At 48.9% G+C, this 104,352-nt stretch overlaps 1 protein-coding gene and 1 long non-coding RNA gene across 2 annotated transcripts; both read right to left on the bottom strand.

Annotated features, from left to right (window-relative positions):
- Positions 1 to 11,460: 11,460 nt before the first annotated feature.
- Positions 11,461 to 52,539, bottom strand: NCALD (neurocalcin delta). Its single transcript, XM_064154008.1, has 4 exons — positions 52,418 to 52,539; positions 20,019 to 20,414; positions 13,551 to 13,656; positions 11,461 to 13,262 (listed from the first exon to the last, which is right to left on the bottom strand). Exons 2-4 carry the CDS (start codon positions 20,394 to 20,396, stop codon positions 13,165 to 13,167), a joined length of 582 nt encoding a protein of 193 aa, XP_064010078.1. The 5' UTR covers positions 20,397 to 20,414; positions 52,418 to 52,539; the 3' UTR covers positions 11,461 to 13,164.
- Positions 52,540 to 91,296: 38,757 nt separating this feature from the next.
- On the bottom strand, positions 91,297 to 96,456 carry LOC135181015 (uncharacterized). Its single transcript, XR_010304645.1, has 2 exons — positions 95,884 to 96,456; positions 91,297 to 92,879 (listed from the first exon to the last, which is right to left on the bottom strand). It is a non-coding gene; the product is annotated as an uncharacterized LOC135181015 (long non-coding RNA).
- Positions 96,457 to 104,352: the final 7,896 nt, after the last annotated feature.

Below are 104,352 nucleotides of genomic sequence, written 5' to 3'. Positions count from 1 at the left end.
GCAGCTGCACTCCTGCTCTGCCTGCTTTGATAGCTGAAAAATACGAGAGCAGTATGAGCCCCTGTACCACAGGGGCTACAGTGCTTCTGCCACAAAGTGACCCACTCGAGGTGCCCAAGTTCCAGCTGTAGGTACCCGTTGTCCCCCATCTAGCTGTTGCCACATCCGAGTGGCACCACGTGTCTGCTGCTTGGAGTGTCTCGGGGCACAGAGGGGATTTTGCCCCTTGTGTGGAAGAAGCTTCAAAGAGCTTTTCTCAATCCAGCGGAGGGAAAGGTACTTTCTGCAGCACTCTAGACAGTAAGGAACAGGGACTCAGGCTCTTCTCAAGGGTCTTGCTCTTGTATCTCCATGACTGATTCTGGTTTGGTTCCTGGGATGATAAGGTGAGCTGTAAACCTGGTCTCAGTCCAAGGTGACACAGCTTTAGCAGGGGACACTGAGTGTCCTACATCTGAGCTGTGGGCATGGCTCTCACAAGGGCTGGATCTGGACCCAAGTTGAACTACAAGGTTATCCCACCATATTCTACCCCTGTCTCCTGAATTCTGTGAGGAGAGAAGATAGCAGTCTGAGTGATACCCGGGGGAAGTGTTTTAAAGGGCTGAGTGTCCTTAGCATACCTAAACCCAGCACTTACCTCTCTCCGTTCCAGCTCCTCTGGCTGTTGGACAGAGCTCCTCGCTCGGCATGCACTCGGGTGAGTTTGAGCTGCAGGCAAGGATCCTGTGCAACAGACAGAGATGTGGATCCTTTCCCACATGCAGTCATTAAACTTTCTTTATTGATTTCCTTCTGAAATCCCCTTTCATTCAGCCACTGGATGGTGGTTCGTGCTGTAAAGGAACATTACTCACCTCTAGTGCTCTGAGCTGTTTTCAGTCAAGCTGGCTGGCATTGCTGACTGGTCTGATTTGGCCATGGTTTTGCATGAGTGGTCCTGCAAGTTCTTGTGCACTTTCTTGAACTTCATGAGCAGCAGCATCTGTACTTCAGATAGAAGTCTTAGGTAGCTGCCAAAGTTTCTGTGGAACCAGAACCTGTAAGAGGTTCAGGCTGTTAGCACCAAGGCTACCATAGCCACAATGCCTGCAAAAGCAGAGTGTCTCTTGTGTCTCCCTCTTCCTTTGTCATGTCATCCTTCTTCTGATGCTGAGGTTTTCAGTAATTCCATCGTCTTTGTAAATACGTACTCCAGCAAAGCCTCTCTGCTCCAGAGCAGACCCCTGGGGAACACAGGGGATTTAGAGTGCTTCCATTTGTTTCAGCTTGGCTCTGGTTCAGCTAAAAGGTCTGTGCTGACTTAGCCTAAATGCTTTTTTCTTAGAGAACAGGGACAGTTTGGCAGGTAATACCACTTGCTGTATTCTTCCGTTGTTTGAGGGTGTTTGGGATCCTAAGGATATTAGCTGGCATCGCTCGGCTGGTTGTGGTGCCTGGGCAGAGGCTGCAGGTGAGGTACAGGGGGGTAACAAACCTCCATCCAAGCTCCCTTGCTTACAGGGGATGCTGGCCCAGGTTGAGCTGGGCTGCATTAAGAGAGGACAGTGAGAATGTGAGGCCCACAGAGAAGGACAGGGCTGCCCTGGCAGCACCAGCACTCATGTCACCGGGACTTTCTTGTCTTACACATGGCTGGAGATAAGCAGGGATCTGTTGGATGCTGCAGCAGCCTATGCTGAGAAGCAGAGTGGGATCAGTGGGAAGTGCAACGATCCAGGGAAATACTGAGGCTTAAAGAGCTGCCTTTCTGTTGCCATTTTAGAAGCTTTTGGCCAGTCACTGTCTAGAGAAGGAAAGTGGCTTCCAAGAATAACTGAAAGCTTTTCTAAATAGGTTTCAAAGTGTGCAAATTCCTGATACAAGAGCCCTGGTTCTTCTGCTTTGGTTTCTTCTTACAGCCTCAAAGAAGTCAGCAGAACTGAGCCAGGCAGTCAGATTATTTTAAAGCAGTTAGAACTAGTTAAAGGTAATCTCCCTTAAGTTGATCTGCCCAAGTCTGGGGGCATTGTTCCTCTGCTGCAAAGGCAGATGCATTGCAAGAACCTTAGCACATCACCCTGCACCCCTTCAGCTGTAGTTGTGCATCAGCTGCCAGGAGACCACTGACCCCTGGGTGCTGGCTGTGGCAAGCTACAAATGCTCGGGATTCTGGGTCAAACCCAGACTATCAGAGTGCTGGAGAAGGGCCAGGGCAAACCATGCAGACTTCTGCAGCAGATGCGGCCGCCTGCCTGGCTTGATTCAAAGATCCTGAGGAGCACAGAGTGCTCAGCTGTATTCTGTGTAAAATACACAAGTTTGTTCTGATGGTTACTGCTGGAGTGAAATGGAACTCAGACTTGGCTGCTCTTCAGCAGGGGACAGGAGTCTGTCTTGCCTCCTTCAGTCTCTTTGTGGCACTGCTGTGCTTCTTTAGTTAAAGGAACAAACCTCTCATTTTCTCTCCTATTTCAGGGCAGCAGTCTTGAATCTGGACTGGTGCAGCCTGAAGGGTGAGTTGCTGTGCAGCTGCTCTGCCCTGTGCAGAGTTAGAGCAGTCTGTAGGTGTTGTGTTTGCAAAGACTGGTGGAGATGTGCAGGAGGATTCTCCTCCAAGCTGCAGGTCTGGTTCCCACTCTGTCCGTCCATGGGAGGTTTTGTTATGAAACCTCCACATCTGAAGGTTTAGCTTCTTCCTGCACAGTTAGATGCTGGTAGCTCCCAAATGGAGCTCCATCCTGGAGTGAAGCTCTGTTGCGGTACAGTGATCTCCTCATCAAGGTGTTGCAGAGGGCTTTTAGCACTACATTTAAACTACAAAGAACTTTCACTTTTCTCTCCTGTGTCCCTTGGTGTGAAGCTGCTCGTCAGTGGGATTCAGAGATCAAGGCTCTCTGCACTCTAGGGACTATTCAACTGTTGTAAATGAATTTCAGCAGTCAGTGAAAACTAAACTTCCCAGCTGCCAGAGATGCTGTGTGGTGATGGATACAGACCTGGAAAAAGGAGAAGGGTCTGGCTTTGTAAAGCTCATGAAATGTTGATGTGCTCTTCCATTTCCCTGTGAAACTGAGACGAGATACAAAGGCCACGTTTGTGCCAAAGCCTGCGACAAGCCCTCGGCCTGGCAAACAAGGAACTTTATGTATAGATAGTGTGCTTTTCTATTCAGAACATAGCTCGTGGAACTCACTAGCCTTGACCTGGGAGAGGGGTTTGATAAGCTGTAAATACAGGTATTTTATTTTTTGTACATTTTAAGAAGGAAGAAATAAATATTCCTATGTATGAAAACTAATTCTGTTTCTCTGCTCTCACTGCATGGCAGGGCTTGGGTTCTTACTGCTGGGCCCAGAGAACTTTTCAAACAGAAGAAAATAGGATTTCATTGTTACCAAGAAAACAAGAGCAAGAGACTGACAGGGAAAGGGTCAGAGCAGGGCTTCCAGTTGCCTGCTCTGCTCGGCAGAGGGGACAGCAGTGGCTTGGGCAAGGTCTTTGGCATTGTCTCCCTGAGATCCCTAGAGAGAAGCCTTTGGTGAGCAGGCAGCGAGGTGGACTGAAGACTGCACAGCTGTGCCCAGAGTGGTGACCAGCAGCACGTGTGCCCCAGGGGTCTGTGTCCAGTGTGCTCACCGATGGCCTGGGTGATTGGGCAGGGTGTACTCTCAGCAGATGGCACAAAACTGGGAGATACACCACAGGCTCACGCTGCCATCCAAAGCAGCCTCAGCAGACTGAGAAATGGAGCCACAGGAAGAACCTCAAGAAGTTCCTCAGGACCAAATGCCCTGTGCTGCCCTTCCTTTGCTGTTGGAACCCACTCCATGTCCTCTCACCCCATGCCCTCTTCAGCTGCTGCAGAAGAAGCTGCATTAGCGGTGGGGAGTTCAGCCAGCTGCACCTTGTCAGCACAGTGCCCATGCACAGCTTCAGCCCTGGGGAGCCCTCCCAAGTGGCTTGCCTGCCTGCTGCCCCATTGCTCTCAGAAGTGAGCAGGCTGGAGGCTTTAAGGGCAGCAGGCAAGGGCTGCTCTGAGGTGTGCTCAGCAGACAGTGGGGCTGAGGCTTCCAGGCTGTGTTGTGAAGGGAAGGACAGTGCACACCATGGCTAGCTGCAGCAGGATCTTTATTAGTAGAGAAGAACAGCCGGGTTGGGGGGGGGTTCAGTAGGAGGGTTTGGACCAGTGGTATCCACCATACATTGGTTTTCATGAAGGGTGTTCAAGGTTACATGTTTATAAAAGAAAACAAAACCAGTCCTCTGGAGGTGCACTCAGCAATTCCAGTATGAAAAAGCACCATGTCACCAAACAGTTTACAATACAAAAGTTTCCAAAATCTAACATGTAAAAACAGTATTTGTTCAACAGTGAGAACAACACAGTAAAAAACTCCTCACTTCCCTTCACACAACACTGCTTGTGTTTGGCACTGGAAGAAGCGATCACGAATGCGCCTTTTACCCACACAAAGCTGCTGGTGCGTGTCTACAGAGTGAGGGGGGACATGCTTTGGAAGCCAGTCACTTGTCAGGTGCAGCTGGCACTGCTGTCTGCATCAAAAGGGAAAGAACTGAAAGAACAAAGCACCTCCTAGGCTGCAGCATGGATTGTCTGCTGGCCCAGGACAGAGGCTGGAGAGCGCCTCTCTCCAACTCGATCCCCTCAGCCTTGCCCTACAGGCTGAACCCATGCCCCTCCTCCTCCAAACCCAGCAAGAAAGGTAGATCTAAGCCCTCCAAATGGTCCTGTCTTGGAAGGACTGGCCTCGAGTTCTTGCTATATTAAGCACCCCATAGAAGATTCTGAGCCCAAACTTGCCTCTCAGGCTCTTCTTTTCCTTGATTCCTCAAAATGCATTTTTAAGTCACTTTCACAAGTGGTGTTAAACCAGCCTGGCTGTCATCAGCAGTGCCAAGGAGGGGTGCCTGTGCAGGTGAGCTAACTGACAGGGGCCCGTGGGGTGTAGCTGGCTTGGGGGGGCCTTCCTCCCAGAGTTCTCCTTGGGCTGGGACCACAGCATGGAAATGGGGAGGCTTCAGTCAGAGAGGGAAAGGGGAAAACCTCAGACTCTCCAGGAAGAATTCGGCTCAAACCTGCCTCTTGTTAAGCCGAGAGAGCAGGGCGGCGGTGCCCCTGTGAGCCAGCAGCCGCTCCGTGTGTAGCCCTGGAGCAGGCTGGCGGAGGGAGCATGCAGTCCTTGGTGCTATCTGTAGAGCTTGAACAGTAACAAAACCAACTGAAAAATCATTAAACAGCTTTTACATCTTGCAGCCCAGACGCCACTAGGAAGCACAGCACTATCACACGGCGTTAGCACAGCCTGCACAGCGCACACCACCGCTGTGAGCCTCCCGCAGGCTCTGCCTGCCCTGCGCACAGAGCGCGCCCCAGCACGGCCCCAGGGGAGGCTCTGCTTTGGCTGAGCGCAGCTACAGGCGCCTCGTCCGCCCGTGAGAGTTCAGGAAGGGGTCCCACCTGCTGGGGGGGCACTACGGGGGGAGTGGCGTGCCAGCTGGGGGGCACAAAACACAGACACAAGCCTCTACTCAGCTCTCATCTCCTCGCGGGGCCTCCTCATCTGCTTCCATCTCACCAGGCAGGTTCAGTGCCTCCCCCTGGGTACCTGCTCCCAAAGCATGTGCAGCACAGTACCAAGTCCTGGCAGCTGCCCTCAGCCCCCCTGAAGGTGTCCTTTCTCTGGGCTTTGCCTGGCTGAGACCTGGCTGCAGTCCCTGTCACCAGAGACGCTTACAACAGAGGCGGGGGGAGGGGAACGAACGCATCCTGACAGCCACAGGCAGGACACTCGCAGCTCCGGACAGCCGTCAGAAAGATATGCAGAGCCAATTTAATCACGGGCGTCCCTCTGCTGCCTAAGTTGTGAAAGTCTTCCCCAGGATAGGTAGGTCTGCTTACACAGCACTCATCTGGAGAGGTGTGGGGCTTGGCCGAGACACAGGACGTGCTGAGCCCATGCTGCTGCAGCCAGCCCGCCCCTGGCAGCCTGTGCAAAGTCAGGTCTGGTGTCTGCGCTGCAGTGGAGGAATGCGCTGAGGGAACAGCGGTGCGGAAGCTCTTCCCGTGGAAGGTCATGGACTCAGAGGGGAACTGGACACTTGGATCCATTCAGCTTTTGGCCACGGTTTATCCCAATTTGTTAGTCTCTACAGCATCAAAAATACCTGCCCAAATTTACACAAACACCTGCAACTATTTCCTGCTGCACACACCTCATCCTGCACTCAGGCATGAAGTGTTCCTGCCAGAAGAGGCCAATCTTGGTCACCTTAGGTTCCAGAGCAGAAGAGATCAGAATACAGAAATACTAACTGCAAGGCTGCTCAGATGGGACTGAAGTGAGCAAGTGGAAGATGTCGGCATACTGAAATGAGGCTCAGCCTGCCTCCTTACAGCAGCTGTGCAGACGAGCCCCAGCGTAATAAAGCACTTCACTTTCAGCCACGCACGGTGAGCCTGTGGCGCCGCTGACTGCTCAGGCCACTCTGCTCTTGGGATTGCTGGGACTTTGCTAGCACATAAGCTGCATGGCCCACGGGGCTGAGGCTGAGAGCATCCAGAATACCTAAATCACAGCTAAGACATAAGTAAGAAAATGAAACACAAATGCCCAAACATAATCCTGTAGAGCATCCGCACGGCTAGCAGAGCACAATGTCTTCAGTAAGCTTCCTTAGGTCCTTACTGGATTGAAACTCTGGGTTTGTTTATCGTTTTTCTCCCAGATACTAATGGAAACTGTTTGGTTGCCCTGGAGATGGGAATGAGCCAGTGGCAGGAATTAAAAAGGTGGTCATGGCAAGAATCTGTGCTGTCTCCCCCAAACAACTGCACAGGACTCATTAATCTTCTCCCTGAATGCAGCTAATTACCAGCACAAATGAAGCTTAGAATTTAAGAGGATTTTCTCAGGTGGGTTTGCTAATCACCTCTTCTTGGGGGCACATGAGGCCAGCCCTGAAAGTTACTGAAACCTCTGTCCCCGAGGAGGAGAAAATTAGAGGTCAACCCCTCCACACGTGTTTTTGGCAGATGGCTGGAAGAGTTTCTGCCCAGCATTGCTGCACCAAAGTGATCCTTGGTCCACAGCACCTGAGTGCTCCAAGGACACCACATGCTGAATGGTGACACATAGGAAGGTGCTGCTTCTACCTGGCAGAAATCAGGTCTCTGGAATAAAGTGTGGGAATGGAGAGATGCTCCGGGCAGGGGCTGCCCTCAGTGCCTCAGCAAACACCACCAGGAGAACCACAGGGGTCAGCCTGCTCTAGAAAGGTTTGATCCTGCCACTGCTGAATGATGGCAAGGTGCTCACAGTGGGGGCAGAGACTGGGATTCAGCTCAGAAACTGCTCCACCTCACTGCATCAAGCCTGGCTTCTCCAGATGACAAGGGCTGGTGTTTGTTAGCAATCCACACAGAGGGTAGGGATGGAAGCAAAGCCTTGGAAAGCTGGAGACCCTGACCACCTGCCCTGGAGAGGTGAGAACATCTTTGGTACGAGGTCAGTGCATGAGGGGCAGATCCAAGACATCTCAGCTGCACAGTAAGTAAACGATATGGAGAAGGTGGCTGTTGTGTGCCTCGAGGTTTAGGAAGCACCCAGCAGGCTGAATAGCCTCAGATGATCAGTTCTGTGTGGTGGGACTCGGAGTTTCCAGCCTCAGCAGGTCCCACCTGGTCCCACCGAGCAGGCTGGCACAGAGGAGCTGTTGTTGAGGGGGTTTTGCCCTGCAAGTTCAGACCCCACTCTAAGGGCAGGGATATATCTCTCACAGCTTTCCATCTCATCACAACCCAAGCTGGTGTGGGGCCCTGTCTGCTGTGTATTAGTCAGCATTTCACACAGGACAGTTGATTATGGCTGCACACAGGCAGGTGACACTGGCAGCCAGTGAGGAAAATCAAATCTGTGTGTTGCAAGAAGCCCTTCACATCTGGCCTTTCCTGCTGCCTCTAGTTAAGAAATGGAGAGGGCATCTGGAAAGCTTTCTGCCTTAGCCTGTGACAATCCCCATGTGAAACAGCTTCTCAGCGCAGATGGGTCTGGAAGCGACAGCGGCAGAAGCCAGGCTAGAACAGAGTGCTGCTGAAACACCCGTGGTAGCCAGGAATGGTTCCTGCAAGGGGTGAGAAGATTGCCTTTGCATCTGACCTACTGCTCTGAAGCTGAAAGGCACCTAGCCGCTTCTGCAGGCCCTCAGTGACGGTGCTGACTCTGGTGCCGCTGCTTTCCAATGCCCACTTTACAGATCCCTGTTGCTTTTTGCCTCTGTGTGCTTACAGCACAGCTGTTCTCACCTTCCCAGCCTGGAAACTGTCACCTGAGCTTTCCCTTCTGTCAAACGGAGCTTTCCCTTCTTGTCCACCACAACAGGGAAGAAAGCTCCTGCAGGCAGTGTTTTGCCCTTGGTTACACTCAGGAAATGCCTCAGGCGCTCCTGAGAGCTGTTCAGCTCCCAACGCGGGGTATGGCAGATAGCTCTGGTGCTTCTAACGCCAGCAGTTACTCTGCTTCTGCAGCTGCACGCGGGGATTTGAAGGTGTCCTTGGTCAGCACCTCTGCAGGTGCAGCAGACAGGGCTGCTCAGCTAAAGTGCCATATCTGGCAGGGCTGGAGCCCAGGGCGCTCACACCAAGGCTCTGCCGCGGCACTGCTTTGTCTCTTGGCTGCACAGTCAGCTGGGAGCTCTGCGCACAGCTCTGGCTGGCTGCTGTTTGCCAAGCTTCTGGGCATTTCTAGGCACAAGCTCTGCACATGGTACCAAAGAAACTGACTTCCACCACTGTGGGGCTCCTACATGAGAGCCCACCCAGCCAGACACAGAGCAAAGCATGCATCCAAATGCTTGTGCAAAAGGCAGCTGAAATGTTCTTCTCCGCCAGCCCTGCACCACTTACTTGACACCTAACTCTTGAGGCTAAGGACCACCTCACAGGAAGCCGAGTGATCACAAGAAAGACAGAAGTAGGTGCTGGTATAGGGAGTGTTGAGATCTTGTCCAGCCCTCCTAGGCATGAAAAAGAAGCTCTTTTGAAGGAGACTTCCTGTATCCTTGACGCTGCTGCACTGCTGTCATGCTGGATCTTCAGCAGCACTCCTAACAAAAAAGGAGACCTTTTTTCAAGGAAAGGAGGCAGCTGAGCTCAAAGCGTTCATTCTGACACAAGGGACTCCCTTCCCACTAGCACGTGTCCCCAGGGACCTGACAGCTATCACCGTGTCCCCCGGTTCACATGCACTGAGAGAGGCACAGCCATGGCCATGCTCTCAGCTCAGCTTAGGCTATGGATTAGGGCTCAACATGAAGTGGCCACAGGTCAGGAAGGTTCCTGCTTCTGTGTGTGCTTCCAGCCTGCAGCAAGCACACGGTGAAGAGACTTAGCCTGGCCTGCAGGGGAAGAAATTCAGCTAAGCTGCATTACTGCACATTTGCCATGGCTAGAGAGAGCACAGGCTGAAAGGTCCCAGGGCTCTGCCTCCAGGAACAGCTAATAAACCATGGGGACTCAGTCATGTGTGACCACTTCTTGTGCTGGTGTGCAGTGCTTCTGTACATAGAAGTCGTCCAACTACAGAACTCAGAGACTTCTGCCCTACTGTTTCAAGCAGCAGTGCCTAGAATTTGTGAAAATTGTGTTTGGTAAGAGAACAACACAGCACAAAATGCCCCAGGAGGAGAAAAACCCTGCAGACTCCTACCGACAGCAAGAGGAACAGCACAGCTCCTTGTACCTTGGGAATATCCCCTTCTGCCAGCTCACAGGGCTCCAAATCATGCTGGAACACAGACCTTTCTGCAGTCCCCCTCGAACCCTGAGTGCTCACAAACACACAGGGGTGCTGGTTTCACAAGGGTCGTGTTCCCTCTTCCCTTGCCAAAGCACCCTAAACCAGAACCTGGCTGCTGCTGGTCACCCAAGCAATGGTCCTCATCTCACATCTTCCAGCCCAGAGTCTGGCAAACTGACTGGGAATGATGGAGTAGCATTTGCTGTGCATTCAGTCTGCATGGGGGCTGGTCTCATCTGGCCAACCTGTGAGTGAAGCTCTCCTCTTTCACATGGGGCTGACACTAGAGCACACTGACAGAGAGACGATGTGAAACACTCTGCTGCCACCTGCCATCCTTCCTGGACAGAAATACTGCTGATGGCTTCTTGTGCTCTTCCATACAGGACAGATCATTTGGCTTCAAAAGGCTCACAAAGGCAGCACGGCTGCATGTGCCAAGGTGAGCAAAGCAGAAAATTCCAGTCCAAGGTGCAGCACACTGCTGCTGTCCTGCTGGCCCGAGGTCTGCAGATGCTCCTAGCACAACAGCTAGGGATCACTTTTAAAGTACACACAGAGGCAGAGAAAAGGAATAGATAAGAATTTAAAAGAATTCCTATCAACAGTGGTAGGCAGGTAAAAGAATAACTCCAGCAATCTGTAAATGCTTAGAGAATCATCTGATCTCCAGCTCCACCCTCTGCAGCTGCAGACCGATTCTCCCAGATTTTGTGAGCCGAGGCAGGAATTGCCTGGGGCCACACTGCAGGTTGTGTTTTCAAACGTGCATTGTGCAGTGTTAATGTGTGAAGCAAGCCCGGTCCCAATACCCAGAACTACAGAACAAAACCAGAGAGGTTATACTCTGGGCCAGAAATATCTTACACAACCAAAAAGAGATGGAATTCAGCCACTTGAGTAAAAGTCAATGTTGTAAACCTTTGAGTCATGTGTAACTGCTTCCATGTTAAGGGGAAGATGAAACTGCAGAAGGTATCCAAGTTCATCTGCAGGTAGGTCTGGGCTGCTCTGATTTGGGTGCCCGCACTGAGCTGTCAGGTTCAGCAGGGTTCCTCCAGCATCACCTAGTCCTGCCCAGGCAGCAGTGGTGATGGAGCAGCTGGGGCAGAGGGACTGGTTGTTCCTGCCTGACAGATGGGCTGTTGATTTAAGGCATGTCCACTGACCTTCTGCAGCAATCCTCAGCAGTCTGGCCAGGCTCATCCTGCTGAAAAACACCCTTCAAAGCACGGAAGAGGGAACATGGCTTTGAATACACGAGGGGACGGGTACAGCAAAGAGGGTCGGAACCTCTCCAGGTAAAGCAGAAGAGGACCCTGAAGAAGGTAACACGAACTCTCTTTCAAAGGGTTGGATTTGTGCACAGCATGTGGAGAGAGGCACAGGGAGAAGGTGATAGGGAACATTCCCATCCACCAGAGCTGGTGCCACATTTGCCCGTGGTGCTCCCAACAGCTCAAAGTGTCAGGTGTTGAAAGCCGTGTCTGTGCTTGGGCCTCTTTGGCTTTCTCATTTCCCTGCACACATCTCTGCTGGATGTTTTGATCAAGAGAGTGGGAATATGCCAGCAGCTGCATTTCTGTGACCCTTGGGGACAGAGGTGTGTGCCTGAAGAGGTTGACTGAGAGCAATTAGCCACTCAGAATAACTTTAGTACAAGTGATTAGCAACGCTGTTTCCAGCTGGCTTTTATTGTGTTTTAATATGCTCTGCACTCCACACCTGGCAAAGCAAATGGCAGGAAAAACTGCCCAGGACTTATTCCTCTCAGCTACTCATACTCAACTGCTTGTTCATGACTTCGAATTAGTACTTTGCTAATTATTGTCTGCAAGGCAGACTTATTTTATGTCGTTTATTTTAAACTCAGGCTACTGGGGATTAGCATCTACAAGGTCACTTGAGAAAACCCCACCTCTGCCTGTCAAAGGTTAAGGAGCTCTCCAGTTCCCAGCGCCGTGCCCTGCCCACACGGGTAACTCCGGCAGGCTCAGGGAGCAGACTTTAGCTAATGGCGGATTAACGCCAATTTAGTCAGCATAATGCCTGCTGTCGCCAAAGCTTTTCCATTGCAGCAGCGCTTGCCAAGTCCCTGTGAAACCCCACGTCTGTGCCAGGGCTTTGCGTGCAGCAGCGCTGACCAAAGGATACACTTTGGCAGCAGCAAGTTTCAACCCTCCTGCACCTGGGCGAGAAGATAAACATTCACCATCTCTCTCAGGAGCTGGTCCTGTTTGAATTTTAACTTAGATAAATACACCCAGAAGTGTGCCATTTCCTCACCTCAGTGCAGACTTTCCAGACGTTACTGAAATAAGTGACATACAAATGCTACAATTGTGTGTTTAAAACAAGTTTCGATGACAGCCTTCCACTAAGAGCAGGTCCAGAAACTCCGTGAGCTATGTGAAGAGAGCCAAAACCACCCCCAGACTTCACACCGTGCAAGAGCATGCAGACAGCAGCAGCGCCTCGGGGAGCTGCTTGCAGGTGCCCACCAGCTCCTCACCTGTGTGCCCACGCTCCTCTGCAGAGGCTGCTTCACTGCTGACCTGAAAATGCCACATTCAACAAGGATCCTCCTTAAACTCATTGTCCAGACCCGGTCTGCCATCTCTGTCTGCCGTTGCTGACCCCAAACGGGAAGAGGAATAGTTGGCTCTGCATCTGGGGCTCGGGATTGCAACCTGCTGAGCTTCCAGGCCAAGCCACGTGAGAGCAGCCACTGTAAGCCTGGCCAGAGCCACTGACCTTCATTTCATCCCTTCTATCTGCTTCTCCCTGGACAATGTTCACAGCACTGAAACAAGGAAGCATAGGAGCAGGGGTGCAAGCGATGCACCCCACACGTTTTGCACTTTGTACTTCTTCCCAGTCCTGTCTTTGACCTTAACTGGTGCCCTCTGGACAGGAGAGCAAGTCCCAAGTGAGTCCTGCCCTACTTATCACGGCCCCTTTGGTTCAACCTCTACAACACTTTCAGGTCCTGCAGGTGAATACCTAGCTACTAGAGCAGCAATTTAAAGTCTATCCGTGTACTGCTGCCAAGGGTTTCGTTGTTGGTTTCCTCCTTCTCAAAGGTGTCCTCTCCAAAAGAGACGTGTGAAAACAAAGCAAAACAACCCGGAGCGAAGTCTGTAAAACAAGGCTAACATCACAATACCTGCTTAACACAGTACCGCCTGCCTCTGGACAAGTCGTTAAGAGCAATTCAGCATTCTTTGAATTAATCCACAACAAAAGAAGCTATAAGATGCCACAAATGAAGGCATAATTGGCCATACGGAGGCAACACTACCATGAATGTTGTTTGGCAAGGAAAAAAAAAACCAAAGCAGATACAGAATTCATCCAAAGAAGGGGCTCAGAACTGCCCGGCGCTGCTGGGATCACACTGCAGGAGTCGGACTATGGAGGGGTCACTCTTGGCGCCGCGGATGAACTCTTCCAGAGAGAGCTTGCCTAGAAAAGAAATCTTTGCTTAGCAGACGTAGTGGGCTGCAGCAGACCTGCCAAGCCTCTGCATAAGCACAGTGGAAGGAAGCTGGGGGAGCCCAAAGAAAATTCCTGGTAAAGTACCCTCACAAGGCAAAGCCTTGCCTGTGTGCATCCCTGCGGGCTGTGGATGACGGTGGCATTGCCTGGGTGGCTGAAGGAAGAGCGGAGGGTGTGAGGTGTCACTCGATGAGGGCAGCATACCCCAGCCACCCAGTACAGGGGCAGCTGCCCCAGTGCCTGCAGGGTGCCTACCGTCACGGTTGGTGTCCATCTGTCGGAAGATCTTCTCTGTCCTCTTCTCTGGTGTTGACTCATCTTCAGGCATCTTCATTACAGATGAAACCATCTTATAGATTGCCTGTGTGACATGACAGAAGTACAGAGCTGGTAAGAACCACAGTATCTGGATGTGGGGTTATGAATAGCTCCTGGTGACAGAAAGAGGCAAAAAATATCCCAGGAACATTGTCTGAGCTCTGGATGCTGAAAGGAGTCAGGTGGCATCAGTACCTGCAGCTGCCCTCTTCAGCAGGACACCTGTCTGTGAAGGACTGTGTTTATTTAGTCACAGTCAGATTCAGCCTAGGTTTGGACTCTGTTTACACCCTTACGAAAAGGATGAATTTACCACATGTGCAGCACATTAGGCACTGGAAGCTTCTCGTGCCCAAGGGAACAGCAACTCCAACAAGGTCCTGCCCTTTGCTGTGATGTGTCTCTGTGCTTTGTCCACTTGGGCTCTGTCCTCACCACTCCCGTCTCCTCACCCTGTTTTTGCTTCTCCCTCATCTCCTTTCTCTTGGTCAGCATCATGCCCAGAGGGTGGGCAGTGACTGCCTGCCTGCCTGTGTTTGCCATGGCTTACGGATAATGAAGGCTTGACCATCAAGGAGCTGCCTTTGGCTCGAGGCCGATGTGCTGGGAACCCCCTCCACAATTTGTTCCACAGAGAGCAGGTGCTCTGGTCCCTCCCATACCTATGCCCTTAGTCTGGCGTGGTGCCGGCTGCAATGTTCATTTCAAACCATGGAGGAGCAGGTGTCTCTTGAGCTGCTTCTCCAAACCCTGCCTGCACATATGAGCATGCAGTACCAGTAAACAAGTGGGGTTTGGGTCAGACTTCTTTACGGTGCCACACAGCTGTGGGGACAGCAGCAGCCAGATGGTTGCAGGTTGGTGGCCTCAGAGGAGCTTCCTGGCCATTTGCACATACCGGTGCTGCCCTGCTCCAAACCAGCTCCATCAGCTCCCCACTGCAGCTGGGTGGCCTCGGCTGATGAGTGCTGCATTGGGCAGTCACTTGGCTCTGCAGCCCAGGTCTGTGGATGTGGATCCCTTTCCAATCCCTGTTTTCCCCAGCAGTGTCTGCAGCAATCAGTTGACAACTGAGTGCAGATGTGAGTGCATTAGCTCTTCGTTCTGTTTCCTCCTGCTCTGGGGATGGGTCGTGTTGTAAGTCCAGGCTGGCTCACTGGAACTCCTCTCTCCCCTCTTTCCATTCATGAATGTTCTCTGCCTAGCACACTCTCATCATCCAGACCAGGGCCCCAACAGCCAGCTCCCGGAGCAGAGCAGCGCCGCCTGACCAGCTGGAGGATGCTGCTGAGCTCACAGACATTCTGCTCCCAAGACTAGGGAACACCTACTTCCTTGGCCATCTTGCTGGCATCTGCTCTGCCAGCAGCTCACCTGGGCAGGAGATGTGAAATAGAACTTTAAATAACTTCAAGAATTATACTCTGAGAAAGACATTTGTCTCATTAAGTAATTATTCATCTTTTATTGGTCTGCTGGAGGCTCCCAGCCCCACAGTAAGGCTGTAACGTTAGCTTTGGACCTCTGTAGGAAAGTAGAGCATGAATAGCTACTGCCTGAATGGAAAAATGGTGAGCACCATTTTGATCATCATCATCACCACCATTTGTACTCTGGGAGTGCCCAGAGGCTCCCAAGAGAATTGGGGTGCCAGAGATCCTGCCCACACAACTGTAATCATCTGATAACCAGGACAGAAGAAAGGATGAACATGCAAGCAGCATGGGAAGGAGGCAACAGGGGAAGAAAAAAACAAAGGAAGGGGCTGACAGTAAAGGATTTCCACCTTCCTTGTCCTCGCTGGCATGCAAGGCTTGCAGGGGTCAGCAAGAGATGATGCTTATGAATCTACCAGCATGGAAGTATCTTAAGCTGTCTGGCTGTTGTCTAGAGTAGCAAGAGAGGTGGAAGGGTCACTCCCTCACTCTGGATGAGAAGACAGCACAGCAGAGAATCTGCACTGGAAATGTGGGAGGAAGGTCTGGGCTGGGGGTGCAGGCATGTCTGACCCCATCCAAGTAACCATAGTAAGAATATGCAGATTTTTAGGACAAAAAAAGAGCACTTCAGAATGACTTCATCCTGCAGGGTCCTTTTCACAGAGGCGTGTGAAGGGAATAGCAGATGAGATATTCTAGGAAAGCCAGATGGGAATAACATAGCAAGCATTCCTTTCCTGCTGAAAGTGGTTACACTGGACAGATTCTTATGTCCTTACTCAGGAGGCCAGCGGGAAGTTTTCCCAAAGTAAGAGCCAGCTAAAGCTGATTAAAGATCTTGTATGAATACAGAGCAGCTGCACAGAGCTCTCTATTGCTTGTTTGAAAGAGCAGGCTCTGAAAGGAGCTGGTTTGATGCAAACACTAATGGGGAGCTGGGCTGCAGCAGCCCTGGGCTGCAGCCTGGGACTGAAAGGCTGCAGGGATTCCACTCCACATGGAGTGCAGCATCTTGGCCTCACAGCACCTGGGCTGAAAGCCATTGGTGGCATTCAGGAGAAGGTGTAGAGGTGGTTACCTACCAGCAGCCATCTAAGTCAGGGCAGCTTTTGCAGGTGGACTTCTGTCAGGAGAGCGTCCAGCTCCCTGGTACCCCCACACACCACCAAGAGCTGGTGCCTCCAGAGCCCCATGTGCATCACCCCATGGGCCATGTTGCTCCCACTCACTGGCTGCCACTCTCTGTGTAGGCCAGAAACCTTGGTGGGGACTGCAGTTTCCTGCTGCACTTGGCAAAGTGTCAAAGAGCTTCTTCCACTTATGGCAGTGATGGCAGCACAAATTTCCAGCCAATCCTTTTTTACTCTGTTGAAATAAATTTTGACAACCAAGAGACAGAGACACGTCAGCTTCTGTCTCCTCTGGGCTTCCAAGGGAGCAAGCCCAGCAGGTGAAACCTCTGTGCTCTGCTTGTACTGGACTGAAAGTGTTAGGTTTAGCTCTCGGCTCAGTACTCTTAAGCATGCCTTGTGACTCCATATGGTGAAAAATGTACTCTTAGAAGAAGATTTTCGTCTCTTATGAGAGATTCTCACCAAATATGTTCCATTTTAGCAAGGAAAATGAAGACAAATCTATCTGCTTTGCAGCTATTTTCTGAGTGGACTAGGATATTCGGATTGTTGGTAAACATGGGAGACAGGAAAAGCATTTCTAGAGCAGGAGACTCTGAGAGGATCTAAGGTGAAATCAGTCATAAGGGCAGGCTATGAAGCACCTTCCCACAGTACTCTGCAGATATGCTGTGCCTGGTGGGTGTAACAGTGCCCTGTGACCTTCTTTCATTAGGCACAGCAACCATCAGACCACCACTGAAGCTCTTCAAGTGATGTGATCCTCCAAAGCATCCAGCCAGATCCATGGGGATGGCTCACTCATGTCTCCAGGCTCAGCTTTTTGGAGATCTGCCTAGGGGAAGTTGACAGCAGGCAAGGTGAGTCTGTGACAGGCTGTGTGTGGTTAACAGCACTATGGTAGCTGGAGCTTAAGAGAATGCAGTTGTTTTGCCCTCCACCCTCTTGCTCTGCAGAGAAACTGAAATGCAGCTTGTCCAGAAATGTGGTGGAGGCTCCATCCCTGGACACATTCAAGGTCAGACTCCATGGGGCCCTGAGCAACCTGATCTAGTTAAAGGTGTCTCTGCTCACTGCACGATGACCTTTGAGGGTCCCTTCCAACTCAATGTATTCTGTGACTCTATGATTCCAAAGCAGGCTTCAGAAAGCTAGTATGAACCATGCACACTCATCTGCTCAGCACCTGGCCAGTTACTGTGGGACATGAGCCATCTTAATCAGTAGCTCTGCTGTTCTGGTGCTGCTGCAGCTACCACAAGCACCTTCTTGCAATGTGCAGCAGGAGTGCAAGGCCTGCATTGCCTGCAGCGCTGTTAGGTGAGGTCAGAGCAGGAGAAAGGAAATGCAGGTAACCACCAGTGTGGCAATGAGAAGCACTGCTGAGAGAGGGCTTTCCACACCAAGAACATCAGCTTGGGAAAGAAGAGCGCCTCTTGCCCCGGTTCTGTTTAAGATACAGCAATGCCACAGCAGCAGGAGCAGCCTTCTTTTGGAAATGGAGACTTCCAGACTGAAAGTGCTCATTTCATGTTCAATCTGATGTCTTGTTTCATGCAAAAGTCCCAGGGAAAACGAAATGCTCCTGCTCTACCTGTGTGCAAAGGTGTGCTGGGTAAGGGGCTTGTAACAGGAAGACTTTGGCTCTTTCCATATTAAAAATAATCACATTTTGTAAACAAAAGTGATAGTCCTTGACAGGGCTTTTGTCAGGTCTAACTGCTCTGCAGCAAGGAACTCCTCAAAAAGGCAAGAAAATGGCTTTCTACTTCAGTTTCGTGTATCCAACCCAGCATGCTTCCAGAGAGTGTCTGACAAAGCCTGTCCCAGCAGCAGGAGCCAGGGGTGTGCCGTGTAGCACAGGGAAATCACTGGCACCATGCAAACCTGGGAGCCAGGCAGAGAGCTCCAAGCACACTGCCTGACGGCAGCTCTGCCACAGAATGGGCTCATGGACCACTGCTGGTCCGTGGTGCAGGCATGGCTGTGGCTCAGGTGGACTAGACTGGCCTTCCTGTGTCCCACTTTTGTGCAGTCCCTTAGAATGAGAGAGGAGAGCAGACAGAGCCACACAGTTGAGCTGCAAGTGCAGTCTGAAAAGAGGAGAGTGCCAAAGCTCCTGAGGAGGGTGGTGGGAGGGCTGGAGAGACAGGCTAAGTGCTGCCTGCGATCCAAGTGCTGCTCTGGCTTGGATGTGCAAACTGACAAGCTGTCATCCTGCACTGATTGCTGAGCTGCAGTTTCATTCGGTTCTCATTATGCTTGTAAAGGTCAATGTTACAGTTTGGTACCAACAGGGCTGTGAAGAGGGGGCAGAAATGTTGCCCCCTCTTCACAGCCATGTTGCTAATGATGCTGGTGAGCAGCTCTGTGGTGACTGGGAGAAGCTGCTGGTTTTGCTGGACCTTGCTTAGCTTGCTACAGAGATTCCAGGCACTGCTATTTCCATTACATCTGACAGGCACACATCTGTGGCGTTGTTCTCCCTGGCTGCAGATCTTCTGGTCTGAGGGGTTTTGTGTTGCTGCTCAGCACTGAGGGCTTCCCAGGCTACCTGACAACAGCAAGTGGTCCTGCAGTCCCTGGGGTGACATCTTCTCCTGAGAAGCAGGCACCCGCTTGGGTTTGGCTCCTTATATTTGCTTTGTGCTCTGTTACTCCTTCTGGGATTCTCTTTGTTTTCTCATGAGGAGAAATACAGTTAGAAAAACAACTGACAGCCTGTTTGTCCTACCCAGAGGAGAGAAAGATCTGTAAGGAACAGAGTATCTGCTAATGCAGGTGTTCCATGCAGCTTGTGGTGGCTCAGGGAGGTCTCTGTGTCTGAATGCAGTCTTTAACTCAGACACAGGAATACAAAACAGAGTCACTGAAGAACAACAGCCCTGCACTGACAGCTGAGCTCTGTATCTGGTCTCCTTGAAGCAGGGTAAGTGCCGGTGTTAGCTGCCAGCTGTTTAGAGGACATGAGAGTAGCCCTGTAGAGAGACAAGGGCAGCAAGCATTAGGCTGTCTCCATCCAGACAGTTTGCTATCACAGCCTGTAATTTGTGTGCATTCCTTTCCCTGGGTTTCCAGCACAAATATAAGTCTGAATAATACAGGACATAGCTAGTGCTTCAAGATTTCCAGGCAAAGAAAGGATGTTGCTAGCAGCCCTTTTCTTCTGTTTTTGAGTAGTGCAGCACGATACAGCTTCAAGCTGTGTAAATACAGCAGCATATCGAAGAGGTTTCAAAGCCTTCTGAAGAGTGATGTGCCTCAAGGGTAAAAGCATGTTAGAGGAAGCTGAAGTAAGATGGGACTCCTACAAACACAAGAAAATGCATCCTAAGAAGCTGTGTGTGGAGCCATTGTCTACCCAGATAAGGTTTGTTGATACTGGCAGCTTCCTGTAAAGACAGCTGGTACCACATGAGGCATGCAGCCCTCATGGAACGACACAGACACCTGTCAAGGGCAAGTGATGATTCTTTGTACCAGCACAACTTTAATTTCTTACTGTGGAGGAAGCCTTCTCCACTACCTGGAGATACTTACTTGGTCTGACTGCAATTAACTGTAATTAATTGACAGTGATTTCCCAGAGGGCAGGGTCTCAATTAGCAGCATGTTGGTTGCTGTGCTGGAGCCTAGCAGAACTCCCAAGGAAGAGCAATGGGTACTAAAGCTGCAGTTTGAACTGTGACATATTTTGCCAAGTAAAGTCACATTCTAGGTTCAGGCAGCTACACAGGGGCCAAGGTCATAACCCGCCCCAAACGCTGCCCCAGCTTTTCACTGGGTGCCACTTAGGGGGAGGAGGGCCCAGGGCAGCCCTTGGCAGCACATACCTGCACGATTTCCAGCATCTCTGACTTGCTGATGTAGCCATTCCCATCCAGGTCGTACATGCTGAAGGCCCACTTGAGCTTCTGCTCCAGTTTGCCCCTGGAGGTGACGCTGAGGGCGATGATGAACTCTCTGAAGTCTATGGTGCCGTCGCCGTTGGCGTCGAAGGTGCGGAAGACGTGCTCCGCGAACTTAGAAGCGTCCCCGTAGGGGAAGAAGTTCCCATAGATCTTTTTAAACTCCTCCATAGATAAATGTCCGCTCGGGCAGTCTCTCAGGAAGCCTTTGTACCACTCCTGGATCTCGTGCTCTGTAAAGTCTGTACTTTCTAGCAAGTCTTGCATGACTTCAGGGCGTAGTTTGCTGTTTTGCTTTCCCATTTTGTGTCAAACTGTTACCTGCAGAGGAAAACGAAAACCCTGTAGGTTATTCATTATCAGCATAAATTGCTAATGGCTGTTATCTTGGAGACTGTGAAGGCACAGTATGTGGGGTTCTGAGTTTTCTGATGACAGTTCACTCTTGGGAATTAACTGAAACTTTGGGCAGTGAAACTGCTACAAGTATGCTCTGACAGTATAAACAAGCCTCACCTGCACGTTGGCTTGATGGTCCCTTCACATCCTGGAGAGCCATGAGGACACTGAATTTATTGCTATCCTAGTTTGCCTCTGAGGTTAAGCAGAGGATGTTGCAGGGAGTAGCTGTGTGTTGCCAAGGGCATGACATGACCGAGACATCTAATGGAAACCAGATTGTACAAAGGGCTGTGCTCAGTTGGTCTTGCTCCGAAATGGGACAAGGTGCATCTGTGGTTGACAGTGAAACCAGGAGCTCCTAAGCCCTTCTAGATAGATCATAATAACCGGAATCATGCAGAGCAACCCAGAGCTCACCTTTCTTGTTTGGCATGAACCAGCTCCCATTTTGGTTCAAAATGCAGACAAAATCTGAAAAGATCTTATCCATGGTGGATTCCCCCACCTCAAATTATTGCTGTGGTTTTTCATTCTCCTTGTAGCAAGAAACTGGATCTAAAGTAGCCAAGCAACAAAACTGGGATTTTTTTCCTCCTTTAAATTAACTGTTAAGAAATATTATTGGGTGCAGCTTCTGTTAAATCACCTAAATTACATTTCATTTAAGGCAGGTTGCTACACATCACATTGTGCAGCAGATTTACTAACCCCTTGGCTTTTAAGCATTACAGCCTGAGTGTGTTGGCTCCAGAAGGCAACCTCACCCGGTCTGCTGGAAGCTGAGCACTAGACCTGGGGTGTGGGAAGCCTTCTCCAGCCACAGCGAATTTGCCCTGTAAACAACAGGCACAGCTAAAATCCAGGGTATGAATAACCAGTGGAATTGCAAGATAATTTGTACAAGGCTTCCAGACTGTTGTCAGAATGTAGTCTCTGGGCCACTGAGGTGGATTTATGAGTGACATTTGGAGGGCCTGAGGAGCATTCAGTAAAATGTCCTTTCTAGACAGAACTAACACTTTTAAGAAATGAAGGGTAACACAGAATCCCTGCATGGCAGAGCAGCTAGTGAGAAATGTGCCACTGTTTGAAGCTCACCTACTTTCTCTTCTATTTGGCACCAGAAACAAGAAATTGAGACTTCTTGGGCTCATGCTAATTGGTTCCTGCCATGAGAAGCTCCTCTTCTCCCCAGGGTGAATTTGAACTCCTCAAGCAGCTAGAGGACTGGCTCTTTAATCTCTTGTGTTCCTGGTCCAACTGACCCCAAAGCTCTGTTTCTCAAAGGTACGATGGTGGGATCCAGCCCAGACCTATCCACAGAATCCGCTGGTAGGTAGTTGTCTAGGCTAAACTTTCTGCCTACAGGGGCAAAGGAGAATAGGCTCCCCTGTTCACAGAGAGGGTGAAGGCTCTTGCCTGATGGGAGCTTCTCTATCTCCTGACCATCCAGGGGCTTGGGTAGTCACCCCAGATCCAAATGATGCCTTTCTCAAGTGGAAGATTCCACCTCAAAGGTGTTTTTTTTCTATTGCATTTTCTCCTTATGAAAATACACTTTGAAGTTTTAAAGTAATGTAAGATCTTAACATGCTTAAAATAGCAAACTAGCCCCATTTTATAGGCCTAATCCAACAGCTGCCAAGGCAGTTGAAGGCTGAATTGCCTTCAGTGGGTGTTGGAAGGGGTCCATAATAAACAACCTGGGAATTAGCTGAGTGAAGGAACTACCCTAGGGCAGCCTGATGGGTTTATGCCAGGCAAAACACCACCAGCAAGGTCTGCCAGGCCCAGCAGGACAGAGAAGGAAATAGACAAGTAAATTGGGTAGCTTCAATTTAGAGCAGCACCAGTTTAGTCAGAAACAAACCAGTAAGATCCCCAGGGTGGGTGGCAGCTGCCTACACCCATAGCCCCAGGGGCTGCACACTTCCCAGAGCATGGGGGAGAAAGGGAAGATCTCTGACTAATGCAGAAGCCAGCTGCAGCAGGAGTGAGCTGGTGTTAGCCATGACATTCCCTGCTGCTGCTGCTTCATATCACAAATACTGCCAAACGCAAGGCTTGGCTTACGTGCTTCCTTTGAGAGATAAAAGAGTGAGGTACCACGAGGGCAGTGGCCTCCAGGAGGTAGCCAGCATGAGCCAGCCCCCAGAAGGATGCCCTTAGAGCCACACATGGCTTCACCAAGTGATTTTTAAAATGCATTTTAACCAAGCAGTAAAGGCACAGAAGGCTCTGCGACGCCTTGGCAGAGCAGCACGCCGCACTCAGACAATCCCACCTTCTCCAGGCAGAAAGAGCGAGCTAAGCATGTGTGACATGCAGTAAAGGGTTGCCATTCACAGCTGCTGCGAAGCCAGGAAGCACAGTCCAAACCAGCAGAGTTGCTTCTGAGTCTGCTTGTGATGCATTTGTGTGGCCTTCTTTGTCCTCCAGATTGTTCTGCATAGTGGGCACCGTGCAGAGAACCATGGCAATGCCATGTATTGTCCCCCCCTTTAGCAGCCACAGGGCAAAATGCTTCGGCAGTCCAGGTACAGAAAACCCTCAAAGGCATCCGAAGATCTTTATAATCACTTCACACTTTGCTGTCTGCCTCTTCAGGACAGATTAGACTATGGGCATTTCCATTTCTCATCAACATTTACATGTCTAAAATGCAGCAAGAAAATAGTGAATGACACTGACGGTGGCAAAGTTAAGTACTGACAGTAGTGAGTAACAAGTGCTGTAAGCACACAAACCACAGGCACGGCCAGAGGTTAATGATGACCTTTAACTGCATCGCTCCATTTCTTGCTCCGGTGCAGTGGCACTGGACACGAGGCACACGAGTGGCTTCCCATCCGGGGCAAGACGACACACGAAAGTATTCAGGTCGTAATTTTGAAGGCAGCAGCGTTTGGTTAATGTGCTCATGCCTTGATGACATTTCAGCCAACAACTGCAGAAGAACAGAAAAGGAGGTCTCTCTGCTGTGTGGTTGCTATGCAAAGAATCTCTGTCCACTGATTGGTGCAGGAAATGTCCCAGGCCCCACAGAGTGAAGACCCAGAGGCTGCTTTATTCGGGTTCAGGTGCAGAGTTTTTAAGACCAGACTGAGGACAGAGCTGTTTGACAGACAACAGGCTGTGACTCTTCAGCATCAAAGAGAACAAACAAAAGAAGCAGCAATCCGCAACGTGACTGTCCCTGCAGCACAGGGCTTCGTGTGCGGACAGGACACTGCAGCTCTTACAGCCCTCTCCAAGAGAGAGAACTGGTGGACAGAAAGGCACTGAACACTTACGCTATCTCGTGTCTCCTGTCACCAGTTGACTGCTGCTCATTTGCAGCTGTTAGCGCCATCTGAAACCTCAGGGTAGGGGCAAACATTGTCTGCTTAAGCAGCAACCTCAGAGGAGCTGGGAAGATGCAGCAGCCAGGAGCACGCAGATGATCTGCTGCTGTGTGAATGCAATGCAAACACCTGAACATATTTTCTTACAAGCAATCAAATGTACTTTTTCTGCTGGGGGTTCACAAGTGCACATGAGCAAGTGCAAGGAACAGTTCTAACGATGTGCTTGCTCTTCAAACGTTAAACCCATCATATCACGGCAACTCTTTTTAATTATTGTTTATTTGGCTCAGTCTGCCAAAGACAAGAAGATATCTTAACTTTTACTGGGGATGAAGTCTAGAAGGAAATCCACTGTTGAGGAAACGTACAGTGAGAAAGGGGCACTTTTCCAGGCAAGTGGGGCTCTAAAGAAGGGTCATTTAGAGCACTGGGTACTTCGTAGCTAACAGGGTGCAAAGCAGCCAAGAGGTGGGAAGAGTCAGTCTGAAGACAACTCCTGCCTGATACAGTTCCAGTGGGCACAGCAGGAAAAACCACACCACTGGCTTGGCTACAGAGATGCCTGTGTGGGAAGGAAGGCGAAAGGCTTTCCCCAGAGAAGCACTGGGTGATTTCAGTGCTACCCCACGGGATGACCAAACATGAGTGCTAGGAAAGTGACACAAAGCACAACTGTAAATTTCAACCTTGGAAACATCAGGATCCTGGAGTCAGGATAAGCCTAATTTAAAAGAAATGAAACTGATTGCAATAAGCAGGCTGCAAAGTCCCAGTGGGTAACAGGACTACATGGGCATCCTCTCTGCATAAATACTGAATTAGGAACCTGTCCACAACTTTTCCTCTGCTCAGTGTTTTTTTTCCATCTTCATTTCTTCATCACTCTTCCTTCCTGTTCTTCACTGTTAGTGATGGTTTTAGCCAGCAGTTTAGCTCCATAGTATGTGATCCAGGCATTAGATACTTGTTACACTGCACTGCAAGTTTGTTTACTGCTGCTCCTTCTGAATATTGATAAAAGAACGTCAGGGGTTTTTTAAATGAACCTTGCTCATGAATTTTCATCCTTTTTTTCCTGCCAGTGTAAGCAGATAAGCTGTGAATGGCAAGGCTCAGAATTTTGCTCTGCAAGTGTTTATTTTTTTGCTAATGGTCTCTTTGACTTTCAGTAAGTTTGGTTTTCTTTCAAAACTGTCTCCCAAGATGCTGCTTTAAAAAGAAACTGAACAAAAAGCTTGCTGACTAACTAAAGTTCTTTGTCTGGGCAGCAGTTGCACCTTATGGCAGGAGGGGTCTGGAGCACAGCCCTGCAAGGAGAGGCTGAGGTTGCTGGGGTTGTTTAGCTCGGAGAAGAGGAGGCTTAGGGGGACCTTTTTGTTTTCTGCAACTACCTTAAGGGAGGTTGTAGCCAGGTGGCGTTGGTCTCTTCTCCATGCCACCCAGCCACAGAACAAGGGGACACATTCGTAAGCTGCAACAGGGAGGAGGAAGTTCTTTCCAGAGAGAGTGATTAGCATTGGAATGGGCTGCCCAGGGAGGTGGTGGAGTCGCCGTCCCTGGGAGTGTTTAAAAAGAGACTGGATGTGCTACTTGGTGCCATGGTTTGGTTGATTAGATGGTGCTGGGTGACAGGTTGGACTCGATGATCTAGAAGGTCCTTCCCAACCTGGTTAATTCTGTGATTCTGTGATGTAATGAATTCCACTTGCTACACCTCCACCCATTAGATTTTAGTTCTGTGGGTCATAAACCAGGTCTTCTTTTTGACCTGCTGCAGCTTTGGTGGCCTGGCTGTTACACAGGGAGATGATCCTCACTGCCCTCAGCACAAAATGTCCACCAGTTCAGGCAGAGTGCACCCATGGTTCCTTATGAAGGTTTTCTGCTCACTTATGTCCTCTCTTCCCATGCTGTGACAGATAGGCAGAGAAGACAGCCAGAAAAAGGGGCTACCAGAGCTGCATAGAAAGCAATTAATGTTCCCAAACCCTACGGTGACCTTCCAAGGTGTAAGTGGGTGTAAATGGAGGCCCTGTACTGCTCTGTGCACACGGTGGGCATCTTGGCCTTCCAGGGGCTCTCAGCACCCTGAGCTTTGTCCAAAGTGGCTTGGGAAGTGATGCAGAGGACCACCAGCCTATCCACTACATGCAGAATGATGCAGCAATTACTGGTCAGTTATTTCCAAGGGCCAACCAGCCACAATTTCACCCACTTGGCTTGAAAGCAGCATTTCCCCTGCTTGACAGAAATTCAGACAGAATGATGCAAGCAGAAACCACAGAAAATGAGGAAAACTCCCACAGACTTGGTTAAGCCCTCCTCCCAGACTCCCAAATGGTCTCACTACCCAACTGAACTTCTTCCTCATTCTTAAGGAGCTCACAGAAATAAATCCCTTGCCAATCTTCATGCGCTCCTTGGTTCATAATTGCTCATCTGTGAGGAGCTGAGGAACAGCAATTAGTCACAGGCTTTGTAAGAGAAACTCAACGATTTGCTCATTAATCCCGGGTAGAATCGGCTAAGGTCTCTAAAATAACTAACTCTTTATCTTGGCAGCCTTTAGGCACTTCAGGGAAATAGATGCATATTTACGTAGTTGATTTCTTCCGACTCTATGGAAATAGTATTTCTGTAAAAGTATGTTGGCCTTTGCCTAATTTTGTAGGATAAAGGGCAAGAAATTCTGCTACCAGACTGCACTGGGACAGCCATCCTCAGCAGGCTGTTTTTCCAGATTTTACTACAGACTCTTCCACTAAGCACAGGACATCCACAGCATTTATAAACATGGCTGTTAACAGCAGGGGAGCTGACAAGATTTCTCAGCCCATTCCAGCTGAAGGTGCAGCATCCTTTCAAAATGAGACCAGACATAAGAGCCAAAGGACAAATATTTTCTGCAGTTATTGTGTCTTCTGTTACGAAAGCAACTGAGGAGCCTGAAAACTCTCTGTTCAACAATCCCTTTTTGGACTACATTTCCTCAAATGCTCAAGGTCAGGTTTTTGAAGTGCTCAGCACTCACAATGAAACCCGGGCTTCTTAAAAGAAACACACCTTCCATTGGGGTACCTGTGCAATAGGCAGCTTCTTAAACAGCATCTGCACCCAGCACATCGAAACCTTTCAGAGAGCAGAACCACTTCATTTGGTACCAAAGGAGGACCTGAATGCTTCAGAAAAGCCAATCCTGCTGCGTGCCTGTGTCACTGCAGTTTGTCTCTATCCTGCTACTTGCAGCTCCAGCCACGCCAAAGAGGGTTTATTCTTTCTTCTGAAGTGCTTCTCTCCTTTGTGCAACACCTGCAGTAACACGATCTTCCCCGATGCACCCAAGCACACCAGGCATCAAAGACATCCAGCAGCGACTTCATCGGGGTTCTAACCTGCCCTACATCTTGACGGTCTTTTTACGTAACCACGAATGCTGGAGGGCGGAGGCACCGAAAGCAGAAAGCTACTGCTGCACAAAGCAACACAAAAAGCTGATCTGAATTCGTGATCTGTTTTTTCCTTTTTAAATCTTTCAAAATATATAGCACATGAGTCCCAAAGAGTTGACAGATACAGTGAGAGCGTGCTACGCGAAAAAGCGGAGCCATTGACTGGCAAATTAGGCATTTTGAAAGATGCTCTTCTGATGGGAAAAGGAGTGATGATGGAGTTTCCTCCTGGAGAGTGCCTGCAAGGTTTTGTTCCATTTGGAAGACATTTATTGGAGCTTCCTCCAGGAAAGTAGGCAACAATGGAGCAGGAGTGGGAGGTTCTGGCATCCAGGATAAGAATTTTGTTAAGAAGATGGAAACAAGATGCACTAAGTTAATGTTAGAGCTGATGAGTTCATAAATATGAAGGTCCACACTGGGGATGATTTGCCCAGCACCTTGCACTGTTAAGTGTACCTGAGCACAAGAGGTTAGAGGTGATACAGGTGACCTCCACATTCTAATGTGCAGCTGAAGTGTCGTTTGTCTCTTAGTGCATGCCTTCTCAGCATTGTTACATCCTCACGCTTGCAGGGTGAGTCTGTGAATTACTGGCCCTGGCTTTCCCAACAGAACCCACTTCCAGTAGGTAAAGCAGCTCTGCTAAAACCAAAACAGCTTGCCACACTCGGGAAAGCAGAGCCTGGGAAGATGTCCCAGTTTATCAGCTCAGCTTTACATTTTCCTTTTAATAAAGTAAAAAACTTTCAGTGTGGCTTTATCTTTTTACCACTTTTGGGTTAGCACTTGTGTTATAAGTTACTTTTAGCATGACAGTGTGTTTGACATTACTGAGAAAAGAATTCCCTGCCCATGAAGTGAAATACTGTGGTGTTTCCAGAGTGGTTTTGACTTCCATCCCACTGGGAAATTTTACTGTTTTGTTCCAATTTGCAGCAAAAAATAAATACAAATGTCAAGCTTTCCTTTGGAATAGAGATTTCAGATTGCAACCAGCTCTCCTAAGCAACAAAGCCATCTGCTTTGCGTTAGTGATGGAGGGCAGTAGGCAGTGCTGCAGAGCAGGGTTCTGCTCTGCTCTTCAGCACAGCTCCTGAAGTCAGTGACATATGGCAAGTTTCTCGCTCCTACTTGTCTAGGCAAATTTAAGGCAAACCACTTTTATTTTGCTCTTCGTACTGCCTTGCCAAATTCCCTGAATTCATCATTCGAACCCAAGACTTTCCTGAGAATGTATAAGAGAACTTCCTCCTGGTGGCAGATGGCACAGCCTACAGCCCCTGCATGCGAAACAAACTCGTCATTCCCAGCTACCGCACCGGAGCTACCTCCCTGCTACAAAGGTTTAACTAAAAGATTTGCTCCATGACAGCTGCTTCTTTCTGAAGCATTAAGAGGAAGATGAATCTCTTTGTTTTCACAACAGAACTGCATCCAGATGAATCACAATTTGAATTCTGTTTAAGAAGTCCTACTGACGTAAGGGACCAAATGAAATAATGTATTAATTGAGGTTTAAGACAATGGCCTTGGTGGTTTTCCTGTGAGCTCTTCTTTGTCTCCATGTTGCAGGTAAGGTACTGAAAAGCACAGAATTTTCACCCAGGCTGGTTCAGCAGTCTGGTTTGCTTGCTAAGCCCCATCATGGACCTCAGTTCCAGCACTTTGTTGTGCCCTCTGTAAAGTTTCCTGTGTGCAGGACTGTGGTTACCTTTGGTGCTGCTGATGCCTCCTCTTTCTCCTTGCCACCTCAGGTTACCAGTTTCTCCCCGCTATGTGGGCAGCTGACCTGTAGGGCTGGATCTCAGCAGGTACAACAGATGTTTGGTGTGGAGATGTTGCTTTCCACTCCCTTCGAGCACCATTTGTGTACTAGCCTGATGGACATAATCTGTAAGGTTGCTGGCAGAGGATTTTGATTTGTATTCACTCTGGAAGTCGGAAAGACATCCAGCCCTGGCAGCTGCCACAGAGAGCACAGCGCAGTATCTGGCCCGGCCACTGCCTCGTGCACAGCACAGTGTGCTGCCTGGCGTTAGGAATTACGCAACAGGAGCCAACACGGGAGTTTGAGTAACGTGGTAAAGGTTGGTAAGCAACCTCCCTTAAGAGGCATAGAAAAACATCTCACAAATACAATTGCTGTGCCTGCATGTTCTTAATTTTCTTACCGTGACTTGTCATGAATGAATGAAAGCCCAGCGGTTGCCAGTATCTGCTGCAGGTAACAGCCACTTACACAAACAATGCTGTTTTGCCAAGGAGCATCTGTCATATAGTCGTGGCACAGGCTCCAGTAAAGAAAACTCTCTGCAAGAAGTCAGCAGGAATTATCTACATGTGCATTGCCTGATGCCAGCTGCAGTAAGAATACAAGAGCTGACCCTAGCCTGAAAGATCTGAATTACCAGTGTGAAAAGATTTCTTACAGCCTTGGAAGTTTCTGATAACTTCAGCTAAGGTGAACTCGGATACAAGGACTGCATTGGGTTGGGAGGGGCCCCCAAACGGCATCTTGTCCAGCCCCCCCTGTAGTCAGCAGGGACACCTCTGACTACAGCAGGCTGCACAGGGACATTCCAAGTCTGATCTCAAATGTCTGCAAGCATGAGGCCTCAAAGACAGCCCTGGGCAGCCTGTCCCAGTGTTTCACCAGTCTCACTGTAAAAGAAGTCCTTCCTGATGTCCACCTCCTCCACAAATGAACGGGTTAACAGCACTTACCCTCTGAGGAAGTAAGAAGGTTCACCAGATAACTATTTTCAGACAAACAAACAAGACAATGAACACTCTGTGTTATTGTTGTAGAAAAGTAGAAGGTAGAACTAGAAAGTTATTGACAGTTTAACTTTAGGAAAACTACCACAGAGTAAGACACCCCTTTTCACCACTTCCTAGTGGCTGCATATAAATAGAAATGCTGAACCTCTTGCATTTTCTAGGCTGGTTTACTTGTGCCTCTTTGCTACTCTCTGGATGTCAGCTTCTCTGAGGTTTCTTGTACAACTGTGTCAACTGTGTGGTGTTATTGTATACCTTTGATGTTTGATCTTCTCCACCCACTTTATCTCTTAATTTCCACTACTATTTCTTAGCTTCCTAGAACAAACACCATTTTTCTTATTTTCACAATCATCCTTGACAAAGTCTGTGCTTCTGTTCCAGCTTTTACTGTTTCCGAGTATCAAGCACTCCCACACCAGATCGCATGTCCAGCAACGAAACACAGGATGACCAAAGCAGTAGTGTTTAGAAACCTTAAAAGGAGACCATTTATAGCTAAATCCCTGAGTCTCTTTAATCAACTAATAATTAAAAAATAGATAGGGAGGACTTCTGTTGTACCTAATCCCTAGTAAATGATTGCCAGTTCACCCACTGTACTTTTGCTTTGCTGTTTTTATCTTAATAGTAGAGTGTAATGCTGCTGCTGTTGCCAAGAGCAGCTTCTGGACTCTGGATATCTTCATCACCATTAGAAATTCAGAAGTGGATGATCTGATGCCTTTTCTTGGGGAGCAATACTCTTCAGGCATAGGAAGGAGTGGAAATGTGTGAGATGCTGATTCTAATCAGACTTTTTTGCCCGTGGGCAATGGAAGGTGAGCCAGCAGCACGCTGGCCAGTAGTGCAGACAGAAGCCATGCACGCCCTTGTGCAGTCATCATCTCACCAAGCCCAGAGAGATCCCTACCTCTGGCATTACTTGTCCCAGTTGCTCTTCTTGCTCTGTATGCTCCACATGCCCTATTCTTTCTACAGTAACTTCAACCTCTTGCATTCTCTGTATCAGGCCTTATACAAATAAAAGGCTTGTACTTGAAAGGTCTCTCTCCTGCTGCTTCTTGGATATAGCTTTTAAGATCTCCTTGAAATATCTGGATGACAATTCTCTCTTCCACATCACCTTCGACAGTAAGTTCTGCTGCAACCTGCTCCCTGGACGCTCCACACTTCCTCTTGCTTCATGCATCAAATATTTCCTAATTCTCTCCTCCACTCACGATGTTATGACAATCAGTGAAGCTCCACTGCTTAGAAACAGGATGAAGACTGAAGAATGAGTCCCATGTTTGCACAGTGCCATATAAAATCACTCTACAAATCTTTTAGGTGGTAATAAAACCACATCCTGTTCCACCAGACATGCCTCATAATCTAACGTTCTGATGAATTCACTGGAAAGTCACTTAAATCAGCAGGCAACACAGGAATCTTCCTGTGAATTGCCAAAGCAATAATCCTGCAAGAAAGATGAAGAAATTGATAACAATTTATAACCATTTAAAAAAAAAAGCCTCCTTGCTTTTTTCTTTATTAAAAGAACGATGCTCCCCTCGAGGCTTGTTGCTTTGGAATGAATATCCTAGGGAAGTGAACCATTAACAGTATATATTTCATTGCAAGGTGTTCTAAATTATATCACTGAACTTAATTAAAATAAGGATGTTTTCACATTAGCCTCCACAGGATGATAAAGCAGCCACTTATCAACAGCTAACCACCCAGAACTTGGTAAGATTCATTAGAGCTCGGTCTAAATGAAATGTGTAGAGATGATCTTATTGTAAGATCAGCTCAAACCCACACATCATTCATCCATTTGTGATCAGATGGGAACCAGCTTCAGTGATCTCATACTGATTTGTGAAACCTCCTATCACCGTATCTTGTCACTCTTCTGACTTCTCCAAGGTTGACAGTAAAGCTGCCATCGGAGTTGGTTTTCAGGCACTAAAATAAAGGGAAAAAAAAAAGAAAAATCCCACACAATAACTGGGAGAAAGCCAGAATTTTCTTGGAAGGTTCCTTGATGAAGGAGTAGGAGTGGGACAGAGCAATACCCTTGATTTTGGCAGCAAACCTTTCTTTTGGCAACTTCATTAAAAAGCCATTCCACTTTCTGAGTTATCAGCAAAGAGCTGGCACTGCTGGTGTGTCTGACGGTCCTCCCTGTGCTGACAACATTAGAAACATCACTTCTTATTAGATTGATTGCTTAGAAAACTTCCAAGAGGCAAACATCTCCTTATTTTTAGACTCTTGTTTTCTGCCGTAGTCAAAGCAGTTGAGGCCAAAGTTCAGCTCCACTGACTTCACTTAGAGGATGGGATTCCTGTATCCTGAGTTTCACACGTGCACGGACACATGTGCATCGGTGCTGTGTGGGCAGGAGTGTCCTATGCTGAGCCTCCAATTCCCAGTTCCTGAATAAAACCTGATTTATCTCTCAGAGACCAGCAAGGAGTCTTCTTTCCCACGTAGCTATATACCCCTACAAAGTAGCCTGGGACATGGATGTACTCGGGCCTCTGACAGGGACTGCTGGGTACAAGGGACAGGAGTGCATGGAGGACAATCTATGCACCGAGAGGCTTGCTCAGCCACAGTGAAGTTTTACACGTGGGTAGCAAGTGGCAGAAATGCTGTATTCAAGTGGTAAAATAACTGTATTGCCCAAAACGTGAAGATAATGCTGGCAGAATTAAGGTCTGCTGGAGTCCTTCCACAACACTTGTTGTAGCCCCCTTAAGCACAAAGCTGAATTCTGGGGAGCTGCTGTGGAATAAGGCAAGCCTCATTGTCACCATTTCCCCTACTGCTTATGGAGCAAAAAAAACCCTAAGGTATTGCTAAGGAGGTTTTGTGTACCCTCTTCACCCACCGCTTAGCTATGCATCTGGAAATCCAGCAGCAGGCTTGCTTTCTGGGTGGAGGGCAGTATTAGAGCTCCTGAAAGGCCCTGCAGGCTATCTCTTGCCCCTTGGCAGGCTACCAGCAGGCAGTGCTTGTGTATTCTCATCCACTTCTGCACACCATATGGTCAGAAAAGAACAAATACTGCAGAACTGCATGAGAACAGATGAAAACCACTGCTAAAAATGTGGTATTTGTGAAGAAAGGTCTTCATAAAATGAGGGTTGAAGAAAAGCTTTCAGAGGTACCTTAGTTGGTCAGAAGAAAACAGCTAGCCCCAGGGCAAACAGAGAGAGAAACAGGTTGCCTCTAATTTAATCACTGTGAACGCTCTAGAAGCCGTGACAGAAAGGGTAATTGGCATGCTTGGAGCAGAGAGGACATTGGAAGGCAGCGGTCGTGACCCTCTGCGGGAAGGATGCCAGGCAGTTAGCACCTGAAGAGCAGCAGATGAGCACGAAGGGAGAGTCGTGCCCAGCTCCCTTGCAGGCAGGCAGGCAGGAGCGGGGCCACCGCAGCACTTCACACATCTCCCCCGAAGTCCAATTCTACTTTTTGTGAAACGTACAGCAGTCCTCGCAGGCCCAGCTTCAAAGTGAGCCCAGGTTAAGCCAGGCTGCTCAGGAGAGCTCAGGCAGCTCGGGGTTATCGTCACATTATTTGTTCCTCAGAGCACTCATGAGAGGCTCACAGAAAGTAGCCTCGGTGTGTAGCAGCTGGACTGAGAAATGACAAAAGGATCTACATTTTGGGGGACAAAAAACATTGGCAAAGCTTTAATGCAATGCCAGGATGATTCCTGCTCCCTTTCTGAGTCACTCTCTGCATATCTACTGAACTGCCAACATCCCACTGGCCACAGCGGCGGAAGAACAGCTTGTTTGAATGTGTATGATCTTGCTGTGCCGCATCCACACATCACACACAAAGCAGAGCCTCTTTTACCCAATACTGCTGCCAGGCCTAACACCCAAATTTAAACAAAGCAAATAATTGATGCAAAGAGGGACAAAAACATCATCACAGAACTCAGCAGTAGCTTGCTTCCTAAGAAATGCAACACAGGACCTCCAAAAGCAGTCTCGAACACAAAAGGATTCTTCTGCCGAGGTCGTGCTCTGCAGGTGTCTCCCAGCAGATCACCACTCCCGTCTCCACCACACCGCCCCTCGGGAAATCACACCTTCCACCTGGCAGTGCTGCAGCTCTTGCATTTTCCAGAGCCATTACACCGCGAAGCTGGCCGGTAACAAAGGCAGATTTAACCGAGATGTGACAGAAAAACGCCCAGAAGTGAGAGAGGAAACCACAGCCTCTTGCTGAGGTGAGCCTTAGAAAGGCGCTGAGTCCCTGCCAAAAGCTGCCTGGGGATGCCCACGGAAAGGATGCCTGGATGCATCTTCTCATCTCTGGAAAAGACATCTGGACTGGGTTGATCAGAACAGGAGGCTCTTCAGAGATCCTACTCAGGTCAATGGGCAAAGCTGCCCTTGATGGAACAGCAGGTTCCCTTGCACACTCACACAAAGAAGCACTCAAACTATTTTGGGGTGGGGCAGGGGCGAGTAGTGGTGTGGTGCAGGGTGGCCTCCACCAACTTGCCAATGAAAACTGTCTCTGCATTTGCGGAAGCACAGACTAAAAGCCTTTGGGGTGCACAGCTTTTGAGTTGTAAGTACATCTCTCCCCCACAAAGGGACCTTCTTCATCTACACACAGGACCCACTCGTGAATTTTTGCAGCTGGTTTACACGAGGTGTTACAAAAACGAAGCATAAAGGCATATCCACTGCATCAGTGCGTGTACTCTAATCGTGCCAAACCAGGCACAAACTGGGAGAGATGAGAGCACAGATTAACCAATTTTCAGCTTTTCCAGACATTTGACTTTGAAAATTCATCTTTTCCTTTTGCAGCACCATGTGCACATGTACATGGGTGAACTACATATACCCACCATGCACGTGTGTGTGCATGTGTATGCATATAAATAGCACTGGCTTCAATAAGATGGGAAGATGGACACTCTTTCAAGAGAAGAAAACAAGCAACCTCCTGATTAGGCTACCACATCAGTTAGTACAAACCAGTGCAGGATGCAAGGATGCCAAACTGGACTTTGAATGCCTTGAGGAGAGAACCCAATGGGTCCTTCAGATCTGCTAGACAGGACAGATTTGAGGTCAGCGTTCAGAGCTGCTGTGCATAGAAATCACTGCACTTTCAGACGACCTTGGCTCTGCAGGTCTGCGGCAGTGAGAGATGTAATCATATGTGCATAGACTTTGAAGCAGATGCTGGAAGCCAGGCACTTCTCTTCCATGACTGTGCCTTAAGCAAGGGATTGCCTAAAAATCTACTGCCTGCTGACAGACCCTCTCCTGCTCCCTGCGCTGCTCCAGGGAGATTATGCCTCTGCCCTGTGTAGGCAACAGAGCATTTCTGTCCTACAATGAACCAGCTTTCACTAAGTTATTTAGAGCCAGTCCACAGCATCACGCTACTGTTGCAGAAAGAATCAGGTCCTAAAGCCCAAAGCTCAAGCCTTCTGTCAGCCTGACACACTGCCAACCAGGGAAGTGCCACTGCATCTGAGAAACAGGGGCAAAAACCTAGGAAACCAGAGCTTTGGATTGTGGATAGTGCACCGTAGGCACAAAGTAGTGAGAGGGGACACACGTAAGCACATAAAGTACACAGGCAGACAAAAGCAGCTTTTACAGCAACAGAATGGACTGCAGCTTACAAACTCACTGCAAAAACCTGACAGCCAGCCCTTGTGTGCTCAGAGGAGAGCCTGCTGGGCAGCCAGCCCATTCCCTGCCCTGGCTGAGAGGCACGGCCATCGTTGTGCAGCTCTTGCTGCTCCCATCCAGAGGCTGCAGTGGTGGAGATGCTGTAAGCCCTCTGTAGTAACAAGGACTGCGAGAAGCTGCTAAGCACTGACCACAGCTCTCACTGAGGGACATTCTGCAGCCGTTGACCCTGCCCTAAGCTCCCTCTTCTGGCATCTCTGTTCTCACTTGTTCTCACAGTGAGAAACCCAAGCTTCTCTGTAGCCTTTGAGGGAAAGACAGCAGTGTCCTTTGCCCTGGTTTGCAAAATCTCGAAACGCATGTTCATCAGCACAACCGCTGCTGAGATTGTGGCCAGCTTAGCACGTGAATAGCATCCAGTTAGCAGCAGTACTAGCTAGAGCAAACCCCAACAACAAGAAATCTCTTAATACATCAAAAAGGTGTCACGTTGCAGCTCCAGTCAAGAAAACACTAAAGAGGGAGTTAAATAGCACTGGACTAGCTATATGACTAGCTAAACAGCATTGGACTCTTTAGAAAGGAATGGGAGAGCAGCCCAGATGTGCAGAGCTGAACTCATACTGCAGGAGCCATCCTTTCCAGGCATCCACCTTCCCAGCAGTTCAGTCCATCAAGAAAGCCTTTGGTGAAGAGCTTAGGCACGGGGCAGCAAAACACAAGTCCAAGTGTGTGCAGACACTGAAAGCAAAATTGGGCTGAGGGTTAGGATCTCTCCATCGAAATGTGTTTCAGACAAACAGCCAAAGTCCCTGCTGAGCAGCCATTTTTCCCTGAAGGCATGCAGGTATCAGCGGCTGCTTTCTTATCATGTTGCTCAGCATAAGCCAAGTTACATCCAACTCTCAGCAGGACTCAGCATCTACCTCATACTTGATCTTTCTTATGATCCAGAAAGCAGGTTTCTCTGACCTGAGAGTCTAGTGAGAGAGCATGCACAGGGAGATGCCAAGGGTCTCATGACATGCTGGGGTCATCACCATTTAAGGACAGAACGTTGAACTTCAGCAACCATATACTTGAGGTTATCTGTCCAGAAAGCCTTAATGAGCAGATCTTCTATACTGTGACACATGGTAACTGTGCCTATGTAAAGCGTCTCCTGGGTAATTACTGTCTCCAGAAACCAGAACTGTCACTCTGTGGTAGAGAGGAAACTTCTTACGAGGTCTCGTGTTAATAGATCCTAGAGGTCTGTCCATGCAGTGGGGAGGCTGAGAGCGCACCCACAGCCACAATGCCCGGGCAGCTTGCCGGGGACTCTGACCGGAGTAGCTTTGTGATCCACAAACACGTGGAGACAGAGACTCTGACTCAGCAGCATTTCTTGGGGGGGAAGACAGAAGATTCGAAGGACGTGCCCAGTCTTCTGTGGCTGTCAGTGGCCAGGACAAGAACTGGAAGCTCCCAGTCTGTTTTCTGCAATGTCACCCACCTCTGACTGATGCTAACTCCAGTCTAATGTTCAGACTTGGCACAAAGAAAGTTATTTCCTCACCTCCATTTAGAAGTTGTAGATGAAGTGCACGCTTCTGCTATTTTTCTTTAGGCAAATGCTAGACAAAACAAACAGAGGTTTTATCTACTGAAGACTCCTAAAAGGTCAGCTGCACCTTAGTGAATGGGATAAAGATAGCTGTCTCCTTAAATCAGTGGAGGAATAAGGGAAGCCCAATGGCTTAGCCCTAGCGTTCCTGGGGGATGCCGAGGAACTGTTTGGCCAAGGCAGAGCTGATGGAAACAGATGTTATTCCTCAGAAACACCTACTCACCTCAACTCACCAAACCCTGCTCGCTGCCCTACTGCTTCCAGGCATCTCCTCTAACACTTTCTTGGCCAGGAACTGTGGCTTGGACAGTCCACTTTGCATCCCGCCAGGCACTGCAGCTCCTCACACACAAACAAGTGGAGAAGAAGGCCATTAGCCAAATGAAGCTGAACAGAGAGGGGCAGGAGAAGCTGAGGCAGAGATGGTGGGGGATAACAGGGACTTGCTGTGCACAGAACTGGTAACCAGCTGCAGGAGTTGTGCAGAATGACTGAGGCCACTTTGAGCGAGGGCCAGCCACAAGGGAAAGGGCTTCTCTGAGTACAGTGGGGTTTGTACATCTGTGTGACAGCTCGGCCGAGGAGGAACCTCTAAGTAATGTGCACACTGGCTGAAAAGGGCACACAGTATGTTTCTACACAACTGCTAATATCAGTCTTGGCTCATAAAAATTTGCAAGCACTCCTCTTTGAGATGAGCACAAGATGAAATGCCTAGGAGACCTCAAAACAGGCAGCCCAAGGAAGGCCTGGGACACTGGTCCTGGTGAGCTCTAATGAAACCACCAACCGGTGTTTGCAAAGGCAAAACCTTGTCTGAGGTTCCCACCTAAAGCTGGGGTAAACCCCAGTTGCTGGCTGAAGGCCAGTTGTGAAGCTGGTGCAAGCAAACAGGCCAGAGCAGCAGCCATGGACAGGACAGGAGTGCCTGACAACATCACATTTCTTGTGTGACTTCCCTCTGAAAGCTACCCAGGTAGCACAGACAGCACTAACTGGGTTGGCTTTGGTTCTGTGGAAGCAATGTTCCAAGCTAATGAGATGCTGCCATCACCGTGCTCTACTGCTTCTAGCACACCAGTTGGAGCCTTCACAAAGGCAGGCCACGTAACCGAGACGAGCAACTCTTCACTGGCCAGACCAGTTACTTTTGGAAATGAGAGCACACCAGCACACACCAAGAGCACTGCTGCAGCCTGAAATGCCGATACTGCTTTTCCAAATACAAAGACAACCAGGTGCTCAGCAAAGCTTGGTGTAGCTTACAAACTCTCATGGCACGGCTGAGATAAAGCTACACCCTGCAACATTTTGTGAGCTTCATGCCTGTGGTTTCTAACAGTGCTATCTCTGCAGTATGGCCAGCTGGACAATTTAATTCAGTTGCATAGGAACCCACAACTGCCTTATTTAGTGATGAGTGAAAATCAGTGACCTGCTAAACTGGAGAAGCCCTGGGGGACAGGGGGCACAAAACACTGGACTGCCTTGCACAGCTGCCCCTTTCCCTCGGGCTTGGCCACACCAGGGTAGAGATATTCTTGTCTCTGAGGCTGCAGAGATGGGCAAGTTTGGCAGTTCCTCTGCAGCGGTCTGAGCTGCCAGCCAGATTGAAAAGCCCAGAACTTGGAGTTTCTTCATCAGCTCCAGTACTGATCAATCCCCAGACACCAAGTGACCTTGTGTGATGCCCAGCATGTTCAGCCAGCTCTCACCTTGAAACAAGTACAAAGCCCTGAGCTGTCTGCCAAGCACCACCATGCCACAGGCTGCTCTTTCCCTCCTCCTTCTGGTGCCACTTCTTGCTGCTGAGCTGCAGTAGCTTGTGGGAATCAGTATCTCCTGTGCCACCTGTGATCAGAAGCTACTTCTGTTTCCAGACCTGTAAGAGGAGCAGGGTCTGGACTGGTGGAGAAGAGGGTGGTCAGGAATCACTGCAGAAGTGGGGAGGGAGGTCTTTCCCTGATGCAGGACAGCACTCCTTACTCTACTCCAACCTCTGCTCCATATGACTTTTCACGTGAGCTGCAAAGAATGGCAGGAGATGTTGATGCCCAGAGGGAGAGGAATTTTAGTGCTGCTCTATTTCCTTCCCCTGAAGATTTGCGTTTGGAGGGGGAGGTCAGAGGCACAGAGCAGGACCTGAGGGAGGGCTTTCTTGCCTGCTTCTCTGAAGCACTGGAAATCAAATGGAGTGGAGTGTGCCATGAAACTCACTGAATCTTTTATCTTTTAAAATTAGGTTAACAAATTTATTGCTACAGTAGCTTAATCTCAGAGTGCATTATCTGTGCACATGATGGACTGGAATATGAACTAATTCTGTCAATAAAGTCAGTGCCTGCATCTTGATTGCCAGATACAAGGAATTCAGTCTTCCCTTTGAGATGCCGAGCAGCTGTAGGCTGGTACAGACCCCTATGGCTGATACCGTGAGCTCAGTGTGTGCTGGGGACTCAGCTGCCTGACTGCTTACATTTGGCCTGTGTCCTGTATTGAGAGGAGAGGTAGAGAGCAGAAGTGTTCCCTCTGCTGAGTTCAGATCAGCAGAGAGCTACCTTGGTGGAAGAGATCCTTCACCAGAATTTCACAGCCCCCAGCACTGCCTGAAGAGAGCAAAGGCTTTGGACTGGGACAGAGTATGTCTGCAGGTGCACACTAAATGCTTTGACTCTAGAAACAACCTCCACCAAATGACACCTTTGACAGCAGCTCAGAAGGTGATTGTTTGAATAGCAGACTCACCAAGTCACATAGCTGCACAAAGCAGGGAGCATCTAAACCCAGACTGAGAAAACTAAATTTATCTGCTTCCATAGAACCGAAGGAAAATGTAGTGAATATAATCTCTGGAGTCTAGTGAGTGACTGAGCAAACTCCAAATCCCTGGGCTGATTTCAGGCAGAAACAGAAATATTGGAGGCTAGCTTCACAGAACTGCTTGAGAACAGCCCCAGTTTACTCAACATCCAGTGTCAAATGGAATTACATCATTTGTCACCGTTGTGGAGTTCCTTCATTTTAGCAATGAGAGCTGGAAAACGCAACCTTATGCCAAACAAAAGCCTTTCTGCCTGACTGCCCAGCAGACACATCCTCAAAACAATTCCTCTCAGAGCTGCACCCAGGCAAACTGTCCACCAGGCAAAAAAGAACTGTGGATGTCATGGAATTATCTGGTCCTTGGCTTGAGAACATTTCAGATGAAGAGATTCAGGTGAAGGTTTATCAGAGCCCTCAATATGCAAAGAAGATCTTTTATTCTTCAGATCCAATTTAAATTAGAAGAACCAAATCAAACTCTAGGCTAAATGGCAATGCAGGGAACAGGCTTCACTAGACTGGCTTGATCTCTGAAGGCTTTTAAAGGTAGAATCCTTCAGTTCCAACACCTTCAGGACAACTATCTGATAGCATCTCAGCCCGAACTGTTTAGGAGAAGGGGGGCAAGGGCTGCTTTTATTGCCATCAGAAGGGCAATACTCAGTAATTTGTCCTCTCTTGCTTTGTGTGAGCCTAAAGAAGAAGCAGCTCTGTGCTTTGGTTTGTGGGGTGTCACCACCCACTCCTCCAGAAGCCTTTAAACCCTTGGGCACACAGAAGAGAAGAGTCAGATCCTTGTGAGGAGTGCAGGGAGATGCTGGAGGAGAAGCCTTGCAGTTTTGAGGAACAAGCAGAGGTGCTGTTTTAGGCCTACAAGAGATGAATGGTCTCACCCATTCTGAATGTAAAGGGCACAAATACCACTTCTGCTATCCCTCTGCAGGCAATCACCTGAGGAACACAGGCCAGAGACCCAAAGAATTTTCACCCCATTCCAAATTCCCATCAAAAATTGTATGAAGCCTGGATAATGAGACCAGTCATTTGAATTTGGCTTTTTAACCCCCCGGGAGACTGAAGAAGAGCAAAACACATCTGCTAACACCCTGACACGAGCAGCACCATGGGCAAGCCCTGCTGAACACAGATCTCAGACTGCAGTTGTAGAAATGTAGAGGCTAGCACCGAAGTCTCTTGGCAGAACTGACCCCACGTGGAAGGTCTGCCTGCACTGGCCTTCAAACCAGTGCAAAAGCTTTCCTTTCTGAGAGATATGTAGGTGAGTATAGAAAGGTTAACTGAAAAGCACTTCAGTAAAACCACAGGAAATAATTGCTGCTGGGGGATGTTCTGGCCAGAGGCACACGGGCATCTCCTCTTCAAGGACCGAGGGTGGAAGTGAAAGGGGAAGTCTCGGATGGAAGGTGATCACTGCAGTGATGGCATGATCTCATTTAACATTTCCAGCAGTAATCACGATGCAGAACCTCGCAGCAGTGCAGCAGGGTGAGAGTCAGGCTACCACACGGGAGCAGTGCAATGGTTTTAGCACTGGAATAGATCACTGGGATGAAATTCCTTATTAGAAAATGCAGCTTCTGAGAGACCAGTGGGAAGAACGGATGCTTGTAACTAGAAATGATCCACACATCAGCTGTGTGGAGAGGCAGGAATGCCAGCTGAGGGTGACACGAGCAGCTGAGTGCCAGCACATGACAGACAGGTCAGGTGAGGCAGCTCTGCCAGTTCAAGCCTCAGACAGCAGTGACAGCAACAATAAGACCAATACAAGAAAAAATTAATTGGAAGCAAGACTTACAAATAACCTCAATAAAATTCACAGCTGGTTGGGTTTAATCTTGGGGTCAAGAGGATTAGCAGAAGATGCTGTCCAAAGCTGTGGAACTCCAAGTGTGAAAGTGAATCCTGTGCCTGGTTTCTGCTCAGTACTGGGGGAGCAAATCACACTTGCTACAGCTTCCCTTCTCTAATGTGATGCCTTTGTCTCCCGCGGGGAACACGGTGACATCAGCACCAAACGGCTTTTTCACCTGAAGACCTCTGACCACTTTACAAAGCTTACTGAGGGACAGCTCATTCCAGTGTGGACTGAGCCCATGTCCAGGAGAGGGAGAAGCATTCTGTAAAACATCTTTAGGCAGCAAGTTGGGAAAGGGGTACTGAGAGAAGAATATGAACTAGATCCAAGGTCCAAACAAATTTGGACACACTCTCTGTAAGATGCCTTGGCCTCTGCTGGGCTTGCTGGGACTCTGAAGGGGTTCCAGGGTACTTGCTGGCCAAGGGTCTGGAGTGGTACACCAAAGATGACCAAACACACTGCTGGTGAGCTCAGGGGGAAAACAGCAGAGGGAAAAGCCAGGGTAGGTGGGAGTGGTGGCAATGGGAGGCTCGACTTGGAAGAAGGGTGCTGGGGGACTGGATGAGGTACTTAGTGCCATGGTCTAGTTGACTGGATAGGGCTGGGTGATAGGTTGGACTGGATGAGCTTGGAGGTCTCTTCCAACCTGGTAGATTCTATGATCTGCTAAGTGCTGGTGCTCTCTGGTGATATAAGCAGACAGGGGTTGGGGCATCTCCATCACAGCCCTGCACCCAGGCTTCTGCTGATGCTGGCATCTCTCTGTTCAGAGACACACAGGCCAGAGCCTTGTTCCTGCACTGCAGATATGTGGGTCCTCCTTTTCCCCACAATGGACACTGCTTTTCACAAGTGTTAAGTGGCACACCTGAACACCAGCCCCAGTGGTGCTCAGCCCTGGTACCTCTGAATACCACTTGCACACCAAATGCCAGCCCCAGTGGGTTCTGCCTAGGCCTGCACTAAGCAAGCCTGTGTTTATTCCAGACCCCAGATCAGACAGAGGGGTGGGATATAACCAGTCCAGCTCCCCAACACCTTGTATTTAGTAGCAGCATCTGTTCAAGCGGTGTCTGACTCATCTGGGTCTGGTCACCCTCTCATGCAATGCTTTTCACCATGACTGGGGGTTTCCATAGAGAGGCAGGCACTGCTGGCTCTGGTGGGGCCACACTTGGGGTCCTTGAGCTCAGAAGCCCACTGCATGCAGTGGGGCACATCTCCTCTCCACCCCCCCTGCCAGGCAGGGCTGTAGGAGGGCTGGCTGCTCTCCAGTGCAGGCAGTGAGGATGGCATGCTCCTCTCCTCTTCCTCGGTGCTCGGGCGAGCAGCCAGCTGCAGAGAAGGTGAACTTCTGGGACTTGGCACCAGTGAGAAGCTGCTGCCAAGAGCAGTTAATTTTTAATTTCTCTCAGGGCTTCTTTTCCACTGTCTCCACCCCACACCCCAGGGGAAGGTTGCCAGCATTTGTCTCTGGAGCTCATTGTGTTTGGCTGCATTCCTGACCATGAAGGATGAGACAGGGGTGTCCCCGACCAGCCCTGGTAGGTGCTACCAGGGAGCTTCTCCCTCTGCAACGGCTCCTTTCCTGGTTCAGTACTCAAGGATTGGACATGAGAGGCACCTTGAGGGCTGGGGCTGCAATCCAGCTCAGTGGGATCTCCCTGTATCACTGGTCCTAAGGACAGGCTCCCTGAGGCTTCATTTACCCAGAGGCTTCCCCCTCCTTCTGCTTCAAAGGAGCCCCCACCAGCAACAGATGCTTCTGGTCAAGTCAGGCTACAAAGATGCTGGACAGCAGCAGCATGCTGCCGGGCAGGGCACCTTCCCACCATGCTGGCCGTAAGCACGGTCCCCGAGTAGCTTGAAGATGTTCAGGCTTCCCTTTGAAAGAAGAATAACAAGCATTTCCCTGCAAGGGCAGCCACAAGCAGTGCTGTCTTGAAGCTTGCTCCTGAGAAGCACTGCCAAGGGCTGTCAGGAAGGAGTTGCCAGTCTTGCCTCTGAGGAAACAAATTGCCTGAAATGCTGAGAACTGCTGCCTGCCTGGTAGGCTGCCACTGGCATCAAGGGCAGCACAGAGCCCCCTCAGCACAGACACAGGAGTGCAGCCGTCCCGCTCCGGCTGCACATCCCCTCCTCTCCCCACTCGAGCCATTCCTCTGCTGAAATACCTTATTTTGGGAAAGAAATGATTGAGATTGGCACTGGAAAAGCATGGCGAGCTCAGAAAACAAAAGGAGAGCTGCTGGTTTGGAAAATGCCTCCAATTGGTAACCCTGGCTTGTTTTAAGCCCTTCTCTCCCAGCTGCCTCTGCACTGCCCTGCCTCGAGTACTTTCTGCAAGCAGAGAGCACATTTCACTGCAGGCTGTGGGTGCAGAAGCAGCAGCAGCACAGTGAAGTCACAACTGGCACACGCCGAACAGATCCAAAACGCACTTTGGTTTTCAGACACTTGAACTAAGTGAGATTGGGGTTCTGTCTGGGTCCCAGTGTCCAATTCACACCACAAGTCAGGGCAACAGTCACCCTCCTGGCACCCCTGGCACCTTTTGCCATGTCTGAAGGAGCTGTGTTTTTTCATGGGGGCATTACAAGCGTTGTGTGGACATAGTGAGCAGTGGGGTCACTGCTTGTGGTTCACAGAGAAAAGGTCATCACTGCTGCAAGAAAAGAAACTGAATCTGCTAAGGCTGCAGATCCAGGTAGACATTCACTAAGCCCCTCACAGAGCTGCTGTGGAATGTTCTTTTGGTGTTTCACCAGTTCTCCTTTGTCCTTGCCACTAGCGTGGCACCGGCACGGCGTCTCTGCCTGCAGCATCCTGTGCCAGGGTAAGGCACAGCTGACGTCCAAGTCACCACTGCAGGCAGCTCTCTGGTCCTCCTGGCAGAAGTGACTGGCCACCTTCCCTTGTGGGCTAAAAACCAGCAGAACAGAGGCAAAATAGCAAGCAAATGCGGTGGAGCTGCTGCCCTAATGATGCAGGGGGAAGAAAGACTAAGGTCTGAGCTTGCGTTTTCAGTTCCTAGAGTGTCACTGCCTTGCCCAAGTGCTGCTGTACATGCCAGCTGCGACTTCAGGGGTGCCACAGAGCCAGCAGTGGGGACAAAGGCTGCTCTTTCACAGGCAATCTCTTCACCAAACTGCCAGAAAAGAGTTTGGGTTTTTTTTTTCCATGAAGACTCCTTGTACTTATCCTTCCAGGAGAGGAATGAGAAAATCTGGGCTTTGTTCAGAAAGAAAAGAGTTCCTCTTTCCACTGCCCCTGACCTTCCCAAGACTCAGAACTTCTGCCTTGAGCTGAGCTGCTCAGCTTTTACCTTAGTGAGGACAAAGAGAACTTCCTTGACAGGAGTCATTTAGCTCCTTCATCAGGCTCTGAGAGCAGAGGTAAAGCAAACCATAGGCAGTCTTTCTGCAGAAGTGCCCACTGCGCAGCAGCTCTTCAATGACTCTGTTGGCAGTTTGGATCAAGGAAACCCTCCAACGCAGCAAGGAAGAACTGCAAATTCTGACCATGGCCTCGGTTTTTAGCAGAGAAGTAACTGAGAGTGCAGGGTGAAGAGAAATAAACGAAAGTGAAATCTGTGTGCTGTGTCGGATGGGCAGCAGTGTTCAAGCCGGGGAAGGCTGTGGTTAGACTGCAACATAGACTCTCACTCAGATCTGACTCTGCCCTCTTCTCATTTACACCAGCCTGTAAAACAAGTCTACAGAAATGCAGGCTGCCCTTGAGAAGAGGCTGTTTTGGTAGGGTCAGAACGACTTTAAATGGAAAACCTCATAATGATAAACAGCTATGAATAGGACGCTTGATGGACAGGTCCAGAGGACACCAGACAGCACTTCTGCCGAGATATAATTGCTCTAATTGGACCTGGCCTTGCTAAAATGGTGAGGCTAAAAAGAACTCTGCAATCATGCTGCCACTCTGCACAAAAGAAGAGTGTTGTGATAGGAAGCATACAGCAGTAGTGGAAATAATCAAACTCTTTGTGCAGGCTCCCCTCTGGCATCTGGGACTGGCCATTAGCAACACACAACACCAGCAGAGCATTTGCTTTTAAAGGTTCTCATGGCTGAGCTGCTTCATGGCTGAAGTCTCTTTGAGTATTACTTAGCTGAAGTTAGATGCTTCACATGAGCTGGATCCATGGGGTTTTGCAGTCCTGGAGGAGACACAGGAAGGCCATGTGAGGCACAGGCAGTGAATCTGCCTGCTCTAGGCATGAGGGAATTTGGTGAGGAACTTGTGTTCTCTAGAGTGAAAGCCTGCAGACTCCTTGTCTAATGAAACCACCATGTATCAGCTCCAAAAGCTGATCTCTTCTATAGGATGAGAACAAGCTCGAAGCTCTCAAAGGCAAAATCTTTGTACTCCAGTAGCACAAACTGTGCAAGGGCTGACTGTGCAGTGCTTCTCCAGTCCTATTTTGAATGCAGTGTCCAGCAGAGAGAGGAGGTCCTTTAGCCACCCTTACACCAAACAGCAGCAGTGGCAGAGCACCACTCCTGACAAAGGAAGCATTTCTCTCTCCTGATGCCCTCAGACAGCTCCATTTCACACCTGTGGCCTGTACTACAGATGCCCTTGGACACTGGGCAATGCTTCCAGAAGTCCCTTCAGGGGTAAACACAGCAGCGCAGGAACAATGGCAGAGGAACAACCAAGAAGTGGCAAGCCTGCCCCTGGCTTCATCCTGCTTCCACCTGGTGACAGGTGAAACTCGGGACTCTCCATGTCCCATCACGCCCTTTAGCCAGACCAGCCTGGCACTGGCCTGCTCCCAAGGCTAAGAGGCTTTGCAACAAGTGCTAATATAAACCTGTCTCAAAGCCTTTCAGCCACAGTGTGCACAGACAAGGGTCCCCAAAACACTGTCTCCTGCACCTCAGAAGCAGCTATGTAAATGTGCAAAAATGCAGGCACGATGCTCAGGAGCTGTTCATGCCCAGTCTGCAAGCCAGCACTAGCACCAGGCTCCCCAGGCACAATCAGTTATCCATCAAAAGGCAGCCTGGCTTACTGCACCCTCCCTAACAAAAATGCCTTCTCAGGTCTTCAGCAGCAGCACCCTGCAGCTCCTGCCCCTTGCTCACACTGCAAATCATGGTTGCAGGACATGCATCACCCAGAATGAGAGTGGTGGGGCAAGTGTCCTTCCCTGCACTCAGGAAAAGCAGCAGAGCTGGGTGTAGGTGGGTACAGGGAGGTGGCCCTAGTCAGGCACAGGAAAATAGTCTTGTTCCTCAGAGCACACTTGGGGTGACAGCACCCTTGAGTCACTAGGAACCCTGCCACCAGACAGTCCATTCATTTGTGCAGTCCTGCTCTGCTGTCCTGAGACCCCACCTGTTCTGGTGCCTCCAGCATAAGAGAGAGACACTGAACTGCCAGAGCAGATCTATCTGAGGGGAAGATGATCAGAGGGCTGGAGAACCTCCTCTGAGGGGAGATGCTGCAGGATTTGGAGCTGTTCAGCCTGAAGAAGAGAATGATCAGGGCAGTATCCTTCCAGTAGCTGAAGGGGAGCTACAAGAAAGCCAGGAAGGGACCTTTTTTACAAGGGCTTGTAGTGATAGCATGAGAGAGAATGGACTGAAGCTTGAGGAAGGCAGATTTAGACTGGGGATTAGGAAGAAATTCTTTCCAGTGAGGGTAGTGAGACACTGGAACAGGATGCACAGGTAAGCCATAGATGCTTCCTCCCTGGAGGTGTTCAGGGCCAGTCTAGATGAGGCCTTGAGCAACCTGGGCTAGTGGCAGGTGTCCTTGCCCACAGCAGAGGGGCTAGAACTGGATGGTTTTAAAGGTCCCTTACAACTCAAACCATTCTATGAATCAGGAGGGACTTATCAACACAAGTCCAAATGAAAAGAGAGGATGTGCTCATTTCCAGCTAATCTGTCTGCACTAAGCCAAAGATCATAATACAAATAATAGGAAAAAAATAAGGATTGACATCAGTGAGATTTATGCAGCTGAAACTTTGCTCAGCACTGTGAACATGTACAGAAAGAGTCCTGACAGAAACAGCAGTAACCCAAGCCCCATCCTCTGCTCTCTTGCATGACAGAAGGCACTGCTGGGAGTTCCAGGTGCCAGGCAAGCTGAAACAAGCACTTCAGCCCCAAGAACAAGCTTCTTGGCTTTTTTGCCTGTAAACCAGATCCTTACACTGTTGCAGTGTCATTTTGTGGCTGAAACTATTTCAGCAACTATTATCATAGCCAGACTGAAATTCAGAACACGATCTGAGTGCTTCAGTTCTTAATCAGGAGTTGTTTGGGAATGAATCTTACATGAAAACAGAGTTCAGCAGAAAGCTGACAGCGTCTGCAGACCACAGAAGGGAGAGGAATGTTGCAGCTCAACCTTCACATTTTCCACCTGTAGGACTTCAGCATTTGCTGAAGCTGTAGTGAGGGCAGTTCCTTCGCAGTGCTCCCTCTGGGAAATACCACATTCAGCAGTTCCTGAATTACAGACTCTAATTATATTTTCACACTGTAATGCTGTCTGAAATGCAAATTTGATGACAGAATAATTTGATCCATGTAAAATAATTACAAAATTACTGTTTCTCAAGCCTCAACTCATACTCCTGCTGTTTAAGAAGACAAATGTAACAGTAAAGTACAGCCAAAACATAACTGATTTTTTGAACTGCTATACGACTATGACTGTCTGCATAGGTTTTGGCTCGCCACGGAAGGCTATTTCTGAAACATAACTACTAAAACCATTCCAGAGCTGGGATTTTTGTTGCCTTAGCTTAGAACCAATAGCCAGGTCGGGTTTTGTTTTGCAATCAGAGTACCATGCTTGTGGCATCTGTATGTAGCTGGAAAAGCAGCTGTGGTTAAAATGCCAGCTCTCTGCTGCAGCTCAGTTATCACTTAAGCCAGCTGTTGCTAATGTTAAATTAGCACCACACCATCACTTTCAGCAGGGTGGAAGCCAGCTTCTGCAGTACGTCATTTAAGACCCTGAAACTCCATGCTGCTGTATCAGTTCCCCCTCCCACACAGGGGATTTTATTTCCCCTCCAATTATTGACTTGAGTAGTGGCTAGGACCTTAAAAAACGCGGCAGAAATCCCATTCTCTCTGAAAAATGCAAGGAGGAGTCAGAGCTCTGCATTGCAAGGGGGTTTTAGGTTTTACTGTGCTTCTAGCCTAAATCTAGATCGTCATTGCCCATCAACTCAAGCAGATCAAGGTAGAGCACACTGAAGGCTGGAGTGTGTTATTATTAGTAGGCTAGAGGCATCAACAACTCGCATCTGTATATATACATCCCTATATGTATTCAGTTATGTGAGAAGTGAGTCAAGGAGCTTGCAGTCCTTTCCAGACAAAGTGAAGAGCTCTGCTTCCTCAGGAGCTGCTGGTCTGCTTGCCCTTCTCCATGGGCAAGGAGGCTGTTGGAAGAGATCACCTCCCCCTTGTGACATCTGTAAATGATGGGAAGGCTGATGTGAGACTTGAAGGTTAATCTGGCCTCTCAGGAGAAGGTGGAGTACCACCGAGCCTGCATGCACCTGCATCTCATTTTTTACATCTTTCTATCCAAGGATTTCAAGCCCAAGTAAGTTGGCAGTGTCATGGTTGAGCATTGAGCAGAAGATGAGGGATAGGGTGGCTGCAGCAGTAGGAAGGAACCTATGGGCTGTTTGTTCATCTCCCAGGGTGAGTGAAACCACGAGAGAGAAAAGATGGTGGGATGCTTAGCATTACATCGCCTGGCAACTCCACACACTCCCAAGATAAAATCCAAGGGCTTGCTGAAAGCGTTTGTTGTGGAGCTGAGTGGTGAAAATGAGAGCATGAAATCACCCAGCAGAGGCATGCACCATGGAACAACTCTCACACACTGGCCCCTGCCCTACCCCTGAGGAAGGAGCTGTGCCTTTTCTACAGCTGCAGATTCTTTGCACTGCCTGTGAGCTCACCACGTTTCATCCGTACCCACTTTCAGGGCTCAGAGGAGACGGGGTCGCTGAGGTGCCTAAGGCCCTCAAAGACTCAATGAGAGGAGACAGACCTGGTTCCACTGCCAAGCAGGACACATCCTGGGCAGCCTCAGCAGCACTCATCAGCCTCCCCCCTAATGCTGCCCCTCAGATCTGCTGCCCCAGCGTGGCTGGGCCCCTTCTGGTAAAGTGTGAAGCAGTTTATCATCCTCCTCTCTCGGGTCAAGTTAATGCCTTTCAAAGACTTGCTCAGCATCTGCGAAGCAAGATGCATCCCTTCCAGCTGCAGACCAGGTACCTGTTTTCAAAATATTTCTAGTGAATACCTCTTGAGCAAAAGCTGCATTGAGCATTTTCCCCCTTGCAGTTGTTTTCAAGGCACAAAATGGTACAGGACATATTCAAGTTTTAATGAGGTAAAGCCCCAACCATCACCAAGCATCGCTGCCACACTGATGACTGAAGTCACACCTGGCAGGCGACTGCAGCTATTCATGGACCCAAATCCTCTAGACACGGAGAGACTTTTGCTGAATGGCAGGTGCTGCCCAACTCGAATCTCTCTCTCTGCTCCAAGCCCAGGCCCTCGACAGAACTGCCCCACCAGTGTGAGCTGGTGAACCAGTGGAACTTAGAGGGTGGTGGGTCACACTGACTGCCTCCTCACGTTTTAGTCCACCATCCCATTGCCTAGACTCTGGGGGGCTCACAGGCAGGTGGGGGAACACAGATGGCCATCAGATGAAATGGGGCTCCCCATGCCGACTGGGCAGCAGCTGTGTCCAGCTCAGCCTAGGCAGGTGGCCCCAGCGAGGACACTGAGAGTCTCATTCCCCAACGGGAGGCTGCACGGGGTGCAGCTCCACACCAAGGCTGCAGGGCTCTTCCTAAACTTGGTGAAGCTCACGTACCAGGACTTGTTTGAGATTCCTCATGCACTGATGCACTAGCATCATGTAAGGAATAAAGACAATTTAAAACATTTCAGCTTCCCCAAACGTTTCTGTGGACAAGAGCTACTTTGGAAAGAACCGATGAGAGAACACAAAGTGCAATGGCTTAGAGGGCTCAGATGCTTCTATCCTCCCTGCTCTGTCGAGAGTGCCAGACATAGCGAAAGCCAGAGCATTAAGCCATAACTTTCTTCACAGAAGTGCTTTCGGTTTTAATCTCTGCATGTCCCCCTTTCCGAAACAATCACTGCTGCTGCATTTGGTAACGTTACAACAATTGTTACAGAAGCTCTGAATCTTTTATTGCCCTTTAAAATTATTTGGTAGCTCTACGATTGTTCCAGAGTAGCAGCCGCTTTAGAAAATCATCACCATTATCAAAAAACCCTTTGAACTTTGAGAGGAAGGGAGCAGGAACATATAATTAGAGAAGATAAGAACGATCTAGCATGCTTTTCCAGGAAGCAGCGCACACGATGCTTCAGCTGTAATCTGTTCTTAGAATGAACCTCTATGTTCCCACACAAACACACTTAGGCTGTGGCACTAAACTTTGGGAGCCCCGCGACCTCCCTCCCCACAACAGCCCCCTCAGGGTAAATGCACCACAGAGCCGGACTCGAGCTCCCCGTTCCTCTATGAAAAGCCCCAGAGAAGATTTCATTTTCCAGTTACTGCGGTGCTGCTCCTGCTGCATTTCTTTTTTTAGCTTTTCTAACCACTCAACCCACAACAGAAAACCAAAAAGCAAAATCCAAGCTGTGAGTATGAGAAAAAGGGCGGACGCTTAAACGCTTGTGTTACAGCAAAGCTGCTCTCTTGGCATATTTCTGCTAAGTTTTCAGGAAGCTCTTGATCCTTCCCTCCGTAAGCAGCAGACGGCCAAGAGTGCCCCGGCGAGCCCAGGGCTGCAGTGCTCCGTGTGAACAAAGCTGACTGAAAGGCTCCAACTTTGCCAGCTGGATTTCTGCTCCCAGCTACAGCGCTGCTGCCTTCCCCCCGCTGAACACACTGGGTACAAACCGCCCGAAGGAGGCACATCAAAAAAGTGCAAGTTCCAGAAAGAGAGATAAAGACGCAGAGATGCCCAGATCAACACAATACCTACAGAGAATTCCTGTCAACTGCTGAAGGCACCAGCCTCGGATTACTGCTGATTTGTATTCCTAAAGTGTCAAACGAGAACAATACCATTTTATTCTCCTTTCGCGGGTCATTAACCTTATCTCCGCTCTGCACCGAGCACACCGAATTAGTAGCTGGAAGCTGCTTTGCATTTATCTGATAGTGCTGGGCTTGCTCACCGAGGCAAACTTCCAGCCCAAACAAACGCGCGCAAACACACCAGTCGCGGGACGCTGCTCTCCCGCCTCCTTCAGAAGAAAAAGGAGCCTCTGACGTGAAGGCAAAGCGAAAGGTTACCTGGCGCTGCAGCAATGCGGGTTTCAGCAGTCCATGCTCTAGCAGCCCCGAGAAGCGGCGGCAGGGATCAATCCAGCATCCACCGCGCTCTCCCACGGCTTTGGCTGCGCGGCCAAACCGCAGGCTCTGCCCCCGGTGACGTCAAGGCTGCTGTCACATGGCCGGCGCGAGCCCGAGCCGCCGTTGTCCTGGCAACGCCCGCGCTGCGCCCGAGCCGCCGCCATAGGTCACCTGCCCCCCGCGCGCCCGCGCCCGCGCCCCGGCGCCGGCGGCATCTCCGGCTGGCCGCGCTGCGGCGGCAGTCCCGTGCCCGAGGCTCCCTTAGCCCTGTCCCTGTAAGAAAACTTCTGCCTCTTCCTCCTGCGTTCCCAGCCTCCGTCAGAGAAAAAAACCCCAAACCTGTGGCCGCCTGGCTTGCCCAAGCACGGAGGCAAAAGCACTGCCTGTCATCTGTACCGGGCACCTCGGTGCCGTGCGGCTGGGTGCTGCGCTGCACAGCTCAAATTAAGGTCTTTCAGAAGGACACACAGCTGAGGTTCTGTTCGCAGCCGCAGAGATGCACGTTCGGTTGGCAGCATCTCTGCCCAGATTCAGGGTGAGGCAGCAGTGGCCGTTGCTGAAACAACGCAGGGTGGCATCCATGTGGCACTGCAGGCTGGTACATAGAGGTGCCTGACTAGTTTGGGCTCATGTCCCTGAGCTTCACCAGCCTCTTCCCACTGGTGAGTGATGCATCTGCTGCTCCCATCGAAACGTTCCCGGAAGGGGGATGAAGATCTCAACACAAGAGGGAACTTCTTTACTGTAAGGGTCACAGAGCACTGGCACAGGCTGCCCAGGGAGGTTGTGGAGTCTCCTTCTCTGGAGACTTTCAAGGCCTGTTTGGATGTGTTCCTGTGTGACCTGAGCTAGATCAGATGGTCCTGCCCCTGGCTGGACTTGATGATCTCCTTCAGTCCCTTCCAACCCCTAATATCCTGTGAGCCTGTGATCTGCCTGCCTGGATCTGGCTCAGACTTACCTCTGCAGCCCTATTCTGCAGGCAGGGACATGACACCAGTATCTCAGATTTCCTTGTAACTCTAAAATCCACTCCCTCCCCCCAATATCCTATTTTCCTCTCTGCATCTTGCCTTACCAGAGTTTTGCAGCACATAGACACACCAGGGGCAGGATGTGGGAGAGGCCAAAAGGAGAGAAAGACTTTGATCTGAGTCAGTGATGGCTACTGACCAGTGGCCAAGATATGAAATACCAGGAACAAGCTGCAATAAATGGCTCTTTTGAAAGTGGAAGCAGATGTAAAGCTGCATGGGATCTGCAAACACTAACACCAGGGCACCCTTAACTGAAACTGGCCTTGGTCCCTTTGCAACAGGCAAAAGAGAAACTATGTGAAATGAAAAGACAACCTGAGGAGGGTCATAAAGGGATGATGGGAGGAATTCTCCACTTGCAAAGTGGAGTGAGCATGGTGGCAACATGGGACTGGCATGCAGTGCAGGGACCACTGAGCACCATTGCCCTCCTCTGCATTCCACTCCCGGGTGCCAGAGCAGCAGGCACCTGGGATATTTATCCCAACATCAACAATAACACCCACTGAGCTCTGCCTCTCAGGCACAGCTTTATAAACTACTTCCTCGCCCCACTCCTGTTCACATGATGGGGCAAAGCCCTCTGAGATTGTGACCCACCCCCAGACCTTGACACAAAGCAGTGAAGAGAGCTCAAAGAGTTATTACAGTAAAATAATGCAGCATCCACTGCCTAAAATGAATGCCTTATAAAGAAAGCATTTGCAATTAGCTGGGAAACAAACTTGTGACTGTTTAACAGAGCAAGAACAACGTGGTGGATTTAATAAAACCCCACTGATTTCTGTGTATGTTACATATCCGTCCAGTGTGGAAGGCTGAAACTTCACATCAACACCACCCATAAAGCTGCACTGGAACATCCAGGTATATTTTTTCTCTTAATGGCAATGTTTGTACAATACAGCAAGTTTGGGATTGCATTACTTGCTATTAGTCTGACAAAAATGCATGCACCTGGGGGAGACTTTAATGGATGTGATCCTTTTAAAGGCCCTTTCAGAAAAGCAGACAATACAACACTTGCATTTGAGCAGTCCAAGAACATTTCAATAGCTGTTTTGCTGATGCCCTAAAGGGCTGATGAAGGAGGCAGGGTAGCCCTGCAGCTCCCTGCAGTGGCCACTTGGACATCCATGTCCGATCTGCTCCTCTGCAAGCACAGTCCTCCAGACCTGCAGCACACGAGTGTGCAGATCACCTCTGTCCTCTGGCATGGAAATAAGCCTTCCCTTTCAAAAGCCCTCTCCTTCACAGGGTGCTTCTGTTGTAGGAGGACACAGAGGGGTTTTAAACCACGCATGGTGTTTATAAGGACATACTAACTGTATGTTGTGGAGGTTGTAATTTTAAGCCTGTTGCGAGATGTTAAGTCAAACCCATAAATGACCAATGGTCTAAAAAACATATGAGAATCACAGAATCACAGAATCATTGAATAGTAGAGGTTGGAAGGGACCTCTAGGGTTCATCTAGTCCAACATCCCTGCCAAAGCAGAATCACCTAGAGCAGGCCACACAGGAATGGATACAGAAGGGTGCATCTCCTCCAGAGGAGACTTCACAGCCTCTCCAGGCAGCTTGCTTTAGGGCTCTGACACTCTCACAGCGATGAAACTTCTCCTCGTGTTGAGGTGGAACCTCCCATGGTCCAGCTTGTACTCATTGTTCTTGTTCCTACCACTGGGCAGCTTTGAAAAGAGACCATCACCTTCATCCTGACACTCACTCCTCAGATATTTGTAAACATTAGTAAGAGCCCCTCTCAGCCTTCCATTCTCCAGACTAAAAAGAACGGCAGCCTAAAGTCTGCTGCTCTTGGTTCCCAGGGTGCAGCAGAGGTCCTGCTGTGCCTCCCTGCCAACAGTGGCTGTGAACATCTTCTCCACAGGGAAGTTTCCTGGATTTCCAACTGAAATCCCAACTTCTCCACAGCAATTGCTGTAACCCAAAAAGCCTTTCAGGACTAGGCATGAGGGAGACCTTACCCTACTGTGATGGTTTGGGGGTTACCCCGCCCCCCCACACTTTTGTATTTGCCCCAGCTAACTCAGACGGCCTCTGGGAATATAGATGAAGCAATTTATTTACAGCTAGCAGAATTTACAAGCAGCTATTTACAATATATACAGTTATATACAATTATATACAGAAATATACAAAGGATAAACAATACAAAAGCACAACTCCCCTCCCAGAAACCTGAGTCCCCAGGAGGGGCTTTTAAACCACCCCAACACCTCCCCCCAGCCCCTCTCAACCTTACCCCAGTTCTCAGGAAGAAAAGAGGTGCAGCCAAGAGGTTAGGGAGCAGGGTTAGTAGGAGCAGGGTTAATGAGATGTGACCAGGTCTAAGGCAAAAGCAAGAGTGAGAGACAAAATGGAGAATAAGACTTTCTTCTTCCCAGAGTTCTCAGCGAGACTGTGAGAGAAGTTGACATCAATTGTTTTTCATTTCACTGCCTGTTATCTAGTTCTGTTACCAAAACACTCCAGCTTGCTTCAAACTAGCACACCTACACAGACAGCAACATGAAAGCAGCAGCATCTGTCCCTTGGAGAGCCAAAGAATCCTGCTAACTGTGGCAGAAAAGTTCATATTCCCTGAAGCAGCTTAACTTCTCCATGAGAAAGCCCCAGTGTCGCACTGGCTTCTTTTGTAGTGCCAATCAACCCAGTGCAAAGCAGTGAGACATGGGCACCGGCTGGTAAAACACATTAAAGGCTGAAGACTGCCAAGAGACAGATGCAATGTATCCATCTGGGACTATGGTACAAAGACTCAAAGTCCTCCCAACTTGAGGACATGATATCTCGTGGGGAAAGGTCTGTCCTGTATTTGAGACCTCCTCCCTCTCACTTCTCCATACTTAGAGGCTGCTGTGGGCACTGCCAGGGGCCATGAGTTGGCTCCTTCACCCTTAGCATGATGGACAGTCTGCCAGAGCTCCACTGACTGCAGTCATGTGTGTTATGCATCTTGCAGTGCACATGTAGATATGCCTAGTCCCTCAGTCTGCCCGTACCACACCCGCGTGGGGCCCTGTGTGACAGCTCACACACAGACACAGCGCTGCCTCTTGGCTCCACAGAGCTAACAACTGATAACATTCGTTTGTCCATAAAACAGAAGACAGGCAGGGAGCAGAAACCCTAGATGGCTTGATCTTTGAACCCACAGAGGACTAGACCTTCCCAAGTGCCAGTCCCTGCACTCAGGACAGAGCCGCATCCATGTCAGCAGCTGAGAATCTGCTCTTGGCCTTACTCTTGCCAAAACAATAGTTAGAAAAGGGAAGTCCTGGAATCTTCTCTCAGACATCCCTGAGTTTTTACTGCATTTAAAAATAAAAGGCAGGAAGAGCAAGCAGGCACAATTGTAACGAAACAGGTGTGCCGACACAAATGCGAGGAAGCACAGGTGCTTTGCTGGCCTTGCAGCCTGCTGTTTCAGACAGTGGCTGGTGTTTCCATTGGTACCGGTTACACAGATAAAAGAGGAGACAGGAACAAGAGCTCAGCAAAAGGTTGTTGTGTTGATTTCTGCACTTGTAGAAAAACAGAGTGAAGAAAAGAACCATAGGGAAAAAGACATTTAAGAATCAAAGAATCACCCAGGTTGGAAGAGAGCCCCAAGCTCATCCAGCCCAACCTAGCACCGAGCCCTGTGCAGTCAACCAGACCATGGCACTAAGTGCCCCAGCCAGGCTTGGCTTCAACACCTCCAGGCAGGACTGTGCTCAGGACTGATCCCTGGGGCACACCACTGGTGACAGCTGCCAACTGGATGTGGCACCATTCACCACCACTGCTCTCTGGGCCTGGCCCTCCAGCCAGTTCTTGACCCATATTAGAGTGAATCTGTCCAAGCCCGGAGCTGCCAGCTTGGCCAGGAGCTGCTTGTGGCAGTTGGTGTCAAAGGCTTTGCTGCAGTCCAGGCAGACTCCATCCACAGCCTGCCCCACATTCACCAGGCAGGAACCTGACCATAAAAGGAGATCAGGTTGGTCAGGCAGCATCTGCCCTTCCTAAACCCGTGCTGGCTGGGCCTGATCCCTTGGGCATCCTGTAGGTGCTGTGTGATGGCACTCAAGGTGACCTGTTCCGTGCCCTTGCCTGGCACTGAGGTCAGGCTGGCAGCTCTCTCATTTCCCTGTTCCCCCCTGCAGCCCTTCTTGTGGATGGCATCACACTGTCAGCTTCTAGTCTTTGGGGACCTCTCCAGTGAGCCAGGACTGTTGATCAATGATGGAGAGTGGCTTGGCCAGATCAGCTGCCAGCTCTCTCAGCAACCCTAGGGTGGATCCCATCCGAGTGGCTCAGCAGGTCCCTTACTGCTTCCTCGTGGATTACAGGGGGACTGTACTGGACCCTGACTCCATCTGCCAGCTCAGGAGTCCAGCTGTCCTGGAGACAACCTGTCCCACTGTTGAAGATGGAGGCATAGAAAGTGTTAAGCACCTCTGCCTTTTCCTCATCCTTTGTCACTATATTCCCCTCTCTATTTAATAAGGACTGGAGGTTGTCCTTGCCCCTTCTCTTGCCTTTAATATACTTCTAGAAAAACAATTCAATATGGAAACAAATAGAGACATTTTAGTTTCAATATGGCTGGCACTACCAGCACAGGGGGGTTGATATAAAAACAAGAAGGGAAAGTGGTTCAGCCCACCCCATGCACTGATGGTGGCCCAGCAAAAGAATCATTGTCTGAGTCAAATCAGATGGAAGATGGTTTCCCAGGAGCACAGCAGTGTAAGGAAATCCTACACTCTCCATACATACCTCTGTCATGACTCTTTAGTGCCACTAATCCCTGCTCCCAGCAAGGGTGAATGTTTCCTCTTCCAGAAGCAGTAATTTTGTGTGCCTGCACAGCACAGCTGTGCCTTCGGAGATTCCCTCAGAACCCTTCCTAGGGGAGAAGAGCCCCTGGGCTCAAGTGCTGGGAGGGTGTGAGCTTTGGCAGCAAGGCTCCCTTCTCAGAGACCTCTGACAGGCGCTGCTAAGTGGTGGTGGAGACCTCTTCTGCTATGAGCTGCCTTTTGTGACAGGGTCACTTTGTTTTGGCAAAAGATGACTTTTTGTAGAAAGCATGAGTTGATTTGCAACAGTTTTTCCGTCGCTGAGCCTATATAATGCCATCATCTACAGGTAGGCAGCATCGTGTCATTATGCAGTTGTGAGATAGGTAACAGCTTCTCACATGGTCTTTTAAAACTCCTGCTTGCACCTGTCTCCTCACTAATGCTGACCTCTTCTGGGGCTGGTGCAGACTCCTGCATCTCCTTCCCTGCGTCTCTCCTCTTTCTGCCTCTTCTCTTGGGATTCCCTTGCAGTGCTATCACCATTGCTCTGCACTATTTGCAGTTTAGATGGGAAAAACATCTTGAACTATGAATAAGATGAAACTCACTTCCTGCCACCCACCCTGCACATCTTCCAGCAGTGTATCTACTTTGGTAGCTAAAAGGAGCTGGGATCCATTCCCTGCCCTAGAGACTCAGTGTCACAACATTGCTGGAGCCTGCAGTGCTGAGCCTCACCCCAAGGAGGGTGGCTTCACCCCTTCCTAGCTGTTGAGAAGGATCTCAAGCCTGTGCTGTGCCCTAAATGACATCCAGGAAAGTAGATGAGCTTGGCCATCACATCAAACATTTGGCCTCTGGGCACTAGCAAGTGTGCTGGATGAGAATCACTCTTGCAGGGATGCCATCTTCCTAGCACTGAAGTACCAGGAGGCCAGTCCAAAAACTTATGAGAGCAGATGAAGACTGAAATGCTCTTAGCTAGGAAGAAATGCCATCATCTAGCTGTCATGATCAGTACCCCCTAAAGGACCAGGAAGGTGCCTTCCTTTGCTGCTGAATGTGGATTCTTTCCATTAGTTGATGCACTTGAGTTGTGTTCATGTATCTGAGAGTCAAACTGAAAGAAGACAGGGAAAAATTGTTTGGATGAAACAAGAATCGATTACTTGGCTGCCTGCAGGGAAAAGAGCAACACACTTTGGGTCAAAGAAAGTGTTTGGAGCGTTTTTTAAACGAGCCAAGGATATTCAGAAGCAAAGGTCTTCATCTGCAATAGGACTTCAGCAAAGACCTGTGTGGGCAGCAGGGATCCCTGTTGCCTGCCCCACTGGCAGTCAGCCTCCCTCATCTGTGGGGACTGCCAGTCTGGAAGTGCAGCCCACCCCTCTCCTCTCAAACTCTGCTGTTGGCACTGTCCGACCTAAGCTGGCTCATCTGGACTGAATTTGCTGATCGTTCCCAGTGCCTGAAAGCAGCACTTTCAGCAGAATAGCTGATTTATCCACTTGTCCCCCAGACCAAAATCATGTTCCGGGTAGTGAACTACCTCCTGAGCCCTCTTGCCAGGATCTCTGTGATCTCGCAACAACATTTTCTAATTGTCTGGTTCTTCTGTGCCTCCTTCTTGCTGTGTGGAAGCCACATGTGAGCCATAAAGATATTAAGATCCTGACCCAAAGTCATCTAAGCACATGGATAACCTGACTGGGGCTTGGATGTTACACGTGTACTTAAGAATTTGCTGGATGAGACCCAAGTGCCTGACAGCATCATGGAAACCAACCATGCAGACAGTGATAGCGATGCAGGAACATAAAGAAACAGTCCTTTTAGTCCCACGTAGGGAGAAAGGAACAGAAATCTGTAACAGGAACTCAGTCATCTGTATTTTAGTTCCACCTATACTAAAAAGGAACATTTCCAGTTTCTCAGAAGTGTTTGCAGTGTTTATCACACTTGGCAAATCTGAAATATTTTTACTTTCTTCTCATTTTTCTTTCCTGTGCTTCCTCTCCTCCTTTTTCTTCACCCCTTCCTTGAGCTGCTGCCATCCACTTCTGTGTAGCTTATCTGAATAGCTGCTAGCATTTAATTTACCATAACAGATCACCAGCCTGCACCCTGACAGGGAAGTACTCTCTCACCCTTCTGTTAAACACACAGCTGTGTAAACAGCTCGACTGATTAAATAAATCATTTCAGCACACTTTTGATGTGGTGTTTCAATGCCCACACTGGGGAACAGGAGCATCACATTGCCCTTGCTCCATGAAGGCACTGCAGTCCTGGCCCAGCACTTCCTACAGCTCTGAGGTGCTCCTCATGGCTCTTAGGAGCTCATCTGGTGCTGACTGAGTGCTGAGGGGAGTTTTCTTCTCTAGAGATCTTCAAAACCCACCGAGATACGTTCCTGTGTGACCTGCCCTAAGTGGTCCTGGCTTGCAGGACAGGGTGGACTGGATGAACTCTGAAGCATTCTCTGATTCCTGCATGCCATTCCCAGACAATCCCAGGGTGAGGGCTCCAGGCTGTGCTGGTCACTGCCTGACCCTTCCTTGCCCAGCCTTGCTTTGCCATCCAGCCATTATCTGTCCATAGGGAAAATCTCACCTGGGTTGAATCTGGACACAATAAACAGCTGACTGCTTAATTTCTCTGCCAGTCCTGCTCAAGGTATCTCAGTGCTCATCTCACAGTACCTCCCCAGCAGGTAATCTCTGCTCCTTGATGCTGGGTGGGTAGAGTCTAAATTGCCAGGCTTTTTATCAGTGGGCAGGCAGTGTTTGGAGCAGAACAAGAGGGCTGGTTCACAGGAAAGCCCTGGAGTTTTTTTCTCAGGAGGTGAACTCACTGTCCTTGCATGCATAGTTACACAGTGCTGCTGGCAGGCACTTTGTTAACTTCTTACTCCTCTGATATGAGAGAGAGGTTCCCAAGTGTCAGCAGCTGCTGCAGAGACAGCAAGGAAAGCATTCTTGGCATCTGTTTTCTGGCTTACAATGGGTGTCTCTGCCCCTTCTTCGCTAACACACTTTCCCCTTTTCTCCTGATACTCAAAAGGTAAGACACGATGAATGTGCCGGACATTTCCAAAGGCAGGAGCTGGAGAGGCCACCATGCAGGGTCAGAGGCCACCATGCAGGGTCAGAGGCCACCATGCTGGGTTGTAGATGATCCCTGCTACTTCAGCACCAGTTCTGCCCAAACCAATACAAAGACCCCAGACATGCCCAAGCATTGACTGGCAGCAGTGGCCAACCACATCTCTTTTGACACCCCACTTGTCACTTTCATCTTCTAGGGCACCCAGGTCTGCCAGCTCCAAGGGCCAGCACTCGCAGTGCCTGCCGGTGTCCCTGATACTGCTCTGCAGCACAGATGTGTGGACACTGGTTGGTCACACACCTGCAGCGCCAATGCTTGCACAAAGGCAAACAGATGATTTGCTTTCATGCTGCAGGCTCTGCAGCTCTGGCACAGCCTGGTCCTGCAACAGGAGGCAGGCATGAGGCAGCAAGTCAGTTGCTGTGCTGCCAGGCATCTGTGGCAGCAGCAAACCCAAAAGCTGTCACTTTCCAGAAGGCAGGCAGCAAAATCAGCCCCTCGCTAGTCACCTCCCACTCCTTCCCCACAGAGATGACAAACAGGAAGTCTGTTAGGACCTCAGACACCAAGCCACAAGTTTTAGACCTTTCAAGGCTCCAGTTGGTGCTTTGTGTGTCTCCTGAGTGCCCTTGTAAAATCAGATGTGACACCATGGCTTGCTCTCCCAGAGTGCCAGTTCATAAAAGCAGCTCTGCATGTAAGGCATCTTCATGGCTGGATCCCACTCCATAAACAGGTAGGTACCTGCTAGCCATGTTCTGAGCCCAGCAGTGGTTTATGTCCACCTGAACACACAGGAAAGCTCCTACAAATCAACCGCATCTGCCAGTCTTTCTGTTGACTTAATTGACCCCTCATGTATTCATGCACAGGGGTTTGCAGGCAGATATGATCTGGCTCTGCCCCTGGTTTGAACTGACTGGAAGCCACGTGAGTGTGGTTTACACAGGGAAAACACCACCACCAAATGCAGGCAGAGGTGGTACCCACATTCAGTGTGTGGTTTCCGAAGAGCACAGGCAAGACAGTCAGTGACTGCCTGCCGTAACCTTGTAGAAGTAGCCCAGGGATAAATGAAAGCAAAGCAGGAGCAGCCAGATGCTGTGAGACCCAGCCAGCCACTGCTTCTGTGTTTTCTGCTCTCACCTGCCTTTAACATGGACTAAGAGCTATGTCATAGGTTGAGTGAAGTGCATGTCAAGTACATTTCTGTCCTTTGCTGAGATGACCACAGGCCACAACAGATGGCCTCAGTTTCCTTGTGGCGAGTGTTAACTAAGGTGGTTTTCCCACATCTCTGAGCAAGTTGCACAGCTGTGCTGAATTCCAGCAACCAAACTCTTCAAAACATACCAAACCCCAGCAAAGGCAAAGCCATCACTAGAGGGACACAGCTTTGGTGAGCCAGATTACCAGCCACAACCAGGTGCCACAGATCTGCCCCTCACCTGGGTTGCCTTCTTATTGTGGACAAGAGTAGCACTTCCCACTTAGTGTAGCCACTAAATCCTCTTGGGTTTGTTTTCTTCAGGGGTGAATGCCACCCAGCTGTTTGAGAGCTGCTAGGCTGTAAATGCATTCACTTTTTAAGATGCAGAGACTAATATGGACAGATGCAGGACCCTATGCTGCTGACACTGCTGCAACCCAGTTCCGCTCTCTGGTGGGAGAGATTCTGTGCAGGACTTCTCAGCACCTGTGTCCTCTCAGACAAAAAGACCAACCTGGACAGGCAGAAGGGAAAGTGTCAGGGCCCACACTTTCTGCAGTCATTCAGCCCCTGCCCACTTCGGTGTCATGGCTCTAAGGAAAACTACAGGCATGAAGCCTTTTGTGGAGAAGAGCTCATGCCCTCTGGGCACCAGAGAGATGCTAATGGGGTCCCACAGTGGTCCATGACAATACACATTCACTTGAGACACTGGGCAATGCTGATGTGAAGAACTCTGACGATGGTGTTACCTCATCTTCCAGACTGAGACAGCTCAAGAGTGGTTTTCAGGACATAATTGTGGATTTGGATGCCCACTTCCCAGCTAGGGGCTACCTGAAGTGCCTAATTCTTTCTACAGCTTTGGACCTTGCTTTTGATGAAGTCCAGCTCTAGAGAAAGTAAGGAAGCAAATGCCAGTCAGGTAAGAAATGAGGCTGCTTGCTGCATTGTCCAAGGCTCTAGCAAGAGACAAGGATGAATGTGGGTGAAGGAAGAAGGCTGATTTTCCAGACATGGAAGTACTTATAGCATGAGGCCAAGGTCTGGGGTTGTGTGCTTTAAGAACATGCAGGTGTGACAAACAGAAGACTGTTGGCTTCTCCTGGATTGCATCCACCCAAGAGCTGCTAAAAGAGGAGAGGAAAGCTGTCTAAAAGAGAGGTCACGCCTGCACAGTATTTCCCAGGGACCCTTCAGAGGACAGAGAAGTGTTGTTTATATCTGTTCTTCAGTCTTACTTTGCCTGAGAAAGCAATTTCCCTGCCCAGAGCTTATTCCCATTGCACCTGGAGGGTAGAAGGTGACTCTTAGGAGGTAGCTGATGCCCTCTACCACCATGGATATGAGGAGCTATGAGCTCTGTATGGCCCTGAGGGTTGGGACACCTCCTCTGGCCAGAGAAGAGAGCTCTCCTGACATAGTTTCATGTTTTGGTGATCAGCTGTGTTATACTCAAATGAGGTTGGTGAGCTGTTAAATGCCTGTGCCTGCTGCTGGCAGGACAGTTGCAGATCCAGCTGCGTGGCCTCCCCACCTATGTAACCCACACACAGCTCTTGCCTGTGGAGCACACAAACCCACAGCGACAGGCAAGAAAGTGCTAGAGGAGGAGGAATGCTAGGTCCTGGCAAAGCAAATATCACCATATGCACCCACCGTGTAAGAAGAGAAATGTAAACAGAGCCCTTTCCAAAACAAATACCTGCAGAATAAACACAGACAGGCAATATATGAAACAAAACCAAGCAGCAAGGCACAGGGGAATGTCTCAGCAGCAGCCACCGGCCCAAGGCCACCAGAAATGCTCATTGCCCTCTTCCTGCATCTTCTCCTACAAGCAAAGCCGCTCTGGAGAGCACGTAAGGAGTGAACGGGCAGCACTGACCCAGACCCGGAGTCAGAGGCCTCTTGCTGTGGACAGCAGGCACCCACGGGGCCGCTGGCAAAGCCACGGTGCCCCCGTGCAGCCGAGCAGGGCATGGGGACAATGCTGCAGGGCAGAGCAGGGCTGGCAACAGGCAGATCAAGCTGGGCAGACTCGCCTAGTCCCTCACCGCCCCCACCAAAGGGAAGCAAGCCAGAGGCGTTCTGCCCCGGGGCGCGCTGGCTGGGCTAGCAGAGGGCTCCTCCTCCCCACGACCATCCGAGTCCGAGGGCAGCCCACGGCAGGGCACGCCGGGCCGGGCAGCAGCCCAGCTGCCACCAGCTCTCTGCAGGGGCTGACGAACAGGGCATTATTGATTCCTGTCCTCCAGCACAATGTCTGCCCTATTCTCCAGACTTTGCACAGCACAGACCCGAACCAGACCCCTCCTGTCCAGCATGTGCTGCCCTGAGGACACTCTGACCTTTCTGAGGACAGAGAGACTTGTACAGCCTGTGCCCTCTGCCCCTTGCAACACCGCATCCCCACCCAGAGGGTCAGCCTCTGTGTTGCCCTCATCCCTCCTACCTCCTCCAGAGACACAGCACGGGGTGAGATTTTTCTCCCTTGTCCCAGCAGGGTGAGCCTCCGGTACGGAGGCTACAAGGGTAACTTCTGCGAGAAGCTTCTGCCGTGCCCTGTAGAGTCAGTGCCAGCTGGCTCCAAGGTGGACCTGCTGCTCTGCCCGGCTCAGCCCACCAGTGGCAGTGGTAGGGCCTCTGGGTGTTTTCGAAGGGGAAAAAAGCGACATACAACATTAACAGCAGCCAGGGAGAGGGGGGAGAATACGTGAGAGAAACAATTTTGCAGACACCAAGGTCAGTGAAGGAGCAGGAGGAGGTGCTCCACTGCAGGAGCAGAGGTGGTGAAGATGATGGTAAAACGGGCTGTCCCCTGGCAGCCCATAGAGGCACACACCCACCTGCAGCCAGTGGAGGACCCCGAACCAGAGCATATCTGAAGGGGGCTGTGACCCAATGAGAAGCCCACCCTGGAGCAAGGTCCTCTTAGGACCTGTGGATGTCTGAAGAGAGGAACCCATGGTGGAGCAGGTTTGATCCCCATGGGGATTCATGCTGGAGCAGTCTGTTCCTGCAGGACTGCACTCTGAGGAAAGGACTCACAGTGGAGCTTGGGGAGGAGGTGTGGAGACCTTGTTCTGAGGGTGGAGAAGTAGCAAGAAAGTGTCCGATGTGCTGCTTGCAACTGCCATTCCCCCTCCTCCTGAGCAACTCTTTGGGAGGAAGTAGAGAAAATCAGGAGCAACACTGGGCCTGAGAAGGAGAGAGGGGTGGAGGAAGGAGATGGTGTCATATTTGCTTTCACGTCTCGTTATCCTATTCTGATTTGGGCGTTAGTACATTAAATGGTTTTTCTCCACAAGTCAAGCCCACTTTGTCCACAGCAGTGACCGCTGAGTGATCTCCCTGCCCTTCTCAGCCTGACAGTCTTTCATTGTATTTTCTTCCCTCTCCAACTTGGGACAAGGAATGATAAAGTGGCTTTGAAGAGCACCTGGTGTCCAGCCAGGGTCAATCCATCAACCTACAAGCCAGTGTCCAAAGTGTGTTCCTAAAGGATGCCCTGTGACTGTACCCGTGTCTGCTGCAGTGCTGTGTCTGCTGCAGTGCTGTGTCTCCGTTCTTGTGTCGTCAGCACCTCTCAACTCCAACATCAGCTGGTGAATGGATACCCTAGACCCACTCATCTGTCGGCCTGGATATCTTCACTGTGCTCATGAAGGTGGGCATACAGGCTAATTAAGTCTGCGAGTTTAATTTACTAGGCTGCCATCAGCACTAATTGTTTTTCCACCATTTCCTTCCATAGTGGCATCTCCTTCAGAGGTGCAGCTTCACAGTGAAGCTGAGCTCTGGCCGAACAACCGCAACTCTCTCAGCCTGTCCTCACAGTGGAGGTGCTCCAGCCTCCTGATCATCTTTGAGGCCTCCTCTGGCGGCTGGTAAGAAGTGGTAGCCAGAGGGCTGTGTACAAGGCATGGACAGTGCTAGACCAGGGTGAAACTGATATGACTTTATTTGCTACTATCATCATATTCTTGGAGCTTAAAATGAATTTGATAAATCAAACATTGTGATCAAGTTGCATTGGATGTCTCATCTGTTACTGTGCAGAAACCAAAGCTTTGTGTACCTGGGAGTAAATGCTGAACTGTGCTTTCTGCTCCAGCCAGATGGAGTTATTGGTATTAACATGCTTGGATAAACTCAATATAATCAAAATGAACATTTTGCCCAATCTGCTTTGCAAATGCTGCAGGTGTACTGCTTGGTTTAGTCTGCAGAATTACTCAGTTTAATTAGGGACAGGCGAGTCCATTACGGAAGTGACAACAGCTTCCCTATGAAGCAGGAGGGATTTTCCCCTTATGGGGCAAAGGCCACACAGCATGGGCCTGTGCCAGCTAGGGGCTTGTTTGCTTTTTGGGCTCCTCTGGAGCTGCTTTCGCCAATGCTGTCCTTTGCAATTCATGGCCTTCCCTGGGGAACCTGCAGCCTGGGCAGGGACACTGAGGTTAAGGCAGAAGGCAGCACTGGTTTGTAACTACCTCCTTATTTCACAAATGTCCTTGTCTTTAAAGTACAGACAAAATTTCCTCTACAGAAGAGATCTAGTCTTGAGATGGTACAAAGGGCTTTCCTATGCAGCGAGGATGGACAGGCCATCCACCAGCACACGTGCAATGGCATCACCATTTCTCTGTCCACAGAGACAAAACAAGTATTGAAAAAAATGTAAGAAACACAATGAAAGGCACTGCTGGCTCTGTACTCCAGCAAAAGAAGAAAAATCTCAAGTGCACTCATGGAAAGGCACTCAGCTGGGCAGACAGCTCAATGCCTGGGGATGCCAAGGCATGCCAGAGCCACGCAGCATTCAGACAAGGCCAGGCACTGAGGTACAAACAGGGAATTTTCCCATTCTCCGCTCGATTGGCTTTCAAAAAATGCGGAGCACATTGCTCACGCTCCTTGCCAGAAGCTGAGCTCCTTCAGGAGAGAAGAGTTTTGGTTTGGGCTGGCTTTGCTATTATCATCCCTTACAGAAATCTTCCTTCTAAAGCATCTGGAAATTGTAACTGTTGGAGACAGGTCGTGAGTTAAAAACACTAAGCATCTGATGCCTGTCTCCCCAGCAGTGCTCCTGCCTGCTCTGCAAACACAGAAGCTACGTCTCAGCTATAAATAACACCCCCAAGGCAAAGGCCCTGGGAGGAAGCAAAGCCAGCATCCTTCTGCTGCAGGCACTTTCTGCTTTCCATTTCTCTGGGGTTTCTGAACAGTGGTATCATATCATATGGCATCTGTTTACTGGGATGGGTGTGAACATTGACAGGTCTGATAAACAGCACTGTAAATTCAGAGCTCAGTAAGTAAGCTTCTGAAAGCTCACATCAGCAGCTTTCCATGGCTCTTCAAGAAAGGTGGTCATTTGTCCATGGGAACTGCAACGTTGGTACTCAGGCCAACACTGGCCATGCACCTTTATCAAGGGGGAAACAGCTTCTGTGTCTGAATTTATGCCCTGAATGTTCTGTGAGGACACTAAGATATAACATGACTGAGCAGTTGCAAAAGAGCCTCAAACTGTTTTGATGCTCTGTTCCTCTTCATCACCTGCAGGGCTACCTATGCTTCTGTTCTCCAGCTGCCTGGCTCCTTACACCCCACAGTGTCCTGCTCATTTCCAAATGATGGGATTCAATTTGCAAAGCACCCAGGTCCCTTGCCTGCTGTTTGCAAGTTCTCCTTCAATATCAAAGATCTGCTGAGTTGTCCCCTCCTCTTCTAGGCTTGGCACTGGGAAGTGCAGCGCAGAAATTGTGCTCTCCTGTTTACCTTTGCATTGCTGCCTTGCAGTCCTCCACCACTGGTCTCTGGAACAAGCCCTACACCTTGGGGAATGTTGTTTTACTGATGACTTAAGTGACCGAGCCATAACTGATGATATCATTCTATTCCTGCTGCTGAACAACTATCCCTACTTTTTATTTTAAAAGAGCCAAGCTGGAAACTGTTTTAAGTAAGGAAACTATTACCAAGAGTAACTTCATCCATAGTGCTTTTCACACACTAACCTGGGTGAACAGGGAGATTTGCCACTGTCACCAGTGGCAGGAAGCTGTAGTTGGAGCATGTCTCTCAGATATGGCACATGAGAAAACAAGGACTTGTCTCTGTTGTGAGTCTCAAACCAATAAAGTGACACTGACAGCCAGCAGATGGGAGCAGATGAGCTGCATGCCCCCCCCCCCCCCCCAGAACAGTGGCAACTAAAGCAGTACTAAAACACTAAAAACACCATGACGAAGGACAGGGTCATCCTTCAGCATCCACAAACAAGCAACAGGGTGAACATCTGGGAGGTCGGCCCTCGGGCTCCCATTGCACTGCCCTCCATCAGAGGAACAGGCAACGCTCCCCTGGTTCCCCGCTGGCAGGCAAAGGCTGGCACGCTTGGATGAAAAGGTTACTTGTTGTAAGCACAAGAGGTTCCTATGGAAATGTGACTTTATCACAGCCCTTCAGCTGCATTTACCAAATGAAGAAAAAGACTCTTCTGGGAGTTTGTGGGTGGGTAGAGGGGTAGGTATAAGAAGTGCTTCCTGGACTAGGAGTTGAGGTATATAACAGAGGCCTCGTCTTCCAGCCAAGCATTTTGAATCAGAGGGCAAAACTTTCTTTTCCCTAATTAATTTGCCTGTGCTTTTGTTTCTACCCTGCTTAGCTGACAGGCAGTGACTGACAGATGCACCTACTTGAGACTATCCCACAAGAGCTTGCAGACAGTGAGCTCCACCTTGGAGACCTGCAACACAGTGTTGTGAAATTTCTGTTATGGGAGCTGCAAGCTTCTGTTTTGGATAAACAGGCTTAAAGCTGTGGGCACTGAACACACTAGCAACAGGCTCAGGAGCAGACACCCCCACCCACGGGGGGAACCACAAATATAGTTCCGCAGGCTGAACCAGGTGATCCTTAGGGCAGAAATCAGCACAGAGGGACAGAAAAATATTGGAGGTGGAACTCAGGGTTTTTTATGTTTATCAGAAAATTCATACAGATGAGATGTCATCATCACTCTGACACTGCTCCACTGAGCTGACAGAACTGATAGATCTGACAACATTGTCTGGAACAATGACAGATGTACCATGCAACTTAACTGAAAGCAAATAATAGCTGAAAAATATCCTGCTTTGCTGGCTTTCGGTAGCGGAAAGCATAAGCTGCACTGCCTATGCAAATCTAAAGGCAGTTGCAGGCTACGGGAGCTCACCGCAATGCAAGGCAGCATCGTTCTCTGCTAATTCTAGCAGAAGCTATCAAACACATCTTTGAATGTTCTCCAGCCACTTAGCATCACTGAAAGACATGATTCTCCTGCCCTTAGCAAACCCCTCACAGTCAGCTGTGTGATGGGGTTTCACTCATTCCCTTGCCAAGATGCCATATCGCACGGGCTGGGAGCTGCAGGCAGGTACTGCCTACAGCACTGGGCAGGTGTTTCAGTATACAGGGGCCGTTTGGCAGCCCTGTCCGCTGGAGCTTCTATAGGGAGGTCTACCTTGGGTGTGTGAATAATGGTATATTAAAGAGAATTAAATGCTGATGTCTGCTCCCAGGAGTGAAGGGAAAGGCTTTAGCCTCTTTTCTGGCAGTGCTGGTGGCTGCAGCTCCTGCCTTGAGAGTGACTGCAGTTTATCTCCATTTCTCAGGCCATGGTTGACTGCAGGAAAGAGACAAACTGCAGCCTGGACTAAGCTAGGGAACTGAGTCTGGTTTTTGCTTGCAAACCCCAGTGGCACAGCAATGGAAAAGACTAGGTTGCATGTGATCATCTCCAGGATCTGCAGATTTGCAGGGTGCTACTGCTGATGACCTGCGAGAGGTGGGTGGAAGGAGCTGGGTGCAGAGCAGCAGCCCTGGCTGTAGCCAGCTCCAGGAGGCTGCCCAGAGCTCTGACATCCCCCCTCCACCCACCTGTTTGAACGGTCCTTGGAGGAGAACGAACTGTTGGCTGGGACTTGGGAGGACTGAGAGACGATCTGGGAGCCAGCAGGGCTGGCACGAAGTCTGTGAACACCTCTCTGCTTATCTGAAGTCAATTACCCTATGAAAGGGAGACTGCCCCGAGCTGCTTTCACGCTTTCCTGGCTGATCTGCTATGCTGTAGGAACGAAATACTCTCGGGTCTTGAAACTGTGCTTTTGATAGCTACTAAATGTCTGTGAAGCATTTGTTCAAGATCAGGTTAGTCCACCGAGCAGTGCCAGATATGGACACATGTGAAGGAGAAAGGGAAAGATCAGACCGTGCCTTGTCTCAGGAGTTATTTTCAATGGCTATTTCAGCACAATAAAGGGTCAGGGGCCATGTATTCTCCACTGCCAGGAGGCATTAAATCTGCCAGTATGTGGGAGATAAAATTTCTGGTGTTTGCTCTGGAATAGAGAGCACCATCCCTAACGGTCATAGCAGCGATTCTTTTCTGCTTCCTAGCTAGCCAGGATTGACATTGTTAAATATATCACAGTTAGAGTATTTATAGATTCTCAAAATCACATTTTTACTCAGCTGAGTTAGAGCCCTGCGTTGCACGAATGAGATCTGACTCATATTGGTTACAAAATAGGAGGAAAGGTATTATTAAGGAGATGAATGGGCTTTTTGTTAGCTAGAGGAATGAAATTCTTTCATTCCTACAACACTTACCCTGCTCAGCAGGTGGATCTGTACACTCCAGTCAGTGTGCTGAGAGGTTATTTGGCAGTGTAGCAGAGATACAAACACTACAGCTCAGATCTCTAAGTGGATATGGATTGTTATTGTGTGCTGAAATCTGGCTTCTACTTCACAAACGAGGGAGCTGTAGGGTTCATCTTTCACAGTGCGTTCACTGGAGGCCATCCAAGCTTTTATTTGGCACTGGGGTGGTTTCATGACCCCTCCCAGAGGTCATGTGGAGATGGTGGGTGTGGTCCAGTGGCTCCACATTTCTACCTACTGTGTTAGCTGTTGGGCTTGTTCAAGCAGGAGTGAAGATTATATGCTCCCTCCTCAATCCCTCCATGGGTAGAAGGGGCTTTCACTCACTGCAGTTCTGAACACTGGAGATGGCTATGGCCTTACAAAGCACAGTGGCTGGATACCATGTTCCCATGGAAGATCACACTCATAGTGATGGGAGTTTTATGACCTGCCTGGTGAGGAAAGAAATTACCTCTTAAATACAGGACATATAGTGGTGAAGCACCTCACACTTACATTGATCCAGATCATCCCCCTGGCCACCCAGATGTGGAGAATCATCCTAGAAGGGTGAGTGGGGACAGGAGTCCAGGGTACTTGGGCCAGTTTCAAGACTAATATTACATATTTTCATTTACTGCTTCATTCATCCTTTGATTGAAAGAGGTAGAGAGTCATGGGAGCAGGCCATGGCAGCCCCGGGTGCCAGTGGGAGAGCTTCTCAGCCCTATATCAGTACCTGTATCTAAAGGTGCTGGGATCACTGTGCACCTGAGGCAGTTCCCAGCAAAGACCGGGAAGTCACCATCACTGATCGCAGAGAGCAGCGTTCCAGGATTCCTGGCACCCACACGTCTGCCCAGGCTCTTTCCAGCACTGGTTCAACGTTTCCTAGTTATTGGGTAGGGATAAGGGGAACCACGTTAAGATGTACTGGGGCTGATGGAGGAGCGGGCTAGGGCAGAGGGGATGCAAACAGCTTTGAGTGATCCTACCCATAAGCTGGTACCTTGTGTCAGCAGAGAGCAGAGTGGTGGGTGTTTGTCTCATCTGTGCTTATCTCACTTGCCATAACTTCCCCATCCCTAAGCTGTAGTTTCCACTGGGCAGCTCTGATTTCTAAATGAATCAGAGCCTGGGTCATGGAGCTTTTACAACCCCACCTTCATATGACAAAACTTGGCCCAAAAGTCATCTGTGCTATAACACCACTCTGGAAGCTTTTCTACTCCCATTTAAAGCAAATACTATGTAAATAAAGATGGAGATAAAAAACCTTTTGCTATCTAAAGGCTTGAGCCTAACTGGGCCTACTGTAGCCGTCCATAAGAAGGAGCTGAGTCATGGCTGCATGGGGGTGAGGCATATCAAATACTTGGCTTTTAACTCTGCCAGCTTACGAGCATGCTCAGCATGCACCAGTGACTTGCCCTTGGCCCCAGTCACCAGCAGATTGCCTCTTCCCACCCATTCGCCACCCCTTTCACTTCCTTGCTCAAAGCCACACCTTGTGCTGAACAGCTCCTGCAAGTGGGAATGGGCACCATGAGAAGCCAGATGTCATCCTCTGCCTGGGCACAGCCCCGTGTTTGACAATGAAAACATCTCCACTGCCTTGCAAGTCATGTAGGAGAGGCATCAAGCACCTACACTATCAGCAGAGCCCCTCAGTCCTCCCCACCCAGGGCTGGTGGCACTGCCTGGGCTGCAAAGTCATACCCAGACATGACAGAGAATAGAATAGAATAGAATAGAATAGAATAGAATAGAATAGAATAGAATAGAATAGAATAGAATAGAATAGAATAGAATAGAATAGAACAGAATAGGAGTAAGCCCAGTAAGGAAACATAAAACATGATAAAAATGAGAGAGCTCTGGGGTCAGGTTAAGATGCAGGCTATACCCAGAGCTGAACCTGGGGTGAGGTTTTCCTCACCAAGTGACTAACTATTAATAGTTGTTAGGGATATTTATTTCCTACTTTGTGCCCCCTTGCAGCATTAGGGGCACAAACACTTCACAAGAGGAGCTCAAGGAAACCTTAATTACACATCATTCAAAAAAGAATGTGTGTGACTCGGCTGCTGGAGAATCCTCCCCAGAGCTGGCAGCCATGGCCATCCCCCAGGGCTTCTATGTGGAGACTTCCTCAAATACCTTCATTTTCTCATGTATTTCTAGTGCCCCTGGAAGAACTCATCCATCACTTAACATTGGCAGTGATGCATGGCACCCATGCTAAGAACTTGAGAAGTGACTAAATCGATTTGCAAACAAAAGGAGCTGTCCTGGATCTCAGTCTCAGTGCTTAGAAATTCCCAGAGCTGCAAGGCTGAGCAGAAGCTTAAGTGTAGGAGAGGCAGGAAAGCAATGAAAAGTGAGCTGAAATGAAAGGTGGGGAAGAGACACGATGCTCAGAAATGACTTTGCTGTGATAAGTGCCCAGCAAAAACACTGCTCCCCTGACTTCCCTGGAGCCCTTTGCTCCTGGTTGTGGGAAGCCCTTCCTCCCCATCATCACACTAAACCTGGGTACCAGCCAACAGCAGCTTGGTCTAATTTCACACTGTGGAGTCAGGTATGGACCATGAGCTTCTGACTGAGCATTTCCCCACTCAGCCAAGATGAGCAGGTGGTTGAAAGAAGCAAGAAGTGGTGTGGGTGGACACCTGAGGTGTGGCTGTCATCAGGCAACATAGCTGCTAATAAGAGATTCTTCTGAATCTGTGGCTTTTGCTTTTCCTAGGCCTTCCACCCACATCTGATAGAAACTTCAGTTATCACTCAGCACACCACTCTGCTTGACTCCCCTGAGCCAGGACCAAGTACTGCAGCTTACGTGGTGCTGCTTCTTTGGCAAGCTGGTTCTTGACTCCACAATGCTCTCAACAGAAAGAGGAGACAAAAATGGGTGAAAGGAGCAGGCTGTGATAGTGCATGTCCTAACAGTTATGAGGCTGAAGGAAACTAATTTTCAAGTCCCTTTTTTACCTCTGCCAGAGCAGGTCTTGAAGCTCAGGGTTGAGATGAAGCTCTTGCTGTCCATATAGTGAAGTATGTCTGCTCACCAGAAACAGGGACACAGGGAGAGGTCTGCACTGCTCCATGCAGAACTTTCATCCCTGGCATAAAAAAAAAACAGCTTGATGGAAAAGCTGATAGCTCATTCCCTGAAAATGTGACCAGCTGCAGTTTATGGGCAGGCAAGAGAGGAGAAATGCACTTCGTTTTTGCCCTGGAAGCTGTGCCCTCTGGTGGGGAAACCCACGCAAGGGTTCCCCTCCCTCCAGGGAGCTTCTTGTCACTGCAGTGATGAAGAACCTTCTTTGTGGGTCCTGTGCACCCCCACCCCTTCCTGCTGAGGAGGGTCCTGCTCCTGCCTCTCAGAGGGCAACGGTTAGGGGTACAGAGAGGCCCCTGTCCCAAGTGCTGCACCTGCGTGTCCCTGTGATGGGTCTGTGGGTGTCAGGGTGATGCACGAAAGTGGCGGAGACTGCAGGGCTGGGGGCTGAGGCAAACTGCCACGGAGACAAGACACGAGAGATGGTGGGAGGAGGTGCCAACAGCTGGGGTGTCAAGAGAGAGGGAAGGCTGCTAGGACTGCAGCCAGTGTTCAGGTCTGCCGTTGCCTGCGAGGTCCACCTCGGGCCCCGGAGGAAGCAGGGTGGGACCTGCTGGTGCCTGAGCGAGATGGGCATTGTGGCTTGTCGCATCTCTGATTCACCAGCTCCTGTGGCTGCAGTCTATATTTGGAGATAACTGATGCAATGTTAAGAACAAAACATGCTTCAAAAGACAGCTGTAAGCTATATAAAGCAGTCTTTACATTGGTATTAGACTATGATCTCTCTCCTTTGTATGTCAATTGCCAAAATCTACGCTATGAGCCTGCCATTTTATATAACAATATGTCCACTGAGTTCATGTGCTTGCACCAAGGCATGTCCAGAAACTCAGGAGCAGCTTCTCCTAGCTTCAGCCTGGGAGAGTGATTCATTGTAGGAAGAAATCTCCATTAGAAGACAAAGCCCTTTACAGCCTGCCCTGTGTCTTATTTTCTGGAGCTACAGACTGTGTGTGCACTGCTTCTTGGGGTTGCAGAAAGATAGTTCTGCCCATGAAGAGGAGGCATTTCCAGGCACTTCACAACCACAGTCCCAAACACTCTCAGCAGCGGACGAAATGAACCTTGGAAATGTTCTGATATACCAACCACTGACTTAGCTGGCTTGGTCGTACCCATGCATGATTAGTTATTTCCCAGTAGTACCTGCAAGGTAAGGCACCACCATGCTTAGTGTTAGCCCAGTGGGAGATGAAGAGAGAGAAGATGTATTGAAGAAGCATTTTGACTCTCTGATTCTGCTGTAGGGTTTGCTCCACATCAGCATCTTTTGAGCTGACCATACCATCTAACCCAGTGCCCATTGCTCTGTTCTCTGTGAAGGTGGAAGAGACCTTTAAGCTCCACACAGGCATGGCCTTTTCTCCAAGGGTAGGTGAAGGAGCACAGGAGATTCAACAAATGAACCTTAACAATCTCATTCAGGTAACTGCATTAGGAAATGGTTTGAGGAAGGGGCAGAAGGGCAAAATGGTCCGGAGCAAGGCAGAAGTTCCTTTACAGGTGAGGCATTCTCCCCTTTTGTTTTCCAGATTCAGGTGGTTCAGGATGCAGCTGGCCAGATCCAACAAATATATGTCTGTTTGTAAAGGCAAAGTGGCAACATGGCCCTGGGCTGATAGCTGGTTTTACACAGAAAGGCTCAGTGGCATTCCTGGTACTCATAACAGGAACCACCTGCTCTCAAGCCTGGTTGATTCCTTTGCTCTGTATTAGATGTTCTCACATGCACAAGCATGCAAGTGATTTCCTAGAAGACAAAGATGCCTTCCTCCCTTCAAGATTATTTTAGTTTCAGAGGAGTCAAACAAACTGTACTGAAATCAAAATAAGTCGATTTGGAGCATGAACATCTTTTATCACAGCTTCAGTGGCTTATTTGTGCACTGACATACATGGTCCCCATCCTCTTGGGCTCTTGTTTCCAAACCAGCTACAGACTGAGGGGCAGACCCTGGAAAGCTATGGCATGCTCCTTTTCCAAGGTCTGGTAAGCTGTGTTAGTTTGAGGCTAGCTGGAATATTCAAGTGAGAAGAATTTAATGATAGGCCTTGAAAAGAGAGCAATGGTGATGTCCACTGTGCTCATAGGCTTGCTGAGACATATAAACACAAGGACACAAACAGAGATAACACAGTGGGTCTCTGTCACAGCTGGTGTCTGTGCTGTCTCCCTGGACTGCTTCTGCGTAACTAACCCTTCTGCTTTCTAACTCCCCTGGCTGATCCTCCAAACTCGCCTTGCACCTAAGGCAGACTCTGGGGTAAGGTAGAGGGGTGGGAAGAAGGTGGAAGGGTGGTTGGGAGCCCCTCCTGGGGACTCTGGTTTCTGGGAGGGCTGCTGTGTTTCTGTGTTAACTTTAACATATAGTTCTGTAAATAGCTATATATATATGCTGTAAATACCTGCTTGGATATTGTGCTAAGCTGTGAATATAAAGCTTTAGTCCTTAACTCCTAGCTCAGCTGAGTCTGGCCTGGGTGATTTCATAAGAGTGTGTGTGTGTGTGGGGGGGGGTGGTGGGTAACCCCCAAACCATCACGTAAGCTGAAAAGCACTGAATGTCCTGCATGGCAGAAACAAGTCACTTGTGAAAAGTGTCATGCAGCCTAACCCCACTGCCACAACAGCTCCTTGGAAAGCACAGCAGCATATGATCCCAAACCATGAACCTAGGCAGCGGGAATTCTGACACCTCCTGAGCTGCAAGGATTCTCTTTCAGAACCAGGCAAACGGCAGTGTGTTTTCCTAGCTGCTGCCGGTCATCCTGATAGACTATAGCTTCTATTTACTGTGAGGTTTGCATGATTGTTCCGGGGGAAAACGTCCACTTAGAGCACAATATGCAAGGAAGGATAAAACGAAATTCATCACAAAGGGTCATTCAATAGAGCTCAGACCAAGAGGCATTCTGGCTGATGCATTTCAGCTGAGAACATTTCAGTACATTTAACCCCACTCAGCGTTGTTCATCAACGTCTTTATCTGTTCATCTGTAACACAATAGGATGCACTTAAAGGTCTTCAGGGCAGAGGTGAATACCTCACACTGAAAAGTGTCTTCAGAAGCATTTGGTGCTGCAGGACAGTTCTGAGCTGGTTTCTCTAATTTGATACCATAAAAGATAAAGAAGTAAAGTCAGAATTGCCTTTGGTCAGGAAGCAGGTGGAAAGTAAGGAGCCGCTGAAGTTCTGGGGTCTGCAGGCAGAACAGAGGAAGTGACCATGACCATGGATGGTTTCTTTTCTGCTCTATCATGGTGGAGCATCAGAGCATGCTCCAGGCTAATGGCAGAGGCAGTTCTGACAGCTAGCACACAGAAGAGGTCACTGGACGAGGTCAAACGTTTTAGGAAAAGCCTACTAGTGTTTTGAAGGACCAGCCTTAGACTCTGAGTCCTTAAAGATCTCATTGGGTGCCAGTAATTGTGATGACCCTTCTGTCCAGAGCCGCGGCAGAAGCACAGAGCAACCCTTCCATGCTCGGCACTCAGCTACACTTTGTTCGACTGCGTTTGTCTTTTGAAACAGAGTGATCTGGCAGTGTGCTGTGCACATCTGGCTCAAGCTGACTCCTCTCCAGGCCCGTGCTTTCTGCTGGTGAGAGGAGGCTGGCATTACTTCCTGCGAGATCTCTGGGCCTTGCCACTCTACATGACGTGATGCTGCGTGCCCAGTTTGGCACTGGGCTGTTTGCTTCCCTTCCCAGCAGCCTCTTCATGGAGACATTTATAACATGTCAGACCTCCTTTTGTGATGCTTCTCCCACAGTCAGCCGCTGTCCCACATCTTTGCTAGCAGTTTAAAGCCTGTTTACATTCCCCATACACTAAGTAATTTCCTAGGGGTTGCAGCTTTCTTTAAGCAATGGTCAGAAGAATCTTATTAATTGTGCCAGTAGCAATCGAAATTCCAATTAGGGAAAGTGAAACATAATTACTCATTTTCATCAGGCAAGCTGATGAAGTTTATTAGCCAGCCAGCATATCTGATCTGGGGATGGGAACAAAATACCACTAGAAGCCAAAGGGGAGAAAGATGTGCCCAGCTGGCTCACACTCTCTCTGCTCAGCCTCTCCCAACTCATTTAGCATATGCTGTCCCAAAGGGCAGTGAAAGATGCAGGCTGCTTGTGCAGCGCAGCAGCATAAAGAGTATCGCTCTGCTGGCCTGAGAAATGTCTTGCTGGGCCATGCTGTGGGCCAGACAAGATTGTGCACCCCATGGCAGGCAGAGCAGAGGGGCAGCAATCCAACCTGTGATACCACAGGGTGCTTTGAAAACCATGTGTGCAGCCCCACATTTAGCATCCTCCCCATCTCTTGTGGTTTGGTGATTAAAAAGAAACATAAGGCAAAAAAAGTCATGGTGTGCACCAGGCCATTAGTGACCATTTAGGTCACTAATTTACCATTTTTTTGTCTCCTTCTTAAAAGAGATGTATCTGGCCTCTGATAAATATTCATCTTTTTCTCACTACTAGAGATGTTCCTGGGGCTCAAACTGTGCCTTTTATTAGCTGAAGCTGTTAGCCTTAGAGTGGTTCATGCCTGTAGCCAGGCTAATGAGGCTTGTAGCTAAAATAGTTATTTCTCTCTCTTGGAAACAAACAAAAACTGTTTGGGAAGTTTAAGTGGCTCTGGGTTTATCAGGAAAGTCTTCTCAGAGCTTTTTCACTTGCCAGGATAATGGTAGGAGCTGTCTGCAAAAGAAATACTTTGACCACCTGCAGCGGTATCTTAATGTGAGAATCCATAGAATCATAGAATCAATCAGGTTGGAAGAGACCTCCAAGCTCATCCAGTCCAACCTAGCACCCAGCTCTATCCAGGCAACTAGACCATGGCACTAAGTTCCTCATGCAGTCTTTTCTTGAACACCTCCAGGGACAGTGCCTCCACCACCTCCCTGGGCAGCCCATTCCAATGCCAATCACTCTCTCTGTGAAGAACTTCCTCCTAACATCCAGCCTATACTTCCCCTGGCACAGCTTGAGGCTGTGTCCCCTTGTTCTGTTGCTGGTTGCCTGGGAGAAGAGACCAACCCTACCTGGCTACAGCCTCCCTTCAGGCAGTTGTAGACAGCAATGAGGTCACCCCTGAGCCTACTCCTCTCCAGGCTAAACACACCCAGAATCCAGAGCAGTGAAAGAGAAGAAACACCAAAACTGACTAGTAAATGTCTTGAAGATGATTGGCACGCTTTTGTGGCCTTAAGGGAAAAAAAAATAGAGCCTTTAAGATAATCAGGCAGAACTCAAAGACTCCTTAGCAAGACAGAGACACAATCTTGGCAGCCTAGATACTCAGCCATACAGCTGCTACCTCATCTGTGTGAGTGAGAGTATTCATCCTTCTTTGTTTTATGTTGTTAACACTATTATGATTTAATGACCCAGTGAAATTCACTTGTCTGAGGCTTTTGTTAACAGGGATTCACAGAGCTATTTCTTCATTAGAAGTAAAAGCTATCAACTAGTCAGATGATATCAGAGATGAGAGCAGGTACAACCAAAAAGTGAAGCACAGCAAAAGGTAAGTAGCAGAAGCTTTCCTGTCTGACGTTATCACAACCCTAGGTGCTAAGACTTTGTTTAGGAGCACGACAGACTAATGCCATATGGCTTAGGTAGTGCATGTTTTGCTAGGGACTTGCTGGGTTTAAAGCTTCCAGTGGCTTGTGGGTTTATGGCAAATTTAAGAGTTAAAGGTCACTGGTAGTGGAGAGCCCTTTGAGGTCAATCCATGCCGCTGGGTTCTGGTGTGAGTCTAGCTGAAGTACTGCACTTCAGCCTAACACCAAAACCAAAACAAGCCAGGGAAAGCTCTGAATTTCCAGAGTATGCTCTTGTTATCTTAAAAACTTTCTGCTGTGACCAGAGAATAAAAATCCATAATCCTAAAGTGTTTTCCAGTCAGATTTTAGTGGCCACATTCCCTGGATTTGAGGATATTTTTCCAGAGATTATCCTGAGAAAACTCAAGGCTGATCTTAGACTTTGACAAGAGGAGAATATGGCCATGCCAAAATGAGATACCAGAGGCTTTGCAGTGCCTTTTCCATACGTTTGAGTCACAGAGAGCAAACCTCCCACGGTTCTTGCTTTGAAGGACTGCCTTACTGCAACCAGAATGAAAATCTATGGGCCTCAGATGGTGACAAATGATTCAGCTCCTCCAGAAAGAGGAGATTAAAAGAGGAAAGAAGACGACCAAAAGAACAAGGCACACAGCTGTTGATCACAAAGTCAATAATAACTCTACTCATTTTTGGCATTTGTGAAAGCTGTTTTTCAACTGGTTTTCAACACAGGAAGTGTGACTTCTGTTCACACGAGATCGAAGGATCCCCGAGGTGCCCATGAAGCTGCAGCTGCCCAGGGCGCAGAGGCTGGGGACAGCTGCACCGTTGCCCACTCTGCGCGGGGTTGTTCAGCTGTCGCAGGCAGCTTTGACAGCCACAGCCACGTGGCAGCTGTGACCACACTTTGTGTAACTGTTTCTGCAAGTGGATCTCCAGTCTTCATTTCTCTAACCTGCTCCTTTTGAGCAAAGCATGGCATATCTGCAAGGCGGGGACCCACCTCAAAATTCAGACAGACATGGCTCATCTTGTGAACCATCAGAGGGAGGAAAATTCTAAAGTCATGTTAATTACCCTGAACTTAAGCACCCTTCATTTTCAGCTGTTTATAAAGATGACAGAGACATTTGCATCTTACTGTGTTAATGCAGGTGGCTTGGATGTGTTTCTACTCAAGTAGAACGTCCCAAATAGTTCTTTCCAATGATCATCACTTTGAAATGTAATTGAGAAAAGAAGAAGAAAAGAGAAGGACACTAGCTGAGATGGTGAAGCACCCAAGCCATCACAGCGATGTGCTTGTTGCTTGCTTTTCGTCCTTGCTCCATTAGGGAGCATCGCCACTTAACTGTGACAGAGTCACACTCTCCATGGTCCTTCACCGTTTCAGAGCAGAAAGAAACCAACACAAGACCAAAAGTGACATGCCTGTCGTGCACACAATTATGAGTGCTGTCAACAACATCTCTTTTAAAAGATCCCAGCTTTGATGTCTAACATCCTTGACTTAAAAAATTGTACAGTAAGTGTAACTTTCGTCTCATTTATGTGGCTCAATTCACAGTATCATCAGGGTTGGAAGAGACCTCACAGATCATCAAGTCCAACCCTTTACCACAGAGCTCAAGGCCAGACCATGGCACCAAGTGCCACGTCCAATCCTGCCTTGAACTGCCCCAGGGACGGCGACTCCACCACCTCCCCGGGCAGCCCATTCCAGTGCCCAATGACTCTCTCAGTGAAGAACTTTCTCCTCACCTCCAGCCTAAATCTCCCCTGGTACAGCCTGAGGCTGTGTCCTCTTGTTCTGGCGCTGGCCACCTGAGAGAAGAGAGCAACCTCCTCCTGGTCACAACCCCCCTCAGGTAGTTGTAGACAGCAATAAGGTCCCCCCTGAGCCTCCTCTTCTCCAGGCTAACCAATCCCAGCTCCCTCAGCCTCTCCTCGTAGGGCTGTGCTCAAGGCCTCTCCCCAGCCTCGTCGCCCTTCTCTGGACACGCTCAAGCATCTCAGTGTCCTTCCTAAACTGGGGGGCCCAGAACTGAACACAGCACTCAAGGTGTGGTCTGACCAGTGCAGAGTACAGGGGCAGAATGACCTCCCTGCTCCTGCTGGCCACACCATTCCTGATGCAGGCCAGGATGCCACTGGCTCTCTTGGCCACCTGGGCACACTGCTGGCTCATGTTCAGGCAGGTATCAATCAGCACCCCCAGATCCCTCTCTGTCTGGCTGCTCTCCAGCCACTCCAACCCCAGCCTGTATCTCTGCATGGGGTTGTTGTGGCCAAAGTGCAGCACCCTGCACTTGGAGCTATTGAACCCCATCCCCTTGGACTCTGCCCATCTGTGCAGGCAGTCAAGGTCACGCTGCAGAGCCCTTCTGCCTTCCAACCCAGCCACATCTGCCCCCAGCTTGGTGTCATCTGCACACTTGCTGATGACTGACTCCATGCCCTCATCCAGATCATCTATGAAGATGTTAAAGAGGATGGGGCCCAGCACTGATCCCTGAGGGACACCACTAGTGACAGCTGCCAGCTGGATGTGGCACCATTCACCACCACTCTCTGGGCTCAGCCCTCCAGCCAGTTCCTAACCCAGCACAGAGTGTTGCCATCCAAGCCATGGGCTGACAGCTTAGCCAGCAGTTTGCTGTGGGGGACAGTGTCAAAGGCCTTGCTGAAGTCCAGACAGACCACATCCACAGGCCTCCCCACATCCACCAAGCAGTCACCTGATCATAGAAGGAGATCAGGATTCCAGGCAGTTTAGATCACTGAAACGTTTTAGTTCATTTTGCTCTCTGCCTGCCCACACTAGCACCACAGTGCTTCCTTTGCAGTCCCCAGTGCTGCAAGCAAAATGCTTAAATAAACCTCTGATCCCTGGAACTGGTAAAGGTTTGGGAAGTCTTCTGTGCACAAAGGAACTTGAAAACCTCCATTAACCCAAAAGTTATTATTACTTTAATAAGAGACTAGCTGATAATGGCAGGAAGTTTTTGAAGTTAGTGTTTATGTTGAGGGTCCGACAGAGACACTAATGGGCATGGAATTACAGGATCTGTGTCATCACTTTGGTGAGGGGCTTTCATGGGAGCAGTTTGTACTAGGTTGAACCCCACAGTCACCCTTCAGATCCCCTAGTCCTTACTCCTCATACGAAATGCTAAGGAGACCGATGGTCCCTGTGCTCTGCCTGCAGAAGAGCACACTGTCAGTGCTGCTGTTGCCCACACCTACACAGCCAGAGAGGGGATTTTGTGCTGTCAGCACACCAAAACAAGGTCAGTGAAGAACAGGAGTTAACGAGCTGCCTCTTTTGTGCAAACTTATCAGAGATCAGCAGACCTGAGCATATGAAAGTTCTCTGCACAACTAAGGCAGCAAGGGAAAGTCTCAGATTAGGTGAAACATCATGAAAGGAATTGGGTTTTAAGCAACTCTTCTACTAAATGGATTTTACTCTTCTGATCCTTTCAGCGCTCTGAGGCAACACAACAAGCATCTTACTGTTTAGCTAGTGTATGGTCTTTATTTTTATCCCCATTTTAACTCTTCTTTCCCTAAAAGAAGAATAAGATGAAGGCCACTCCAGCTCAGATACCCAGCTTCTATCATATTTGCTTTCAGACTGCTTTTCAAAGTGCACCTCGCTGCAATGTTTCTAAAACCTGCCATTCATAGTCACTGATGCCCCCGAAGTAAGCTTGCTATCTGTCCTTCCTCCTCCGGTTTCCCTGTTATTGCCACTGTTTCCAGGTCATACATAGCTCTGCTGCCTAACACGTCAGATGGCTGACCAGCAGCCTGGTTCTTAGGGCACATGTGGTGTTGATATGGAAACTCAGGGTGGGTTAGCTGACCTGAGACTGCCTAACCTCTGTCTTAAAACTACATTCTTGTACTATTCTGGTTCTCTGTTCCCACATGTTCCTTTCCTTGGGTTCTCAAGGATAAGGAGGGGAGGGAGAGATGGCAGAGCTATGCTCTGAGGGTTCTTGTTCAGGCAGCCTTGCAGCATTGATGAGAGCATGCAGACCCCGAGGTTGTGTTCATGCTCCCCATACACCTACCATGCTATGGGAGGAGGGCGGAGAAAGCCACAAAAGGGAGAAACATGTCCCACTGCAGGCTCAAACTTTGAATTGATTATGGTGCAGCAAATGTTAAAGTGCCTTTTTTAAATAAGAAGAGTTAAAGATTCTGTGATATTTGTGTAACTCTGATACATTTCAAAGGTGCTTGTCAAAACAAAGCTAACTCTGTGCTGATGAAGAGGCTGATTTATACCTTAAGAGCCATGTCATAAAGTTTAGAGCACTTAGACCTTCACACAAGTTCTTATTCCGGGAAACAGGAGCCAAGGCTCAGCCTGAGAAGTAGCCACATCTCTGTACTATTTGATCATGCAAGGCTCAAACGTATTTTCTCTGAAAGGATGTGACCTCATTTTGTTCCTTCTGCCTTAGAGATTGACTCCTCCATAGAGCAGGTCTGAAAGCTGTTTGACAAACACCGTTTTCTTCTAAGTACAAGAAACCATTTTCTCCTTGAGTCTCGTCACAGTAGGCAAATCTGCAAGGTGAGACGCAATAAAAGCCCCAGGCTGGAGCTGCCGAAAGGATGCACAGTTCACAGCATAGGTGTTTTGCTTCCGTGGCTTTCTGAGCCAGCTTCTGAGATGTAAGATGCACCAACAGATGGAACTGTTCAGCTGACAGAGTTGCCCAAAGGACAGGCATCAAGCCTTCAGACACCCTGACCCTTTGCTTGCATCTATGTCTACATGGCTATGTGTAAATACATATGTGTATGTATATACTCACATTTATGTCACCTCTTCAGCAGATGTCACTCTGCAAGCAAACCTGCAGCATGCATCTGGCCAGAGGATGAGGTTATGGCCTGAAACTTACCTTCAGGAACACACTGTGACAGTTCTTGTCTCTTAGAAACAGCCAGGCAAATGCCTGCTTCTTGCAAGTTAATTTTCCTTGTGACCATCCCTGCAAATTCCAGCCTGAAAGAAACCCCAACAACTCCTCCTACAACAAATATCCCCAAGGCCCAAACAGATCTTTCGCACACACCGGTGTGACTCTGAGGGTTTATCTAGGGTAAATCACAGATCCAAATCAACTCTCCTCTCTCTCTCTCTCTCTCAACAAGCGCTCACTCCTATTACGACTAAACTACACTACACACATAGCTGACATTTCTGCTCTTCTACACTCAGTCTACACTTAGTACAACTCATTGTGGCACTCAGATTACAAAACCCTGCAGCTCCGTGGTGCTGTACCAGGACCCCCTTCTGGCCTGGCCTCTGCAATCTCCCCTCTGCACACTGATTCCATCCCTTTTTTTGCTGCAGCATAACCTTTGTTCCTACTTCGCTCCTTCAGGGATCACAGTCTTTTCATTGAAGCTCAGCATGTTTTCTGCCCTAAGCATCCTGAATGCAACTGCTTCCTTTCCTGCCACCCCAGTGTGTGCTGCAGATGAGTTTTGGGGAGCTTTGGGGGGAAAAAACACACTCACCTGAACCTGTGCGTTAATGCCACACTCATTTAATCCTCATCTGTCAGCATCATGAAGAGCTGATTGCCAGCACTGTGCATCTGAAAGGTGGAAACTTTTTTTTTTCTTGCAGAAAATGGGGCGTGTGTCCCTTAGTTCAGCTCCCTGCTATGCTCCTCCTCTGGCTGCAGTCTTTTGGCTCTGAGTTCCCCCTGTGTTGGGGGCTGGTTCTGCTGCTACACCTAAGCAAACCATTTTGCTTTCGAGGCTGAGATCTTGTGGGTTCAAGTGGTGAACCACGATGTACTGGTAAATGTAGCTGTTAAATAAACCTTCTAAGCAATTTGTTTAAAATCAGAAAGTCACTCATGTGATGAATAGTTAATTAACATTTTAAAGATATTGTTACCTCCATCTGGCTGGAGGATTAGCCAACACATGGGATCTTGCCAGGCTCCTTCCACTACAGTACATCGGAGGGTAAATCAAGCATTTCCTTTGGTGCAGCAATGTTTAATTATCACACTAAATGTACACAGAGCCTTGTTTCCCTGAGCACAAAGATCAAACAAAGAGGAGCAGGTTCCTTGCTCAGCAGCCCCAGACTGCCTTTCCAGGGAGCACCGTGCCCAGAAGCTCTGTCTCTCAGCTTGTTCCCTGCGGCTTCCCACTCCTGGTTTTCTTGCTGCATCCTTTAGTGACTGCGTAACAAATACGTTGCTCTGGGAAGCTGAAGGGTTATTTTTAAACCCCCTCAAACAGCTGTAATCAATCCACTGCCCAACCCCAAGTTCATCAGGGCCTCTGGGGGAAGCTCTCCCCACCACAGGGCTTGGCTTCTGCTCAAGCCTCACAGGCATGAGCGGGTGCTGCACTCTGATTGCACAGAGGTATGTCAATTGTGGCTACCACTTGGCCAACAGCAGGACAAGAGGTGAAGGATGTGCATTGCAGCAACGATGAACACCTTGCAGTATGGGGTGCAGACTGGACACTCTTTGTGTCTCCTTTGAGTGGACCTGCCCCCCTGCAAGGGTTGTGAAAGGACAGCTCAGGTGTTCTCATCTGATCAACATCCATATTCAGCTCCACTGCACCTGGGCCAGCCCAGTAGCCACAGCCAGCCAGGCAGGGGTATCTCTGTCTCCTCCAGGTGTACTTACATTCTTCTCAGCCCTTAGTCCTTCCTTGCTTGTGCTGCTCTACAGATTGCATCAAGCTCCAGGGCTGTGAAAGCTGGGCAGCCTGGATCACAGCTTAGCAGACTCAGATGAGCCCTCATGTAATTTTGTTCCTTCAGGTTACACTTAGGAAATGCAATGACAAGAGTCAGCTGCAGCCTTTTCTTCGTTGTTTTCAGGGTTTAACAGGCAGAGCAAATGAATACCTTGAAACAAAGTTGTAATTGAGAGTCATAGAGTCATTGAATCAGTCAGGGTTGGAAGACACCACAAGGATCATCCAGTCCCAACTCCCCTGCCATGGCCAGGGACAGCCTACCTTAGAGCAGGCTGCCCACAGCCTCATCCAGCCTGGCCTCAAACACCTCCAGCCATGGGGCCTCAACCCCCTCCCTGGGCAGCCCATACCAGGCTCACCTCCAGCTTTGCTCCATTCCCCCCAGTCCTGTCACTCTCTGATATCCTGAAAAGTCCCTCCCCAGCTTTTTTGTAGCCCACTTCAGATACTGAAAGGCCACATGGGAGCCTCCTTTTCTCCAGCCTGCACAGCCCCAGCTCTTTCAGTCTGTGCTCACAGCAGAGCTGCTGCAGCCTCTGAGCATCCTCCTGGCCCTGCTCTGGACACTCTCCAGCATCTCCACATTCCTCTTGTAATGGGGGCTCCAGAACTGAATGCAGTACTCCAGGTGGGGTCTCAGCAGAGCACAGCAGAGGGGGAGAATCACCTTCCTGGCCCTGCTGGCCACACTTCTGCTGCTGCAGCCCAGGCTCTGGTTTGCCCTCCGGCCTGCAGGTGCACACTGCTGGCTCCTGTTGAGTCTCTCATCCACCAGCACAATGAGGTCCCTCTCCTCAGGGCTGCTCTCCAGCCACTCACTGCCCAGCCTGCATTGGCACTTGTCTTGAGGACACTGAAAGTCCTCAAGAAGACAGAGCATTGAAGAAGATGAAGAAGATTTCTGTACCAGGACAAATCAGTAAGGAAACACCAAGATACTGTTGTAGCCCTGCCCAGGAAAAATGCAGATCTCTCTAGCAACAGGAGGGGAAGGTGTGCAGGGGCCAAAGCACTTGTTTAGCAGCATCCCAGAGGAAAGTATTAAAGGCACTGACCTTTCTAATTGCCACAACTTTAATATCCGAATGTAAACATTTTTGTATCTGTTGGCAGGAAAGGAGGAACTCTGGTCATCTGGAGCTGAGCTGCGGCTGCAAAAGAGAATTAAGCCCAGAATAGGCAACACCGAATCTGAAGAATGTGTTCGTCTAAGGTCTGCAGAATCAGGAGCCCAAGCAACAAAACCAGGCACATTTTTGTCCCTTTAAACCCCAGCAGGGCTGAAATCATTCTGCCTCACTGCAAGCCTCCCCAAGAAAGCTCCTGCTCCCCTCCAGGCAGCCCTGATGGTCCCCTATCCCTGTGGTGTGAGCTGCAGAGGGGTTGCCAGAAGAAAGACATCTTATACCCACTCCTGGAGATACTCTACCTCTCTTTCCAAGCAGAAATCAACTGCTTGTTGGTTTACTCACTGAATGAGTGTTCCCAGCCCCAAAATGCACACAATGTCTTTAGAGAGTGGGAGCAGGTCAGTGGGCTCCCCACTGCCTTGAAGCAGGGCAGGCTGTACTTCTCCTGGCTCGTCTCAGCACCAGCTGCATTTTATAGGCTTTTAAATTTTGTTATGGAGCAGAAAACGGCTTTCAGGGAAAAGCAAACACACTCTGCTTTCTTGGTGATTCAAACTGGTGATTTCTCAGCCTAGATACAGCAACACGATGAAAGCAAGGCAAGAAGTTTCAAAGTGCAAGTGGTCAGACCAACCAAGAAGTGGTTTTCACACAGAGAGAAGAAAAATAATTGTATAAAATGCTGTTCTTCAGAGCTACAGAAGGAAATGAATATTTAGAGCTGGAGAGGAAGCTGCAATGATAACATACAAACCCATAAGCACCTGCTTTGCAACAGAACATCCAGGCCCAAGAGAGGGACATGCTGCCTACAGAGCGAGCAGTCAGATGGCTTCTCTCATCTCTGCAGCAAAGACCTTTACAAGGCAACTGCCATCAGGAGAGAACACCTTCCCTGTCTTCACCAGCCAGAGTCAGTGCTTTCACCAGTAGTCCCTTTTTTCCTATGTCAAATGAAAGATAAATCCTTTCTAATTCAGAATTATAAAGAGTATAGTCAGTGAGAGCTGAGGATTGAAATCAGCCCCTAAAAATGCAAACATTCAACAGTCCTGCTTTGGGCAGCCACCTGAAAAGAGATCAGACAAAGTCTGCTGCAGAGCAGCCCTGTACACTCTCAGGCCAAATACCCCAAACATGCAGGAGGGAAGGGAAAGATGCCCCTGAGGTGGCTGCGCCATGGTGTGCTGCCACCTCAGCCACAAGCAGTGGGGAGCCCCAGGCTCAGCAGCTAATGTCCGAGGTGAGTCTCCTGCAGCCGCAGAAAGAAGGCAACGGCAGGGCTGTGTTGGAGGGAAGGAATCAGCTGAGTTTTGCAGCAGAGCAAGGTTCCTTGGTGATGCTGCCTCGTCTCACCAGGCTCTGGAACCGCAGAGCGAGCAGGAGCCGCAGCTCTGTGTGAGGAGCATCCGGAGCTTACAGACCAGCTGCGAGGAAACGCAATCCTCCACAGACCCGCTTGAGAGGGGGGAAGGAACACTTGAGAAGATAAATGTGATGGTTTGGGTGTTCCCCAACTCCCCACTTCGTGAATCACCCAGACTCGACTCAGCTGGCTTTGGAAATTGATTGAAGCTTATATTTACAGCTTAGCAGAATATAGGAGCAGATATTTACAGGTAATACAGTTATAGACAGAAATAGACAAGGCAAAAGGTAACACAGAAACACAACAGCCCTGCCAGAAATCTGAGTCCCCAGGAGGGGCTCCCAACTGCCCTTCCACCTTCTCCTACCCCTCTCTACCTTACCCCAGATGTTGCCTTATGCCCGAGAATGAAGAGTCAGCCAGGGGGTTTAGGAAGCAAGTGGATTAATCAGGTTGGGTTAGAGAAATGCAGCTCAAAGCCCAGACAGAGAGCAACTCCCCTATCTATGCTTGGATTCTTGCTCTTATACCTCTCAGCAAGCCTATGAGAGAAGTAGACATCACCGTTGTTTCCCTTTCACAGCCTGTGATCTAGTTCTTCTCACCAAAACATTCTAGCTAGCTTCAAACTAGCACAATGAACTTTAATACTGATTATTGATTGTGCAGTATTCCTGAGGATGTGATTCTCACCCAGTAACTTGAAGGAAATATTTGTTGATTTGGCCACCAAACCCACTTCAGCTCTAATGCCTCCCATGCAGAGTACACTTTGAAATACTTGTTCTTTGATTTCTCACCAACATTTACGCCCATAATAGAATAAAGAAGGCACAAAATGTTATTTTTCCATAGCTCCTCTGTTGTCTTCTGCTGTAAGCTATTGATTTGCAAATGAGTGTATGTGAGTAGTCTTGCAAAGCCAACAGGCTGTTCTTACAGCTTGAGCACATAACGGTGCCAAAGAGAAAACCCCTGTTTTCCATTAAAGCTTGCTTCCCTAGGACATTGATCATGGCATGGATGCCCCTAGACATCCATTACTCACTGCTAACACTTACAAAATAATGCACAAATCCCAAGGGGCTGTTGATCCTCTTCCTCTTCCACAGACGCTATGCCTCCTGCCTCTGTGAGCCCATCACACGGCTCTGCGACCACAGCCACCACAAGGAAATAAACCTCGACAACATCTCAGTGGAGGAGCATTTGGAAGCTTTTAAGGAGCAGCAGTGCCTGTGGCAGAACAGCATTTTCCACTGCCACTGACAGATGGAGGTGGAATAATCTTTCTTAGTCGCTCTTCAGAGAACAGATGCAACAGCAGCAACAATCTACAAAACAAACCCCAAGCATCTTACATTTTCTGCCCCAGCTCCCATTAGGAAAACTCCTAAAGAAAGATTCCAGCTTAGCCCAAGACACCCTTGTGCCAGTGTCCTGCTGAGACCTGTTTGCTGCCCTTCTTCACATCTCTCTCATTTGTCATGCTCGACTGGTCACTGCTTCATGTCATCCGTATCCCAAAGCAGCTTTATGGTGCTTGTGGGGGTGGAACTTCATCCTTGCAAACATCAGCTTCTACTTGCAAACATCCGCTTCTACTTCGTTTGAAAGGCTTCTCACTCTTCTTTTGTGTAGAAGCCTTGAAAACAAAGCTCAGAGAAGGAACTGTGCCAATGTGGCACAGAAAAAGCCACATGCAAAGAAAAGGGACTTCTCCTTTTCAAGGTTGGAATTGCTCTTGACAGTAACAGAAGACACTTTGGGCAGAAATGGGATTGGTTAGCACTTGCCATCATCTTCATGAGTGTGCTTTAGCACACAGGAATGGCTTTCAGCCATCACAGGCTAATACTCTGATGGTTCAGTAGAACATCTTTGGCAGCTGCCAACCTACAAACTTTGAGCAACTGAAATAGCTTCTTGTGTTCTGCACAAAGTGAGCAGAAGCTTTTTTTCATATATATAGTACACATGTGCTATTATTTTATATGTATTTATTATGTTTTACATATATATAGATAAAAATACAAAATTTGGGTTCCAATTTTCTTTCCTGCTGCTCCCCTTTGTAAAAGAAAAGTTTACCAGCCCCCCTGGGCCTGTTGCTGCCCATCCTTTATTGGCATTGTTTTTGAGAAGGGCTGAGGAGACCTGAATACTACTAGTTAGCTGCAGAAGCTTCCAGGTGAGTGCACACATTCTCCCTCAGCTTTTCTTTCTGCAGACATGCTACTGGCACTTTGGGGTGCTGCTGCAGCACGGAAGCAAAGCCTGTCCTGAGCCACGCAGAGGGATGGCCAGAGATTGCTCCGTGCAGCACCTCTCTCCCCAGCAGTACCTATGACTTGGACTCTACAAATGGGTGCAAGTATTTCACATTTATTCCCTAAATAGGGCAAGAAGGGATTGTTCACCCTTTTTTCAACTCAGCAGTAAGCCACTTTAGTGCATTTACTGACAGCTAAAAATAGTCTGGCCATGCCTTGGCTTCCTCTACTGAGTCACCAGCAGTTTTCTGACCAATCCACAGCTGTACAGCAGATGGTTGGCTCCAGTTGAGAAGATGCAGAGCTTAACTCCAAGCATGGGCAAGCTCAGAGATCTTCTCCATCATCTTACTAGGACGTGCTCCTTGGACATTGGGCATAATGAGAATGCCAACATATGCCTTGCATTACCTGTAGGGCAGGTAAACACAACTCTCCTGGCCCTCACTGAAGCAGATCCTAAAGCAGAAGAAAGTCTGCAGAGTCCCAAGGAAGGGACAGGATTTCCTGGGCAGCAGAGAGGGCACATCCCAGGCTCAGGGACTCCTGCTGGAGCACAGCTGGATTTTGCACAAGGCAGCTATAAGCAAACACAGGCAGTGCTCTCAAAAATGCTAAGCAAACACAGAAACCTCCAGTACTGTGAAGGACTTTGTCCCAGTGCTGCCGAGAAGACAAGCTGGAAATGTGGCTGTAACTCCCTACCAAAGCAGCTGCCTCTGCTGCAGCCAGCAGCCCTGCCCGTGGCACAGGGTCCTCCAGGGATGGGTGCTGTGGAAAGATGACAATGCCTCAGCTGAACCTCTAACCCAGCAACCTCGGCTGCCTTTAGCCAGGATGGCTTGGTGGCACATCCTGGTTTGGTGAGATGAGGTGTCAAGCTCACTGGCACAGAAGAAGGAAAGAGACCCGGTGAGTCCAATAGCTATTGCAAGCTTGAGTGGGGGTGCTGCAGTAGGCAACCAGGCTGTGTTCCAAGACATGACTGGGAATGCTGGCCCCACACTGATTGCCCACACCCAGGAAGCTCCCCAGTTTCACTGTGATACAAATGGATTGTTTGTGAGGGGCACAGCATCATGGAAGTGTGGGGAAAGTCCTCTCCTCAGCACAGAGAGCATACGATAGTTACTTGCCTCATACGCTGCTGCAAGACCTGGGTTAAGGTGGTACCCAGAAGAATCTCTTCCAGAGGCTGAAGTAGGGAGGTCTGATCTTCAGCCTTGTTCCAGCCTGTGCAAGAGATCTGACTCTCCAGTCACTCATTTTGATTTTTCCACCGCCTGCAACCTGCTGGAGAGAAGCAAATGTTGAGAACACATGGGATTTCAGAAGGAAATCTGATTTCCCTCGAGTTTTCTGCTCCTGCCTGGCTCTGCTTGTCTTTTCAGCAGCCAGCAGCAGCTACCCTCATTCCCAACTTGTACCAGGAGCTGTCAAAGCAGGAGGTTCCAATAATTGTTTTACAAGAGCTGCTTCCACAGGGCCTTTTGAAGGTCACACTGATTATTTCCTCCTGAGCAAGGAGGTGAAAAATCATTTCTAGTCAATCATCTCAGTCTGGAGATGACTGCTGCAGCTCTTTGCTACCACAACAAGATAAATAGAAGTGATGAGGGGGTTTCACATTTCTCCTGTTGAGACTCATATACATCCATCCCTTCAAACATGATAATCGGCCAGTCCTTAGACACCCTGCTCAGCTGGACCTGCACACTGCTGCTGAGCTGGTTTTGTTGTAGATCTCTGGTTCTAGTTAATCCTAATTTGTGGTGGTCATCCCCTGGGGCAAAATGTTTCACATTAGTTAACTCTTGAGGAAGATGTGTTTGCTCTTTTCAAAAGACAAACAAGGGTTAAGAGCAAAAATGAGCAAAAGACAAAAAAGAGCACAGTCTCAAGTTGTGCCAGGGGAGGTTCAGGCTGGATACTAGGAGGAAGTTCTTGCAGAGAGAGTGATTGGCATTGGAATGGGCTGCCCAGGGAGGTGGTGGAGTCGCTGTGCCTGGAGGTGTTGAAGCCAAGCCTGGCTGGGGCACTTAGTGCCATGGTCTGGTTGATTAGATAGGGCTGGGTGCTAGGTTGTGCCAGATGAGCTTGGAGGTCTCTTCCAACCTGGCTGATTCTATGATTCCATTCTGTGATTCAGTGACATCAGCTGCAGTGAATGTATTTAATAAACTGGAGGAATTAAAATGCACCACACACCAAAAAAAATGTAGTAAACCTGCTTGTCTGTTCCAAGTACTGTATCATAAGCAATGAAAATTGTGATATGAAAACAAATCTCACTGAAGATGAGCACTTAGCATGCTGTAATGATGAGCATCTCACCAGAACAACTGTCTGGATGTGACTGAGACATGGTACCAGTCTCAGGTTTAGCACAGGGCCTGGAAGAGCAGACTCCCACATGTACACAAGCACCAAGCAGCTGTCAGGGCTGAAATGCATACCAGAAATATATGGAGCAAATTCACCTGCTCACCTGTGTCTCTTCTTGTCCTGCTTTTAGCTGGAATAGAGCTATGTGCTAGTTTGAAGCAAGCTGGAATGTTTTGGTAAAAGAACTAGATAACAGGCAGTGAAATGAAAAACAATTGATGTCAACTTCTCTCACAGTTACGCTGAGAGCTCTGGGAAGAAGAAGAAAACATTCTCCATTTTGTCTCTCACTCTTGCTTTTGCCTTAGACCTGGTCACATCTCATTAAACCTGCTCCTACTAACCTTGCTCCCTAACCTCTTGGCTGCACCTCTTTTCTTCCTGAGAACTGGGGTAAGGTTGAGAGGGCCGGGGGGAGGTGTTGGGGTGGTTTGAGAGCCCCTCCTGGGGACTCAGGTTTCTGGGAGGGGAGTTGTGCTTTTGTATTGTTTATCCTTTGTATATTTCTGTATATAATTGTATATAACTGTATATATTGTAAATAGCTGCTTGTAAATTCTGCTAGCTGTAAATAAATTGCTTCATCTATATTCCCAGAGGCCGTCTGAGTTAGCTGGGGCAAATACAAAGTGTGGGAGGGGCGGGGTAACCCCCAAACCATCACAAGCTAATTTCCCTTTTTACTAGCTAGAGTAGTGTCATGTTTTGGATTCAGCATGAAAGGAATGCTGATGGCATACTGATGTTTTCAGTTGTTGCTAGGAGATCAAAGACTTTTCAACTTCCCAAGATTTGCTGGTGTGCAGGGGCACAAGAAGATGGGAGGGAGAATGGCCAGGACAGCTGACCTGAGCTAGCCAAAAGGATGTTCCAAACCACAGTATGTCATAGTCAGCAGGTAAACCGGGTGGACTTGGACAGGAAGGACAGACGTCTTTCTGGCCACTGGTCAGCAGGCGGTGAGCAGCTGCACCGTGTGTCACTTGTCCTTTTCTTATGTTTTGTTTCTCTCTCTTTTTGTTACATTCACACCTAGCTGTAACAGCTTCTTGTGCTCCTCCACACCAGCAAGTCATGTGAAGCTGAAGTCCTTCATTTCCTAGCAACAGCGGAGAACATCACTATACTATCAACATTCTTCTCATGCTGAATCCAGAACATGACAATGCTCTAGCCACTGAGAAGGCAAATCATCTCTATCCTGGTAGAAACCAGAATGCTTGTCAGAGATACTGATGGGAGTAAGAAGGATGCACTTGACTAGAGAAAAAAATACCAGTGGCATTGTAAGTTGCCAAAAGTTTTCTGAATGAACCTTTGGGGGCTTCACAGGAATGAAACAGTGAGAAGAACACTGGTGCTGTCCTGTGCTGTTCAACTAAGGGCATGCACCCCAAAATGTGCTGCTATTAGAAGTCACAAGCAGTAAGTTGAGCAAATGCAACAGGTTGTCCTTCCTTTTCGTTTCAGCATTAGCAGCTGCCCGCTAAGGGACAGTGATGAAGTTCTGTCTTTCGCTGGTTTCAATGAAGCTGACGCCAGGAGGAAGGTGCAACAGTGCTGAAGGGAAAAATGCTTCATACAGATTTCCTCTCCCAAAGTCTGTGCAATGCTCTGGCCCACTTCCTGAAGATGTCAATGTTCACAGATGCTGGGAAATACAGTCCCAAGCACCAGTCTCACATGGTAGGGTAGCATCAGAAATAAATACCCTGGCACCCACATGCTGCATTGCAGCTGGGCTGCTGTTCTTTTCAAATTGCTTTGTTGCAAACTTCCATCACCACTGAGAGTGATCTGAGAACAAAACCAGATCTGTTAAAAAGAACTGCAAGCACAGGACAGCTCTACAACCATAGAAACCTCCTTACCGGAGCACAATGTGTAGTGGAAATCAATACAGACCTCTTACCTGGAGGAGACAAGGGCAGGGCTTGCCGTGAGGCCAGCCGGTTCGTTACTGGCCCCAATGCCTGTCACAAGACAAGCAACAACTACCAAAAAAAGCGTGAAGAAAGTTTTGTGATAGTTTCTCGCCTGCACAGATCGATCAACGGGGTGAGGTTTCAGCACCGAGGTAATCCCAGCTGTGCCCAGAGGCTGTCCTCCTCGCAAGTCCAATGTCCTGTCTTACGCCGGGGCCCGGACTTCACCCGGAGAGAGCTGTTGCAGGATTTCTCGGGCGGGCGTCTCGCCCAGGCGCTCCTTTTACCTCTTCCCTCAAAATTATCGTCGCTTTTGGGATGAAAATTTTCCAGAGTCTCTCAGCCTGAGGCAGAAAACTGCTATGAACAATTTTGGCCCCAACAGCTGAAAATTGGCAAAGTCAGAAGAAAGAGAAGCTATGATGCTTTAGTGGAAAACCTCAGCCACTTCTAACACCTCAGCAGTGGCGGCTGTAACCCCACGGGTGAAGCCAGCGCTTCAGTGTGCTCCTAAACAGCTGCGGAGATGACTGATAGGAAATGGTCGGGTTTGCCCTAGGACTGGGATAGGTTACTCTTGTTTCGCAGTGCAGGTGTGGCTCGATCTAAAGGAGGAATGCAATTAGAGGTTTACCCTGCTTAACAACTGCCGAAGCCTTTTGTCTTATCAAGGCTTCTGAATGTAAATCCCAAGGTTTCTATTCCTCAACTGTTGCTCTGCCCACTGAACCTTCAGGCAAAAAAACAGATGTGTTTAATTTCATTTGGTTTTCCATAGTGGACTCAGCTCAGGGCTCAGCTGCCACCTACCCGAAGAGCAGCCACAAAACCTCACCTGGTAGAGGTGCCCTCCTCCCCAGAATGGGCATTCCTGGGTCAGTATGGGCATCTTCAGGTGCACATCTTCAGGACCTGAGGACTGTGCAGGGAAGAGTCTGCAGAGGGATGCAGAATGGGGGAGCAGGAGGTCTGGTCTCTCTCTGCAGCCAAAGTGCCAATTCTCGGCCATGACAGGATTTAAACCATTTGTACCCTATCTGCAAGCGTCCAAACTGCCAAACGCTTGGGCCTCTCAGCTGATGCCAGACCCTTTGGGTGATGCAGTAGTACAAGCCCTTCTTTGATGCAGGCAGGCACCGGTTCTGCAGCAGTCACACAGATTTAGGCCGGCTATAAGGCCTGAGTGATTTTATTGATGTGGGCTAGAGACTGAAGCAGATGCTGCTAAGTCAGCTTAAAAACTCAGAACTCAGCTTTTGTGGGTCATCCCCACAGCCTGCAGTAAGTTCCCTGTGGCGCAGACCTCACTGTCTCCAGCAGCTCTACTGTACAGCAGGCAGGAGCAAGCCGCAGTCCCCAGCACCTGACACAAACCCCAGGTTTTACCATGTGCTTTACAACACCCATCCACCAGGAAAGAGACCAGTGAAGAAACCTGTTCTGAGCTGTCAGAGCCCACTGTGGCGTGCTGAGCACTTCCCTAGCCCAGAGAGGCAGCAGGAAGTGGGGGCACTCAGTGCAGTGAAAGAAGAGTCCTGAAGCAGGAATCATTTGAAAAATCTAATTACATTGGTGATTGAGGATGATTGCTTCTACCCATGGCGTGTCCTGCCTCAGGGACCTCTTCCAAAAGCAAAGCTCCTCAGAAACCCTGAGCCTTGTGCTCACTCAGGTGCTGCTGGACACTTACATAGGCCCCAGGGGGAAAAAGTACAGCTCTGACTTCTGCAGTGTGCGTTGCAAAGAATGAAAACATATTGCTAGATCATGTGGTGCTTGTGAGCCTCAGTGTGCATTCCTCAGATACTTCAGTTTTAGTAATCCTGTGGAGTACTACTGAATTTAACTCCCTGTAGCAAAGATACGCCAGCTGTCACCTTGGGGTTTCATACCTATGAAGCCCCATCCTTTTGAATTACATCACTGGAAAAAAGGGCCAAGAACCCTCTTAGCAGAAGGTTTCACAAGGGAAAATGCACACAGATCCTGCAATTTGATATGAAATAATACAGGGTTCAGGCACTGCCAATGTTTTAACCCCTGTATAAAAAGCAGTGGGCTGATATTCTCTCTGAAGGAAAGTCAAGTGAGCTGATACAAATGAAAGGTTTTTAAAGGAAGAGGAAGCCTACCACGACCAGCCCAGACTAAGCCCAGTGTATCTTGGCAAATAATGCCCGGAGAATGGGAGTCAGTAGCTAAGCATGGCGCAAGTGCAGACGTTCTAGCGCCGGGCAGCCACGCTCCCATGAGCAGGCACATGCAGATGCTAAAAGTAAATCCAACTTCTCCCTTGACTTCTACAGCAGTGGAAGCTAGACTGGGCTTGGGGTTTTCTTTACACCATACACATTCCATACCTTAGATAAGGGCATGGACTCTGTCTGCTCAGCTGTTAGAGCGGAAGTTTGACTTAAGGAAGAGAACACTACACTGAAACATTGGAAAGGGAGATACAACTCCCAGAACATTTGTGTGACCTTAAATGAAACACATTTTTCTCCTCTTTTTGGCCAAGCTTTCTTTAGTCTGTCCCTTACCAGGGCAGTTGTACGGCGATCAGCATGGCCCAGTTCTGATGCCATCAGTCATTCGTTATTAAATCGAACAGATGCAAAATAACCACTGCATTAATTATTCAGATCAGAAAACTATCCTGCAATATTCTGAGCATCATAAGCTTGGTTTCAGAGGAACTGAGAGATCAGCAGCCTGCACTGCCACATCCTGGGAGGAGGAAACCCTCTCATGATGATGTTCTGTCTCACATGAATGCCACGGAACACCATGCTGTTATCTTCACTTACTGTCCAGCACATATGGCACAGGTGACTTTGCAGAGATACATCTGAACCACTTCAAGCTAATGGCCAGGCTGCAGCACCCACCATCCCTGGGGAACATGGGCAACAGCCAACAACCTGGCAAAGGCCATCTCAATAATGTAGATTTTTCTTCCAATAAATGTTTCAGCTTTTCAGCCTCCAGTAGTGACTTCTCTAAAATTTGATTTCAAAGCTCTTCTAATCACCATTGGCAAGTTAAATATCAGTATTTAATGCTGTGTATCTAAAGGTAAACTGCAGGTAACCCTCGTGGCTGTGATGCAAAACCATCCAGAGAACTTCTGTGAGCAACTTTTCCTCAGGGGTCCAGCAGATGGGTACTTACCCATAATTTCAGCAGCCTCTTAATGTTTAACCAGTGAACCAGTGTGCTTCAGTTCAGTAAACAAAACATATTTTCTCTTCTGAACAAACATAACCATATTGCAGAGATGCTCTCTCCGCAGCCCAAGCTTTCTGCACATTTCTCTTAGCTTTGTCACCAAACCACGCAGCTCTGGTGCTGCCAAGCCACAAACATTTCTTTCCTTCCTTATTTATGGAGTTGAGGGGCTGGTGCCCTGATATCTGCAGCCATGCTGTAGTTTTGCACCTCAGCTTCGTCCCCACTGGCTTCTATGTCACCACCCATGCCATCATGTGGCACTCCAGGCCACTCCAGAAGGAGCAGGTTTTGTTTCCACTAACTTACCATTTCATAGAATCATAGAATCAATCAGGTTGGAAGAGGCCTCCAAGATCATCCAGCCCAACCCATCACCCTGCCCTGTCGAGCCAACAAGAACATGGCACTAAGTGCCTCACACAATCTTTTTTTTAACATCTCCAGGGATGGTGGCTCCACCACCTCCCTCGGCAGCCCATTCCAATGCCAATCACTCTTTCAGGGAGCAGATTCAAAGCTGGCACCCCAAGACTGACTCAGGCCAGTGAATATTGTTTATGGGCTTTTGGAAAGCAGTTGGCCATATGTAGCCTCAGGCCACATGGGAGGACCCGCAAGCATTTTTGATCTGAGAAGCTATAGTTTGTTTCCTCTGTCACTCTCATTAGTCCTTTCAGCTCATTCCCCATTTTAGAGGAGCCAGCACACGTTTGTGCAACAACAACCTCCAGAGCAAAGTCAAAATGTATGTCAGAACATTTAAACATTGCTGTGAAGACATAGTAATGTTCTGTCACCACATTTTGGTCAGACTAAAGAAGTTTGTGCACTAGACAAGCCCTTGATTTCAAATGTTATTTGAAGGATGAACAAGAAAAGCTGTTCTGAGCTGTAGAGGTCTATTAACTTCTGCCACTGCTATGAAAGTACTCAAATGCAGGGCACATCACTGAAAGAAAAGGATCTCTATGGCCAACCTGCAGTGAACAGCACACTGACCATTTCTGAAGGCGCAGGGGATCGCATAATGCCTGCACTACAGTGGTTGCTACTTAGAGCATGTCTTGTGCTTACATGTCTTCAGGATTAAACAAATAGTAAGAATTGTGAATCACAAACCTCCAGACAAATGTTTGATGCAGCAAGATGTAATTTCATCTCTGGCACCTCCTGCTTTGCACGGAAGAGCTGTAATTCTTTTCATGCCCTGGGTATTTCTCCACACAATTCCCAAGGAAAACAGAAAGTGTTTTGTAAAGACACCGTGTATAGTCCTGATGACAGCATGGAAGCAAGGCCAACTGCTTCTCTTCCCCTTTCTTCTCCGAGCACTGACACTGTTCACGTCTCTTCAGCTGTTCAGCACTGCATCATCACATCGGATGCTCTTTGCTCCTCAGGTTCGGCTCAACGGACGGCAGAGAGCGAGATTTCCAAAACAAGCTGGGCCTAGTGTAAAGCAGAAAAAACACAGCACACTTGTGCTGCTTTCAGGTGAATTGGAGCATTTTCAGGAGACAAATTAGAGCACGGGTTGTGAGAAGAAAATGACGATGAAGTCTGTATCATCCACTGGTTTGCTGAGAGGGACAAAGCCAGAACGTGCGCAGTTTGTCCCACTCTGGTCTGTGGCAGTGCACCCATTCACTTTCTCCTCAATCTGCTCTGATATCTTTCCTACAAATCTTGGCTAACAGAAAACAACCTGAGCTTTGCTGGTTGTTTTGTCTGTCTGCAAAGTAGAGGGAGAAAGAAAGGATAGCTTGGAGCCCCTTCTGGGCAGTTTCCTTAGTCCAGGAGGGAGTCTGGAGTTCTGTATTATTTCCAATCTGTATGCAATCGGAAATACTTGCAGAGATTTCATAGATATAGATGTTAGAAAATTTTGCTTTGATGTCAATACAGCTTCATCTTCCTTCCAAGCCTTCTGACCTAATCTGGTAAATTTCAATAGTGGTGGGAGAGGAGGAAGTTCCTAACCCACTACAGACACCATAAAGAAAAAAAGGCTGCAGAGCATGAGCAAGGCATGAAGAGATGTGGAGAACCACAGCTATCCTTGCTGGAGAGGGGCAGTGAGTGGAACAGAGAGCAAGTGGAGAGCAACGTGCTGAGAAAGACAAGCATCGATCACATAGCAGTGGAAATCCTTCTCCAGAGTCCATCAAAGCCTTTCCAGAAGTTCTCTGGTAGGCTAACAGTGGAGAAGTGCTCTTCGATTCACCAATAATAATGGCCTTCAGTATCACTGGCACTCTTTGATCAGACACAATGACACGGTGCTCGCTCTGCCTGGGTGCAAAAATTGAAGCCCTATCCATGGCAGCACAATTTTCTCCATCTCTTTGCACACAGACTTCAATACAGCTTTGAGCTTCAGGGCGTAAGTCCCCACAAAGTGACAGCAGCTAGAAAAATCCATTCTTGTGAACAGATTCTTGCATTTTTCCTATTTCATGGTTTTCTTCAGTTCTCAGGATGGTGCTGGAACAGAAGGACTGCACTCCGTGTGTGTGGCATGTTCCCTCTCCTTTTTTGGTTCTGTTTCTGCACCAGAAAATACAATGGCTTGTGGCCATGTTTAAAGTAAGTTATATTACAGGTAAAAGATAAAAGGGGTTTAAAAAAAAAAATTAAAAAAGGTTTGGCAGTGCTGGAAAAAGGCAACCTGCAGCTTAGTGATGTGGCCTCAGCTCCAGACCAGTGATACACTCCTTGCTGCTGTCCAGCCAGCAGGTGACAGAAGAAGCTGCTGGAGCTGCCTGAGCAGGTAGAGCTGTGGGCAGCTCAGCCCTGCCGGCACTCACCAGTGACGAGAAATGTGGTTGGATTAAAATTCAGGGCAACTTGTGCTCTGTTTCACTTTGATTTGGTAGTTTATTTAACCTTCTTTTTTGTGACTCACTCGGTGGCCGGATTTTGTGTTTCATGCTCTCAGACAGCAGATGACCTACTTTTCTTGCATCATCATTCCTGGTTGAGGCAGCCTGCCTCCCTGGGGGAGGAGAAGGAATGCTGGTGTGTGTTTGTGGGGAATATACAGCTGCGACGGGGAGAGCAAAGGAGTAGAGCTTTATGTATGTGTTCATGGGAGGTGAAACTGAATTTAGTCTGCAGTGATGCACCTTGCATCAGGGTAGTCTCCTTACAGAGGGGTTTGAAACAAAACAAATACAAAACAAAGCAACCTGGAAGCAGGAGCAACAAAACTGGCCTCTGTTTCCACCTCTATCCCCACTCCAGTTAGGAAAAAAAACAGCCCACATCTACATTCTTTGTAAGTAATAGAGTTCATATCAAATGCTTAAATCCATCCTTTTAATTGCCAGACTTAGCTGAGTCCAAATAACTGCCAGTGTGAACAAGAGGTTATTCTTCTCTTTCTCCACCACTTGGTTCCCTTTGGGCATTCTAGGGAAAAGCTTTTGCTGCTGCTGCAATTGAAGCAAGACACTTGCAAGCAGCTCCATGGTCGAGCAGCTCTGAAAGTGAAGGAAGGAAGGTAAGGCCTTCCCCTGCAAACAGCAAAGCTCACGACCTTCAGGGAGCAGGGTCCCCAGCTCCTGTCATGCACGCTGAAACGAATCATCCTTCACAAGAGCTGATGTAAAGCATTTCATTTAATACAACATATGGAAGTAGTGAAACACCTTCCTACAGAGGTCTGATTTGAAGCTCCAGCTTTATCTTTCCTATGCAGCTAGAAAAAAGGACTGAAAAAATGTGTGAACAATTATAATTTAAAGCTTCTTCCTCTAATCCTTTTTCCCAGCTCTGGACTTTCAGGCTGCAGCCAGGTCAGTAAACCTGACAGAAGACAGTACTCAAATATGTCACACAATCTCACACATTTTGTGTACAGCTTGAGCAGTGTGAGAGCTGATCGCAGCCACTAGAAAAATACACAATAATAGTAGTGAAACCACATTTGAAGGTTTTCCCTTCACTGGGAAATGGCTTTTCGAGTTCTCAAAGCCAGAAACCAAATTACATTCTTGCTGGAGGACAAGGCGAGAGAGAATGCCTGTAGCACAAAGGGCAAATGGCCATTTGTTTCCATGTCACCTACTAAGCAGGTGGAAAACCCAAAATATCCTACCACTGGAGTGGAACAGCAAGGCTGTGTCTCTACTTTATAACCTAATTTGCTTCACCAGATGATCAATGGTGAAGATGCTTCGTGAGTGGATTGATGGTTTATGATGCCGCAACACCAGGGAGCCATTGGCACTGCTTGTTGGAAAACTCATCACAAGCTGAGTACCTGGAAACCAGGAGACACTATGGCAAAATTTAAGATAAGAAGACATTTAACATAATTAACAAGCATAGAAAATAGCACCAGCTCCTTGTCTACCCAGAAACTTCTCACAGACAATTTAATTCCTTGATTTACTGGAGAGGGGTCCAAAATGTATTAAGAGAGTCCATATTTCTGCCCACTACAGCAAAGCTGCCCTGTAAGAAAGCAGAGGATGGCATCTTTAGCCTAGTCACAACTGCTAAAGTAAAAGGTTTCTCACAGGAGTGACTGTGGCTGCTTGCAATTTGGCATCCTGCAAGGAACTGAAATCTGTTGCTCTGAGCTACCAAAACAAACAAACAAACAAATAAACCCCAAAACCACCCACAAAAAGACCCAAAACACAACCCCCCAAAAGCAACCCACAAGCAAAAATACAACCCCAAACCTGTGAGAATTAAATTCACATCAAAAGAAGCACAGTTGAGCCATATAAGCCTTTAGTCAAAGGAGTAAAGCAGGTCTGACTGTATGCTCAAACTGAGTTAGGTTTCTGCTTGCTTGCTACAGTGGCTGGGCTGGGTGCTCCTTGCCCACCTGCCCATCCCAGAAGCGACCAGCACAGAGGGTTTCTTGCCTGGACTCCTTCTCATTTCCAAGAAAAAGGAAGCAATAGGGCGACTGTGGTATCTGCACTACCATTTGCCTCATGGCTCCTTATCAGTAGGAATACTGAACTTCAGCACTGAAAGCCCCTCAGTGGGAATAAAGAGACACTCCCATGCCTTCCAGCACAGAGCAGGAGCTCGTTAACTTGCATGAATTCCCCATAAAATGTGGGTGCATATACAGCATGTGGCCTTGGTGTGTTTTTCTCCCCAGACATTTAGCAAACAGGTATGTTCTTGGATGGGTTCTAATACAACTCTGATTGAGAGCAGGAGCTGTGCATTCTGTGTCTGTGCTTCATGCACTGAAGAGA

Source organism: Pogoniulus pusillus, chromosome 14 (genome assembly GCF_015220805.1).
Source record: "Pogoniulus pusillus isolate bPogPus1 chromosome 14, bPogPus1.pri, whole genome shotgun sequence".
NCBI lineage: Eukaryota > Metazoa > Chordata > Aves > Piciformes > Lybiidae > Pogoniulus > Pogoniulus pusillus.
This window is presented reverse-complemented; position numbering and strand designations above follow the sequence as displayed.

Excerpts from the sequence above, each read along its gene's own strand:
- NCALD (XM_064154008.1), bottom strand. The coding sequence starts at position 20,396 with ATGGGAAAGCAAAACAGCAAACTACGCCCTGAAGTCATGCAAGACTTG. Across the intron at positions 13,657-20,018 it reads AGATGCTGGAAATCGTGCAG|GCAATCTATAAGATGGTTTC; the intron begins GTATGTGCTGCC and ends CATGTCACACAG. Across the intron at positions 13,263-13,550 it reads GATGGACACCAACCGTGACG|GCAAGCTCTCTCTGGAAGAG; the intron begins GTAGGCACCCTG and ends TTTCTTTTCTAG.